At 34.7% G+C, this 123,572-nt stretch overlaps 16 protein-coding genes across 26 annotated transcripts in view; 8 read left to right on the top strand and 8 right to left on the bottom strand.

Moving 5' to 3' along the window:
* LOC142533253 (potassium transporter 6-like) overlaps positions 1 to 3,831 on the bottom strand; it is a 4,145-nt gene extending 314 nt beyond the window's left edge. The window contains exons 1-9 of the mRNA XM_075639943.1: positions 3,594 to 3,831; positions 3,383 to 3,489; positions 2,789 to 3,275; positions 2,637 to 2,690; positions 1,793 to 2,053; positions 1,664 to 1,716; positions 1,283 to 1,406; positions 944 to 1,198; positions 1 to 871 (exon numbers count right to left, since the gene is read on the bottom strand). The exon at positions 1 to 871 is cut by the window's left edge and continues 314 nt beyond it. Of these exons, the coding sequence (XP_075496058.1) occupies positions 1 to 871; positions 944 to 1,198; positions 1,283 to 1,406; positions 1,664 to 1,716; positions 1,793 to 2,053; positions 2,637 to 2,690; positions 2,789 to 3,275; positions 3,383 to 3,421 (2,144 nt within the window). The 5' untranslated portion in view covers positions 3,422 to 3,489; positions 3,594 to 3,831. The remainder of the gene's footprint in view (positions 872 to 943; positions 1,199 to 1,282; positions 1,407 to 1,663; positions 1,717 to 1,792; positions 2,054 to 2,636; positions 2,691 to 2,788; positions 3,276 to 3,382; positions 3,490 to 3,593) is intronic.
* Positions 3,832 to 9,032: 5,201 nt separating this feature from the next.
* On the bottom strand, positions 9,033 to 13,572 carry LOC142532536 (putative potassium transporter 12). The gene is made up of 9 exons (XM_075638817.1): positions 13,078 to 13,572; positions 12,096 to 12,324; positions 11,778 to 12,026; positions 11,604 to 11,654; positions 11,121 to 11,381; positions 10,906 to 10,958; positions 10,713 to 10,827; positions 10,381 to 10,635; positions 9,033 to 10,292 (listed from the first exon to the last, which is right to left on the bottom strand). The coding sequence occupies exons 1-9, from the start codon at positions 13,345 to 13,347 to the stop codon at positions 9,241 to 9,243; spliced, it is 2,535 nt and encodes an 844-aa protein (XP_075494932.1). The 5' UTR covers positions 13,348 to 13,572; the 3' UTR covers positions 9,033 to 9,240.
* Positions 13,573 to 15,360: 1,788 nt separating this feature from the next.
* On the bottom strand, positions 15,361 to 18,735 carry LOC142533244 (spermidine synthase 1). The gene is made up of 9 exons (XM_075639929.1): positions 18,440 to 18,735; positions 17,589 to 17,665; positions 17,347 to 17,469; positions 16,845 to 16,949; positions 16,535 to 16,607; positions 16,351 to 16,422; positions 16,074 to 16,269; positions 15,721 to 15,850; positions 15,361 to 15,628 (listed from the first exon to the last, which is right to left on the bottom strand). The coding sequence occupies exons 1-9, from the start codon at positions 18,612 to 18,614 to the stop codon at positions 15,563 to 15,565; spliced, it is 1,017 nt and encodes a 338-aa protein (XP_075496044.1). The 5' UTR covers positions 18,615 to 18,735; the 3' UTR covers positions 15,361 to 15,562.
* Positions 18,736 to 25,285: 6,550 nt separating this feature from the next.
* LOC142533475 (dehydrodolichyl diphosphate synthase CPT3-like) lies at positions 25,286 to 28,276 on the bottom strand. 5 transcript variants are annotated; one of them, XM_075640264.1, is made up of 4 exons: positions 28,201 to 28,276; positions 27,282 to 27,556; positions 26,636 to 27,157; positions 25,286 to 26,427 (listed from the first exon to the last, which is right to left on the bottom strand). In XM_075640264.1, the coding sequence occupies exon 4, from the start codon at positions 26,382 to 26,384 to the stop codon at positions 25,512 to 25,514; it is 873 nt and encodes a 290-aa protein (XP_075496379.1). In that variant the 5' UTR covers positions 26,385 to 26,427; positions 26,636 to 27,157; positions 27,282 to 27,556; positions 28,201 to 28,276; the 3' UTR covers positions 25,286 to 25,511. The 5 variants fall into 5 exon arrangements, with proteins under 5 accessions (XP_075496379.1, XP_075496378.1, XP_075496380.1 ...); XM_075640263.1 differs by lacking the exon at positions 26,636 to 27,157; XM_075640265.1 differs by lacking the exon at positions 26,636 to 27,157 and having other exon boundaries at positions 27,228 to 27,556.
* Positions 28,277 to 33,076: 4,800 nt separating this feature from the next.
* On the bottom strand, positions 33,077 to 35,790 carry LOC142533105 (uncharacterized). 2 transcript variants are annotated; one of them, XM_075639744.1, is made up of 8 exons: positions 34,876 to 35,790; positions 34,756 to 34,797; positions 34,566 to 34,676; positions 34,375 to 34,488; positions 34,076 to 34,294; positions 33,886 to 34,001; positions 33,543 to 33,803; positions 33,077 to 33,465 (listed from the first exon to the last, which is right to left on the bottom strand). In XM_075639744.1, the coding sequence occupies exons 1-8, from the start codon at positions 35,474 to 35,476 to the stop codon at positions 33,211 to 33,213; spliced, it is 1,719 nt and encodes a 572-aa protein (XP_075495859.1). In that variant the 5' UTR covers positions 35,477 to 35,790; the 3' UTR covers positions 33,077 to 33,210. The 2 variants fall into 2 exon arrangements, with proteins under 2 accessions (XP_075495859.1, XP_075495858.1); XM_075639743.1 differs by having other exon boundaries at positions 34,756 to 35,790.
* Positions 35,791 to 46,836: 11,046 nt separating this feature from the next.
* Positions 46,837 to 48,243, top strand: LOC142533294 (methyl-CpG-binding domain-containing protein 9-like). Its single transcript, XM_075640017.1, has 2 exons — positions 46,837 to 47,139; positions 47,486 to 48,243. Exons 1-2 carry the CDS (start codon positions 46,978 to 46,980, stop codon positions 48,236 to 48,238), a joined length of 915 nt encoding a protein of 304 aa, XP_075496132.1. The 5' UTR covers positions 46,837 to 46,977; the 3' UTR covers positions 48,239 to 48,243.
* Positions 48,244 to 53,704: 5,461 nt separating this feature from the next.
* Positions 53,705 to 55,178, bottom strand: LOC142533906 (uncharacterized). The gene is made up of 4 exons (XM_075640838.1): positions 55,145 to 55,178; positions 54,866 to 55,063; positions 54,691 to 54,782; positions 53,705 to 54,512 (listed from the first exon to the last, which is right to left on the bottom strand). Exons 1-4 carry the CDS (start codon positions 55,172 to 55,174, stop codon positions 53,804 to 53,806), a joined length of 1,029 nt encoding a protein of 342 aa, XP_075496953.1. The 5' UTR covers positions 55,175 to 55,178; the 3' UTR covers positions 53,705 to 53,803.
* A 33-nt stretch (positions 55,179 to 55,211) lies between these two features.
* LOC142532422 (uncharacterized) lies at positions 55,212 to 55,928 on the bottom strand. The gene has a single exon (XM_075638726.1). It carries the CDS (start codon positions 55,926 to 55,928, stop codon positions 55,212 to 55,214), a length of 717 nt encoding a protein of 238 aa, XP_075494841.1.
* A 1,041-nt stretch (positions 55,929 to 56,969) lies between these two features.
* LOC142533922 (cyclin-T1-3-like) lies at positions 56,970 to 63,838 on the top strand. Of its 3 annotated transcripts, none has more exons than XM_075640856.1 (7): positions 56,970 to 57,106; positions 58,505 to 58,840; positions 60,251 to 60,332; positions 61,303 to 61,437; positions 61,666 to 61,841; positions 61,927 to 62,078; positions 62,341 to 63,838. In XM_075640856.1, exons 2-7 carry the CDS (start codon positions 58,614 to 58,616, stop codon positions 63,411 to 63,413), a joined length of 1,845 nt encoding a protein of 614 aa, XP_075496971.1. In that variant the 5' UTR covers positions 56,970 to 57,106; positions 58,505 to 58,613; the 3' UTR covers positions 63,414 to 63,838. The 3 variants fall into 3 exon arrangements, with proteins under 3 accessions (XP_075496971.1, XP_075496972.1, XP_075496973.1); XM_075640857.1 differs by having other exon boundaries at positions 58,512 to 58,840; XM_075640858.1 differs by having other exon boundaries at positions 58,603 to 58,840.
* Positions 63,839 to 64,903: 1,065 nt separating this feature from the next.
* Positions 64,904 to 67,088, bottom strand: LOC142533413 (polygalacturonase 1 beta-like protein 3). The gene is given in 3 exon segments (XM_075640164.1): positions 64,904 to 65,234; positions 65,236 to 65,415; positions 65,417 to 67,088. Coding segments are annotated over 3 exon segments (2,016 nt in total). The 5' UTR covers positions 66,995 to 67,088; the 3' UTR covers positions 64,904 to 64,976.
* Positions 67,089 to 76,871: 9,783 nt separating this feature from the next.
* Positions 76,872 to 81,572, top strand: LOC142533123 (carbonic anhydrase 2-like). Its single transcript, XM_075639769.1, has 9 exons — positions 76,872 to 77,065; positions 77,418 to 77,479; positions 78,393 to 78,536; positions 79,060 to 79,108; positions 79,202 to 79,318; positions 80,059 to 80,112; positions 80,353 to 80,438; positions 80,985 to 81,090; positions 81,194 to 81,572. Exons 2-9 carry the CDS (start codon positions 77,427 to 77,429, stop codon positions 81,332 to 81,334), a joined length of 750 nt encoding a protein of 249 aa, XP_075495884.1. The 5' UTR covers positions 76,872 to 77,065; positions 77,418 to 77,426; the 3' UTR covers positions 81,335 to 81,572.
* Positions 81,573 to 83,775: 2,203 nt separating this feature from the next.
* Positions 83,776 to 85,493, top strand: LOC142533604 (E3 ubiquitin-protein ligase BOI-like). Its single transcript, XM_075640429.1, has 4 exons — positions 83,776 to 83,827; positions 84,267 to 84,402; positions 84,518 to 84,723; positions 84,903 to 85,493. Exons 2-4 carry the CDS (start codon positions 84,300 to 84,302, stop codon positions 85,443 to 85,445), a joined length of 852 nt encoding a protein of 283 aa, XP_075496544.1. The 5' UTR covers positions 83,776 to 83,827; positions 84,267 to 84,299; the 3' UTR covers positions 85,446 to 85,493.
* An 11,503-nt stretch (positions 85,494 to 96,996) lies between these two features.
* Positions 96,997 to 100,245, top strand: LOC142533222 (polygalacturonase At1g48100-like). The gene is made up of 6 exons (XM_075639908.1): positions 96,997 to 97,642; positions 98,336 to 98,780; positions 99,011 to 99,055; positions 99,159 to 99,366; positions 99,457 to 99,647; positions 99,742 to 100,245. Exons 1-6 carry the CDS (start codon positions 97,158 to 97,160, stop codon positions 100,135 to 100,137), a joined length of 1,770 nt encoding a protein of 589 aa, XP_075496023.1. The 5' UTR covers positions 96,997 to 97,157; the 3' UTR covers positions 100,138 to 100,245.
* Positions 100,246 to 104,788: 4,543 nt separating this feature from the next.
* On the top strand, positions 104,789 to 106,699 carry LOC142533753 (1,4-dihydroxy-2-naphthoyl-CoA synthase, peroxisomal-like). The gene is made up of 7 exons (XM_075640633.1): positions 104,789 to 105,137; positions 105,278 to 105,400; positions 105,493 to 105,594; positions 105,689 to 105,874; positions 106,081 to 106,176; positions 106,265 to 106,387; positions 106,488 to 106,699. The coding sequence occupies exons 1-7, from the start codon at positions 104,883 to 104,885 to the stop codon at positions 106,602 to 106,604; spliced, it is 1,002 nt and encodes a 333-aa protein (XP_075496748.1). The 5' UTR covers positions 104,789 to 104,882; the 3' UTR covers positions 106,605 to 106,699.
* Positions 106,700 to 110,252: 3,553 nt separating this feature from the next.
* LOC142533221 (ADP-ribosylation factor 2) lies at positions 110,253 to 113,475 on the top strand. Of its 2 annotated transcripts, XM_075639907.1 has the most exons (7): positions 110,253 to 110,385; positions 111,152 to 111,320; positions 111,469 to 111,539; positions 111,733 to 111,852; positions 112,610 to 112,728; positions 112,830 to 112,911; positions 113,280 to 113,475. In XM_075639907.1, the coding sequence occupies exons 2-7, from the start codon at positions 111,173 to 111,175 to the stop codon at positions 113,283 to 113,285; spliced, it is 546 nt and encodes a 181-aa protein (XP_075496022.1). In that variant the 5' UTR covers positions 110,253 to 110,385; positions 111,152 to 111,172; the 3' UTR covers positions 113,286 to 113,475. The 2 variants fall into 2 exon arrangements, with proteins under 2 accessions (XP_075496022.1, XP_075496021.1); XM_075639906.1 differs by lacking the exon at positions 113,280 to 113,475 and having other exon boundaries at positions 112,830 to 112,938.
* Positions 113,476 to 117,510: 4,035 nt separating this feature from the next.
* LOC142533726 (ADP-ribosylation factor 2-like) lies at positions 117,511 to 119,991 on the top strand. 3 transcript variants are annotated; one of them, XM_075640591.1, is made up of 6 exons: positions 117,521 to 117,816; positions 117,971 to 118,041; positions 118,240 to 118,359; positions 119,096 to 119,214; positions 119,316 to 119,397; positions 119,766 to 119,991. In XM_075640591.1, the coding sequence occupies exons 1-6, from the start codon at positions 117,717 to 117,719 to the stop codon at positions 119,769 to 119,771; spliced, it is 498 nt and encodes a 165-aa protein (XP_075496706.1). In that variant the 5' UTR covers positions 117,521 to 117,716; the 3' UTR covers positions 119,772 to 119,991. The 3 variants fall into 3 exon arrangements, with proteins under 3 accessions (XP_075496708.1, XP_075496705.1, XP_075496706.1); XM_075640593.1 differs by lacking the exon at positions 119,766 to 119,991 and having other exon boundaries at positions 117,511 to 117,753; positions 119,316 to 119,759; XM_075640590.1 differs by lacking the exon at positions 119,766 to 119,991 and having other exon boundaries at positions 117,520 to 117,816; positions 119,316 to 119,758.
* Positions 119,992 to 123,572: the final 3,581 nt, after the last annotated feature.

Below are 123,572 nucleotides of genomic sequence, written 5' to 3' on the forward strand. Positions count from 1 at the left end.
TCCATCAAACCACAAAGCTCTTCATGAGCGTCTCTATCCATCTTTGGACTTCCGGCCAGGATGGCAAACTTGACTTGTTTCCTAGGCTTAACGGGTGGTGGGGATTGTGTTTCCCTGAGTTCTGATGTGCTAGCTTTTTCGGGATTGGCCCCATTTTCCTCGCGTAGCTGAATCGAGTCTACGTGACTTGAAGGTGTTCCAACTACAACCATTTTCTCATTTTGCTTCTTAGAATCTTTTTCTGTTTCATTCAAATTCCCCTTCCCAGTTCGTATGTACTCTGCTATAGAACACACAAGATCGTTCTCGAATTGTACGTCGTCTTTATGAGCATCGCGATAACCATATCGGACAATGCATCTATACATACGGTACTCTCTTGGTCCAATACGCCCCACAAGAAACCGTTCTTCATGCTTAACGTGGGGAATAGGGATGGATTTGACACACAGAAAAACTAGCACCTGGTGGAAAGCCGGAAGATTGGTGACAAAATGGGAGAAGATAGCTGGTATTCCAGATACGAGTTCTGTGTGTATTATGCCAATGCCTTTAACCCGTACGATGCCCAGACTCGGCCCCAACTCAAGTAGCCAATCAACAGATACTTTATTTTGAACATCATACTCGTACTTCTTAAGCGTACCATAGTGCCAGACACACATCACTGTCATAAAGACGAATGAAATGGCAACCGGTACCCATGCTCCTTCAAGAAACTTGACAAGAGATGCACATAAATATAAGCCCTCGAGTGTCCCAAAGAACAAGATGAAGCAAACTGCGAGAACGACACTTTGGTGCCAGCACAGCACAAAAACGAGAGACATCAAACACGTTGTGACCAACATGACGGTGATAACTGCCAAACCTTCATTAAGAAAAACATAAAATTTTAGTTGGATTAAGAACCTTGGATCTTGAGGAAACATAAAAGTTCCACCTGAAGCATTGCCTAATCTCTTGATGTCTCTAAAACCGAGAGTAACGGCTAAACATAGCAGCATGAAGATCCAGTTGACCTCAGGAATATATATCTGGCCATGGATTTTTGAGGATGTGTGCACTATTTTAACTTTAGGGAAGCACCCAAAGGCAGAGCACTGTTTTATGATGGAAAAAGTTCCTGTAATAATGGCTTGGCTTCCAACTACTGCAGCAAGTATAGCAATCACCAGCACTGGCCATCTTAGTTTCTCTGACAAAATAACACAAGATATATTTAGCGACGGCAAATACCAATGTTCTTTGAATTTAACGAGCAATGGTTGAAGGAATATACCAGGTACAGAAACATAAAATCCAATTTGATAATCATTTTCGATTACATGATGCTTAGAGAGATAAGCAGCTTGCCCCATGTATGCAAGGACTAGTGATGGATAAACAACGGAGGCAAAGGCTATCTGCAAAATTCATGACTCAGTCTGTTAGATAAAATAACATTAAGTGGATGGCTCATTGAAGATTCAATTGAAACACTTCCCTTCAGAATTTTGATAACAAATAATAAACCTCTACCTTGTGTTTAAAAACCGCTAAAGCACCGAAGAAAGAATGTGGCAAGAACAGAGAGTTCAAGCAAGTTAGGGGCACAAAATTGAGCACGTCAACTTGTAATCAAATATGATCCAATGATTGATGGTGAGAACAAGTATTATACCTTGATTGACGACTGGGAAAAGTGCCCAAGATCAGCAAACATTGCTTCCGAACCTGGAATAATTAAAATTAGAGATCCGTTCAGAAGAAAAAAAGACTATAATTTACTGTGTTATGTGCTTTTCCTTGCCTGTTACGCAAAGTAGGATTCCTCCCAATGACATCCAACCCCCTCTTTGGGTTTTCTTTAGAAATGTGTACATATAGCGTGGTGACAGAGCTTGATAAACATGAGGATTCCAGTGGAAAATATTGTAAATACCAATAAAGCTGATGCACAAAAGCCATGTTATGACCACAGGTGCGAACAAGAATCCAACCCTGTGAGTGCCATAATGTTGAAGGGCAAACAAGGCGATTAGTACCGCACAAGCAACTGGGATTTCCACGTCTGCAAGATTATTGCATTTCAGGTAGCAGAGGAATTGAGTCAACAAGTCTTTTAAGATTAAGTAATAATGTATCACACGAATGAGATAAATTTAAAAACGTACTGAAATAATGTAAGAAAACATCTAGAAAGAAAGAGCAAACTATGTAAATACGTATAGTTCATATTGATCTTGATGTATTTCTAAAAATTCAACCATCTTTAGACACTGCTACCATTAAAGTCATGTTTTTGCGGATTATCTCATTTCACATCTCATACCGTGATACGCCCCATTTAGTGAAATTAGATACTGAACTAAATAAAATAGATATCTGAATGGATATTACTATATCACTCCCACCAAACACACTTAAAGCTAATAGTTCTCACAACTTAATTTATGTTATACACACTGAAATAAGATAAAAGTTGCTAGTTTCTGCCATAAAATGTGGAAAAAAAAAATTTATCCAATGCGTGGAATTTATTCAGCTATGCTTTGGAAAACTTTACTTGAAATTCAAAATATAGCAAATTTTTGGAATTTTTAAAAAAGTCGTCAGAATCAGTCAATCAAGGGGCGAAATTTGGAGTATCTTACATTTGGGGTGCTCTCTTTCCATTGCAAGTCCTAGACCAGAAACTGCAGAAAAAACTGCACAGCAGGCAACAAAGCTCATTTCAATCAAAGTTGGAAAAACTCACAAATGCTAAACAATTTTTACAAAAATTCAAGCCAGACTAGAGATATACCCGAAACAGCCGGAGTCAAAATTCCATCCCCGATCACCATACAAGCACCGAGAAGAGACAATACAAGCAAAAATCTCTGCAAAACTCTGCGTTTTTCAAGAAAAGACTTAAGCCTTGCCCCAAAAGTTGAAGGTGCAGGGCACAAAATATCCTTCTTGTAACTAGACAAATCTTCATCCGCAGACTGAAAACTAGGCAATGGATTCACATTGGCATGCCTGCATAAAAGTGAATATAATGCAAATGTGCCTCCTTCACCGTTATCATCAGCTCTCAGCACAATGAACACATATTTCAACAAAGGAATCAAAGTCAGTGTCCAAAATACGAAAGACAGAACCCCAAAGATTTCGTCGTTGGTCTCAGAATGTTCAATATCTTCGGCAAAAGTATTCTTATACACATACAATGGCGAAGTGCTCAAATCCCCGTACACAACACCTAAACTCTGATAAGCCAGCGTCAACATTGTTCTCCAAGATTCTTTCTGCAGTCCTCCAATAGCAAAAGCAAATAAGATAAAGGAAAAAAACAAAGAAAATAAGAAAGACATCATTCAAGAATAAAAGAACTGTATGGAGGAAAAAAACTCACCTTTACACGATTCTGATAAATCCCACTTTCAGGATCCATTGAAAATGCCCTCAGAACCCCAAGGAAACCATTACAGCTACAAATTTTAGAATTTAAAAGCTACCCATCTGCCAAACGACCCATACAAGTAAAGAAGTGTGAAGAAAATGCATACTGACTCACCCACCAAATTATATGTAACTAGAAATGAACAATTTTATTACGACGGTACCTTAAAATGTGACACACATAGCAGTTCAACAACCTCCAGAGGAAGAGTAAGCAGACAAAAGGAGTTCAAATATTCTGATGTTAAAATGTAAAGAGAGAGTTAATTTTTATTTCCACATCGTTACATGAGGAAAGTTAGTAGTGTGTGGGGTCGGAAACACTTTATAAAACTCTGGAATTTCTTCAAGTTTCAGTTTTTGAATAATTTCTTGAATGTTTTTTGCCTTGTTAAATTAGTCAGATGACATCGTTTTAGTTTTAAAATTTTAAATACCACCTTTCACACTATTCCACTTCTCTTTTGTATGCACGCCGTGCTCTGAAATCTTGGAAACCGTGGGGATTAAATTAATCATTTAAAAATCAATAGTTTTTTTTAGTGGATTTACAAGTTAGATTTTTTAACATATATATAAAATTTTGACGTATCTGTTTTTGAAGTGAAAATCATCTAATAGATGTACGATATGCTTCATTACGTTCACTAGATGATTGTTACTTAATCGATAGACTACAATATGAAGAGTTGCCCGTCTTCCGACTTGACTAATTTAAGTTTATAATATATCTCAAGAAATTGTATCTATGTGCGTAATTCCATATAATTTATTAATCACAGGGACAAAATAATATTTATTTTATAACTGAAAAATCCAAAAAAGTATACAGTTTTCATCGTCATAAAAAATTTCTAATCACTATGAATCCACTTAGATTCCGTCGACATTTGTTGATATCCTAGTTTCAATCGTAAGAATTCAGGAATTTGAATATTATACCATCTTTTTCTTAGATTCTCTTAATTCCTGACATAATATTTTCACGACCTCCTAAATTGTAGGAAAAAAAAAACACACAGACACATATAGATATAGTATATTACTCGTTATTGGGATTAAATTTTGGTGTGTATGTACTTTCCTTTCGTCCTCATGTATTGGAATCGGTTTTAAAAAATTCGTTATTTTTGTTACAAATATAGTTTTTAAACAAAACATCCTTGTGTACTAATATATTTGTGAAAAATAGCTTTGGTTTTTTTTTAAGAAAAATTGATCAGAAGACAAAAACAAAAAACTAGAATTTTGGTTCAATATATTATTTTTTTACGATTTCGATATCATATTATATCAAATTCAATTTTAGTCAATTATCTTTGTTTTTTTTTTCATTTCTTGACATAACACCGATATATAATGTCACACCAGTATTTTCGAGGAAAATAAACTAAACTTGTCAAAATTTGATAATTCGATCAGTCGAGTTTATGTATTAGTGTAAGAATTTTTCTTCTTTTATATTCTTAGTTTTATATCTTGTGTCACTTAATAGTCTAATATAAAATCCAATTGAAAAAAAAAATTACAAGATTAATTTTGCTATTTTCCTTTATATTTGAAATTTTATGTAGTAGTAATTTGAGCTGTGATTATTTTTAACCATAAATAGCAATAACCTGGTAAATATAGACGGTACCTAGTACGTGCCAAAGTCAATGTGCCTGAGTGTTTTAGGGACCACATTTATTAAAGATGGATAAATTAGATGTGGGGGTCCTCCCCCCACCCCCCCGTTGGAAGATCTATTACGGACCAGATTGACTTGTTCGTTTCAGTTATTTTATTTTTCTCGAAGTGTTGACCTGAACACTGATTTTTTATGGGTTGGTTTGGAGTTTTAAGTTTTAGTACCCCACATATGTTGAACATTGAATTTTTGTTTTCTTAATTCATATTACTATGTAATTAATAACTAAAGAAAAATTACTAAAAATATACGTGTAAGCAGATATAAAAGACAAATCGACAAATCACATTTTTGTATTTCAAAATAGATATGACCATTTTTAGTGAAGATGTTTTCGTCTATTTGGGTTGAACCCGTCGGAGCGGCCATTGCCACAAAGTATGCATATTGTGAAAACTATATTGTTTACGAGAACAGAAGACAGAGAGTATACGTATCGTAAAAAAAAAATTCTTAAAAAATGAATATTATCTTCTATGTATTACCATCAATCATTCATCTGATGCTCGTATATGTATATATCATAATCCACATACCTATGTTAACTTTAACGACGACTCTGGTGTCGACGATATTTTCAACAAATAAATATGCATGCAAGAAAATATAAATAATGAGGAAAGTTTCGTATTGGGGTTTATATATATATATATATATATATGTGTGTGTGTGAGTATTTGTGAGAAATATCTCTTATTTGAGTCATCTATGAAAAAATATTATTTTTTATGTTAAGAGTATTACTTTTTATTGTGAATATTGGTAGGGTTGACCCGTCTTACAGATAAAGATACGTGAGACCGTCTCATAATAAGTAAAAAGTTGCAACTCAGAAAGCAATTAAATTAAATAATTTGAAATTATTTTCATTGACTTATGAATTCCATCTACAGTCAAAATCAAATTTAAATTTAGCTCTTGAAATTCAAGTCAAGACCCTGATAATCATCAATTAAAAATTATCGGTCAATCCGATTTCGAGGATTCAAAGTTTGATCATCTATGTATTTATTTAGTTGTCTAATTATCATATATATAATTTGGGACGTATGCTTGAATTTCGAAATCTTTTCCAAATGTCAATTTTCAAACATATACCAATTCATAGTGAATTGTAAATTTTAAATATTTCGTATATCAAATGTATAATTTTTATTTGATTCGAGCCGTACAGTGTAGCGACATTTCATAAATGCATTAATTTCAAAGACATGAAATAATGCACAGAGAGACTTTTGGAAAGCATGATTTTAATGCAATTGCATAATTGGAATGATGGGATGAACCTGTGTTAATTATTGGACAATGATCGAGTTTTCTATATAAAATTGTTAATATATATGTATATAAAAACTTAAATATAAGAGGCTAACTCATGATTTAATAATAAAATTGTTTTTTTTTTAATCTAGAAAGAATCGTACGTATTATTAAAAAATTAAATTTAAAATTCGTAAATTTACAATATAGTAAGACGAGAATTCTTTAGACATCGTTTGATGTGAAAGATGATATATTAAGTTCTCATTTGTACGAGCTAAACGCTGTCTGAAAATATCATATGAAAGATTTTAAATATCGAAGTTTCTAAAAGATACATATTTGAGAATGTATTACTTCAATTATTTTTCTTAAAATGTAAGTTTTAATATTCAAAATCCATCGGCATTTCATCAAAGTTATGACTGATATTCAAGTTCGACTGCTTTCACAGCCGAGATAATTAGTGCTGCATATATAACAAGTTCGGTTTGGTCTTAACAATCGCACGACCTTATAACACATGGTAATCGAATGTTACGTGGATTTGATATCGATTATAGAATCATGTGTTTGATGTTTTACAAAAAAAATGAACCAATAATTATTATTGTATGTATTACAGAGTAAATATTTTAGAATATATTTCCTGTGAGATGATTTCACCGATCTATTATATTCATGAACCAATAGTATGCAATATGTGAGGAAAGTGCTTCATGCCCACAAATTTTTGGGGAACCAAAATCTTAAAAAGAATTAACTAATATTTTATCATATGAACCCCTCTTATCACCCATGAATTTTTAGTTGAATTTAATTTAAAATGATGATATTTACCTTTATTGTGATTTTGTTATTTTTTCCGGTTAGAACTATTTTAATCTATCAATATATGAACTGTTATAATTGCTTGAAGCATAAAAAAAAAAGGAAGAAGGAAAAAGTTTTATTTCAAAGCTAAACAGGAAGTCTTAATAAGTATTTCGCAAGCAATCAAATAATAGAGCAAACAAAATTAGTAGAACAAGTGAATTAGAATGACATTATAACAAGTTGAATGATTAAGAACTTAGTGAGTTGAATGAAATTCAAAATGAAGACTCAAAACACATGGACAAAAATTTGTGTGAGAGGGTCTCACGGATCGTATTTTGTTAGACGAATATCTTATTTGGGTCGGTCATCCATGAAAAGTATTACTTTTTTATGCTAAGAGTATTACTTTCTACTGTGAATATCGGTTGGATTGACCCGTCTCACAAATAAAGATTCGTGAGACAGTCTCACAAGAGACCTACTCAAACATATACATGAAGATAGATATTCACATCTAAATTCATGTTATAAATATTATTATATTTACATCGATGAAAAAAATATACGAATATTAAGCTTTGAATACGTATTTTTTGTGTTAATCTCAGAACTCAAAATCTCAAGTCCGACACTGTAATGATAATTATTATTCTCAAAGTTTGATTAGTCATTCAATCGTTGCATCTGATCAATCTATATTCTCCCAACAAATGGCAATTTTTTTCCTATAATAACAATTAAAAAAATAAACCTAAAAATGTGTGCAAGCTTGGAAAATTTTACGCAACCAATCGAGCGATCATCATTTAAACCAAAACAAGTCACATGCAATGAAAATTAAGAGATGTATGGGTGAGAATAGACAATTAGGGAGTGTTTTTAAAAGAAGTGATTAAATTTTCAGATTATAAAAAGTGTGTATAGTATTTTAAAATAAAATGAAAATCTAAAATTCAAAAGTTGATAGTGTTTCATGATCACTTTTATTGTAGAATGAGAAGCAACTTCCCACCAGCTTAAGTAGGTTTTTTGTGAGACGGTCTCACGAATCTTTATATGTGAGACGGGTCAACCCTACTGATATCCTAATAAAAAGTAATACTCTTAGCATAAAAAGTAAATTTTTTTATGGATGACCCAAATAAGAGATCTTGCAAAAAAAGCCATTAAAAAATTGGCTTACTTTACTTCATGACCTAGTTTTCTAGCGCTAAGTGACCTCTATCCATTGAGCTCTAACTCCTTTAATATTTTATATTGTTGGTTCACATTTTTTTTTCTCTAATATATTGATTGAATTAAGTTGTATGTTCAATACATTAAATGAATTATAACTCAATATACACCATCAATATTCACGATAAAATAAAAATCATTTGATCGTACAATATGTATCAAAGATGAAATCAAGTGTTCGAATTCCATAAGTTGCAAGTTAGTATATTACCGGGATGAAGATTACTAGGGAGTAATAGTTATATTTGTTGGAAGATCATTCTCGTTTAAAATATTTGAATGATACTATTAACATAGATACCCAAAAATAAATCAATATTTTGAATGTACTAGGCTTCACCGTCAAGTTTTAGACCTACCGCAGTAAAGAGTGCAAATTCTATGATATGGATCTTGGACCTCCACTTTTTTTTTGGCTTTGTCAAGCGCAAACATTTCCTTTCATAAAAGAATACAACTTGGCTAGGCTCAAAATTACTTTCTCGACCATTTTGAACATCATAGACTCGAATTTGAGAGAATTCCAAGTAGGTTATGTGCATCAACGTCTCAAATTTGAGATGATATATCGAATTCAAAACTCAGTTATAACTTAATCTCTCCCAAACCAAAAATAAAAATAAAATATTCCAAGATATTACACATTGGAATATTTTTTTTTTAAACAAGACTAAATCTCTTCCAAACCAAAACTAGGAGTAAATGCTATTTTGCTAAATTTGATTGGATATGAAGAGTATTTTGGTATACTTCACATATGTCAATAGCATAAATTAAGCTATATTTAATAAAGTCCAATTTATAGATCAAACCATATATGTCATTCCAACTTGGATTATATTCATGTGAGGTACTCTCATTGTAGCAGCACCTCCTCTGCAGTTCCTCCTCAAGAACGCGTAGAAGTAATTTATAACCAATTTCTTCAGAAACAATGAGTTTTTCTTGGCTCGTACCTCTCCATGTCCAAGCAAATATGTGAATCCAGAATCACTAGCTTCTTGGAGAGCTGAAAGCTCGTATTCGAGGCCAGGATCTTCATCTCCCGACATGACGCTGGCTGGCAATTGTGGTACCGGTACCCTTGATGTCGAGGACTCCATCTCTTTCAATCTATGGTCGTGCATTAAAGGGACTTTTAGCTCTCCAATCCCATCGAAATCTTGGACATCGTCGTCCCTTCCTGCTGCGGAAACGCTGTCGAAATCTTCCTCGTTGATGTTGCTCTCCAAAGCAAGATCTTGAGCTTCTTTCCTAAGAAAAATTTCAAGACTTTGCACCAGAAGTTGCTCAAATGCGCGGTGATCTTCTTTCCTTATGTCTTTATATCCATATCTTGAAATACAACGAAACATATGGTAGTCTTTGGGGCAAATCCTTCGAAAGAGAAACCTTTCTTCTTGAGGGACAACGGGTACTGGGACATTCTTGATGCAAACAAAGACTATAATCGAGTGAATGGCTGGAAGATCGAGTAAAAACTGCCCGAAAACTGAGGGGACACCTTGTACTAGCTCGTTGTAAAGTAATCCAATACCAGGGACTCTTACTGTACCAAGAGAGGACCCGAGCTCGTGCATGAAATCCATTGATATCTTGCCACGAACCTCACTCTGATACTTCAATACGCTTCCGTAATTCCACATATACATCAGACAGAGGAAAAAAGAAGCAAAGACTAATGGAAGCCACCCTCCTTCTGTTATCTTGGATAGAACCGCAGATAGATAAATTAACTCGATTGTTCCAAACAGAAGCGGGAAACATAGAGCTAAAAACAAGTTGGTTTGCCATATTAGAAGCATAACAAGCGTCACTAGGGTCGTGCTGACTATCATCACACCAACTTCAGCAATGCCTGCAAATTTTCCCTCATCTCTTATCACCTTATGTTTCATCACTTAAATAAACCGAAAAGATGTAAAATAAAGTAATATAAAATGAACCATAGGCGTTGGCAATTTCTGTAGTGCTCTGGAAGACTGCAACCACAATAATGCACATAACCATCAAAAAATAATTGATGACAGGTATGTAAATTTGCCCCATTAATTTTCTTGAAGTGTGAACGATCTTGAGTCGAGGGAAGCATCCAAGAGCCATGGATTGCTTCACGCACGAGAATGAAGCCGATATCATGGCTTGACTGGCAATTATAGCTGCAACCGTGGCTATCACAAATACTGGCCAGAACAGACTCTCTGTATCATTATAGAACAAGACGTCAAATACAACAACAATACAATCAAAGAGAAAGTCCTTGCAAGGAAACAATTACCAGGAACAGAAGCATAAAATATTCTGCCAGCTGAATGAGGGTGCTTAATAAGATATGCAGCTTGGCCCATGTACGCTAAAAGGAGGCATGGGAAAACGACACCAGTGAAAGCAATCTGCCGCAGTTTTTTTTTTAAATTTAACTTGGCCTAAACTTGAAAATTTTTGTTATACAAAAATAACTGAAAAATAACCTGTATAGACGGCACAGAAAAATGGCCAAGATCAGCAAACATTGCTTCTGCACCTGAAAATGTCGTGTTTACAGCGTCTCAATGACTAGAAAAGAGTATAATTCCATGCAGAAACTTGTATCTAACAAATATTCATGTCATTTCTCATTTATTTGATCATTTCTCATTTATTTGATGTACGATCGATTAAATACTAATAGAGAGAAAAACCTTGCCTGTGATGCATAAAACGCAGCCACCAAGTGCTGACCATGCGTGAATGCCGTTCTTTTTGAAGAAAAGGTAAATGTAGGCTGGATTTATTGCCTTCACAACTGTTATATCATACTTGAGCATATTGTATATTCCGATAGATCCTAGACTAAAGAACCATAACGAAAGTGCAGGAGCAAATGACGATCCCACTTTAGCAGTTCCAAACCTCTGTATGGCAAATAATCCGACCAGGATAACTATTGATGTAACAACAAGAGCATCTGAAAATGAAGGGGGGAAAATCATTATAGAGACTCTTTTACGACTAGGTGATATTATGAAATGGAAACACCAGCAATCTATTTTAGCTGATGATTATTTGAAAATTGAAGAGAAAGATATTTTAAAAAGCCCGTGTGGTGTCACTGATGATTCAATCGTGACAGAGTTGCATTGGTATGTGGAATAATAGAAATGAGAGTTGTTAATTGAAGTTTTCTCACTTGTGCCAAATCCTGGTACCCGACCCTGCAGACCGCTCACAGCAGACATGACTGAAATCAAGAAGCTTCATTACGATGTAATAATATGAAAACAAAAATATCTTTGAGATGAATCATGAAACCAAATTTTGATTACTTGATAAGAAGCTATAAGAAAATGGGATTTCTATGTACCTGATATAGCAGGAGTCAAAATACCATCCCCAATAATCATAGACGTACCCAAAAGAACTAGAATTAAAAGAAGTTTCTTCAGATAAGCCTTACGTTCCAATTTATCCTTTATACTTAATGCCCTCTCTAGTTCTGGAGTCGGCAGTTTGAGCTTGAAGCTTGAAATACATTCGTCGGCCAATTGACGATTTGGCAAAAGATTAACATTTGCATACCTACAAATCAACGAATACAAAGAAAATGTTCCCCCTGTACATGGAACAATGAGAAGAGTTATTACATAAACTATGATATACATTTTAAGCAAATAGATCGTACCTTCGCCATTATCATTCGCTTTCAGCACCACAAAAACGTATTTTAGTAAAGGGATTAGAGCGATTGTGTACATTACTAACGACAAAGTCCCCAAGACATCAACATCTGAAGTTATGGGCACTTTGCTGAATACATCAGCAAAGACGTATAGAGGACTCGTACCCATGTCACCATACACGACGCCAAGAGTTTGAAATGCCAATGCAAGAGTATGCCAAGATGAAACATCCTATCATGTTAACTAATCCAAATAAGATAAGGACTAGAAAAAAAATATTCATACCCACACAGACACACCATATTTTGCTAGAATAATACATACATCATATTGTGGTTCAACCCAGTTATGTAAAGTGAGGAAAAATAAGAACAAAAAACAGGAAGTATTTGGAGAATTATATCTGGTTTGTTCAAGTCTCATCAATGTGAATAGAAGTTGTCAAAAGAACTAAAAACTTACATGCAACATTAAGACAGATGGATTTTCACAGACGGGGACAAATTTTCAGTAAAGAGTGTTGAAAGCAACTTAATCCTACAGCTAACGTTGATTGTTTCATTTGACACCAAACTAATGTCTCCCGGAACCTACTTAGGGACTTTGATTATTTTGAATAAATGATCAAAATTCAATATCATGTTGAGATCAGTCCAAAAGCTCGAACTCATGGAAGTTGCTGAATCATAATCTTTACAATTTTAACAAGTGGATGCTTGATGACAGATAAATTTTTATTTATCAGATCCAAAAATATTCTAACATAATCCATGATTCTGATTAACGGAGAGAACTGAAATATATAGTTATAAGTAGAATTATACCAGAAATAGCTATAGAGTTATAGGGGCAGAACAATCGTTCCCCGAATAAAGATAGTATACATTCCACTCGAGGAAAAAAGCTATTTGGATTTAATGTTTAAGTAGACTGAATCACAATAACTAATATAGATTAAAATTTTAAAAAGGATGAGATTTTTACCTTACTGTGGTGCCCATGAGCTCCAGAAATCTGCATTGCTTCAACATCGAAGGAATCAAGCCTTCTGGGCTTCTTGACTAGCCTTCTCCTCACAGATCCATATCCTTCTCTATCTTCTTTATCACCAATCAAAGACCATGGCGGCGACTCCGAGTCTACTACACCCCCATCCACCCACCTGAAAGAATCCCCACGGCCACCTCCGCCGCCGCTAGCACTGCTCCCCGAAAACTTTACACTGCTGCTCTCCTCAATCCCTTCCTCTTCCATATCTTTCAGTCCCAGTAAACCCACGTAAGAACCTCTAAAAAAAAAAGGAGAAAACCCACCTAGGAAATTAATCAATATTTTTTTGAAACATGGGAAATAAATTTCTTTCCATTTTTTATGTTTGTAAAATCGACAGTCCTTTTTCTGGCAAGTATCACGTGGTGGTTGTTCATCTCGTTGAGCTGGAAATATAATATCATTGGCGGGTGAAAATGTGATAAGTCGTGTCCCAAAATGAAAGGCTTAAAATGACTTGTATCATCAAGGCCCGACATGGTAATGGGCTGGGCTGGGCTGGGTCTGAATTCGATCCGCGTAAAACTCGTCTTGTTTGGATCATCATCTCACAAAATAAATACAATAGATAAACAATAAATCAAAATTGTATATATATAATTAAAACAATAATGTGTGTGTATATATATATAGATAAATATAGCAGTAGTAATAATAATAATAATAACAATATTATATATATTATTAATTTGACAGGTTGGACCCGTCGGGTTTAAGTCTCGGGTGGGCGGGGTGCAAAAACCTGACGGGGTGGGTCACAGGTCTAGACTTCTTTTAGTGGATCGGATCTCGGGTTTGGCAAAATTTGTCTCGTTGTCAAGGTGTATATTTTTAAGGAACTTCATCACTTAAAAACTTCAAAGTTAAAAATGTTTAACTTGAGACAATTATGTGCGGGTGTACTGAGAATTTTCTCTGAGAGCATGTGAGTGAGCATATAAGCAAACTGAAAAGATCCATACTAATACAATAAGAATAATCGTCAAATTTGGGACGTTGAAAAATCATCAGACGAAAGCCCGAATAGACGATGGGAAGCATTATGTATACTTGTCCAATCATAAAGTATAAATATACTTTTTAGTAACAAAAAATTATTCGAATCCAATACACATAATTTAGAAAATATAGGTGAGTGTGAAAATAACTACAGCCAGCATTGCAATAAATGGCTTGATGCATGTTTTCTTTCTTTCTTTCCTGTTTTATATACAATTGTCACACAAAATTTTTTACATTTAGAAGGTCATAACATTATTCGGAATATGATAGATAACATTTGAATGTGAAATGTCCTTGAGCTGTCAGGCTGTAAATGAATACCTTATTTTGATCAGTTTAGTCATGGGCAATTATTGACATTTGGGCACAAATTTTTGTTAGAAAATCAGTATTTCTTTTTGGAGACGAACAATACAAATTGGTATCAATCCCATCCTTTTCAAGTCATATTCAAATTGAGCATATAAAGTTAACTAAATTTAGAAATCTAAAAATGGCAGAATATGGAGAGCTTGTGGGTAGCACCAAATGTAATTTCATTTTCACCTTTTTTTTTGTAAATAAAAAAATTTTTTTAGACCAAAATTAGTCTTTGCCTGTCATATTTTAAGGCTAAATTTGGTTTTAAGCAAGGCTACATAATCACGTATCATCCAATGTTGCCCGAAAATTCCCCTGGAAGTCCACCCCAGACATTATCTTCCAGCTAATATATCACGTCAGATGGGTGTGATTATTCATCATATCTTGGAATATTTCGTACAATACCACTGACGTACGTGGTTTATTACCATCACACCACTGTCGGAAAAATGGACAACGTGGAACAAATTTTTATTAAAACTTGGCGAATCATTCATATACATATGATTTTATTCGAGACCAACCTCTGAGAACTAATGTCATACAATGAGCCACATGAGAATTTCAAGTAATTCAACTTGAACATGGGATGTAGCTCTTCGTATATGACAACCCGTAAGGATCCTAAAAATGAGACGTGGCTCATCATATATATTTCAACCCCTAAGGCTAGGATCGAGATCGAATCAACCCGATATATATAGATATCAGATTCACACGATAAACTATATGGCTAATTCATCCACATTGAAGCCAAATGTTTCATGTGACGATTTTTTATTATAAATATAGAAATAGTATTGCAGACAAAGCCACAATCAACCGAAGTACCAAACCTGAGAAAATAAGTTGAGAAGTCCAAAAACTCAGTGATACATATTATTCAACTGCCACATTTTAAAATAGGATGGATACACAATCACGAAACTGCCCCAAATGATCATTTTCCTTTCAAAAAAAAAAAGGACTACTTCAAGGACCAGATATATGTTTTTCTTTATAAAAAAACTAAGCAACAGGGTAGTGCCTACGCCTCTATTTTGCTCCACAAAAGTCAATTCACTTTCGCATCAATCACCTTCCGGGCAAACGAGGGTAGACAGAAAGCTGCAGAATGGATCTGAGTAGGAGAAAGAGCAGAACTTATTCACTGGTGAAAAAATGGAAAACATATCAAGTAGAAAGGGAAAGCAATATGTGCAAAACTAGTACCTCGGAGTTGTAGAATTTCAAAGGTCCATTTGTTTTGACATGACTAATATCTGCATCAATTGGATTGATTGGTTTCTTGAAATCAACTGAGGGACCTTCGGTCGCGCAAAGCATGAATCCCATAACACCACTAAAAAGAAATTGTCCGAAAATATGCAGTGGTAAGTCTAACGTACAAGCAAACAAATGCTCACCAAAACAACAGTTACTCATAATGATACTGAGAATTTTGGTTTGAGATCTTCATTCACGTAAGTGTAGAGATACATCAGGAAGAGCGTAAAAGAGAGGAAGAAAGGAATCATGATTTTATGTGAATTCAAATGAGAGAGAGAGAGAGAGAGAGAGTATGCCTTGGGTATGTTGGTACCGTGGTCCAAGCGTAATTGACAGAGCCCTTGAAAATTTGGCGACAATTGGAAACAATATCTTCAATGATGTGCATGTGAAGCCATATGCTTTCAGCTTGAGTACATACGACTCCTCCTGGGCGAAGAGCCTTTGCCACTGACTCAAAGAAAGGCTTTTCAAACAACTCTTTTGCAGGGCCTGAGTGTAAAGTGAAAAGTTAATTAAACGTATTCAACCTTTTTAAGTACTCGAGAACATTTTTCCTGAAGACATACATACCTACTGGGTCTGAAGAATCCACTATGACTGCATCATAACTTCCTTCTGGCACAGCCTTGAGAAATGCAACTCCTGCAAAGATTGAAGCAAACCCACTGATGTAATAATTCAAAGCATTGAGAGGGGATGCAAAAAAATAAATGGAGGGTAAGGAAAAGTGAATGGAAGTCATAGCTGACTATACCGTCTCCAATGTGCAAGTTCACACGGGGATCATCAAAGCCGACAGACACACTGGGGAAAAATTGTTTAGATACCTGGTATATATCGGTTGATTATCTTAAATTAGCCAAATAACTATGTTCTAACTTCTGAAATTTGTTAACAAAAATCAGGCAAGGACAGAGTAAATTGTGGATCATAAGCAGAATTTGCAGATAAAAGACACTTATTCATGTACTCCGTATCGGATAACAGAGAAAACTAAAAACCCAAACATTAAAAGATGAAAATATAAACAAATGTAAGGAAGTGAAAATATATGAATAACTTACATCAACTACCATCTTATCAATCTCACAGATGTCAATCTTCTCAACAGAGGAATGACGAGACACTTCTCGCAAGACACCGCCATCTCCTCCTCCAATTACAAGAACCTAAAACAGAGCAGTACAGACCATGGATTGATAACGGTGAAGTACAGAATCATTTTTCCTAGTTAGGAATGATCCCTTTAGAAATATAAACTTAAGTCAAGCAATTTGAAATGTCATGGAAGATTGAATAAATTTAAAGCATTTATCATTTATTGTGTAAGCTTACTGTAATTTTTTGGCTACCCACCAATACTTGGAGACAAATATGACATTTTTTCTACAAAATTATTTTTCTATGTTAAGTTTAGCACATATATGAAGTTCTACACCCGAGTATGACACTTACATCTCTGTAATCTGAAATGTACTGACCCTTACCTAAACCTCAAAGATTGACAACCACTTAGAATCTTAGATACTTCTACGGGAGATCAAAAATTTACTAGAAAGCAAATACCTTTTTTGGAGTTGGTATTGAGCAAAGTGGAAGATGGGCAATCATTTCTTGATAAGCACATTCATCCCTCTCTGTGAGTTGAATTACACCATCCAAGACAAGAACTTTTCCATAAGTTGATGACTGAAAAAAATAAACAAGGATTCATGAATCATGCATCAACTGACACTAATTGAAAAATCAAACTAATTCTAGAATCAAACCGCTGTCAAGTGTTTTTTACTACACGGAGCATCACATACCTGAAAAACCAACACATTCTGATAGTCAGATTTTCCCTGGAATAATATTTTTTCTACCTTTAAAGAGTGTGCTTCTCCTGCATTAATTCCAACACTACTCAATTGAGAATCAGAACTAGGGAAAACCACACAAGTTCTGAGCTGAACATGCCATGAGAGAGAAATCAATATTATTCCGCGACTTACGAGCCTACTTCTCATTTTCATTATTGTTGAAAGGAAAATGCTACATTTCGGACATTCAAAAGAATTCATCATTCACTCAATGAGTGGCAAAAATGAATTCATAAGGTATGTAATAAATTCAGGACAAAGTAGACGGGAGGAGAAATGGGACTGAGAGAATGTATATACTCTAAACTCACCGTTGGAAGGAACAATTGCCGACAAGAGGCAAAGAGTTAGGCAGGAGCCATAAAACAGTAAAAAAAAAGTGATCGAATTAATCAATCCAAGGGTAGAGAAGAGAGAGAAACAGAAAGGGATCTAAGTCTACAATTTTCTCTTGATTGTGCAAATCTCGAATACATACTTAAAACCACATTATATGCATGATTTCATCAACTAATATTAAGCAAGTTACACTCCCTTTTTTTCTTAAATGAAAAACTCTGTTTCATTCCAAATGTTCTTGATCCATCACCTCGAACAGATAAGTAAAAACATGGGGAAAGTGAAACTTGCATATAGTTTCCAATGTGACGGATTCATGTACATGCAATTCAAATAACCGAACAGACAGACTCATCCATCAACAACACACGTATATATAACATAAACGAAGAAACAAACACAGATCCACACAAATAAACAACTTCAGTTCAGGTAAACAGAATTTCACAAAAACTCGCCAGGCCACATTGGGCTAATCTCGGAGAACCATCCAGGAATGACAGCAGAGATGCACTCGGGCAAGTTCTCCGCCGCACCGCCGCCGCTGTGGTTGACTTCCATCGTAGAACAGCCGCTCGGTCCCTGGTTCTCCACCTCGCGCGGATCAGTGGCAGATTGAACCCCTTCTGGCATGAGTATATGGGTATATGTTTAGGTTACGCGGTCTCTATCTGCAAGTAGATTGTCCACACCAAACAACCCCTTATACGCACCTCCTCAACACGTGATTTGCGTTTGGGACGACACCTCTCAAATTCCCTATCATTTCACCGCTTTATATTATTATTATATATTATTATTATTTGATATTTTTCTAACATATCCTATCCGTAATTATTGGACAAGATTTTGCTCTTCATATTTTTCTATAAAAATATTTAATACTAAAAAATCTAAGTATTTTATATTCTCTCCTAATCATTTCAAATCCATTCATTTCAAATCCTTCTATATGATAAATCCAAATCCTATCATCCAAACACAACTTAAGATTTATCATATTCTAATTTAATATTTATTTTAATAAATGAATAGTAAATCTAATTAAAAACATATATAATATTATTTAATTAATATAATATCTAAATTTTACCTGACTGTTTATTTTCCAAAAAATAAAGATAATTTTTTTAATGAAAATACTCAACAAGTACGTATGTGCATAATTAATTAATATTTTCAGCACACAAAATAATGATTTGTTATTATTAGTTGATGAAAATAATGATTGCATCGTTATTAATTTCAGATGTTATGTGTAAAATAAAAGGCAGAGATAGGGATTGGGAAAAGCATACTCTTTTCCCCAGCCTGCAGATGGAAACATAGAAATAATTAAGATTTTAAATATTAAATTTTTTAATATTTTAAATTGATCTATTTTAATTAATATTAAATTAATTCAAATCGAGCTACCCGACACTGCCTACTGGCCACATTTTTTTAATTTTATTAGATAGATTAGAATTATATTAGATATGATATTTAGGCCTCGTGACTTAAAAAAACTATTGAATTAACTTATAAAAGATTCTAAATATTTAATAGTTTTATCGATGCATTTTTCTCTAAAATATCGTCAAATAAAAAAATCTAATACGACGAATCTGGAGAGACATCGACACTTTAATCAAAAAATCAAATTCTCTATTAGTGCACTAACTTGTCATCCATGTTCTCTTTTCTCGAAATAAAGATTAGTTTAGTTCACAGGAGAATTGAAGTTTTAAATTGGAGCATCCTATTGGTTTAAAAAATTATGATAATCTATGTACTTTGCATTGATGTATGATAAAAACTTGTGTGAGATAGTCTCACGGTTCGTATTTTGTGAGACAGATCTTTTATTTGGTCATTCATGAAAAATATTACATTTATGCTAAAAGTATTACTTTTAAAGTTGACATGTTTCACAGATAAAGATTCGTGAGACCATCTCACAAGAAACATACTCTTAATAAAATAGACGAATATTTAAAAATAAGAGTTGTAAATAAATAAGAGATTATATATATAGTAGGTCTTTTGTACGATGATATCATATATTTTTATCATTTGAAACGAATCAATTTTGTCTATATTTACAATAATAAGCAATATTTTTAACATAAAAATAATATTTTTTATAAAATTATTATATTTTTAAAAGATTTAAATTTTAGCGATTTTAAAATATTAGATAATTAGATTCTTACCGGACTACGAGCCCAATAAACAAAGACCATAAGACCCTTCAAGTCGGGGTTGAGCCGCTTAATCATTAATGGCGCAAAAGAATTCCAAATTTGTAAGTATTTTTTTTAAAAAAATGCTGGCAATGGAAAATTATTATTTAAAATTCGGAGGGTCTACCAAAATTCAAAATTTATTTAAAGTTTATGAGTTTGGATTGCTTGGAAGTCGGAACTTATAACGTAAATGCAGCATATATAAATAAAAGTAGGTCTCTTGTGAAACAGTCTCACAAATCTTTATCTGAGAGAATGGTCAACTCTATCGATATTCATAATAAAAAGTAATATTTTTTCATGGATGACCTAGATAAGAGATCCGTCTCACAAAATACGACCAATGAAACCGTCTCACACAAGTTTTTGCCTATAAATAAATACAGTAAACACAAGATAATTCGAGGTTGAGTACCGCAAAATATCTCTATATACACTCTTCTCGGTAAGAACTTTATATATATCAATGGATCGTGACACATATATGCGTAAAAAAAATTATTTCATTCTCTAATATTTCTGAACACACGCATAAAAAAAAGAAACCATTTCATTCTCCAGCCATTTTACGAAATGTTAATCTAAAAAAGAATATTCTTTAAAATTTATTTACTTTGTAAAAATTAAAAATAAAATAATATTATTATTTTCAACTAATCGAGTTATTCAAAAAATTGAGTTCACTTGCACAAAATTATGGTGGGGAGAAGAAAATGGACGGAACCAAATGCACTTGATGAACTGGGATAAACTTTGTCGACCGAAGTGTGAGGGTGGAATGGGTTTTCGACCGATGCAAGCCTTTAATAAAGCTTTGTTAGCCAAGCAACTATGGAGGATAATTCACTATCCAGACTCACTAGTTGCTAGGATACTAAAAAGACGTTATTTTAGACATCAATCTCTAATGAATGCTAGATTGGGCCACAACTCTTCATATGTATGGAGATCGATATTATGGAGCAGAGAGCTTATTAAAGATGGTTTGTATTGGAGAGTTGGTGATGGGAAACAAAGAAGAATATATGATGACCTGTGGATCCCAACCTTCCGAAAGGAACTCGCATTGCACATACCTGAAGGTGATGATGGTCGAGTGCAAACATTGATTACTAATGGACAGTAGGATGCTAGTATCTTGAAGAATCGGCGGAAATACAGAGGATCCCACTCCCAAGCACCCAAGAACAAGACATAATTTATTGGTTTTTTGAGGTCAAAGGTAAATATTCGGTCCGAAGCAGGTACAAGAAGGAAACTGGGTTTTATGAGCCACCGAAGAACTGTTATGAGAAGGGGTTATGTAGCTAGTGGAAATGGTTCTGGTCCCTTAATCTACTGTTGGATCTCGGTTTTCTACACGCTCAAACGCAGCGGAAGTTTTAAAAATTTTATTTTATTTTGACAATCAAAATATGATTTGCTTTGGACGCTCGTATGATTTTAACAAAAACATTCATAGGATGTTAAAGAATTATACCTTTGGTGAATAATTTCACTTGGCACCAACTACTCCGGTATTAGCGGGCGTAGCTCTTGTTGTAAATCTCTACGAACGTTCTTCGATCTACTTCTTTAATCTTCGAATCAGGTCCACGACCGGATTACTTGTTCCTCTTCTAATTTGCACTAGAAAATTAGAAGATGTTTTGCGTAGAGATTGAACACTAAAACCCGGCACAACCCTCAAACCTTTTGAGTGGCCGAATTGGAGAGAAAAAAAATTGGAGAAAGTTTTGAGAGCTGCCGTAAAAATATATGGAGGAGCCGTGTGATTCTCAAGTGATATATTGCAAAAAATCTTTTTGATGCCCATTTACGTAAGATAAGATTTTTAAAATCTTATTAAATTTTCTAATCTTATATTTACTTAATTAATCTTATTAATTAAGATAATTAAAGATCCTAAAATTGCATCTCAACTTTTGCCAATCTCTTTTGAATGCATGTCGTGTGCAACAAGAATAATAAAATCTTATTTTATATTAATCTACCTTTATTTAATTAATCCAATTAATTAAGTTAATGAAAGATTCTTATTGCATTTCATTCATGGTCAATCTCGAATCAATACATAAATTTTGATTTAATATTTAATAAACTCAACTTTTGAGTTTAATAAATTAAATCCATTATAAATTCAACATTTGAATTTATTATATAAATTGTAAATTCAACTCCTTGAATTTTATCACCTCCAAAATTTAATATTTAATAAACTCAACTTTTGAGTTTAATTATCAAATTTTATAAATTCAACTCCTTGAATTTATTATCTCCAAATTTCATAAATTCAATTTCTTGAATTTTCTATCCCATAAATTCAACTCCTTGAATTTATTTTCTCAAAATTTAATTATCATAAACTCAACTCATTGAATTTACTATAATAATATAAATTCAACTTCTTGAATTTATTCTCTCAACGGAAACAAACGATCCAGTGCTTGTGTGACCCTCAATGGTTCAGGGATACAGCTAGCCGTGGGTTCACAACTCTTTGTGATTCAGGACATAATCCTTTATTCGGGCTTACCCTAGTTAGCCCCATTCTTTTCATCAACACCTTGATCAAGAATGTCAGAACTCATTTCTGATTGTACCCATCGGATCATGGTAAGAGCGTCTAGTAGCATCGCCCCATGATCCCCTAGGTATCACTAATAGTGCCTGCAAGAACCAGTCGATTATGATTAACGTACAATACGGTCCCTTCATCTCATATATTCCGATCGAATCTGCAACCATTGGTTCATCGAGGGTTGCATAATAATTCGATAACTATGTGATAACTATAATAGTGGCATCGCGTGTACTATTTGAGAACTCCTTCTCTAACGTACATCTCATACTCTGGCCAGAGATTTCATGCACTATTATTACATCAGATCACATAGGATAACCACACCCGCAGGTGAGCGGTGAATCCCCGACTACAATGCACTGGCTCCTATATGTGTCGCAACTGTACCCAACCTCGCCACCTGATGACTCTCCTGGAGCCGGTAAACGAGTCAAAACACAGCCCTAGCATATAGAGCCTCAGTGTTGTCCCGGGTCGTAAGGACTAATGGTGTACAATCATAACCACGGACTTATCCTCTCGATGAATGATAACCACTTGGAAAGTCCGAGGGAGGGTTGTTCGGTATAATCATCATATGACTACCCATCTGCATGTTTGGACATCTCTATGCCCTTACCAAGAAACGCAGTACACAACATCACAGATGCTAGTCTCGAGCTCAAGCGGACTTTATCCCTATTTTAGGCGGCTGAATCGACTAGGAACGAATTTAGAATATGCAGTGTTTACAAATGAGTTTCAACATCGAATTACGATTCATTTGTATTAAAGCATAATCAAGGACTTTATCTATGCTGTTTGCATGGTTATACAGATAAAGTATAACAAGACCATAAAAAGTTAAATTATATTAAAATAAAGATTGTTTATTTCACTTGAGTCAATAAATTCCATAGCCAACCGTTGGCTTGCAGAGCATCTACTCTAACATCTACCACCTAAAATAAAGATATTCTTTTGGTGTGTATCTCATGATATCATACCAGCGGCCGTTAATTTATCCAGACATCATGTACCAGTAGACGAGAGATGTCAATTGTGTCGCCATGCCAGGGATATAACTATCCATTCATTGTCGTTCTGTCCAGCCACTGTTCACCTTTGGAAGCCACAGAGTTTTACCGAATGCTGAAAAAAAAACGGTACAGCGATGCTGGACCTATGTGCTTGGCTACGGGAATCATTTACAGAAGCTGAATGTGATATCATGCAGGAATAGGATATCACGTAGCCAGCAAGGTTTCAGACATAGAATGTCTGGAAGAGTACCTACAATCTATGAATCAAAATAAGGCTCCACAAACGATTTTCCCAAAGGCCAAAGCCAAAGACTAGAGACAGAGCAGGGGTTATTGCATTGGTCAGAGTATAGCCAAACCATATTCTGTGGTTCACGGGGAACTAACAGCAACCCGAGAAGGTCTAAAGATAGCTAAAGAACGGCATTGTGTTCCCATACAAATTGCATTAGATTCTCTAATTGCAGTGCAAACAGTCACCAACCCAAGTGAAAATTTAAGCTACATCAGTATCCTAGTTTCTGAAGTTTCGTAACTACTGGGCGTGCTTGATCGAACTAGCCTTATCCATGTTCGCCAAACATGGTTGCACATAATCTTGCTAAAAAAAAAATGTCCCCAAATCCCTTTTCTTGGGACGTGGGACGTTTTTTTTGTTGTTGAAATCTTTTCTACTTGACAATCTACACCAATAAAAATTTCAAAGATTTATATATAAAAAAATACTCATTATATATAAAAATAAAAAAGGTATAAGTCAGTTACTACCTTCTAAACATTTCTTTTCATTAATGCTAGTTAATGAAGAAAGAAAAAATAATATTAAAAATATACTAGGATAAAAAATATATGCTCCAGTAATCCAAGGTGAAAGATGGCAGGCCGACTCATCATCCTGCAAAAAATCTACAGAGTTCGACCAAGTTCCAATGCCTACGGGTGCTTATGTGTGTTTCGTAGAAAACTGAAATATTACAGAACAATATCGCATCCTTGGGGTGAGGACTGAGGACACCCGCCGGCCAAATCTAGGTGCAAAACCAACACTTTGCTTCATGTTTTTTTACGGATGCAGCAAGTTTCAGGGGAATTAAGCTTTCAACGCTTGGGCAAACCAGCTTGAAAGTGGGATTGAAACAGTACCTACTTTGCAGAAACTGGAAATTTTTTGAAGACCGAAAGAAAACAAGAAGACGTACCAATACGCCTCATTTCAACCTATGCTTTAATCTGAGAAAGCTCCAGTGATAACAATAACGCAGCCTTAACCTATATCTCCACATTCTTCTCTTTATTCACAATACAATCCCAGATGTAGTTTGCATCGTTTCACTTTCACCATTACGAAATGGATTGGTTTTCCATTCAATAAAAAGACAAACTGTATCATACAGTAAAATATCCAGTAAACAACATGACCAACACTCAGTTGCCCAGAATTAACCACATAGTTCAAATACAGCACCAAAATTACGATATCACCTTTCTCATTAGAACAAGAAAACCAAAAACAATATCAACAGCTTTAAAATACAAGACGTAAACTTCATAATAACGTTGCACGCATAACAAATACCTCATGCTTCTACACAGAAAGTAAATGGTCCGTGTGTAACAGGGACAAGCAGACTGTTAAAAGAAGTCCTGAACCTTCTATGGACTTTATAGTTAAGAAAAAAACGCCCCTCGTGTGAATTTAATTTTGTTCCCGTCTCATTTTCAAATAAGAAAAGTTTCTTTGGAAATCCAAAATTGCTTGCACCAAATGCTGAAGTCCGATCTCTGGCCAAAGTTCGTTGGGGGAGTACAGAAGGGATGATGCACTTTGCCATAGAAGGAAATTGCTTAAACGTGTCTCGCCTGAAGTACGTATTATGATATCAGGATCAGGCGCAACAGCCATACGCATGTGTTTCTCGATATCTTCCACATCGATGAGAGACTTGCCTTTATTTTTCCCATTATATCTTAGTCCAATTAAACCATATCCGGCACCACTACTGTCAAGGACTCTGAACTCTTCTGATTTTTCTTCGCAAGTTTTTTCAATGGCATGGACAATCTCATCTGTTGACGTATAGGCGATGCAAATTGATAGCACAGCTTTTGAATTATCAGCAGTGGCGTCCATAGCCCTTTTGGCCGCCAACTTGACAGAGTTGTTCAATAGTTCAAAATTTCCAATAATATACACCCTCACTCCGTATTGGCTAAGTACACACTCCCCCTCAATTAACGATTCAATCTTTTCTTGAATCAACTGCATAGTGGATTGAACTTCTTCAGGCCTTCTTTTGAAATTTTCGATGCTAAAAGCATAAACAGTCACGTATTTCACATCAAACTCGTAACAATATCTTAGCATGTTCATAAGAGCAGAGTACCCCTCCTTATGGCCAGCCCCTTCTTCTAAATTTAGCTTCTTTGCATATCTCCGATTTCCATCCATGATAAATGCAATATGCTTTGGCATAGGTCCAACAGATAGAATAAAAAATAAACATCTGCGAAGAAAGCTTTTCAAATCTTCAAAGAATTGAGTTGCTAGATTACAAATCTTGCTCTCCATAAACACTTTAAATGAAGTGTGACAAACCTTTTATGAAATTAGCCTGATAACAACAAAAAAATCATATTATCCACTGTCCATGTTGTTCTAACTCATAAATAATGATTTAGGCCCGTGAAAGAGCAAATTGGTGGCTGGAGGGGGCGGTCCCCCTCCTCCTTCAACTTGCTGGTATATGTATCTTTTTTTAATGTATGAACATTAGTTCAAACTAGAAAAATTTTCTACATAAATTTTGCTCCTCTACACACCATTTCAGGCTCCATTAAAGCAGATTACTTTCGGTCGCACCGGGGTGTGTTCTTGATTTGTCAACCAATGCATTTCACTTTCTAGGATCAAAGGAATGAAACCAGCATGGGAAGATAGCTGTCGCTTCCTTTTAGCAAGAATCTTGAGATTTTTGGTAACAAATTCACTCGAAAAAATAATCCTTAATTCACAAAAGTTATCAACTTTTTTCCTGATAAATTGATCAATCAATGAAACACATACTCCAGAATAAAATGAATAAAATAATCAAGATTCTAGGCTCCAGCAAACATCTTCACAATTTAACAAGCTCACACGTCAAATCGACCAAGTAAGATTTATAAATCAAGGATAGCAACAAATTAAAGAACTCACCAGAAAAAAATTTCACCCTCCCCAACGGAAAAACTCAAGACATCCGTGCATCACATAAAGTAGAACAAAAAAAAAATCATATTTACATTCCATAACAATATTATCCGGATTTAGATCACTTATACCAAGATATTCAGTGATAACACCTGGCATGGATACCACATAAACATAAATGTTTAACCTTTACACAGATTTATCTGAAAGAATGACTCTTACATAGATGAATCCAAGAAAATATATGGGACGAATTCAGAAAGAGAGGATATTCACCTGGGTTTTCCGAAAATCTCGTGGTAAAGAAAGGAAAACTTGATGCAATGGACGAATCCGACAGTGATTTCGTTCTACTTTTCGTTTTTCTGTCGTTTGCGCTTTGAACGATGCTCATGATTATATTCTGAATTGACCCTTCATATTTTAATTGATTTGAGTCTCTCGCAACAGAGGACACATGTACAATAATTAATTAATTAATTGGGAGACGTGGATTCTCACCTAAAAAGGCATTTGCAATTTCAAATGATTTCTCGCATCACTATATTTTACTTTAGCATTACTTTTGACCACTCAAAAGTCGATTCTCCAGTTTTGTTCAGATTCAACTCAACTACAAGCAGCGAGGACTTGGTCTTATTGTTAAGGTTGATGTTCTAAAATTTGTTGTTTTCATGTTCGAGTTTTTTGATTATGGGTAATTTTCTAATTTATTTAAATAGATTTAGTTGTTTATTTGAACAAATAAATCACGGATATCCTATCGATAGTACAGATAGTTACATTGTATCTTTGTGGTCTGAAACAATATTATGCTTATACAATAAAATAAACGCAACATCTAAAATTTTTAAATGAGATGCTGACAAATTTTGTACCATTGAATTAAGGAAAATGGAATTTATTGTATTTTTAAATATCTTTTTTTATTACAAAGCTGGAGATTTTTTTTCCTTTTACATGGGCTCAAGCCCACGTCTTCCTAAAGATGACAATTGGCACGGCTGGAAGGGGAGGGGGGATTTGTCATCCCTGTCTCTATCTGACTATCTCCATATTTTTAAATTGACAATAGACGGATTCCAGCAACATATAAAACGAAATGAGAAAAAGTGGACAAAAAAATACAGCAAAAAATTGAAGGTGCATTTGAAAAAATCTCCAAACTTGAACATATACCCGATATCGTGTCCACGAACCCGCCTTATTTTCAAGGTTTCCCCACAAAGTCCCGAACCCAGAGCAAAAATTGTCATCCTAACCTCTCCTTTGTATGGAAGAGATTTATATTATTTCGTCTAAGTGGCCGGGACTGTATTTTTAAGAATCTAAATTGGACCATGGGCTGGTGTCCTCCCCTAAAATATAATGGACTGTTTACACCCCAATGCCTCATAAGAATTCTAAGCCCAATTAACACTTGTTCCACTGGGCCCATAAATGTGGCATAACTGGATTTGGTTTAAACCCCCAAGGCGTTCTTGGGGAAACGAAAATTCTGGTATATATGTTAAAGATTGATATTTGTACTTGATTTAAAAGTTAGTTCAAAGAGAATATTGTCTAAGTTTATATATATATGTTATCACGCCTCGGATCCGCGCTCGCGCCTGCGTGACGGTATAATGGGCCCCTATAGCAACTATTTCGTATTCGTCCTCGTTTTACGAAAATGATTAACTCAAGTTGTTATAGAAATCAATTGTAAGCTCATTATAAACTTATATTAAATCTTTAATTTTTAAGATGTGGAACAAAGGTATCATAATCTCCCTCCTTCAGAACGCGATGTCCTCGTCGCGGCTTGACCACTCGATCCACCATCGCCGAGAATCTAGAGGTGACTCCTACATGTTCAACATGTGGCTCCCGTCATGTAGCACTGTTCCCCGCAGGTTCAAGAGGTGGCTCTCATGCACGTAGCACTTTGCCCCGCATAGCACTTATTTCACGGTGTTCATTGCTGGTAACCGGGCTTTGATACCATTCTGTCACGTCCTGGGCCCAGGCCCAGGCCTGCGTGACTGCACAATGTGATCAAATAGCAACTACTTTGTATTCGTCTTCGTTTTATATAAATGATTAACCCAAGTTGCTATAGAAGTCAATTGTAAGCTCATTATAAAATCATTTTAAATCTTTAATTTTTAAGGTGTGAGACAAGAGAATCACATATGTAACTCCAAAAGATTTAATCGTGTGAGATATCTAACGCTCACTGCTCACGTCCAGGAATGAACAACATGAGCTTTTAATTTTACAATAAATTATCAAATGTTTATATGGCAGTCTAACACATAACGGTAGGTCTGAACTCTGATAAAATGTTAAGATTAATATTTTGACCTAACTCAACTCCAAAAGGTAGCTCGAGAAAAGAGGACTATCCTAGTTCATATATACAACTCTCAATATCTCAAGACAACCGATGTAAGACGTCTAAAAACACAAGAGCTTTTATATTTTCAACAATGCATACCAATGGGTCGATTCGACAATTAACTAGTTGTCATATTCTATTACTGTTGGGGAATAAATGTTGCGCTTAGGCATCATTTGACTAATTGATGAGATGGTGAAAGATATATAATATCAATATACTTGGATAATATAATGATATATGAAACTAATTAGTTTGTAGAAATTGAGCCAAGTATATTCAAAACAAGAATCAACGTTTTATTCTCCACCCCAAGTGATGTTTAACTGATCCTTTTTTTCCCAAATGTATTGCACTATATGCAGGGGTGTAGCCAGAAATTTTTTGTCGTGGACAAAATTTTATTCAAATTAAAAGAAAATACAAATTATATTATTTTAATTTTTAGGATAAAAATAAAAATTATTTAAAAAATAATATAAAATATATAATAGAATTCTTCTTAAATCGGTGATTGTCAAATTGGTGAAACCAGGATTCGAACTACATTTCACTAAATATTGTTTTTCTGGATTGTTTTCAAGACACAATCAATAAGTATGTCCATACAAAAAATTAACATGTTGAAAACATGAGAATCTCATACACCAAGTAAATTTATAATTAATGACAACATAAAAAACTAGTAAAAAGAAAAATATTTTTGAGAGCATACATAAAATAATAATAAATTAAAATTCATGCTACAAGTAAAAACTTAAAAGTAAAAACTACAATAATAATAAAAAACGTACAAAACTAAAAAAACTATGATTCATTAGGCACAAAAAAAGCGCTAAAAAAAGTCCGATAATAAATGTAAAAATATATGTCGGCTGTATAAATTTTTGGTATTGAGTTGTATGTAAATTTAAAAATCTTCAACCCGTAATTCTGCTGGGCAAGAAGCGCTACATCCGTCCCTGGCTATGTGCAAAAATGTTGTCGATATATCAAAGATAGGTTGCTTGTCTGCATTCGTTTCAGGTCTCACGGCCAACATCATTTGTCCAGACTTCCTCCTTTGAGATAATTCGCTGCCTCTGGAAAAAATGACAGAAATCCTCGTCTTTACAGCATGCATGCAGTTATTTCAAATGTGCTCTGTGTCGACAATATGTTAGGTTGGTGGTAGACTATAATTAAATGAGGGTTGACAAAATTGACGAAGAAAAATGTTGTTTCATATCTCAAGAAGAGTTCTTCTTGCGGCATTTTTTTGGTTTAGATCGAGTACGAAGAATATGCCAAAGAAACATTTTCCGGAATCCCATTTATCAAGTGATGAACTTGTTAATTACTACAGCGGAATCCCATTTATCAAGTGATGGACTTGTTAATTACTAATGTATCAATCTGCCCGTATACGTAGCTCATTTTGTTTCCTCCCCGAATTTAGAAAAATGTGAACAGCAATAGCTTTGTCAATTGTTTATGGGCAGCCTCTTTGACAATCCTGCAGATATTCTATTTGGAGGCCTTTTAATCTAATATTCATTAGTCACAATGTATTTCCACACTCACTTTGCAAAGTAACACTTTGTTGCAGTATTACACCAAGGAGTTGGACCTACGTTCTTGTTTACTATACGAGGTCAATTCGAGCATTGACGGATTTGTCTATGCTACTTTTGGAGTGCTTCGTCATAGAGGTTGGACCTATTTTGGAGAGCAATATTTTTTCCACTAATATATTCCTATTTAATATGGGGTTTTGCTATTAATTAGCTGTTGGAAATATGACGAACCATTTATTGAATGATTTCCAATTTCTCGAAAAATGGGTAGAAAAGTGGAACTTCATCCGAAACACACATCTGATGTATGAAATCAAATTTAGCTAGAAAATTTTAAATCCAAAAGATAATTCAGTTGGTTAGAGAACTAATGATGCATGAAATCAATTTTGGTACATTTGGAAATTTTAAAAATCCGGAAGAGATTCAATTGGGACAAAAAGTTGTGTGAGATGGTCTCACGTGTCGTATTTGGTGAGACGGATCTTTTATTTGGATCATCTATGAAAAAATATTAATTTTTATGTTAAGATTATTATTTTTTATTGTGAATATGAATATAGTTGACCTGTCTTATATATAAAGTTTCGTGAGACCGTCTCATAAAAGATCTACTCTTCGACTGATTTATGCGGTGGAAAATTGGCAAGTTCAACTTTATGTTGCCGTCATTATACTTTCATGTGTTTGAGAAATTCAACTGTTATTTATTGTCATTAAATAGGGGTACACTTGGCAAGTTCCAGCCGGCATATTATATCAAGAGTAGTATCTTGTGACAAGATTTCACAAATCTTTATATGTGAGACGGGTAAATCCTACCGATATTCACAATAAAAAATAATACTTTTAGCATAAAAATAATATTTTTTGCATGGATGACCCCAATAAGATATCCGTCTCACAAAATACGTCTCGTGAAACCGTCTCACACAAGTTTTTGCCTTATACCAAAGGGCCAAAATCAATGTAATGTATACCAAACTAGACCTTAATATTTAAAATTTTCAGGGCCTAAATTAGTTTTTTTTTTTTTTGGGATAAATATTGAGTAGTAGCTCTTATTATAATTTCAAAACCACCCTGAAAAAGAACAAATGTGTGTTTGGTTGATTATATTAAATAAAGATAGATGGATAGTCAAGTTTAAGATCCATTTTTTTAGATAACTACTTGAATCGATCTTAATGGTATGCTTGACAATTTCGAAAATACTTAACAAGCCTGTTTATGAGTCGAACTGGAGTCAGATTCATTAAACATGATGAATGAACTATTGATGAACCGAGTTTAGCAATTCACGAGTTTAATAATTTGAAAATAAGTTAAGCTCAAGTCTCATCATGAAATCTCGATTCCAACTCGGACCGAACTCAAAATTTATATTACTAAGCCCAACTCAACTCGTTTACGTCACCGCTTCGATGTATTTACGTATCAGGCCCGAAATAGTTGCTTCTGTTTGACCTATTAAATTATTATGAATCTTTAGTTTTATTTGTCCACTAGCTCAGTTTATGCAGACAGAAAAAGTACTCATTTCATTTTGTTGATTGGTTTCACATGTTCTGCCCCTGAAGAAATATATTTCATATATTATATAAGTTTCACATTTATTTTATGTAAATTCATATAAAATAGAAGTTTTTTAATGGTATTTTCGAGTTTTGGACGAATATATTCCACCACCTTTTAATAATACGACAAAGTTTTATATGATAAAAATGTTTTATTTATTCATTTTTATGCAACAAATTGGCTTTATTGTCAATATTTTTTTTACGATAAAATTGTAATCGACGTTGTTAAAAACATATTTGATACCAAATTCTATAGAGATTTGTTGTCCTTTGATCACGACTATAGAGATTGGTAGAGAGATATGTTGTTCTTTGATCATGATAAACAAACTATTAAAGACGACGTGAATTAATTGTTTCGACATGTTTGATGCTACTATTCCCTTTGGTGGCTATAAGATGAGTGGAACTGGAAGGGAAAAGGGGAAATATAGAGGTGAAGGCGGTCGTCATCCCTCTAGTCAATCCGGCATGGTTGTAAATGCATGAATTGATCATAATGCAGCACTTTTTTTAGACCTTTTTATAGAGAAAAATTGAAATAAATTGGAGGATTATGTTTTTGTTCATTGTTAATCTGTTTTCTCTCCGTGGACTAATATGAGTCAAGCTCGTTTTCTACAAGAACTTGTCGTAAAGCTGCTATATAAAAATATTGTAATATAAAGATTTCTGCAGATATGTATATGTTATAGTTTCATTGACGGACTTGATTCCAATTTTTGCTTAGATTGGAATGATGTGTTAAAACTCATCCTTTCTGAAACACGGCGAGCTTTCTCAAGAACTGCAACAGCACGTTCCATCGATGGGCGTTGCTGCTTAAGCCCAGTACAAGATAAGGCCAGCTTGAACAATAGCTGAAACCCCTCGACAGAGTATTCTCCATTCAGTTTTGGATCAGCGAACTCTGTTATATCCCCTCCTTTCATCAGATTTTTAGCCTGCATGAAATAAAAATATTGGGGTTATTTTGAGGATAAACCTAAATAAGAAAGCAAAAAAAATTGAATTTCCTCACCATTTTACTCAGAGGCATTGGTCTTGTAACATCAAGATTAATGACTCGTTGTCCCGACAAAAGTTGCAGAAGAACAATCCCAAAACTGTAAACATCTGTGGATGGATGGACGTGGTGATTTTTCTGGTACTCGGGGTCGACATAGCCAAGTGTCCCTCGAACTTCAGAGCTCACGTAGGATTGCCCCATGGAGATAACTTTTGATAATCCAAAATCGGATAGTTTTGCTTGAAAATTTGAGCCAAGAAGTATATTTGTGGGCTGCAACATACAATGTTAAAATTCTTTGAACTATTGGAGGAAAACATGCATTTAAAAGAGGTATAATTGGACAAAAATTTACCTTAATATCACGATGAACAATGCAGCCTTCATGAAAAGTGTGCAGAAATCTCAGCCCTTTGCCACAGTCAATAGCAATTTCCAGTCTTTGGATCCAAGTTAGAATTTTATCTTTACCTATAACGTATAAAATTCATTATAAATCCTTGTTCACTTAAATATTCAATCCCCAACCAAGGGAATAACATTACCGAATAGCCATCCAGAGAGGTTGCCATTGTCGCAGAGTTCGTAAACAAGAAAGCTCTCGTCTTCTCCATCGCAATGGCCCAATAACTTGACGAGATTCGGGTGTTTGACATGTGATAAGCTTGTAACTTCTCTGATAAACGTCTCCATGTGAGCGTCGTTTGTAATGTGTTTAACCGCGATATGCCGGCCATCTGATAAGATACCCTTGTATACTTTTCCTGGTAAAAAAGTATCATTACAACATCAGAAATTTGACTGCTGTCTTAACTGTTTTTCATGCTATATGTCAGATTTTAACCTGCTATTCCTTGGCCAATGAGGTTTAATTCACTAAGATTGTTTGTAGACAAGTAAACTTCTCTTAGAGATATCTCAATACTGCTGGATTCTTCAGAAACTGATGCTACACTTGCTGTCGAGTTAAAAAAGGCAATATTATCTTGACAGTAGACTAACAAGTATCACCAACCAATCTTAAAAAACACATACCTTCAGTTATTTTTGGTGGTTTTATTTTACTTGGTTTTCTAAGCAAAACTACCAATGCAACAGCTACCACTACTGTAATCCCTATCACACCACCAATCAAAACTTCGAGACCTGCAAACCTTTCAACAAATTAATAAGTTTTTTCAAGAAATAAAGATACACATAATACAGGTTCTTGATTTCACCATACCTTTAACGAACATAACCTTCTTTACATTTCTTTCCTGATCATCTGCAGGAGATTTCAACAAAGGGAAAAAATTATCATTTTTTAGATCAAGAAAACAAATACCTTTTTTTGACAAGTTACCTATATGAACTCCATTTCCAAGGCATGCATATATCGATTGAACCCATCCCGAATCCTGAATTCTTCGGCTTGTCAAAGAAATCAGCACCGAAAACTTGCAGATATCAGTTTCTTCCTTTGTTGAGACATTGCTCCTGTTATCTGAAACAACGATCCGTTCCCACGTTCCAAAACAAGTACCGCACTCTTTTTCATAATCACCATCTAAATCTATATTCTCGCAACCTTGATCTAAACTTTCCAAAGCACTTCCAAAGTTTGAAACAACATCCGTCACCGTGTAATCAGAACAACCTCCGGCTCCACTCGTTAGCTTATCGAAACCACAGGATGAAACGTCGTTTAAGCAATCTTTTTGCCTTGTGATGTTCAAGTATATCTTTTCTGTTTTGTTCGCATGGTTTGCTAATCCGTATAAGTATCGTTTAAACTGTGATCCACAGCTTTCACTGGTTAAAAATCCATCCCAGTTCCCTCCAATGATGTTTGAGCCATTCCCATATGAGGGAATTTCCATGTTCAGTACACATTCATTCGCCAAAACTTGTAAAAATGCAGAGTAAATAATGATGGACAAGGCCAAATTTGTAAGATTAATCATCTTACCGAAGGCTACAAAGGATTCATGGAAAGAATTAGGAGTACAGGATCATTCATCTTTCGCATATGAAATATTCATCGAACCAACGGATGTTAAAATATTCGCTAGTCAGGATGGCGAAATGCACCAGAGATCAGTTCATTTGAAATGAGAAGATGCCTGCTATAGGCAAATATTATTTTGAGAACATTGTTGAAATTTAAGATTGGACTAGAAGCTAACCAGTGAAATAATTTTCATATTTATGAAAATGGTTTTGTTGTTACATGAATTCTTGGATTGTTGTTTCGTTGAATGAGTCTAATACATCCCTGGAATAATGAATTGACTTATGGAACAACGTTAGATCCTGTCTGCAAGCAAAAGGCCAAGAAGACGAATACAAAAAATTACGATATAAATAAAGCAATTTGCTCAGCTGTCAATTCAAATATTCGGCAGAGGAATAGGGATCGTAGGAATATTGACATTTATTTTTCTAATTAACGTCTCGTTCTGTATAAAAATTATAAAGAACAAAAAATTACGATCATGAGCTATCTCGATCTTGGGCTTCTTTGGGGGCATTGTCCCATCTTGGGTTCCCACTGAGACCTTTTCCATCACGGACTTTTCCATGCGCCGCCATTACTCATAGAACTCTCCATACCAGGATGGTGGAGTGGTACCTCCCCAAATCTCGAATCCATGACCTCTTGGCATAAGTTCATAGTTCAAAGAGACTTGGACTAGCCCATGATCGTTACAAAAAATGTATATGAAATACATATAGTGTATATGAAATACACTATATATAGAATTTATGTCTATTACAAAGTATATTATTATCAAAATTTTCTTATTAAATTGAACATAAGCTCATTTTAGTTTCGAAGGCTTTAACTTTGAAGATTTTTTATCTCATCATTTTAATATTATTATAATAATCATGTTTATTTATTATATACTTTATCATCCTCAATCATAATTTGTTTATTTTTTATTTTTATTATTCCATTTCCCTCTTTGAACTCCGTTTGTTGGTACTCCGGGCCGCAGCTTCCTGGCAGAACCCCCAATCAAGTGGGCCGAAAAGTAAAGAGTTTTTCGACCCATAAAGTTTTGGGCCTCACGACATGACAAAATAGGCGTCTCCTTAAGATCCATTAGAAGCTCATGGGCTTTATCTGGAGGATGCCACTTTTCGAGTTAACCATTGTTGACCAGTAGAAAATTAGTGATAATTTCGAAATTCATAGAATATTTTAACCATTGTTGACCAGCAGAAAATATTTCTCCTTCATTAGAATACGGGTGAAATTGACAAAATGTAAATTTTCAAGAAATTCGAAATACATTTAAAATTACCTTTACAATTAATAATGAACACGTGATAGATATTTAATTAATCCCAAAAGCCAATTGAAATTTATCGGGTCATTAGTTTAAGACAAAAACTTGTGTAAGACGGTCTCACAGATCGTATTTTGTGAGACAAAACTCTTTGTGTCATTGACCCGTCTCACATATAAAGATTCGTGAGGCCGTCTTACAAGAGACCTCCTTTTAGTTTAGTTACCCTTTGATAAAAGGCAAAAACTTGTGTGAGACGGTCTCACGGGTCGTATTTTGTGAGACTGATATCTTATTGGGTCATCCTTGAAAAATTATTACTTTTTATGCTAAAAATATTATTTTTTATTGTGAATATCGGTAGGATTGACTCGTCTAACTGATAAAGATTCGTGAGACCGTCTCACAAGAGACATATTCTTGATAAAATTCTAGAAATGAAAACTTTTTTTTTAAGGATGAAAATTTTTCTAATGGATTTGGGTCCTGCAAGAAAAACTCGATACAGGGACGGAGATTCCCATTTTTTTAAATCCTCGAAATAGTTCGGGACAAATATATGGATACTATCCTTATCCCCGAACTTACATCGAAAATAATAATAATAATAATAAGTTTTGATTCCCCCGATCTTGCTTCCTCGAACTCGAAACTGCGGGATCAAATCTCCATCTTTATTTTTGTTTCAAAAATATTAACGGAGCAGGACGTAGATTTCTCGAACCCGAAAAACCATAGATCGGAATGATTGTGAGTCGGAGATAAAATTCGTGGACGAAACTCTTACTAATTCACTGATTAAAAAGTTAAATTCTTCCAATTTGTTTTCTTGACACCAGTAAATTAAATTATGGGCTTTAAATTGCAAGCTTTTATCCATCAAATTTCGAACCCCAAATCACCCCTAGAATACAAGGACAATCCCGTCATCACGGTCTCATTATTATTCTCGTTCGAAGCACGGACGAACTCGCCATGGAACCCAAGAAAAGACCATTTTCTCCTAGACTGGAAAGGGCAACTATGCCATTTCAGCACCTCAGGGTCACCTTTTCACCTGTTTTCAAGTACCCTTCTCCCCACACTCCATTATCGTTCTTGTTTATCGCCTTTCTTCCCTTCTTACAAAACTGACAATCAAGATTTGTTCTTTACTCTCTCATGCACACCTCTCTCGTTTCTAATTGTTCTGCACAATTAAAAATCCCATCTTTTTCACTAAACAATTCGCCATTGCTCTCACTCTGTGTTCTTTAATAATCTTTTACCGAATACTAAGCTCCCTGATTTCAAAAGGGTTGTTTTCAATTTTTGTTTTTCTTAATATTTTGAGGGATTCTTTATTTGAAAAATGGAGAATCGGAATGGTTTTGGAGACTTGAACTCAAGTGTGGGTGTTTCTAAAACCATGGCGTTTCTCATAGATTTAAATGAAACGCCCATAGTATCACCTCGTGAGAGAGACGGTACCATATCGATATGTTCAGTCTGCGGCAGAGAGGTCGTGGCTGGAAGAAGTGGGGCAACAAAAGAGGAGCATCGGGAGTGGAAGTGCTTCCGCTGTTTACTTCAGAATGACGGAGCCAGCAGCAGCGGAGGAGCTGGAGCTGGATTCGATATAAATGCTTCACCACCACGGGAGGCCCGGCTGACCACTTGAGCGGCGGGAGATGTTAATTTATTTCTTTTAATTTTTTCATCTGTCTATTTATTTATATAATCTTTGTTCTTGTTTGAAATTGATTGATAAGTTTTGACCTTTTCTATTTCCGAATGTATTCTTTATTTTTTGTGTTGAATTAATTTAGATTTTGGGTGATTAGTGCTATTTTTTTTTCAACACACGAAGATTGCTTTTGGTGATGCTTTAGAAATCCTGTTTGGAGGATTAAGGAGACGCCCTTTTCTTTGTTTTTCTTAATGCTTTGGATACGGACTGCATTCCTACTTATGTTTCGTGTGTTTCAAAATTTATTCATGAATGAGAATCCTTGTATAAAAAATTTTAAGAGCGAGGAATGTAAAGTTAATTTATCCATACATCTTGCATAAGGTATGTGCTGCTCCATTTTTTTTGGTGTCATGCTGAAATTGACTTACCATAAGAAGGTGAAATAGAAAAAAAATACCTTCAACACAAAATAAGTAGAATGAAAATCGGCAATCTTTGTGTATCCGATCTGGCCAACAGGAAATAAACAGAGATAACCTAGACAATGTACGGGGAATAAATGAAAAATGAAGTAAGATGATTGATAAGCACGAATTATATAGCGTTTTAGGGATTTTATTTTGTCGTATTCGTGCTTATCTAGCGAGTTTATTCCGAGTTTTGCGCTTTATTCGTTTTATTATTGATATTTGCAGATTTCATCAAAAGATGATTAAAGCCAACGAAAGAGAAAGAAAGTCAAGCTGAACAATGCCATATCAGAAACACCCGGAAAAATAGGGAATAGTACAAAGAGCATAACAGGACCCCTACACGGACCCGTGTAAGGGTCTGTGTCTTAGAAGCCCAAGGAAGAATTTTACAGAGCCTACACGGACCCCATTCAAGACCTGTACCCGGGGTCCATGTCCATCATCATCCGAGAATGAAAATCACAGTGACTACACGGACCTCTATCCGGACCCCTACATGGGGTCCGTGTCCAGTGTTTTCCGGACAGAATCTTACAGAGTGTACACGGACCCGTACACGGATGTCTACACGGGGTCCGTGCCCTTCATATCAACATCAGATTTGGCGAAGATTTTCTTGGAGATTTGGAGAGAAGAGATAAAATCAGGCTCGAAAATAGAAGATAAAATGGAGGAAAACCTAAGATTTGGGGATTTTTGGAACGTGTGTGATACGTGAGAGAATTGCAGAGAAGACGGCGACGGCTTGGGAAAAAAGAGAGAAAACTGCACTTCACACGCAAGATTCGCGCACCATCGCTGAGATTTTCTTCTATCTTGTTTTCTTAATTTTATTCATGAATTCGAATATTAGATTTTCTTCTAGTTTTGAATTTATGGAGTAGTTTTTCTCATCATTCGATTTTTACAGGCTCAAGAAGGATTACTAGAGACAATAAATGATGTATCGAGTAGGCTTGAAAGGCTCAAACGGTCCAAAGATCGCCTAAATCATCCCTAAATCACCATCGTTCGTATTTTCACTTCGAGGGCTAATCAGACAAGTTCTAGTCTGTTGCAAAATTTCTCCTTTTTTTTAGTTCACCTTGCACCAATTCACCATTAATGATCAAAAGTCTGACCACGTGCATGGAATGAAACAAAACTGGTTAAAGTCTGACTCTTTCCTTGAAACTACGACTCCTCTCATTCAATACTAGTCGTGAAACGGTTTCCGGGGTGATCCAAAATCTAACAAATTAATCCGGTTATCAAGTAAAACAAGAGTTCTTTCTCTAGATATAGTCTCATCCTACGTGAAAAATGTTGTTAAGTGCTGTGTAACGATGTGTAACAAAACTGACCCACCACCACACTTGAAATCGACACTGCCCTCAGTGTAAAGCGATGAAAAATGAACTATCAAGACAATTAAAGCAAAAACACTTATCTGGAAAAATGTCGAGTAAGTGGTGAAAATGTGGTAGCAATCATCAACTCCTGAAAAGAACGACATCGAACACACAAAGAAACGTAAAACGGAATAGGAAAGGCACACAAGCAAACGAATAAACCCAAAAGATGATAATCATAAATAATAAGTGTCATAAAATGAACATCAACATCTGAACGAAATGCACAAAATGAGAAAACTGATAAAATCCTCCACAAGTTCAAAAATAATAAAGCTAACTACTCGTCGTCGGATCCCACGTCCAAATCCTCTAGGCCATCGAGTGTGGATCTGTCGAAAGGTGGCGCATAGATATCATTGGAAAATGACTGTGTCCTGGCATGGTGCTCGAGTCGAGCCAATCGGGTGCGCAAGTCGTCCATGCAGTCAAATATGGCCGAGAAGACCTGACGAGTACCTCTCAGGGCGCGCTGTCGTGGGGGCAAACCAACTTGAGGTCCTGCTCGAGCATCCAATGCTGCCTCTTCCTCCACTCGATTTTCCCAGGCTCGCTCATCAGCTGCAGGGGGAGGCACTGGTGGGTCACGGGGATGTGGACTGATATGGTGACTCCCGGGATTTCGATACCAAGCACCCTGCCTAAAAATGAAATACATGCCCTGCATGGCCTGGGGTGAGAGCATCTGTGTAGAGGTGGGGAGGAAAGAAGTCTCACCAGTGAGATCGACACCGTGGGCCGCCAAAATCCGGGTGATGATGATAGGAAATGGGGCATATGGCGTCCTATTCTTCGTGAGATCAATGTGGGCGACTGAACGCATATGGGAAATCATGATCGACGCCACCGGAATAGCAGGAATGGCCCCCAATCCATTCAACATCTTGTCTACGATATATAGATCCATAAGGCGTACCTCATTGTTTTTGGCCTTCCTCGGAATGATGTTGGCTCCCGTGAAGTAACAGATTAGGCGATCAAGCAGCGGGAGGGACGTCGGAAGGACGTTGGTGCGGGAGGCGGTTTGGGATGGGAAATAGTGTAGACGGCTCCGCGCTTGAGGGATGCGGAAAGTGATGTCCGACAGGAAGAGATCCAACTGATTGAAGACCACCGGAGGCCCGTCATTGGGGACATTCAAAATAGCGGCCAAAGATGCGCTAGTTAACTCAATAGTAACCCCTTTGACGTAAGTACGTATATGCTGCATCCCTGTCTTGTCTTTTTCCTCAAAATTCGCGTAGAATTGCCAGACTAACTCGGGGTAATAAGGTCCGGTGATGTCCAGATCAACTCACGGGAGCCAACATCATTCCGAGGAAGGCTGGAAACAATGAGGTCCGCCATACGTATATATCGTAGACAAGATGTTGAATGGATTGGGAGCCATTCCTGCTATTCCGGTGGCGTCGATCATGATTTCCCATATGCGTTCAGTCGCCCACATTGGTCCCACGAAGAATAGGACGCCATATGCCCCCTTTCCTATCATCGTCTCCCGGATTTTGGCGGCCCACGGTGTCGATCTCACTGGTGAGACTTCCTTCTTCCCCACCTCTACACAGACGCTCTCACCCCAGGCCATGCATGGCATGTATTTCATTTTTAGGCAGGGTGCTTGGTATCGAAATCCCGGGAGTCACCATATCAGTCCACATCCCCGTGACCCACCAGTTCCTCCCCCTGCAGCTGATGAGCGAGCCTGGGAAGATCGAGTGGAGGAAGAGGCAGCATTGGATGCCCGAGCAGGACCTCAAGTTGGTTTTCCCTCACGACAGCGCGCCTCGAGAGGTACTCGTCAGGTCTTCTCGGCCATATTTGACTGCATGGACGACTTGCGCACCCGATTGGCTCGACTCGAGCACCATGCCAGGACGCAGTCATTTTCCAATGATATCTATGCGCCACCTTTCGATTGATCCACACTCGATGGCTTAGAGGATTTGGACGTGGGATCCGACGACGAGTAGTTAGCTTTATTATTTTTGAACTTGTGGAGGATTTTATCAGTTTTCTCATTTTGTGCATTTCGTTCAGATGTTGATGTTCATTTTATGACACTTATTATTTATGATTATCATCTTTTGGGTTTATTCGTTTGCTTGTGTGCCTTTCCTATTCCGTTTTACGTTTCTTTGTGTGTTCGATGTCGTTCTTTTCAGAAGTTGATGATTGCTACCACATTTTCACCACTTACTTGACATTTTTTCCAGAGAAATGTTTTTGCTTTAATTGTCTTGATAGTTCATTTTTCATCGCTTTACACTGAGGGCAGTGTCGATTTCAAGTGTGTGGATGAGTCAGTTTTGTTACACATCGTTACACAGTACTTAACAACACTTTTCACGTAGGATGGAACTATATCTAGAGAAAGAACTCTTGTTTTACTTGATAACCGGATTAATTTGTTAGATTTTGGATCACCCGGTTTCATGACTAGTATTGAATGAGAGGAGTCGTAGTTTCAAGGAAAGAGTCAGACTTTAACCAGTTTTGTATTGACATTTCATTCCATGCACGTGGTCAGACTTTTGATCATTGATGATGAATTGGTGCAAGGTGAACTTAAAAAAAAAGTGCAACAACTTAGAACTTGTCTGATTAGCCCTCGAAGCGAAAATACGAACGATGGTGATTTAGGGATGATTTAGGCGATTTTTGGACCATTTGAGCCTTTCAAGCCTACCCGATACATAATTTATTGTCTCTAGTAACCTTTCTTGAGCCTGTAAAAATCGAATGATGTGTGTCAATGACACACAATTAGACCCCATTCGTAATTTATTCAATGTCCTACATCAACCACATGAATTTTAGCCTATACACTTTTTCCTACCTATGTTTGAGAGAAATAAACCTGCTGTACACGATGAAATATCCAGATACGCCAATGAGTTGAAGAAATATGTTTGAAGATGTCGATGAAACACTATAAAAAAAAAGTTTTTTGAAAATGAAAGAGGAAAAGTGTATGGCATTGAAGACACCCGAAAAATCTATGGGTGAAAGTTGAAGGACAATGAAAAAGAAAGGAGATGATAGAGCTCTAAAGATGATAAAAATACAATAGATTGGTGGCAAGTTAAAAGTTGAATGAATGCGCTGCAGGAATATGTTTATTTTCTCTCACTTTTGATTCTCATTTCTTTTATTGTAGCCGTGAACCTTGGCCTTACGTTATAAACTTGAAAAGACCTATTAACCAAGTCATGATCGTTCAACATTTAGTAGAGAAGGGTATGAAAGTCAAGCATATGGGGCGTTTCGAAAATAAATGAATATAAGTGATCCTGAAACCACATAGCTGTTGATGAGTATGAGTTCTGACTTGCACACTACACACATCTCATTCTGTTGATCTTTACTGGGTAATGTTTGAATCTTAAATTGCGATGAAAACGAATCTTGTGATATTCAAAGCATGATCTTTTGACCGGAGGTGATAGAATGTGAAAAATTGAGAAGTTTTGATTGTGTTACTTGAGTTTTGAATCGAAGATATGTCTCATCTTTATTTCATATCCGATTTGTTCCAGGACAAACAAAGGTTAAGTGTGGGGAATTGATAAGCACAAATTATATAGCGTTTTAGGATTTTATTTTGTCGTATTCGTGCTTATCTGGCGAGTTTATTCCGAGTTTTGCGCTTTATTCGTTTTATTATTGCTATTTGCAGGTTTGACCAAAAGATGATTAAAGCCCACGAAAGAGAAATAAAGTCAAGCTGCACAATGCCATGTCAGAAACAACCGAAAAAATAGGGAATAGTACAAAGAGCATAACAGGACCTGTACACGGACTCCGTGTAAGGGTCCGTGTCTTAGAAGCCCAAGGAAGAATTTTACAGAGCCTACACGGACCCCATTCCGGACCTGTACCCAGGGTCCGTGTCCATTATCATCCGATAATGAAAATCACAGTGACTACACGGACCTCTATCCGGACCCCGTGTCCAGTGTTTCCCGGACAGAATCTTACAGAGTGTACACGGACCCGTACACGGATGTCTACACGGGGTCCGTGCCCTTCATATCAACATCAGATTTGGCGAAGATTTTCTTGGAGATTTGGAGAGAAGAGATAAAATCAGGCTCGAAAATAAAAGATAAAATGGAGGAAAACCTAAGATTTGAGGATTTTTGGAACGTGTGTGATACTTGAGAGAATTGCAGAGAAGACGGCGACGACTTGGGAAAAAAGAGAAAAAACCGCACTTCACACGCAAGATTCGCGCACCATCGCTGAGATTTTCTCCTCTCTTGTTTTCTTAATTTTATTCATGAATTCGAATATTAGATTTTCTTCTAATTTTGAATTTATGGAGTAGTTTTTCTTGTGATCGGGACCACGATAGAGACGAACTTTTGATCTTTTTTCATTCACTGGATTATTTGATTTATGAATTAAGTTCATGTTATTGATTAATGTTTGCGTAATTTTCGTGCTTTTAATTTGGCCAATTATTTGCATGTCTGTTGTTCGATCTTGACTCGAAAGATAATAGATTGAATTTAACTTCAAAAATATTAATCAACACACGGTTAAACTGGCTAGAAATAGTATTCGGTTTCAAGGTGCGATTTTAGGTGACAGTTGTGATTCCATCGTTGAATAATACGTTTTTGTTTAATTATATTCAATTAGAAATAATTGGACTGTTAAATGAAAATAGGATTATAAACTCTAGAAATAGATTTATAGTTAAATTAGAGAATTTCATCGTGACATCAATAATCCGTGGTTAAATAATTCCAATGCATGACAATAATTAAAGTTTGGTACCGTTGTGTATTCCCGGTCATTTTGTTGAATTTGAAAACTTCCCAAGTTTCAACTTGTTCTGCAAATTCGATCTTAGTTATTAATTTAGCATAATTTAATTTAATTTAACTAATTTAAATTATCATCAAATCACTTGTTATTGTTTGCCTAGATTAAATCGAATAATTTAAATCTTAGTATTTAAATAATAGTATATGTGGGATCGATACTTGGACTTGTCGTCCATTTACTATAACCTGACCTAGTCCGCTTGCTAGATTTATTCCCAACCGAAATAATCGGTCAATGATGTACCTTTTCGATCCATACGTTAGATACCATAGGCTGTTAATGTCTGGGTCGCTTTGATCAACCAGAAAACAAGATATGAAATGTGCCTCTTGAATACTCTTTTGGACAACCTCCATAGTCCAGTTATTGTTGAGATTTCTAATGATAAAAATAGAGGAAATACCATTTCCCTCACCATTTAAAGGGAGGGTAGGGGAAGAGATCTGTGGTGGCTACTTTGAAAACTGGTTTCCTCTAACCCTTCCCCTCTCTCCCTTTTATAGAGGAGTAAGGGAAAAGATAGGGCGGCGGCGTCTACTCTGCTGATTAATTTGCTTTAATACTTGCATCCCATTTTATATGCAGGGTTTTTATGCTCTGGCTTTTCATGTTGAGCTTAACATAAAGTTTTGGACAAACAACATTTTGTTATAAAGGCCCTAATGAGTAACCGTTGGGCCGAAGAATGAAATTTATGGGAGGTTAATTGAAATTTTAATTTGGTTTTTTCTACTTGCTTAAAGCAGTAGTATTTCCAAATCTTTCCATATATTTTATACTTTTGGTAACTCGTAAGAGTTGATTAAAGTTAATGGATGATATTCACTTCAAGTCTTGATTCATTCTTTTATAAATCAAATTGAGAAGTTTATACGATAATATAACTTTCATAATTTACAATTGTGGAACAATAGTGTTCCTCTTGGAGTAATTGGGACTTTCAAATTAAAAGTAGAGATGCATACTATTGCTAGCACGCAGCAGCTCTTCAAAAGTAGAACCCAAGCTGGCTAGTTTTATTTCATATTAAACAATGAAACCATCAATTACTTTTTCTGTTTTGTTATCTTCTTGAAATTAATTCGATCGCAGTATCTAGAATAATATTATTCTGATTCTCATTTTGACAACATTTTGCATGAGTTTAAATAATTCGGTGTTGAACATGCAAAAAGGGCACAACATTTGGCCTCAATACCTGTCTCAATTACTGAGCGGCAGTCAGTAACTATCTCTTCTTAAAACTGTATTTTTTCGTTGAATAATTCCTTGCTTCTATTTTAAACTTTACTTCATGTTAACAGCTTCACGTAATTATTTGTTTTGGATGTTTGAAGATGTATTTGATTATGCTAACACAAATGGGACACCTTTTTGATCGAAGAACTTTGTCCCTGGTGTATCAATGGATGTGTCATTGTGTTGCCCACCATGATTTCATGCTCTTTGCCAAGCTATACCCAACCCTTGTGCTTTGCGATGTTTTCTTTTTCATCCTTTTGTTATATATGATGTTATGATAATTTCTTTCACGGTCTGATTCTTGTGACACCCTTACTAATTGCTTAATCGTTTTCTGTACTCTTACGTTTAATTGCAGATTTCAGCAACCTTTCAACCCGTATCAGTATGTGTTTATGATTTGCAGGATACATGCTGTAACTACAAACTCTTAGACGGTATGTTATTGAAATAAAAGGTGTTCTAGGAGAAGGTTGGCATGTGGAATTTGATTTCTGCGATAGAAGATTTAGAAACTCAGCTGTTTATGTGACACCTGATGGATGGAGGTTCAAGTCAATGAAGGATGTTGCTAGCCATTTAGGAATTCCGTTGAGCTATCACAAAGCAGCTCAGAAGGAATCCTCAGTTTTTGCCTCCTCCCGGAACTGCAGAGAACCTGAACTCAACATACAGAAACTGGTATTTTCAGGAAATGGTAGCCAAGGGGATTATATCCACGTAAGTATTATTTATTAAGTTCGCGTGGATAATTTTATAATATATCACCTTCCAAGTACCTTCTCGCGTAGAAGTGTACTGGTAAAAGTGAATTGAGTGCCAATAGCACCTAACGAATGTGCAAATTTGGTAGTCATTAATATTTTAAAAACTCTTGAAGCCGAACTCAGAAACCGTAAAAGAGTTAAGGTACTCTTCCTCAAAATATCTGCACCGAATGAAATCACCCATTGTCATAGATAAACTGGTTCATCTGTGCTAGTCATGGGGTGATTTATACAGGACCATATTTGCCCATATGCCAATAAGTTTGAGTTTTTCTGACTTATCATTCTTAATTTTTCAGGACGGCTTCCCAATTCAGTTTCAGGACTTCTGTCTTTTATCAGCTGGCAATGTTGATCCTCGGCCAGCATACCATAATATCAACCAAATCTGGCCAGTTGGTTACAGATGTAGCTGGCGTGATAAAATTACAGGGTCCGTTTTTGTATGTGATGTTTCGGATGGTGGTGAACGTGGTCCTACTTTCAAGGTTCAGAGATTCCCATGTACCACACAGTTTATTCCGGTGGGTTCAGCTATCCTCTCATGGACTAATTCAGTTCCGAGCAAAGGAAATGACAGAATGGGGTTAGATGAATTAGCCACATCCCCCCTTGTTGATGATGACGATCTTTCTATAATAACTTTACTAAATGAACGCAGTCCGCCATGTCTTGAAAATTTTGTTTCTAAGTCAAGGAGCAACGATGTGGTTTACAATTCTGGGCAAAATACATCTTCCAATTCAAATTTGGAATGCGGGCTCCCGTGGGCTGGAAATTCAATAGGTGAGCTAGGACATAGTAGTGTCATCGGGGAATTTCAATTAGAGGGCAGATCAACATCATCTGTTTGGGAAATGGTCTCTGAAGCTTTTATGTATGCTTTCCACGAGATGTTTAAACGAAGTGGTGCTGTCAAGTTTTTCTGTGGGCACGATATATATGAAATGAATAACGAAAATCTGGACAATACGGATTCTTTATCTAGATATTCTTACTGTGGTGCTCCTATCAATGTCCCTCGACTGATACAGAATGAGAGAGATTTCTAACATGGTTAAAGCAGGACAGGTACTCGAGGATGCAATTAAAAGTGAGTACTTGCATACCGATTGGTGGTATTGGTCATCCCCGTCAACTGCGGCTAAAATGACCACACTGTCTGCCCTATCTTTGCGTATCTACTCACTGGACTCAGCCATCTCGTATGAGAAACCTTTTCCAAATGGCGCTAGAGAAATTGTGCCAATAGCTTCCTTGGATGAGGATGTACCTCAAAAGACAACGAATCACGGCAGAAGACCTCTGAGTCTGAACCTATGAGGTTCCAAGAACAAGGAGTCATAGTTGTATATGTTAGAATATAATATATTATTGTTAGCTCTCAAGAGTAGATTAGTCATTTATCTCAAGGGTAGATTAGTCATTTATTCTTTTTGTGTTTACCCTAGGTATATAAACATATTCTCTTTGTATTCTTTATTCAGTTTTACAATACTACGACTTGAGCTTTCCGCTCACTCTCTATTTCTTCATGGTATCAGAGCCGGGTTCTCATGGATCTGTCAATCGTAGAGAAGAACTGTTAATCTCATCCACAGCTTTCGCGGATCGAACTCCGCGGTGAGTTCGCTGGGGGTGCAGGGGGCAGCGCGCCCCCGCCCGGGGTTCGGGGCAGAGTCCCGACCAAATTTTTTTTGCTGTGTTCGTACAATTTTTCGTTCCTCAAGTTTCTATTTGGTAATCGACTTCTTCTCTGCATCGTGTTTTGTTTTACTCGTTCGGTTTTGTTTGGTTTTGGCATCATGGCTACACGTAAAGATGATTCTCTTCAGTCAATTAGTGTTCAATTGGATGGAAAAAATTATTCGTATTGGGGTTATGTTATGAAGAATTTCTTGCGGGGGAAATCGATGTGGGGCTATGTCACAGGTGTACGAGACAAGCCTACAGACCAGACGAACCCTGATTATGCTGTGTCATTGGATGTTTGGGAGACAGATAATTCGAAGATTATTACGTGGATTAATAATTCTGTTGCGCACTCAATAGGTGCTCAATTGGCAAAATACGAGACTGCTAAGGAGGTTTGGGATCATCTGGCACACTTGTATACATAGTCTAATTTTGCCAAACAATATCAATTGGAGACAGATATTCGTGCTCTTCAGCAGAAAGATATGAGCATCCAAGAATTTTATTCTGTCATGTCGTCACTCTGTGATCAATTGGCATTAACAGAATCTGCAGAATTGCGAGCATTCTCACCTTATATTGCTCAGGAGAGAAGAACAGCGCTTGGTACAGTTTTTGATGGCACTTCGGAATGATTTTGAGGGTCTGCGTGGGACGATTCTTCATCGTAACCCTCTTCCTTCTGTTGACTCGGTTGTAAATGAATTGTTAGCTGAAGAGATTCGTCTTAAGTCTCACGTTGACAAAGGGACAATCCCGATTACACCATCTGTCTTTGCAGCTCCTCAACGACCTCAAGCTAATCACCAAAACAGGTCAAATACAAAGGTTTCTCAAGATGAGTGTGCTTTTTGTAAAGAGAAGGGGCACTGGAAAGCTCAATGCCCACTATTGTTGAGTAAAGGAAAAGTGCAGCCGCAACAGCAACAACAACGACCACACAACACTCCGTGGAAACCACAGCAGCAACATCAGCCATCTCAGAACACTCCATGGAAACCACAGCAGCAGCAGCAGCCATCTCAGAACACTCCATGGAAACCACAGCAGCAGCAGCAGCCATCTCAGAACACTCCATGGAAACCTGGTAATCCATCAAACCAGTGGACATATCGACCACCTCAGTCTAACAATGCAGTTGCTGCACTGTCTTTGGATCCGTATTTGTTTGAGCAGTTTCAACAGTTCCTCGCTTCACAGCCTCATGCTATGTCAGCTTCTTCACATATAGGTTTGTCATCCTCTGGCACTTCAGGTATATCTTCGTCCATCTGGGTCTTGGATTCAGGAGCATCTCATCATATGTCTCCTGATTTGTCATCTTTTGCTTCTTTGTCTCACAATTCTTCCATTGAAATTGTGACTGCTGATGGTACACCTATGCCATTAGTAGGCGTTGGTTCTCTTGTTACGTGTTGTTTATCTTTTCTCGATGTATACTATATTCCCAATCTTACACTTAATCTTGTTTCGGTCAGTCAATTATGTGAGTCTGGATACTTAGTCTACTTCTCTTCTTCAAATTGTTATGTGCAGGACCCGCGATCCCAGAGGCTGATTGGGACGGGCCGTAGACAGGGGGGACTTTTTGTTTTGGATTATCTCAGAGTACCAGATGTTGCAGCATCTAGTGTGGATCTCTCTTCTTTTCGTTTGAGTCAGTCGTCTTCTGTTTTTTATTTATGGCATAATCGTCTAGGACACGTTTCTGCGTCTCGTTTGAATTTTTTAGCGTCTACAGGAGCGCTAGGAACTTTGAAAAGTCATGATATTTCTGATTGTAGTGGTTGTAAACTGGCAAAATTTTCGGCATTACCTTTTTATAAAAGTCTATCTTTTTCTCCTACTCCTTTTGATCTTGTTCATTCAGATGTGTGGGGACCATCTCCTGTTCCCACGAAAGGGGGGTCGAGATATTATGTTTCTTTTATTGATTATTGCACTCGTTATTGTTGGATTTATCTGATGAAACATAGATCTGATTATCTTGCTATTTTCAATGATTTTAAAGCTCTTGTGAAAAATCAACATTCAGCTGTCATCAAGTGTTTTCGTTGTGATTTGGGGGGTGAATACACTTCTAATGATTTTTCGCGTTTGCTTGCTTCTGATGGTACCATACATCAAACCTCGTGTAGAGAAACCCCTGAACAAAATGGTGTTGCCGAAAGAAAACATAGACATATTGTCGAACAGCCCGCTCTTTCTTACTGTCTTCTAATGTTCCTATTGCATTTTGGGGTGAAGCAATTCTTACTGCTGTTCACGTGATCAATAGAATCCCAACTTCACACAATTCAGGTTTGTCACCCTTTGAAAAAATGTATGGTCATGCTCCTGATTATTCTTCATTGCGTGTTTTTGGTTGTGCCTGTTTTGTTCTCCGACCGCAGATCGAGCGCAATAAGTTGTCTCCGCGCTCTGCTCTGTGTGTTTTCATGGGTTATGGTATTGGTCAAAAAGGGTATCGTTGCTTTGATCCAATTAGTCAAAAACTTTATGTCTCTCGTCATGTTGTGTTTCTTGAACATGTTCCATTCTTTTCTATACCTGTTAGTTCGCATAATATGACACATGCAGATCTTATTCGTATTGACCCTTTCACCTCCGACACCGACGAGACTTTGCCCACGACCACACTAGAGACTCATGCTCCTCCAAATCCCTCTACAACAACCCAATCATCTCCTGGCATCGCGGATAATCCTCCACTCCGTCAGTCCACTCGGGTTCGTAAGTCTACTCGACTACCTGATTTTGCTTATTCGTGTTATTCTAGCTCTTTCGCTTCATTTGTTGCCTCTGTTCATCGTCTCTCTGAGCCTTTATCCTATAGCGAAGCTGTTGGTAATCCACTTTGGCAGAATGCTATGGCTTAGGAACTGACTGCTCTTCATCATACTCATACATGGGATTTGGTTATGTTGCCACCCGGAAAGCACACCATTGGCTCTCGTTGGATCTACAAGATCAAGACCAAATCTGATGGATCTATTGAACGCTACAAAGCTCGTCTTGTTGCTAAAGGTTACTCTCAGAAGCATGGCATGGATTATGAGGAAACATTTGCCCCCGTTGCTAAAATGACGACAGTTCGTACTCTAATTGCTGTTGCTTCTGTTCGTCGATGGAAAATCTCTCAGATGGATGTCAAGAATGCTTTCTTGAATGGTGATCTTCATGAAGAAGTTTTTATGGCTCCTTCTCCTGGTGTTGCTCACCAACCTGGTGAAGTTTGTAGACTTCGTAAGGCTCTTTATGGTCTCAAACAAGCTCCTCGTGCTTGGTTTGAGAAATTTTCTATAGTGATTACTTCGCTTGGGTTTATTCCTAGTCATCATGATTCCGCATTATTTGTCAAGTGTACTCCTGGAGGTCGTATACTTCTGTCTTTATATGTTGATGACATGATAATCACCGGTGATGATATTGATGGTATTGAGGCTTTGAAGTCTGAGTTAGCTCGCTGCTTTGCTATGAAGGATTTAGGTTTGCTACGTTACTTTCTAGGAATTGAGGTTGCCTATTCTCCAAAAGGTTATCTTTTATCTCATTCAAAGTACATAGCAGATCTGTTTGAGCGTGCACGTCTAACTGATAACAGAATAGTTGATACTCCTCTTGAGACCAATGCTCGGTACTCTCTGTCAGATGGACCTCCTTTGCCAGATCCTACCTTATACCGTACTATTGTTGGCAGCTTGGTTTATCTCACTGTGACTCGTCTAGATATTGCGCATGCTGTTCATGTAGTAAGTCAGTTTGTCACTGCACCAACTACAGTTCATTGGGCTGCTGTCCTTCGCATTCTCAGGTATCTTCGGGGAACTCAGTTTCAGAGTCTTTTGTTTCCCTCTACTTCCTCCTTAGAGCTGCGTGCATACTCTGATGCTGATTGGGCTGGCGATCCCACCGATCGTAAGTCAACCACTGGCTTCTGTATTTTTCTTGGAGATTCTCTTATCTCTTGGAAAAGTAAGAAACAAGCTGTTATCTCTAGATCTTCTACCGAAGCCGAGTATCGTGCTATGGCTTCAACTACTTGCGAGATTGTTTGGTTACGTTGGTTAGCTTGCTGATTTCGGTATTCTTCTTCGTCATCCTACTCCGTTATATTGTGATAATCAGAGTGCAATTCAGATTGCACGCAATTCAGTTTTTCATGAGAGGACAAAGCACATTGAGATCGATTGTCACGTCACTCGTCATCATCTCCAGCTTGGCACCATCACGTTACCTTTCGTTCCTTCTTCTCTGCAGATAGCTGATATGTTTACCAAGGCATATTCCACTTCGCGCTTCCGTTTTTTGTCTGACAAACTCTCCATGCTTTTAGTTGTAGCATCGTGAGTTTGAGGGGGGATGTTAGAATATAATATATTATTGTTAGCTCTCAAGGGTAGATTAGTCATTTATTCTTTTTGTGTTTACCCTAGGTATATAAACATATTCTCTTTGTATTCTTTATTCAGTTTTACAATACTACGACTTGAGCTTTCCGCTCACTCTCTATTTCTTCGGTATATATTATGTTGGTTACTCGTCAACTTGAAACATTCTTCCAGCATTAAAATGGCTAGGATAAGTTGGACGTTGTTTTTTCATTTGGATTAATGAATAAATCTATAAATAAAAAACTACTACAAATATTGGGTTTATCTGGGAAAGTTTAATGTCACACAAATTATCATCCATGTGTATTTTTTACTAGTTAATAAAAAATCGAGTTTGGGTTAATGTCACACAAATTATCATCCATGTGAATTTTTTACTAGTTAATATAAAATCGAGTTTGGGTTCAAACAAGATATCGTGCTTACGAATTTCACAAATTTTGTAACTCTACATATGTAATACATTGATACAAAATAACCACACAATTGTAAAACAAATCCATTGAATCACCACTTTAATTATTTAAATCAAGGGTTCTTCATCTTGATCCTCAACTTTCTTGCAACCTGTGCGGCTCTGGGATGCACTGGCCTCTTACTTCTGTCACTCTGCTCCATTTCTAGCCAATTTATCACCTTCAATATAAGTGATTGTGGGAGTTTCCTATCATGCATTTCCGCCCCTCCTTTCGACTTTTTCATACCCTTTTCCAATGCGTCCTCTAAAAACTCCATGAACCAGTTTCCTGCTTCAGTTTCAACCTGCCTCCCCAGTTTGATAGTGTTGGATAAACTACAAGATAAAACTGGTTTTTTGTTCTCATCGCACTCGTTTGCAGATTCCATGGTTGTAAAGGCTCCCTTTCTATCCAAGTTCACTTTTTGGTTGATTGTGGATGATTTCAAATGCTTTCCCAAGACAGACGTTTGCTCGATTCTTTCGGGGAAAGCTGCTATGGATTTGTAAAGGTCAGCTCTTCTTTTTGATGCATTTGATTCTGAGTTCCGTTGGTTCATTGAATTAGGCACTATTTCATGTAAAACAGTGATGTCCCCTTCTTCATCTTCCCTGGGTTCTGCACGAGATTTTTTAGCCATTTCAGTAGCAGCAGTTGCTGCTTGAATGGACACTATTTCAGCAACTACTTGAACAATCTGGTTGTGAAAATCAAGAAACTGGTTAAAACAGCTTTCTGGGGCATCGGGTTTAGCTGATCTGGTCAAATTTGAGAACATCCTGCCAGCCACCAAGGATTAATGCATCAGCTGAGCCTGTACTTAACAAAACAAGTCAAAAAGGAAAAAGAGAGCACGGGGGAGACCAGCGGAGATGAGTAATAGATTTTTTTAGAACATAAGTTATGTAAAGACTGCAATGGATCCCCCCCGCCAACAGATACAAGATATTTCTTTACTTGAGAGATCGAACAAGATTTTCAGTGGCTGAAGCATCTCTAAGTGCTTGAAGTGCAATCTTCTGTGCTGTTTCTCGCTGTTGAACTGCTTCCTATATGCAATTTCCATAAGAAGTCAGCCATTAGACCTCAACTAATACATTTAACTCAATTATATCAACGAAAAATAATTTACCTTTCCAAGGATGCTAAGCTTTCCTGGTAAGTTGAAATGAAGGCTGGTGTCATCTGTGAAGTTTGAATAACTAGACTTAAATGGTGAATTTGAAATTATCTTCGATTTTGAGTTATTCTCTGAACTTCCACCAATATGGGGAAATGCAGTTGGAATCGCATTCCTCAGTCTTGGAGGTGGCGTTGAGCTCTTTTTTTCCTAGAACACAAAATAATCGTCCATTAACAGCACAAACTGGAAGCTTTAAAGACAAATTGAATCTGACAAAAATGAACTTACAGATATGTTTAAAGGGCTCATGGATATCATTTGGTCTCGGTCACATACGCTCTTGCTCCTAGGAAACTTAGACACTGGAACTGAAGGCAAAACTTTTCCGAATTATGGGTAGTTCAGCCTTCCCCTCTGTCATTTTAGACAAGAGAGCGCCCCCAACAGAAGATCTTACCGCACTTCCATCCCTCATCGTTTTCCCTCTTATCATAGGTGACATTTGGAAATTGTCAGCAAATTTCACTGCACTATGGGGCCTCTCTTTCATGGGTGTGCATTGATCGAAATCCAATGGAACTGGCTTCAAACTTCTTGGTGATTCAAGAACTTCACTCCCATTAGGCCCTTTCCCCCAAGAACCCCTCCTTTGACATGATGAACTTTTTCCATTGGTTTTTTGTTCTGCTTTCTCCCCCTTTTGCCTCAACCCCATTAATGGCTCCGGTGTACCCACCAATGGGTGCCTTCCCGGGATCGGTTTAATCCCTTTGACCACCGGAACAGGCGACCCAGGTTCTAAGTTATCCACATAAATGAACTGCCCCAATTGCACTTTGTTGCTCAGAACAAGATCATCTTGATCAAAAGGCAGGCTAGCGTAAATGGAATGTGAAGAATCGGATACCTTGATGTAAAAGCCATGTTTCGGCAGAAGAATTTTTTCATCCAAATCTGCAGGCACAATATCCGTGACCTGCAGAAGAGAGCTCCTGTGCTCACTTGTGGGCTTAACCCCTGTATTCAACCCATTTAACAGCTTCAACAGAATCCCGGGTGCCAAAGCCGCCATTAATTAAAAAAAATGGGTTAAACAAGCAATCAAAGAAACCCTTTCTAATCCGAACCCAGCAATTATCTTTCGATTTCAAGAAAAAAAATCTAGAATGAATCAAAATATATATATATTATTTTGACAGTAAATCCAACAAAGATAGTAGTGAAAATGCTCGGGATTTCAAAATCCTTTGGGTTTCCTTTCTCAATACTTCTACTTCTAGTGTGCCAACAGGTCTGGGCAGGAATTAGTATGGAGAGAGGGCTCAACGGTCAATATCTTCTGTAGCTGCTATGGATCATTTTTAAAATACTCTGATTTTGGAACGTTGCTAATAATCCAACGGTCATGTACTACGATTGTGGGTGACGTCATATAAAAGTTTTGAATTTAACGCTTTTTAGTTCATTTGCTTTTATTATGCGCAACCGAAACGCTTTTAGGCTCTGTGCTTAAAACGCTATTCACGAAATGTTTGGTCTAAATTAGTTTATAATATTGTAATTTCATAATAATTATTTTCAACGCTGTGTGAACATATATTTATATTTATAATTTATTAATAATTTAATAATTTAATTTGAAATAAAAGAAAAAAATATAAATATAGAAATATTTATAACTATGTTAGGCAATAAATAATGTGTATTATTTGATCGATCGATTGAAGAATTAGATAGAAGAGGAGGTCGAAGAGATTAAATTATGGAGAATAAAAATATTACGCCAGGGTTTAATTTTAATATAGAGTATAAATCTAAAAAAAATTAAAGATAAATTAACAATTTTGTGAAAAATATAGTTTTTCAATTTTATTTAATCAGTGATTATTTATACCTTCAATTTGTTATCAAAGCTTTGTCGTGAGCCCAATAATTTCTCTAAAATCCACTCACTAAGCCCATTAGAGATAGGAGACCAATTAGAATATGAGTGGGCCTAGCTCAAGTTTTACCAACAAGGCCTGAAAAGACTGAACCCACGATGGCCCAAACCCAGTGGATATTTCACTTATCAATCGAGTGAAAATTGATAAATGTATACAACGCAATAAATTGTGAACTTTTTAGAGACCAAAGATACAGTTACGGATCCTCGTTCCTTCTCAGCCCTGGCCGAAGCGTCGGAGTACTACTATAGGAGCCACCGAATCTACGGCGTGAAGAGATTCTGTCCTCTCCCGGCGGCGAATGGTAAGATTGTATTCTTGAGATGCTATATTCAGTTGAAGTCAATCTTGCCCTAATTTTCTTGTTTTGTATGATTTGGGACTTGTGTATTGCTATTGTGCTAAAACAATCGAATCTTGTGCTCTCCAAAATTGCATATTCAGTGTATGAATCCCAAATCCGCGGATGTATTTACTTTGAAATCTTGACTCTTCTTTCGAGCGTTTGGATGATGAAAAAGCCCTAGAATGTTATGGGCTTATTTATTTCACTCTGACTTGTTTCCCCAGTTCGGTTTAGTTTATTGGTGAAACTGTAAGCTTGATAAACGACATATAATTTATTGGTGCTTAGGTTTTGAAGATGCATGTTTTACTTTACCGAATTAAGCACTTCTTGTGGTGTTTCGTTTCCCTTTATCAACTTGCATAAGCAGTAGCTGTATACGTTGGCCTGTCTATTTGGATTCTACTGGCTAAAGTGAGAAGCTGGAGCGTTAGTGTTGAACCTTGGAAGTCAACTAGTTGGATATAAATTTCAAGAATTTTGGTGAATACCAAGGTTAATTTTAAAATATGAGCTCCCGCTCCCATTCTTACCCTTCTATATATCTAATTTTTAATCAAATCCTGTAACTAGGGGTTTTTGGCAGAATCTTAACGAAGAAGCTCTCTGTGGATAGCCATATTTAGTCTAGGAAAATGGTAATAAAAACCTTTAAGTTTTCAGAAGTTGCTATATCAATTTTTTGACTGATTGTGATGTGATTCTCAGACATAAATTCATTTTATTTCAAGCCGTTGGTGTAACCAACTGCTTTGTTCCGACCTTTATTTAGTGTGAAACAAAATTTGTTGGGACATGTGAAGCCTAGGATCTGCTTTCCTGATATTATATGTACGCTTATGAGTTATGAATTGTGGAGGCATAAATAAATTCACCCAAGAAGTAGGCATCTATATTTGCTTAGTTTCTGTCTTTCTCCCTTCCTACTCTAGCCATTTGGTGTAATGTGCATTCTCCACTGGATCATTTTGAGGATATCACTGCCGGAAACATTTAGTTGTTTAAACGAAGTGCCAATGTTTTAAAATCATATTCTTGCTTGAAGGTTTTCAGATCAAGTGTTTTTTTGGGTTCCATTCGAAAAAAAGGAAAGAAAAAACGGAAAAATAACATGCTGTTGAGCTTATGGTCTGCTGTATGTTTCAATCTGCAAATATTGGTGCTTACCAGAGCACAATTTTCTTGTTCTTTTGAATATTGATGGTGACAGACTCCTTGAGGTTTCATAATTCAATCTCTTCATTTATGTCCTTTTCCTTTTTTTTTCTCTTTTTTTAAAATTTGAGTTTCCTGTAAGTTACATGATTAACTGCTGTATTAATCTGTTTCACCGCCTCTTACTCTATTAAAATCTAGTTTGCAGTGTTGATGTTGATGGATAGCCGTTATTTGAGCGTATCTTGCTAACACACGAGACATCATCTGGCATTCTTTTAAACTTTTTGGTGGGAAAGCAAAGTTTCTAATGGCCAGTATCTTGTCTGGTGAGCCCTCGTATCGTGGAGCACCTGAAGGACATTCAAGGATTTCCCAGGAAAAACCAGAAGAAGGTGGTGGGCAGTGGTATTTCTCTAGGAAGGAAATTGAAGAAAATTCCCCTTCTAGACGAGATGGAATTGATTTAAAGAAAGAAAATTACCTGCGGAAGTCATATTGCACATTCTTACAAGATTTAGGCATGAGACTTAAAGTGTAAGTTTTTTTCCTGTGGAGATTGGTGATTCATCAAGTGTAAGTTCTCGTTAGTGGTAGAAGTTCTTAAATAAGCTCTATTTGGTTGATTTTCTCGCTTTTTGTTTGTTTTATTTTATTTCTAAGAAGCATATGAATTCATGTACATTTCACAAGCATAAACATCACAACATTGACTTTCTGCCATAGAGATATTTTGAGATAGAAGTGATATGATGGTCATCTGTGGTATCAAGTGAAGTATTTTTACACCCTGAGATTTATATCGATGGATTGTATGTATGCATGGTGATTACTATTTATATGCCTGCATATGTTTTCTTACTATGTGTGTAGTATATGCATAGTGATTGAGGTTCCAATTGTGAGTTTATATCATGTAAATTTTATGGTATATGTCTAATGTAAGATATCCATGCCGGGGAACAATGCATATGCTAGTTAGGATATAGGTAAGAATTCTTGCTTCTATCTCTTTAAATGTCATGAGGATAAAGGGAGAAGGAAAATTTATGTTTTAATTTCCTTTTGTGTCTATTTGGCATATGCTCTATGAAATTGATTGTGTTAGTTTGTTTAATGCTTTGCAAGGTACCACCATAACATTTCATAACTTTGTCTGAGTGGAGACTTGGGTGTGTTATAGCTTTGAGCTTAGCAAGAAAAAAAAGGAAAATTCCCGTCCCCAAATTTTTTATTTCAGTTTAGAGATAGGGTGGATTTGTATCTTGGACTGAAGGATTCCCTCACTGCGCTGCGGCTTGCGGCCCTAATCGTCCGACAGCTGTCTCACGTACCAATAAAAGGATTGGGGATTTGATGGCATCATTTTAAGAGGCACACAGATGTGCTAGAATTTTTTATGCTTCTCGCTGTACATACTTTCGCCGCTAAGAATGGGCAGGCTTGTGCCACTGCCATTAGTCTTTAGTGTCTTCTTCTTATCACTCTGTATGACCAGTCGATTTTAGGAACTATCTTCGATTGCCAGGTTGCTCTTATTATGTCGAAGATATTTCCTCAAACCACTGGCATAAGCCAGCTTATCATCTTTTTCGACTTCGAAATATACCCCAAGTCCCTGTTGAACTGTAACAACCCTCAGATCCAATGGTTCTTAGATCTCATAAAAGGGAGTTGACTTGTCTCTTCAGCCTGTTTTGGGGCTACTTTGTTGAATGCTTATTGATTTTCAAGTCCATTACCATAACAATTGTTCTTCTAGGCGAAACAGCCTTAACTGGCAGATGCCTCCTGTTGGTGATCTTTAGAATCTGTTGACATACTGATTTAGTTCACCATCCTATTTTTCGGTTGTTAACTGCACTTTAGTTTTTCCATCGAAGCATATGAATTTAAAATGCTACTGAAATTTATCTTAGCTCGATGTTGGATGTTTCATGATTGCAGGCCTCAGGTCACAATTGCTACGGCAATTATATTTTGTCATCGGTTCTTCCTTCGTCAGTCCCATGTGAAGAATGATAGGAGGGTGAGTTTGTTTATTCTCCCTTTGCTCTTAACTTGGTTTGGAGTTGAGGACTTCTATAGTAAGTTGCTTCGGTTGAGAATGAGTACACATAATGTTTAAGAGATTAACATCTGGTGAACTGATTGTGGATATGAAATATTTCTTTCTTCAGAGTCTTTCTAAAAATAATTGCTTCTTCTATTCTGGAAGTGATGAATTGTTGAATCAGGGCTACTTGTAAGTGGGTTGATTTTAAATGAGAAAGGAACACGATGTGATTGTTGTGTTTTTAATGGTTTTATTTTTAATCTTCCTTCTCATGATGGCAGTTTATTATACAATATGGAATTTTTAACGTATTTAATATGTTTGCTATGGATTGTATAGAAAATGGCACTTGTATCTGTTGGAGTTCTGCCACCATGAAATTTAATCTCCAAAGTTTTATGGTTACCTTATTTAAATGCTTTTCCACCGATAAGAAATTTTAAGGTGATTGTGCTCATCAACTTCTTCAAGTTAGATGGTGTTGTATCTTATCCTCCACTTACTCGTTATGATGTGCTGGAAATGTGAATCAAGTAGGAGTGTGTAACAGACTGTTCTAGTTTTCGAAGTGAGAAACGAGAGCTAATGATGGGATTTATGACTAAATTCTTTGGGGATTATTTGGTGTGTTGTGACTGTTGTCTATGTGTGGCTGGTTGTCATGGCTGGATGATTATGGCCGTGTGTGTGCCTGTTTATTCTGTTTCATCCCTATGAAGCCAGATCTTAGAGTATGATAGTCAAACACGCTAAGTGAAGCCAAAAGATAGGTTAACAGTGAGAAAAAGTACAAAACTGATGAATTTATAAAGATACGCAACATATAAAAACTTCAGGTGGAGATGCGCACATTCAGTTGAATCATCTGTGTACTGTCACTTTCTTCAACGACTTTATTGTGAAGGTGATTAAAAATCGGGTCTTATTTCCCTCTTCTTTGCAGACCATTGCCACAGTATGTATGTTTCTGGCCGGTAAGGTTGAAGAAACTCCTCGTCCCCTAAAAGATGTAATTCTCGTGTCATACGAAATTATTCATAAGAAGGATACTGCAGCCATGCAAAGGATCAAACAGAAGGTGACGTTACTTTGTTCCTGTAGCTACTTTCTAGTTGAATTTAACTGGTCGAGCCTGATTGTTTGTTTGCATCTGCTTGTGGCTCACCAGTTTTTCAGAAGATGCCTATATATGGAAAATTTTTTGCAAGTTTGCAGTCTGAATGCTTTGTTTTTCCAACTTGGATTTTGTGATGAGGTCTTGTCTGTCTTTTATATGACAGTTATTTATGTTTAATCCTTTGTACAGGAGGTATATGAGCAACAAAAGGAACTTATTTTACAGGGGGAAAGGGTTGTTCTGGCAACGCTTGGTTTTGATCTTAATTTACAGCATCCATATAAACCACTTGTTGAGGCAATTAAGAAATTTCAGGTTGCTCAAAATGCTCTAGCTCAAGTTGCATGGAATTTTGTCAACGATGGGTATGATATTTTCTTTAGATGAGTCATGATAATATCCTATCCATGGCAATTCTTCCTGCATTTGACCTGAGAAAACGGAACGCAGGCTCCGGACATCTCTTTGTTTGCAATTTAAGCCCCACCATATTGCAGCTGGTGCTATTTTTCTTGCTGCCAAGTTCCTCAAAGTAAAGCTCCCATCTGATGGCGAGAAGGTTTGGTGGCAGGAGTTTGATGTCACCCCCCGCCAATTGGAGGGTTGGTGCCTTCCCTTTGGTAGCTTGCACATCAACATCATGCTAGCATGGAATAGGTCTCACCTCTCTAGAACACGACGAATGTTCGAAAAGATGGTGCTTCTTGTTGAATTTGATTTTTTTAGCTCATAATTATGATGAAGGGGAATTAGGGAAGGGTCTAGGATAATACGCTTGATTGCAATGGGATATAAAGATAATTCATCAACTTTTTCCCCATTTTATAAATATTTCTTTTTGACTGGATGTCTTGTTCTTTGCAGAGGTTAGTAATCAGATGTTAGAGCTCTATGAACAAAACAGAGTGCCACCAGCTCAGGCTAGTGAAGCCGAAGGGAGTGCTTCTGGGGCTCAACGACCTCCATCAAAAGGCCCTCCTACTGAAGAGCATGTTACCAATTCCCATGGTGGTGCTACTACGAAGGCAGTTTCATCGAAGCCAGCACAATCAAGATCACTTCCGGATCAGCCACCTTCTGATGATCACAGTGGGCTTTCAAGAACTACTACTCAAATGCAAAATACTGAATATGGACGATCCCAAAAAGGTAGCAATTCGGATCTCAAAAGAGATTATGAGATTAATGATACCGAGAAGCGTGAATTTGAAGCAACACCTCGTGTTGTGAACGCAGAGGATGTTCAGAATAAAACAAGGGTTGGGAGTGAAGGACATGGAAAGCATGATCAAGAAGGGAATTCGGGTCGGATTGAAACAAGGGATCCACTAGAACCCAATGATAAATATCACGGCAAAAATTTGTCTAACAAGGATGGTGCAGTTGTCCAGTCACCTCAAGATGCTATGAAAAAAATCGACAGAGAGAAGGTCAAAGCAGCCTTGGAGCGGAGGAAGGCCCGCGGTGACATAACTCATAAAACGGACCAAATGGATGAGCTTGAGAGGGAACTGGAGGACGTTGAAGTGCCTGGCGAGAGTGAAAAGATTAAACAGGAAAGGAAAAAGCAAAGCTGGTCTAAACCTTCAATTAAACAAGACCATGAGAACTCTCAACCCATCAAATTTGCATATGAGGCCAGAGATGGTCATTACCAATCTACTAAAGGGCAGTCCTCATATGGAGGTGATTTTGATCCTGTAGAGGAAGGAGAAGTCGAATCGTTTGACGATGAACGGTCACCTAGGACAAGCATTCGCAAGAGAAAAGCTAATAGCCCTTTGGAAAAACCACAGGAGGGAAAACAGCTGACTGATCATGTATCAGGATCCCATAAACAAAGTCACCAGGAGTATTCAGAGGATAGAAATGGAGTGAGGAGGCTTGATTATTCAGAAAGAGGCAACAAAAGGCACGCACAGGAGAACCATGTTTGACGTATTCACTGATTGCTCGGGTATGCAGGGAGCACGTCTTGTGTTTTACATATTGGACCGGAAAATCTGGTATTTTTTTATCCCCATTGGTTTGACAAGACATATAACCAAAGAAGTTTTATGACACTACTTGATCATGCAAACAGCTAATTGAAGAGAGCGTATCACTTAATATTCAGGTTGGAATGTTGGATCCATTGCTACGCATGGTTTACCTTCATAATTGGTTATCCTATACGCTGTCATTGAGAGCTTTATGTAATAACGGGAAAAGGAAGAAGAGGAGATAAAAATTCTAGTGTATTTGTGAATGGTGCTTAGCCAAGTTTATGTTTTATCTTCGAAGTAAAAGGAACCAGAAATGGTACAAAAATATTGCAATTTTGAGTGATTCGAGATGTTTAAGTCCAGTTTGATGTCTAATATTTATTTTCTTTCCGTGACATTATCCTGGATTTGAAGCCCGTTTCGTGGCAAATGTTGGGACTGTCTCTAAAGCTTTGAGTGACTGATGCGAATGATTTATATTCTGCCCTGGTGCACTGTTAGTGATTTCTGAATCAACTGCTACATCTGTGTGGACCAATATTCATGTTTCGACTCTTTCGGTAGCGTAAATGAATGGACTATTCAAAGAGAATTTAATTTGTATATTAATTAAAATAAGTAATAGATTAACGCTTCACATGTGACGCGAGTATTTTGTGTCAAGGAAAAAGGTTAAATATTATATTAAAAGTCTATAAATCATTTAATAACTTCGAATAAAATGATTAAAAATATAAATAAATTCGACACAATAAATTTGAACATGGAAAAATTACACTTGGCCAAAATTTAATTTTTTTAACATAACTGTTGTCTGTGAAAAGAAAGACAAATTTATGATCAATTTACATGTTTTATAATATATATTTTATTTGAGTTACCCATGAGAAATATTAGTTTTATATCAAAAGTATTATTTTTTATTTTAAATATGGATATAGTTAAATCGTTTTACGAATAAAGACACGTGAGACCGGCTCACAAGATACTTACTAAATATGTTTTATCCAATGAATATATATCTCCAAAGCCTACTTTCACACAAACCTTTGAATATCAAGATGCTCGAGTCTTTATCACACTTTTTTTTTAAGGAAAGGCTTAAATCACACGTTTAGAATCTTTGCAAAGGGGGAAAAATAATGTGAAAAGATTTTCAACTGAGTAGCATAATTCTTCGCATGCAACATGCATTATGCATACAAATGGATTTTTGGTGACTTGAGAATCAGGGACCATTTACGTATGTCCATGGATGTTATGGACATGGATGCACACCTGATCTGCTTAGCAGCAATCAATTATGCTGACCAAATAAATTTATGACCCGTCACTTCTCGACTTATTTTATTGGTTGGATGTCCAAAAATTGGTACAGCAAAATGATGCATTATTTTCTAGATTGATCGATACTGCAAACACATACATAATTTATTCATACCCACATATTTGAACGTATCGGATCGGATCTCAATTTGAACATAAAAAGAGAGTTGGGTAGGATCGGGTTGGATCTCAATATGCAGTCGTCCAAGTCAGATCATTCTGAAAGATCCAATGACACACCTCGATTTTACCGGGTTTGGATCCCAATGCAATGAAGGCTCCATGGCCCTGGCTCCAAGATGAAGTATCCAAATGGCAAACGGCAACACCATGGTTGATTTTAACCCTCGATTTCGGGTCGAGAATATCCGCTTCGTAGACCCGGACTTTTGGAACCGAGTGGCAATAGTAGATCATATAGAAGTAAAGACTTTGATGACATGACAGCCGATTTGGTTACTTTTCCTCCGTTGATTTCTTTGACTTCTCCAATCATGATATCACCTTTCGACCCTTGGATGTTCTCTGTGGATCGGACCGTCACGTTCCGTCCTAACACAGACGTGGCAAAGTCAATCATATCTTCAATCGACGCCACGCATCGCTTGACCTCACCGGGACTCGGCTCCCCTCTCGCAATCTTTCAACGACTCGATCATGATGTTCACAACACCGGAGTCATCACTCGCATGGTAAAGCCTTTTCATTTCTGCCAACTTCGAGGTTGAAAAAGGTAATTTGGACAAGATTGTCCGAGGCAAAAACGACCTTTTCGGCATTTTATCTTGAATATCTGGCATTGGCATGATTGTACCACTCTTGAGCATCTCATCCCGGAAGAACTTCCCTGGTTCGATCACCCGTGAGTGTACCTTTTTATCCCGGGATACTAAAGAAGACACCACCGATGAGCTATCATTAGTGTAGCTGCTAAACGTGACACCCCTTTTCTCATAATCTTTGAAAGTATTGTTGATTCCATAAATCTTGAAGCCGACAGTCACTGGGTCAGCGGCATTCTTGCCGTAGCCACTAAATGTGTCAGTGCCTTCATTGAATGTCTGTGCATAATTGAGGAAATCCACCTTTCCAGCGTTGGATTTTTTGGCATAAGATTGGAAATTGTCGTCTCCTACATTACCATTATCCCTGTAATTCTTGAAACTCACTACTGGTTTACTACTTTCAGAGCCATAATTTTTAAAATTATTTTCGGGCACATTTGCATTACTCCCATACGTAGTGAAGGTATCGTTTGGAGTCCGGCTTTCGGCGCCATAATTACTAAAAGAATTCCTAGGGACATTCGAACTATTCCCATATGAAGTGAAAGTATCCTTCGGAGCATTCCCGGTTTCGCCATAGTTGGTAAAAGTGGAGCCTATTACATTAGTTAGGTCGTCCCCGTAGCTCTTGAATTCATTGCCAGAATTGTTTCCCTTTTTGCCGTAGCTTGTGAAACTCTGATCTCCGGCATTAGCCTGGTTGGAATATTGTATGAACGATTGTTTCCTTGCATTGCTTCTGTCCGAGTAGGATGTAAACCGGGCACCGGGCACATTTACTTCAGTGTTGTAGTTGTTGAATTCCCCTTTTCCGCCTGTGGCAGCGGTGCCGTATGTGTTGAATCTATCGTCTATCACACTTGAATCGTTCGCGTAGACGGTGAACTTGTCGTCATGGTCGGTGGATCCACGGCTGTAGCGACGGAAGGTGTCCTCGACGACGTATTGAGTGAAAGAATCAACTCCACCGCGGCGTTTGGTACCGTAGTTTGTGAAGTTATCGAAAACGTAGTTGGCGAAGTTCACATCTTGGGAGTGTTTCTCCAGGCTGGGAGCTAAATCAGAGAAGCACAAAAGATCTGCCTTCGCGCAGAAATCAGGAAGCTGAGTTGACAGAGAGTTTTGATCTGCACGTCTAGAGAAGGCCGCGTAATCGGTGGCAGTGAGCGGCGAAGCCTTGTCGAGTAAGAACGATGGCTTTGTCAAGTTGTTCGATATCCGTTTCTCCCAGTAACGTGTTACGTAGGCTTTCGGGGTAAATGGGTTTACTCTGGCGGCGGTAACTCGAACCTGGATATACACAACAAAAGCATTGAGGAATGAGATTTTAAGGTTGGAGGGGTTTGCACTGCTGCTGAGTGGCGGATTATAGTAGCTGAGGAGGAGCAGGAGGAGGATAGTCGGAGCTGTGGCGGATGGCATACTGATACCGTGGAGTAATTAAGAATGCTGGTGGGTTATTTCGTGGAATGGAGTCGAAGGTTTTTTTCTTTTCCTTTTAAAATACGTCCAAAATTATTGAAAATTCTTATTAAATAATATTGAAACACAAAATTCCTGTTAAATTATCTAGTAGACAATAAAAAATTATTATTTATGTTAAAATTATTATTTTTCACTCTTCAACATCTTTTCGAACAAAAAGATAGTTGAGAGACATTAAATACCTATATCTAAATATCGATCGAAATGTTATATTTAAATAACGTGTGATTCAAAAGATTTGAATATTACAATTATCAGTAATTAAAATTTTTTAATAAATAACAAGTGCCGAATTCTAAATCTGAGCCAAATTTACAAGTTCTCCATGATCAGCTCAAATAAATAACTTGAAGATTTTGGTCTTAAAATTAGCCATATTTTAAAAATGGTCTGCTCACCTCCAGTTGTATCAACTCCGCCCGATTATTATATTTTCACATCAACACCTTCAATAAAAGAAATAAATAAAATTATCAAAAAAAAAAATTTACAGAACTAAAATTGAAATTTAACATAATAAAAGACTTCATTATTTATTAATATATAATATATGTGTCCAATGTTGGTATTTATAAAGTATTTAAAAGATATCAAACTCAGATGTTTTATCTCAAATTTGTGACATTAATGTCGTGTGTTATGAGCTATAGACACCACAACCCTTTATTTAAAATGTGAACCGATCATTATTTTTGAACTATCGTCACATGATTCACAAACTACATGAATAATGACCTTTCTTAAATATGTCATTCGATTATTATAATTTCTGGCTATCGCAAATATATATATATATATATATATATATATATATATATATATATATAATATATTGCATGTGTACATTTATTTAATCGAGTTAAAATTAAAATAAATTTTTTGAATTTCATAATTAAAAATATTAGAATAAATATGATTATAATTTATAAGGTAACTTGATTTCTTTGGTAAAATTTACTTCGTTAATACCAATTTATAAGAATTTTGTTTTATCAATTACTTTTAATTTCCGGCTTCAAGCTATAAATGTATTTTGTAAATTCAAGCAAAATTAATCATGCGATATATATATATATATATATATATATATATATATATATAGAAATTGAATTGATTGATTTACCCGTTAAAATTTTGGAATAAATAATCAGACAAAAGTAATAATATAATTTATTTGATATATGAAGGTTCGGGCAGTTTTGAGAACAAAAATACAACATTTCAATATTTAAGGTTTTTCAATATTAAAAATTAGATAATGGGCCTTTTCAAAGATCGGTAAATTATAAATTAATGGAGTTTTCTTATATGAAATATTTACTATAGATGCAAAATATTCCCACAGAGATGTAATTGGGAAAAAAAATCAATATGAATATTCTTTTTTTAAAAAAAATTCTTAGATTGAATAATCTGCTCCTAAAATAAATAAATATTAAAAGTTATATAAACCTGGATATTATAAAAATATCACCATCGGACCTAGTCACATCACATATGATTCGATACTTATATAAATATACATGAATACACGTGGTACCAGAACTTAATATCATATGTATACTTGGATCTCCATGGTCCGCCCTTCAGTATGGCGGCATCATGTCCATATATTTCCGTAGGCCAGCCTCATTTGATAGTAAAATAAATCTTAAATGACAAAAAACAATTGAAAAGTTACTCATTATTTTAATTCTTTTCCTCAAAAAGACGAATTCATGGTGACCCAAAAAAAATTTTCCGCTGTAATAATAATATCATCGAGTTGTTTCTTTCAACAAACTGCCAAAGGAAATTACAATTGACTAATATCATATGCCTATTATAGAACTCTCCTTTATTCATATAATAATATTCTTTTACCCATAACACACGAAAATGTTAACAAAAAATGGGATTAAAGAAAAATTACAAAGGACACACACAAACACACACACACACACACACACATATATATATATATATATATATATTATAGTTGTCATTCGTATGACAATTAATATCATGTCGGACGTAGTGGGGGTGACCCAATGGCACACCCAGTGGCGGAGCCACGTTATGTGACAAAATTTGGGTGTTCTAAATTTTGTTTTTTAAAAAAATTATATATAAAATTTGGATTAATTTGATCTTAACCCAAGTAGATCAGTATAAAATATTAAAAATTATATAGTTTTAAATTTTAATTTCGGATTGAGCCATATTCTTGACTTCACCGCTGATCACACCACCACTTCGATAATTCCAAACGAATTAAATTTACTCACAGTTGATCAGAAAGTACAAAATAATATAAATACATTTCACAATAACATTCATTATAGTGAAATTTCGTAACCAATATATGTGGTTTTTTTTTTTTTTTTTTGCATGGCAATTGACAAACAAGTCATGCATTAGCATGACCAACTTATTTTTATTTGTTTTTTTTTATTTTAGTTTTTTATATTATTAAATTTCAATTTTAGTCACATTTTTTTTTGAAATTATATTCATTTTTCTGATGTTAACTCTAATATTGCATCAATATAACGCTGCGTTGACATTTATAGTACTACATCAGCATTTTCGACCAAAAAAACTAAAATTATAAAATCAAAATATACATGATTAAAACTGAAATTTATTAACATAAAAGACGAAAATCTCAAACTGAACAGAAAAACGGTTTTCCCGTTATTTTTGGTCCAAGTATATTCATATATTATCTGGCAGATGGAAATAAAGATTAGAAAGAAATTGTGCCCCGATCATTCGAACAACTTTAACAATCAGTCATGTGGTCCACCTGCTTTATTGTCTCCTGTCTCCTGATACTTGAAGTGACAAAATAAAGAAACACGAAAATGTAAACTGAATATTGAAAAAATGGAAGATATATGCACATAAAGTTTGATTATGGCAGGATTAATGGATTTCAAATATATTTATCTTAAATTCTCTTACTTATTTGGATGAAGTGAATTTTTACAAACACGATCGAAATGACATGAACTAGTAAGTGAATTAGCACAAAAAGTATTAGTAATTAATAATGATTAGATATATATATAAAAAAAAGCAATGAAGTAGAAAAAATAGTCCAAAGATAGTACGAAATGAATGAAAGCATAACACACTGTCATAGTCGATCGAGTAAAAAGAATTGTAACAACTGTTTTGGCAAATAATTATTCAAGATATTCTGAAGTGATTTATGTATATTCTTAAATATACATAAATCACGTATTTTCTTTTTAAAAAAATCAAATAATGAATTAGGCACATGGGAATATCATGATATTGAAGCATAATCATTATTGACGCCAACAAACTTACAAAGTTTATACCATGAGAAATCAGTAGAGGCAGCCTCAAGTCTTTTAGAAAAAACGCAAAAATTCTATACTTTCAGCACTCTTAGATTCTTAGTTTATACCTGGCAAAAGCCAGGTGAACTTTGGTGAGAAATTTTGCCACCTTTTGCTCTATTTATACCAACAAATTTACAAAGTTTATACCATTATTGACACCTTTGGCACTCGGGTTACAAAGCTCCATTTATTAGATTAAAAAAAATCAAAATTCTTGCAAGAGAAATCAGTAGAAAAAAAAGAGAGAGAAATGCTGGTGGCTCCGGTTATAACATGAAAGTTGTTCCTTTTAATATATAGAGTCCATGAATAGCAATCGATTGTCTCACAAATCGTTGTTTGTTTCAAAAGATGGGACAACATAACGTTCTTTATTTATTTAATCAAGGACGTGACTCCATTTTCGAGTGCGTTTGCTTTTCGTAATTGAATAATTGTATCAACAGGAGAGAACCCGAGCCACTTCCTAAAGAAAATTATGGCGAATCTGTTCAATAAATCATGTTCTCATTTTCACTCGTGACTTAGTACGGGGCTTTATGTTACTACACATATATAATAAAAAAAATTTGTTTCTCAACGAACAATATAAATTTTTGACTTAATGGTAGGTGTTTAATTCTAATATTTACACGAGTTATACACATGTGCTTTTTTGGCTTTCAATATGATACGTAAACATCAAAAACCTAATATCTTTAATAATTCAAAGTTTTTATGTGGAGTTGATTCGTTTTGGAACGTGATTTTTCCACTATTAAACTTATTTTATATTCTTAGTTTAATAATTTAAAGTTTTTATGTGGAGTTGATTCGTTTTGGGGAGTGGTTTTTCCCCTATTAAACTTATTTTATATTCTTAGTTTATAAATTATTAATAAATGTGCACAAATATTTAATTCACATAAACTCTTGGTGATGGATCTTCAAATCGACCTCGCACAAAAAAAATATGATTTTATGTCCAAAATATTATTTTCATCGCAAAAAGTATCATTTTTGTTATATTATGAAAATATATTGTGTGATACATATTTTGATTTGAGTGGAAAAACTATTTTTTTATGTCGAATTGTTTACAAGTATTACTTTTTACTATAATTATGAGACACATCGTCTCACCTCACGGATATAAATACGTGAGATCGTTATACATGAGAATTAATCTATTTTAATAATTTTCTTAAATATTTTGATCGGTGTCTAAATTAACTAATAAATGGTCAAACTGATACTTAGTATATAAATTATTTCTTGATTTTTTAACAAAATATTTACGATCGACATATATGAACAAAATTCCTAGCGGTAAAAATTAAATTTAAAGACAAGTTTGGGTTCAAAAGTGACGAAATATTTTTTGTGCACGTCGGGGAAAAAATACATCGTGACTGTTATAATGCACGTAAATTTCTTTATTTGGATGTTTTTTTTTTTTAATGTAATGTAATTAATTATGAATCTGAATTTAATTTGATTGCTATACGAATTCATCTCATTAAATTTTTGGTCCCCATTTCAGTCCTTCCTGCAAGTAGTAGTTTAGCCCACTGAAGTCCATATCTACTTGTTTCCATTGGCATCATGTTCTACAAGTCGCCCTCGCTTTTTCTTTTTTAATTTTTAATTTTACTTTTTATGTATAAAAAGTTATTCTGAATAATGACGTCATTTATTTAAACAACTTAAATAACAATCATACCCCAAAAATTCCTTTTACAACTCTTTATTAAAAATGTTTTATAATTAAAAATGCTAATTTTGAATGGAAACATACTGTAACACGGATGGATTTGTTTTATTTTTTGAAATATTTCTGAATTGGACGCATCATGAGATATTTTGGCTTCGTATCGAATTAAATATAAAAGACAAACACTTGCGTGAGACGGTCTCACGTGTCGTATTTTGTGAGACGGATCTCTTATTTGGGTCATCCATGAAAAAATATTGTTTTTTATGTTAAGAGTATTATTTTTTATTGTGAATATCGGTAAGGTTGACCCGTCATAGATAAAAATTTGTGATACCGTCTCATAAAAAACTATTATAACTAAAATGATCCACCATTTTTGCGTATTCACACCAATTTCTTTGAGCTTCATTCTTGCAAATCATTATCTTAGGATATTTAACCCGTGAGCCACATCACTGTGCGGGTTGCTATATGTAACATCATCTAGCTAGCGTCCATTAATGTTTACAGATAATATTATTATGGTATGAAAATTACATTTTTTTGTCAGGTCATGAGAGCATTTTTTTTTACTCGTGTTAACGATTAATCTATATTTTTAGTCATATTATTTGTATGTTTTTTTAATTTTTGTTCATGTTTTGGTGAAACGATGAACTCAAGTCAATGAAGGAAAAAAATTGAAAAATACATAATTTACAATACTAGTAGTAAAAGTACATCGTAACATAACAAAAAATGAAAAAAAAATACAAGATAAATGAATAAAAATACAAATTCATTGTTAACGTGAAGAAAAATTAAAAAAAAAATGCAAATTACAATAAAAAAAGAACTTTTTCTGCATGTGATTTTTTTAATGCCTGTTACGCAAAAACCTCGAAAATAGGACAAACATGCTTTATTTTTAAAATAAAAGGTTGTATAGGGTGAAAATAAGAGTTGTGTTGAAGATAAGAGTTGAAAATATTGAAATTAGTGTGTGATGATTTATGTAATGGTGAAATTATTTTTGAATTATTTTCAAAGAAATTTTATAAATATGTCTCTCAATTTGTGAAGAAGATATACAATTGAGTGGATAAATTTTTTATAAATTGTGTAATTTAATATATTTTGTGAGTTTGAGATTTTATTTTTTATCGTAAATTTTTATTTTTAACGTATTATAAGCACGATACTCGAACAAAAAGACATGCGATAAGTTTTCTCATATGAGAATTTTTAGATATATGGTATGTATGCATATTCAATCAAACATGTAATTGATAATTTTTCAATATTAATTACAATACTCCCCATTGCAGCTTGCATTTGACTAAGAACTAGACATTTCTCATATGAGAATTTTTAGATATATGGTATATGTGCCTATTGCACCGCCTCAACGAACAAAAATATGACCTCAAAGAAATATCGGACTTTATATCGGTTATGATAGTCCATCAATCATTCGATATCTTGAGACTCGGACAGACGACGTGTTTACAAATTTTTTTGCTGATTGTCATTTTAATGAGGAAATCTTTTCAACGTTAAGGGGAGAAAAGAAAAATATCGAAAAGGAATTATATGGTATGCATCATCATTATTACATATAAATTCAAAATTTAAACAATGTGAAAAAGATGTACAACAAATTGTGCACTTGCAAAGAACAATAAATCAAATACCAGATGCATTTGAAGACACAAAAAGGGTAACTAAATCATATATACATGTTGTAAATGCCCCTGCTCAAATTGAAATTCCAAAGAAACAAATTGAAGACACTCATGATGTCATAAAACGATTGAAGCATGGAAGGTCCATCGAGTCTAAGGATAAAAATCATCGAAAAAGAAAATGCATAGAAAAAAACGATGATCACAAAATAGATTATGATATTCCGGCAGAAACACATGATGATGAAAATGTTCTGTTAGAACCAGAAACTGACGAGAATCGTGAAATCTCTATCAATTATATTAATACTGAAAAATATGGAACCAAAAATATATAAAAAAAATTGATGAGATATTTTCTTACAATGTGGCATTTGACATCATAAATGAAAATGAAGATCGTTAACCAAAATCTTTTGGTGAATGTAAAAATCGACAGAACTAGATAAAATGAAAAAAACGTCATCCAAGTTGATTTGAATTCGCTAAATAAACATAACCTTTTTGGACATATAGTTCTTACACCTGAATGTATAAAATCTGTTTGGTACAAATGAGTTTATATTCGAAAGTGAAATAAGAAAAATGAAATAGTAAGATATAAAGCTCGATTTGTTGCACAAGGTTTTTCTGAAAGGCCTGAAATTGATTATTAAAAATAGTATTCTCCCATTATGGATGCAATTATAGTTCGGTATTTGATTAGTTTGACAGTATCTAAAAAATTGGAAATACATCTTATGGATGTTGTCACAGTTTATTTATATGGATCACTCAATAGTTTTATTTATATATATATATATATATATATATGAAAATCCTTTAAAGATTTAAATGCCCAAAGCACAAAGTTCAAAACCCAAAGAATATTATTCTGTGTAATTGCAAAGATCATCATATGAGTTAAAGCAATCCGGTCGAATGTGGTATAATCGACTAAGTGAACACTTAACGAAAAAGGGATATGTACACAATTCAATATCTCTTTATATCTGGATGCGTAATTATTGTTGTATATGTTGATGATTTAAACATCATTGGAACAAATAAGGAAATTCAAGAAGTTGTGTTGTACTTGAAGGAAGAATTTGAAATGAAAGACCTTGGAAAACCAAAGTATTGTCCAAGTTGCAAACCGAACAAAAAGAATGTGGAATATTTGTTCATCAGTCAAATTATATAGAAAATGTCATTAAACGTTTTAATATGGATAAATCAAATCCTTTAAGTACTCCAATGGTTGTTAGATCATTAAATATAGAAAATGATTCATTACGTCCAAGTGAAGAAGATGAAGTTATTTTTGGTCCAAAATTACCATATCTAAGTGTTATTGATATCTTTACGTGTCTTGCAAATTGTACAAGATCTGATATATATTTTGTTGTAAATTTATTGGCCAGATTTAGCTCATATCTAACAAAGAGATACTGGAACAGAATTAAACATATATTCCGTTATCTATGAGAAACGACAGACTTGAGACTTAAGCACATGAATCCAGGACCTCCAGGCTTAAGCACCTAGATTCTTAAAGTATTGGTACCAGTTGGACTAGTACTCAGTTATTTTTGGATTATTTTCAAAAAATTTATAAATAAGTCTCTCAATTTGTGAAAAAGATATACAATTGAATGAAATTTTTTTTATAAAATGTGATGTTTAATATATTTTGTGAGCGTGGTATTTTATTTTTTACCGTAAATTTTTATTTTTAACTTTACAAACATTTAATTTAAGACAAAAAGTTTTTAATCTTTTCCACATATATTTCACATTAGCGATAATTGTAATTTGACCAACTATAACACTTTAAAATCGGCAATTGACTTAATCTGGTAATCTTGAATTTCGGAATTCCCAAACAATGCACGTAAAAGTTATTGTCAAATAAGAAACAATAAAAAAAAAAAGGTTAAATAGAAAATGTCAATGCACAGTGAATGATTGGCATTATTGATCCAAATTGGCTTGCGAAAGATAAAAGGAGGAAAACAAATAATAAAGAAAAAAGAAAACAAATATAATATATACATTATTGAATCGAAAGGTTGAGGCCACGTTCACTTGGCTAAGGGCCAATTACCATCACAAGTTCTCTACGGACGGTTGACTTGCCTATCTAAACGGCTCACAAGCCATTATTGATTCTTCAATGTAGCCCCCACACCCTTTTCCAACATTTCAACTAGTTCTTTAAAGAAAGATTAGTACCTTTTGATTTTGTTTAATTTTACCCACTGACAATATATTAAAGGAATATAATTACTATTATATTTTAAACTGAGATATTGATATCAGATGAACTAAATCAGATGTATATTATAATATAATAGTAAAAGATGACGACTAAATCATTATATTCGTACAGTTGAGGGTGGATATTAATTAATTCATTCGATTAATGCATTTGATATTATAAAATCACAATTAATAGTATTTTTTTGGTTCGGAACAAAAGATATAAAAGCCAATATAAATTTACATATAATCTTCTAGTACCTTTAATTCCTAAAGTCTTATGAATTACATATTTTTCGTAGAAAACTCTGTTTAACTTAAAATATTGACTCAATTCAAATTCTATCAAACCAATCTCTGTCACGACTTGAACCAAAAATCTTGTTTCCAAAAAAATGAAATCATTTACTACTAAATAAAAAAGACTATGTACACTAACCTCCCCAAAATTAGGAGCTTTTAACTCCTGATCCAACGTCCCCACAGGCCACCTTGGATATCCATTTCAACTCACAAATGATTAATTTTTGTAATAAGTACCGACATAATTTTTTTTTTTTTTAAAAAGCAGATATAGTGTGAGACGGTCTCACGAATCTTTATCTGTGAAACGGTATCACGATAAAAATTTATACTCTTAACATAAAAAGTAATATTTTTTCATGGATGACCCAAATAAGAGATCCGTCTCACAAAATACGACCCGTGAAACCGTCTCACACAAGTTTTTGTCAAAAATATCTTATAAACGGTTTCACAGTTTTTTTTATCTGTGCGACGAGTTATTTGTTAAAAACAATATTTTTTGCACGAAAAATTATATATTTTTACGAGTTAGGTCAAAATCACAAATTTTACTATAAAAAAATAAGACATAATAACCATGGTTTGGATTTTAGTTACGTATGATTTCTCTTAACCATGATTAGATGATGTTATTAAAGCATGACTCTAGGCCTTCCCTCAGGACACAAAAATAATCCCACCACGTCCTTCGGCTTTGTTTCATTCTCCACAAAGCCGGAAAGCTTCTTCTGCAGGCAATCCTCCGAAGGTCTGTCTCCTCAATTCTCGCTTTTGTGACTTCTTTTTTTTCATTTTTCAACGAAGATCAAAGCCTTTTTTCCTGTGATATATACGTTCTTAGTTTATACAATCGATATCTTTAAAATTGATTTTGGTGTGTGTTGATAAATAATCCACTGTTTGATCCGTTTACAGCGGTTGATTCATCAAATATATATATTTGTTTATTAAAATTGTTGAGAACTGTATCTGTATGATGATCCCCCTTCGTAGGATGTACAGAACATATTTGTGTGGGAATGTACAGATTCGATAGATGAAAAGGATGGTTAAGTCGGTTGGGTTAATTTGTGTATTAATTTAGTTATGAAATTTTGCAGAAAGAGGAAATGGCAAAGGACACATTTGAGGAAGCCATTGCAGGCCTGCAGAAGCTTCTCAGGTATTGCCACTTTCTGACTTTTTTCTTGGGACTTTCACCTCAGTTTGTCAATTTCGGTGTTTATTTATTTATTTTTTAATAAAAACATAAAATAAAATTGATAAATATTACTTCATGTTTTAAATTTTTTTAAATAATGCTAAAAATATAATAAATATAACGTATATTGATATTTACAATAGAGATTTTGATAAATCAAAATTTTTGTATTTAATTTTTTGTGTTGTTACTAATTTGGTTTTATATATAAATTAATCTTAAATAATAGTAATTTTTTTAATTTAAGAAGATAATGTTTTTAATTTTCCATTGACCGGACAAACTAGTTGGTCAATCATGTTCGCCACTTGTGTATCAATTAAGTTTATTATTTAAAACATATTAATAATACAAAACAAAATAATTTTTTAAATAATATCATTATTAAATAAACTTGAAATTTTTAATAAAAAAATATATATAAACATGTAATATATGAATTTGAGTTTTACAACAGCGAGGGTCATTTCCCAGAGATATTGGGTGTTTCTGACGCAATACACGGTACAAAATATTTATCGGATAAATTATTAAATATATTTGAATGATTTGGAATGAAACATATTGAATTGCTTTAATTATGTTTTGTTAAAATATTCAAATACATCCAGACACGATATTCCCATTTTCTTTGACTTATATCTATCTGTATGATGAATATATTATTATAATATTATGTCAGTTTAAGCCAATATTATAGTGTAATATCGGCAGGATAATTATTAACTTTAAAAAATAAGAGTAAATAATCGAAAGAATTTGGGACCGGTTTCGAGGTTTAATCTAGTTGTAATGACTCTAACATTGGGCTCCATCTTTGGCGGCTCGGGGTGCGAGCTGGATTAGTTACGGTCTTTTGTTTTTTCAACTGCAGTGAGAAAGGTGAGTTGGAGGGCGTGGCCGCCGCAAAGCTGAGGCAGCTGACGGAGGAGTTGGAGGGTGGCGCAGCCGTGAAGCACTCTCATCCGGATGAGAGGATACGGGCTGGGTTCCATTATTTCAAGAAAGATAAATACGAGTAAGTACACCAACCAATAATTGGATGATCACACAATTAAAAAAATATGCATAAAGTTTCGTACTTATTGCAAAGGTTTTGGCACCTAATCCGCAGAAAGGGGAGATTCTCGGAATGTGCCCTATTCACTTTCGATCATGTTGGAATAAAATATAAATCAAGAGACAAATTTAGTTCTTTTTTTGGCAGCAAAATGACTGGGAACATGGGTTTTAACATTGTTTCAAGGATAGACAAAATTATATGTTTATCGTCGATGTCCATTCATTACAAATTCAATACCATATCCGGAAAGAAGAACATTTGTAGTAGTTGTTAATGACCACTATATGACCAACGGTGGAGTCACGAATATGTCTCTACTAAAGTTAGAATTTTAAACTCTAAAATCTTTTAATATTTTAAATTGATCTACTCGAACTAATATCAAATTAATCCAATATTTACAAATAATTGTTTTAAAAAAAAAATTGGCTCCGCCAATGACCATCTCTATATATAATTTGCTATTCTACTTGCACAGGAGGAATCCTGAGCTGTATGGACAACTTGCGAAAGGCCAAAGTCCCAAGGTGAAAATTACAATATCAATAGTATTATTGGATGTGAGATTCATTGAACTTGGGCATTGACTAATCGATATATATTAATTAATAAACACGCAGTTCTTGGTATTTGCCTGCTCCGACTCCCGAGTGTGCCCTTCCCACATCCTAAATTTCCAACCAGGGGAGGCCTTTATTGTCCGAAACATCGCTAACATGGTCCCACCATTTGACAAGGTAAGCTAAACCTATTCCATTAGAGCATGTACAGTGGTGTCTCATGTTGATGATGAGACTGTTGATAATTTGTAATGTGGTAGACGATGTTGGAATATTAATTTTTTTATTTTAATTTAATTTTTAAATATTTTATTTATTTTTTTGTTTTTAAAATATTTAAAACAGCCAGATCAATCTGGTCATTCACAATTTTTAAATAAATTAAAAAGAGTTGTTAAGCTTCGAACATCATCGCACGGATAATTCCGAGCGCTGCTTCCTCGCCCATTTGGGGAGATACGCGAGCACTCATCGTGTGTCTTCTGCGCCCCCTGCTGTACATGCTCTTAAGTATTACGTACTATATATGTTATCAATAAATAAATCAAAATAATTATATTTTGAAAAGAGAAAAAAATTCAAACCTAAATAATTGAGGTAAACAAACCTCGAATACGAATATGGAAAAAAAATTCCCCAGCCAGTTTATTCTGTTTTATTTCCTTTTGAAAATATAAATGAATTGGAATTAATTTGTACACATATTTTTCAAATAAATAGTCAACGTATTTAGATAATTGAATCAACTCATCTAAATTCCATTCGGTAAGTAAACATTATTTTGATTTTAGCAAAAAAAAAATAAAATTTGTGCGTCCCTACGAAAGTTTGGAATAAAATTTGAAAACATTAAGATTTAAGATTAAAAGTTATAGTTAGTGCCAATAAATAAATGTTTACTTCTTAATCAATTGCAGACGAAGTATTCTGGAATGGGAGCGGCCATTGAATATGCAGTGGTGCACCTAAAGGTGATTATAATATTCTTTCCTCTTTCGATCTGGCTAACTTTAAATTTCAGGCATCGAATGTAATAACATTCTTATGAGTAAAAACCATTTGTTTTAGGAAACCTCTTTTTTGTCAAATGTTTCACAAGCTTGCTAACTAAACTAAGCACCTTTTATATTGTTTTTTTTTAATGATAATTGTGATTATTTCATTTTCGATAACCTTAAATAATGGATTGTTGAATTTGTGACCTTATTTAGGTGGAGACTATTTTGGTAATTGGACATAGCTGCTGTGGAGGGATAAAGGGGCTTATGTCCATTCCTGATGATGGAACGACTCAAAGGTTAAAGCTTTTCCAATATATATCGTAATCCTTTTGTTATTTGCTTTTGGCTCTATTACACTACATGTCTTTCACTTCCTTTTATTTTCTCCCCACAAGGCTACTGCCACTTTAATATCTTTTGTCATGTAACGTTGCAATCTAGCTCAAATAATAATTCATGTCACAAATTATTATATATCTTTATTCTTTATAAAGACATCCACAATCTCATAGATATAGATATAAATAGAGATATATGTTTTGTGAAACACAAAAACTCTTGTGAGACGGTCTAATGAGTCAATGTTGTGAAAAAATATTACTTTTTATTGTAAATATAAGTATAGTTGACCCGTTTCACGAATAAAAATTTGTAAGATTATCTCAAGAGACTTACTATTTGTGAAAAGAAGTATTGACGGAAAAATATTTACGAAACAACTTGCATATTTAGCCTGAAGTCTTGAAAGTTGAAAAAGTTGCATACAAAATTTGAATGTTTGTTAGTTCTCGACCATTTCTGTAGTTGGCAAATTCACCAACATTGTGAGAATATGCATGCAGTGACTTTATAGAAGAGTGGGTCGCCATTTGCAAGGACGCCAAGTCCAAAGTGACAACAGAATGGAAAGATTTGGATGTCCATGAACAGCACACACAGCTTGAGAAGGTAAAAATTCAAGCACTATTTCATTTTTTTCTGTTCCAATATTATTAGTGAAAATATTCATCAAATTTTTATTTAAAATTACGCTTTTTCGTGTACCAAACAGGAGGCAGTGAATGTATCGCTGGCGAACCTGCTAACCTACCCATATGTAAACGAAGGCGTAGTGAAGAAAACCCTATTGTTGAAGGGAGCGCACTATGATTTCGTGAAAGGTTCATTTGAGTCCTGGAATCTAGAGTCTTGAGAATCTCCTGTATCCATTTGAAGTTTGATTGTGTTTTCAATAACATACCGAATCTTGAATTCTCGTAATGTAAAATTGGTCAGTCTAGCCATGTCTAATTTGTGACTAGAATAATTCCAAGTTTCTTTGCTTCCCCATATATTTGGGGGAAGGTTTCTTGGTTTTGTGAAAGGTGTGTTAAGAGGACCATTGTTCCAAATTGTTGGTATCAATATTGAACTTTGAATTTGGGTCTTTAGTACAATATACTAGTCAGAATGTCAGATGAGCTATATTTTGATTATTTAAAGTAATTTCTTATTCAATTATATAGAAATTCAAAAAATGCATATCAGATCAGAGTTTTAAAATATGACAAAAACTTGTGTGAGATGGTCTTACGTGTCGTATTTTGTGAGACATATCTCTCATTTGGGTCAACCATGAAAAAATATTATTTTTTATGCTAAGAGTATTACTTTTTATTGTGAATATCGGTAGGGTTGACCCGTCTCATAGATAAATATTCATAAGACCGTTTCACAAGAGAACTTATCTTAAAATATTGCATATAGGCGGTGACCAATATCCATGTGTTGTAGTGACATAATCTTCTTTCAATAAATGAGATACTTGTATTTGTTAAAACAAAAACCGCATTATTATTGTGATAAAAGATAATATGTTCTGCAGCAATGGAATTGATTTTGAAGCCAAAGGGTAAGTTTGGATTAAAATATACCTTTTGACAATAATTAAAATGAACATCCTTTCCACATTTAATTAATTTAAAATTAATGACAACCACTTCACTTGCCAAAATTTACGGGTAACAGAAGAGCCACTGTGGGTGGAGAAGTGTGGGTTGGGTCGTAGTGATGGGCCAATCACCCACGGCCCAAAGTCCACATAATTTATTCTCCCACAGCCCAACTTATATGTCTGTATTTTGTAACAGAGAATCTTTGTTTTAATCATTTGCTTCTCACTTGGATTTTCCAAGGCATATGTTTTTCTAGTCGCAACACATCAAAGGATCGTCAAGTTTTTAGTACCAAAATTCCCTCACTAAAATTTCATGACATTTTTACCGCGCACTACTTTTTTTATTTTACAAATTTTATGGGAGATGGAGATGTAACCCAGCCGAGCTCACTTTTGTTTTTTATTTTTCAAAATATCTAATTAGAGCTAGGGATGTAATCGAGTCGAATGAGCCGAACTCTTGATTGTTTGAGTTGATCGAGCTGAACTCGAACTTTAACAAATATATTCATGACTCATTAACTTATTCGAGCTTAAAGCCGATCTTGTGTTAAACCCGCTCCGGTGGGACGAATGTTAACCCACTCAAGCGGGTCACAAGCGAGTCCAAGACGTGTATTGGGATTCGATGTAACCGCCATGAATCAAAGTAGAATATCTTTTATCGACTAATTTGCAATCAATTTGATGAAACACTGTAAATTTCATAGTCTGGTACGGATACTAGACCCATAATTCATATATGAAAATTAATTTCACGTCTACTCGGATTTCACTTATAATTTAAATCCAATAACTTGGATATCAAAAATCTTATAAAAATATATTTTCAATTTTTTTTAACATAACATCCGATTTTGTTTACACAAAAAAACATTATTTACACCACATATGAACTGAATTATTAGTATATTTTAATTATATCTTTATGTAATACTCAAATTTGTACACTAAAATTTAAAATTATTCTATAGTTGGGTTAATCTATATTATATTAGGAGTATTTATTTTATCATTTTAATATAATTAAATCATTTAAATCTTTAATATATATATACATTGATGATTCAAAAATTAACATTTAATAAATAATCCACGTGTAACAAAAAAAAATAATCTCTCTAATGGACCCTGGTTGCGGTCTTACGTGTTGTAAAATTATCTAGTACACCGAAATACAATTACTGTATTTCGTGCTATGCGGAAGAAGTGGAGGAGGGTGACCCCACTTCCCCAGAAATCTGGCCCTTTTTCCGGATTCTACGACAGTGGTGGCCCCCGCCCTCTTGCCAACGTTTCTTCTTCCTCTTATTGATTCTTTCCTTTGCTCCAGTATTAGTACTTCGTACTATTGATATTGATTTGTTGTAACAAACGCCCCCCCACCATTCCACCCTCCAACCAAACTCTGACTATCATTATTCTTCCTTAATTCTTTTCTTCCACTCCTACCCACAACCTCATTTCTCTGCGATATTGCTTTTTTATATTTTTTTTCTCTTGCATCGGATGATCTGATCAGAGTTTTCTTGATAATTCCGTGGAGGTAAAGTGTTGGTTTTTATTCTTGTTGTCATCTCTTTGGACTTTTCAAATGTTTTGTTTCAGCTTTTGTTTTGGTTTTTTGTCTTCTTTTTTTTTTTCAGAACTCGGAAAGAATTATTAGTCGTGTGAGAATTTATTTTTTTGTATGCAGGATCGAGAGGGATTCACTTTTTTGAATTTGAAGTAAAGGGCTTGATTTTGAAGGTGATCTTCATTTTTTTCAAGTGATTTCAAGCGAATACATGAGGAAAAAATGGAGCTTTCTGAGTTTCTATCCTCGTTTTGGATATTTATTGCATTGTCATTAAGTACGATGATCTGAGTTTTTTTTCTGATCAAGCTGTTCTTGTTTTGATGAAAGCTATAGGTCATGAATGATTAATGATCAATCGTATTTCCGCTGATTAATTATTTGAATTTCATTTTGATAGAATCCCTGTTGGGATTTGTGACAGTGGCAGTAAAGCGATGATAAGATGTAATAAATAGTAAGAATGGATAATCTAATGTGATGCATCTTGACTGTAATAATCATGAGAGGGGTAAGAGTATGCAGAATGGGCCTCTTTCTCCTTTTTTAACACTTGTATCTGGTTCAAATAAGTCATTAAATTGTGCCTAAAAATCATGTTTCCTTCTTCAGAGGTTCTTCTTTTGTCGGTATACGCACTCCACGATGTTCAGAAATAACACCAATGCAGCAGTGCCTCCTATTCCTGGTTGCAATCATTTCCAGTTTCCTGATGATGCCCCAAATCAGCTCCAGTTATGTGTAAATGGTAAGTTTCATCAATCAAATTCAAGACCAATTGACTGGTTTATGCGATCCTATGGTTAATATATTTGTTTCTTAGAATATTTTATTGTAATCGAATCTAATTTGTCATGATGAAGTTGATAAAAAAGCCAGCATTTTCAACAAGAATCCAGTGTCTGCTGGTTTAAGGCTGTCTTATGATGACGATGAACGGAACTCCACACTTTCTTCTGCAAGTGGAAGCATGACCATTGGATCATCGATACTTCCGTCTCTGCATGTTGATGTCGAGAGAGAACTCAATCAAAATGGAAAAGAACTGGAACATTATATGAGAATCCAGGTAGTCGAAATCTACTCCATGCATTAAAATGTCCATTTCCTTTCACCTAAACGTCCCAAATGTACTTGTTTTTCTGCAACAGAAAATGAACTCTTCGCTAATCTTGAAAGCCCGTTTTGTGTTTCAGTTTCTACTAAAAGTGTATATATTTTGAGCCCATCGTATTGCATCATGAACAGGAAGAGAATCTGTTAAAAGGGCTAAGAGAAATAAGACAGAATCACTACACTTCATGCCTAACTTATTTAGAGAACAGCTGTATAAAGAAGTTGCATCAGAAAAATCTCGAGTTGGAGACTGTAACTTGCAAGAACAATGAACTTGTCGAACGTACAAAACAGTTAACAGCCGAAGCTCAGAGTTGGTGCAACATTGCAAAGTACAATGAATCAGTTGCTAAAGCATTGAAAACCAGTCTAAAGCAAGCAATGCAACAAGGTTCCAACCGAGGAAACAGAGTTGGAGAGAATGATATTGATGACGCTGCCTCGTCTATTGATCCGAACAATTTTCTCAGCAATTCAGGTAAGCATGAAAGATCTAGTCCAGTATATATTAATGCTCCTATCTGTAGATATTGTAAATCAAAGGAGGTATCTATAGTGTTAATGCCTTGTAGACATCTTTGTCTGTGTAAGGAGTGTGAAGGCTTTGTGGGTGCTTGTCCTGTGTGCAGAATGGTAACAAATGCTAGCTTTGAGGTGTATCTCCTAAATAATTAATCAAATAAGTTATATAAAAGACTGTTACAATATTGAGTTAAAATGCAGATAAGTAATGCATTGCATTCTCAAAATATAAAATTGACTTCTTGGACTTGATCCTTTACTAAGACTACTTCCACAAAAATGTATAGTTTTCGCTTTATATTGAGCTATCGTTATCTTCCTTTCGTCCAGTAACAAGATACACGTTGTAGATCCGCAGAATATAGTAGCAAATGTAGCACGAAGTGTCGAATAAGATTTGCTCGTCAGGATTAAGCTTCACACCTCGAGTTGTTCATATGCAATCGAGTCGAAATCATTAAAAGCATATGATTAAATCGAAATTTGAAAGATTTAGCCATCCCTCTCCCTAGCTCAGATGTAATTTATTGGTCTATTGTTGATCGAGTATTGTATAGTTATGAAAAATAGGGACAAAAAAGATGCAGTACCTAAGGGAAAGTCTAGCGAATGTCGAAAAACGATGTGGTATCTTGTTAAAGGTGTAAGATTTTGAAAGATTTAGTTTTACAAATTGGTAGGTAATTTATTACAGCATTAAATAAGAAAATTAATCCATCAACTATATATATATATATATATATATATATAACCTACCAATTTGTAAAACTAATATTGGTTATTTATATTGTCAAAATTAAGTTATAGTATGCTATTTTTGTTTTGTTTTGTTTTGTTTTGTTTTTTTTCAGTTTTAGTTTTTCTCTTGATAAAGGTGTAAATGTAGAGTTGAAGTGTATAAATTATAATGTCATAAATTACAAACTATACTAAAATTATCATAAACTAAAACATGTAAATTAAATTAAATTTAACAATATAGATGGTCGAATTAAATTGCAAGGATCAAATATATATGGTCAAAATTATAATTTTTCATGTCGAGATTTAGCAAAGTGTTGATTAAATAAAATTTTAATGGATTACATCCCATAATTTTTTTATTTTTTTTTAATTCAGAATATGCATTCATAGTAAATAAAAATATTATTAATCCAAAAAACTAAGACAAAGAAAATAATGAATAAATTGATCAAAATTATAAAGTTAACAGGACTGATTCTACATGTTTTCCTTCTTTATGTGAGATTATATCCAACAAAGTAATATTCTGTGGGATTGTTTGAAGTTTGTGATAATGTTGCACTGATTATTCATATCCGATAATCTTATGTTTGGGCTGCATATTTTCTTGACCCCGTTAGATACAGGCTTATGCTGACAATGTTCTCATGTACACTTCTGAACAATTTACATTTATGTTCATTTCTCCGTAAAGATTTGTGAGACCGTACATATTCTAGATCAAGTGGTGTTAAATTTTCTTGACAGGTTTTCAATTAAATTGTTTCCCCAAATGTTATCTGTTTTACATCAATAAATAGCGCACTAGCACGAAATGGATTTTGAGTTGAGTGCCTCGAAATGTATGATTCAATGATCCAAAATGGTCTTAAACCGTAAAAAGTAATGTTTTCGAGTGTGTTAACGGGTGGCAGCCATCCAGGATTTGTTGACGGGGGAAGATTTGCGTTCCGTGCAATGCAAACTCGATGTGGACTACATCCAGAGAGGCAGCATTATTCTTGTATAGTTGATCTTCTTAGCAGTGCAGGTTTGGTAAACGAAGCAGAAGTTGTTGGGGAAAACCCATAAACCGCAGAATCCATAATGATAAATCATCAAGAATTTGATTGAAAACTTAAGCGGAAGCGTACCTGAAGCCATAATCCTGAATTGTTTAGAATGTGTCTTGATCTTCCAGATCTACGCGCTCTTTCCTTGAGAGAATCCTTTAGTTTCTCTTCAGAACTATTTTCTTAATGAGGGGTAGAATAGTGAAAGTGACAACGCAAGATCTGGGGACCATGACCCATATTTATAGATAATGTTTATCAATATCTTCTGATATTTCTGTTTTAGCTCATCATAAAAACAGAAATTACACTTATGTCTCTACATATTAAAGGCCCACAACCCATTAGATACATCAAAGCCCAATAACCCGAAACCTTAGTTGATCACTTTATTTTGGGCTTAACTTAATAGACAACCCACAACACATAATTATTCACATATAAGCTCATATAAATAAATTGATCCAACAATCTCCCACTTGGGCTATATGTGTAACTTTATAATTATGTTTGTGAAAATAACCTTATGAGCTCAAAATTGTTGTCATTCCGAAATGTATCTATAACCAATCTGGTCCATCAATCACACCAACATAGGATTAAAGCAGTCTTCGCTATACTCAAGGTAACTAGACCCATCAATGGTCACATATACTAACACAACTGAATGACATGGATCATGAAGTGGATGTGTAGCATGGAAATTTCATGCAATGTGACCGTAACATGCCTATTTCCAACTGGTCATTCCTTTAACCTTATTGAGATTAAACTTTAAATCATAATCAGTGTGTGACTTAACTTGAAATTTATTTCTGCAGAAAATAAATTTACATAACTGTAACTGAAAATGTCTACAACTGAAAAGCATTTAAAATAACAAACTCCCACTAAAACTGAATTTCCTCAATTGACATCACACTCATACTAGTAGTGTGCTCATGAAATTGTTTGGGTTCTAGTCCCTTAGTAAGCGGATTCGCAACCATAGAGTTTGTACCGATATGCTCAATAGACAATTTTCCACTCTGAATTCTTTCTTTAACAACCAGAAACTTGATGTCAATGTGTTTTGACTTCGTCGAGCTCCTGTTGTTATTGGAATACATAACTGCTGATTTATTGTCACAATGTAATCTTATTGGCTTTTCAATGTCATCAACAATGCGCAGTCCCGTGAAAAAATTTTGCAGCCATATTCCATGATTGGATGCCTCATAACACGCTACAAACTCAGCTGCCATGGTGGAAGAAGCTATAAGAGACTGTTTAGCACTCTTCCAGGAAATGTACCTCCAGAAAGGAGATAGATGTAGTCTGACGTAGATTTCATACTATCTTGGTATCCAGCAAATTCGGAGTCAGTATACCCCATGATCTCAAGCTGATCCAACCTCCGATATATGAGCATGTAATCTTTTGTTCTCTGTAGGTACCGTAAAACCCTTTTGACTGCTTTCCAATGTTCCACTCCTGGATTACTTAAATATCGTCCCAACATTCCTGTCACGTACGCAATATCTGGACGTGTACAAACCTGAGCATACATCAGACTCCCCACTGCAGATGCATAGGGAACCTTCTGCATTTCTTTTTCCTCACAATCATTCTTTGGGTATTGTTTGAGACTAAATTTGTCTCCCTTAGCCACAGGGTTATCCGTTGGTTTACAATCTTACATCCCATATCGCTTGAGAATTTTTTCGATATAGCCTTTCTGAGATAATCCAAGAATACCTCGAGAACGATCCCAATGTATCTGAATATCTAGTATAAAAGATGCATCACCAAGATCTTTCATCTCAAAATTCTTAGCTAAAAATCTCTTGGTTTCATGCAACAACTCTATATCGTTACTAGCGAGCTGAATGTCATCAACATATAAAACCAGAAAAATATGCTTACTCTCACTGAACTTATGGTACACACTATCATCGACCAAATTCATCTCAAAACCAAACGAGATGATCACTTGATGAAATTTGAAATACCATTGTCGAGATGCCTGCTTGAGCCCATAGATGGATTTCTTTAATTTGCAAACCATATTATTTGTGTCTTTGGACACAAAATTTTCTGGCTGCACCATATAAATCGTTTCATCAATGTCATCATTTAGAAATGCAGTCTTTACATCCATCTGATGAAGCTCAATATCTAAATGCGCCACCAAAGCCATTATAATCCTTAAAGAGTCTTTCGAAGAAACCGGAGAGAAAGTCTCTTTATAATCAATGCCTTCTTTCTGTGTAAAGCCTTAGAAACAAGACGAGCCTTATATCTTTCCACGTTGCCTTTCGAATCCCTCTTGATTTTATATATCCATTTGCAACCAATGGGCTTCGTACCTTTAGGCAATGGGACAAGATCTCATACGTCATTGTCTTTCATGGACTTTATCTCCTCATTCATGACATCATTCCACTTTTGAGAGTTAGAACTTTCCATGGCTTGACGGAAGTTAATAGGATCATCCTCCATCAATCCAATGTCTGCCTCATGTTCTTGAAGAAATACAATGTAATCATCCGGCACAGCATTTCTCCGTTCTCTAGTGGATCTCCTTAATGGCATAGGTTCTGGAGGTGCTTGAGTTTGTTCATCTAGAATGAGAGGATCTCTAATATTGTTTTTCTGTATTGTGTCTTGGTCAAAATGGGGAATATGATCCTGATCAATGTCCAAAACACCTGTGGGAACATTTACATATTTCTCTTCAAAGACAATATCCCTTACTTTATCTCCCCCCGCAAACTCAACATCCTCAAAGAACCGGGCATTTCCTGACTCAAAAATCGACTTACTCGTAGTATCATAAAACTTGTACCCCCTGGATCTTTCAGAGTATCCAATAAAATAACAACTAACTGTCCTTGAGTCCAATTTCTTTTCATTAGGCTTGTAAGGCCTTGCCTCAGCTGGACATCCCCGAACGTGTAGATGCTTAAGACTGGGCTTTTTACCCGTCCAAAGATCATATGGGGTTGTGGTCGCTGCCTTAGTTGGAACCCTGTTAAGGATATATGCTGCGGTCTTTAATGCTTCTCCCCAGAGTGATTCTGGTAAGGTAAAATGACTGATCATACTCCTCACCATATCCTTAAGCGTTCTGTTTCGTCTTTCAGCAACACCATTCATAGTGGGCGAACCCGGCATAGTGTACTGTGGGACGATACCGCATTCCTCCAGGAATCTAGCAAAAGGTCCTGGACGTTGTTCACCTGAACCGTCATATCTACCATAGTATTCACCATCACGGTCAGATCTATCGCTTTTAATCTTTAAGCCAAGTTGATTTTCAACTTCAGCTTTATAGTTTTTGAATACATCCAATGACTGTGCCTTTTCATGAATGAGATAAATGAAGCCATATCTTGAAAAATCGTCTGTGAACGTTATAAAATACTGTTGACCATTCCAAGAAGCCGAAGGGAATGATCCACAAATATCAGTATGTATAAGTTCTAAGACGCCTGAACACCTGTTGGCTTCAAATCTCCTTTTATTGGTTTGTTTTCCCTTTATACAATTAACACAATTATTAAAATTGGTGTAATCTAAAGGTTCGAGAATTTCGTCTGACACAAGTCTCCTTATTCTCTTTTCAGAGATATGACCCAATCTTTTGTGTCATAACGCAGCTGATTTCTCATTGTTTAATTTTTTTTTAGTGCATCTACTTGTTTGCAGGGATTCATTAAATGAAGCAATAACATCCAAAGAATAAAGATTATCGTATCCTGATAAAGAACCAGAACCTAACCAATTTTGAATCGAGAAACAAACTGAATATTTCATTTTCAAAAGAACAAGAATAACCAAATTTTTCAAATGCAGAAATAGAAATCAAATTCCGTCTAAAAGACAGGCACAACAAATGTTTCATAAAGATCCAAATATATTTCAGTCTTTAACAATAATCTAAATTTTCCTATTGCTTCAACTTCAACTTTGTTGTCGTCACCAACATAGATGAATCTTTCAGCATCACCTTGGTTTTCGGCAATCCAGGCAACCCTGCATAGACACACTGATATGAGTTGTTGCACCAGAATTTATCCACCATGTGTGTCTAGGCACTGAAGTTAAATTAACCTCAGAACAAACCATATTCAGAAGCATACCTTTCTTAGCACGCCAAGCGTGATAATTACTGCATTGCTTCTTCATATGCCCATCACTGCAACAGAAAAAACAACCAAAACTTTGAGAATCACTAGGATTCTTCTGTTGTTTCTTCGGAGGCTGTGTATCCGCAGCTTCCTTATCCTTTCTTTTCTTTCCTTTATCTTTCGAGGTAGAGGCATAATGAGCACTTTCTGTCTTGTCTTGCTTCAACCTTTCCTCTTCCTGGACACAGTGCGAGATGAGCTCATTCAGAGACCAAGTCTCTTTCTGACAGTTATAGCTCACCTTGAACTGGTTAAATTGAGGAGGAAGAGATATTAAAACCAGATGCACCAGCAAGTCCTCAGAGAGGTCAAGCTTCAGTGCTTTCAACCTTGAAGCAAGATGAGATATTTCCATAATGTACTCCCTAATGTTGCCCTTATCCGTGTACCTCATTGAAAATAGGCTAGCCAAAAGTGTACCAATTTCAGACTTTTCACTTTTAGCAAATCTCTTTTCGAGGTCTTGAAGGAAAGCCTTAGCTATAGTAATGTCGCTAGACATTGTGCCTCTGAATGTTTCTGGAATGGCCCTCTTCATGATCATCATGCACATGCGATTCGATCTCTTCCACCTTTCAAACTCCCTCTTTTCATCGGAGGTACTCTTATCCGTAACGGCAGGAGGAGAGTCAACCCTTATCGTAAGGTCCAAATCCATGACTCCGAGAACTATCAATAAATTCTCTTGACATGATTTAAAATTAGAGCCATTTAACATTGGAATAGAATTTATGTTGGAATGAATATTTGCTGGAGTCAAATCTGAACAGAGAACAAAAACAGAACATACATGCTCAACCAAATATCCAAATAAAATAATCAATAAATTCAAATAATGTAAACCCCATAAACAGAATATCGTGCACTCCATTAATGTTTCATCTTTGGACAAAAGATTAACTTGTAAGTGATATCCTGGTACAACAGTTAAACACTAATAGTAAATATCATGTCAAATAATAACCTTCCTTTGAGTCGATTTATTATTCACATGAAAAACCGAACAACTATCACATGTTTACCACCACAAGTGCATATGTAATTATATTAATTATTAACCTTCCTTTGGGCCGATCAATATTAATATAATCACATATACCTAAAATCCTTTTGTATTTCAAAATAAAATTAATTTCCATAAAAGATGTCACTTTGGCGACATTTTATTTCAATTATTCAATTTTAAAAATACATATAATCTTATCATTATTTGAATTAATGAATATTTAACCTTAACCGAATAAACCTGAACAAAAAAAATATTTAAAAAAGTACGGGTCGGGTCAACCCCGTTCCGTACGACCCGACCCGAATCCGTACGAGTCGGGTCGACCCGTGTCCGTACGACCCGGCCCGAATCCATACCTTTTTTTTTAAAAAAAAAACTTTAATCCGAATTTTCGATTTTCCTCTAAAATATTTTGTTGAACAAAACTGGAAGGAAAATCGAAATCTTATACTAAATCTTTAAAATTTACAACCAAATCTTTTTACCAAAACTGAAACCTTAAAAGATTTGGTTTTCAACCAAAAATTTTCCACATCTGAAACCATATCAAAAAAATTTTCAGATCTGAAGACAAAACAGAAAAGTTTTAAACAAAATTTTCTTTTCCAGATCTGGAACCGAATCATATTCAAAAACTTTAAACAATTCTTAATAATTCAAACATGATTGGCTCTGATACCACTTGTTGGGGAAAACCCATAAACCGCAGAATCCATCATGATAAATCATCAAGAATTTGACTGAAAATTTAAGCGGAAAGCGTACCTGAAGCCATAATCGTGAATTGTTTAGAATGTGTCTTGATCTTCCAGATCTACGCGCTCTTTCCTTGAGAGAATACTTTAGTTTCTCTTCAGAACTATTTTCTTAATGGGGGAGAGAATAGTGAAAGTGACAACGCGAGATCTGGGGACCATGACCCATATTTATAGATAATGTTTATCAATATCTTCTGATATTTCTGTTTTAGTCCATCATAAAAACAGAAATCACACTTATGTCTCTACACATTAAAGACCCACAACCCATTAGATACATCAAAGCCCAATAACCCGAAACCTTAGTTGATCACTTTATTTTGGACTTAACTTAATAGACAAGCCCACAACACATAATTATTCATATAGAAGCTCATATAAATAAATTGATCCAACAGAAGTTACTCAAAGATACACCTTGGCAGGGTGATGCCATAATTTGGAGTTCGATATTGAGGAGTTGCACGATTCATTATATGAACAAACATGAATACTTTTAGCATAAAAAATAATATTAATAAAGATTTGTATCATAAAATACGACCTGAGACCGTTTCATACAAGTTTTTGTCATATTAAAATCTAAAATTCTCATTCATCTCTCCACTATAAAAAAAATAAAATAAAAAATTCTCGTACTTAATTTAAATATCTCAACTAATATTTAACGAGCCCACTATCGATTCACAATATCAATTTACACATTTTATGTACGTAATTTATATATGATGTATTTTTAATATTCATTACTTATATTTCATAAAAATAATAAATATGATTTTTATGATATTATTCATATTCATATTTTGTTGCTAAAGTAAGCCGTGGTATGATCCGTATTTACCTATCTTGCTCGAACCAGAAGATGTAATTGGCCGGCCTATGGCGGCTTAGTAAAATAATTTATTATGAAATCATTAATAAGCTGCTCGTAGTGCTATAAGAATATAAAATAATAATAATAATAATAATAATAATAATATGCAGAGAGAATTTTTTAAAAATATTGAACCTGAGATATCTTTCATTAGAAGGAATTTTGGTATCATTTGTGTTAACTATCAACTTCGGTTGTATACGATTTTTGAGAGTGGTATATATAGATTTTGACAATCTGCTTCTATCAAGCTAGTTTTTGGGTTTGAGTTAAGTCAAAGTCCTAATTTAACATTAAATGAGAGGTCATGCTTACCGTTATGTGTTAGACTACCCATAATTGTGTCACTCGTTAATGTCTCCATGCTCTAATTGTTCATTCTTGAGCGTGAGGATGTGTGTTGAAGTCTCATATCGATTGGATAGAGTTCTTGAGAGGTCTATATATGGATTTGGACAATTCTCCCTTCTTTGAACTAGTTTTTGAGGTTCTTAATCGTAACAATTTGAGCTAAGTAAGAAATCTGATCGCAACAAAACGTAGAAGTTGTTTTAAAAATCCCACTATGTATGGAGCTTAACATCACTTGTATGAGGATGTGTCGACATGAATTTGTTGGTCAAAAGATTCCCAAATTTTTGTTGTTATGTACTTTAAATTAATTAATAAGCAATTGGAGAGAAGAAACAAGTGCTGAGGACTTGGAGACAGAACAAAATAACCGAATTCGGTTTGTAACTTGTGATGAACCAAATCGATGTTTATAGAATTCACGAAATCGTTGTTTTTAAGATTTTGGAAATTAGTGGAACACTCGTATAGATTGTCTCATCCTCATCATATTCCACAAAACATACACACAATCGGTTAACAACATTCAAGTATAATTCCGTACTTATCGAAATGTCTGTCACGATGCTTTGTACAAAACAAAACGAAATCATCGGTCATAAAAATATAAAGTTTGTATAATATTTAATGATATGCAATTGAGTTCAAGTTACCCTAAAATTATAGATCTTAACACTTGATTTATTGACTTGTCAACAATTTCACATGAATACAAAACTGAAACCCGTGATGGGGTCGCATGTGACCAAATATATATATTTATTTGTTATGTTATATTCAACTCGAATTTCTACGACCCAAACATCATACTCACATGTCTGCTTGGCTTTTTACGGCGAACAATGATATCACAACACACACCCTTTTATAATGTGGGTCGCCAATACGATCCAAACATCATACGGCAGAAGGACCGAGAAGACGCAAGAACCAACGATCGGAACACTACGGCCAACGCCCAGGACGTCTGGGTCATGTGTTTTGGGGTTTCATTTGGATAAATACTTTAAATACGTTTTAGTGTTTTTATGGTTGAATTGATGTGATGTATATTGTAAAAAATTATATATGCGAACAAATAATGAAAGAAATGAGACAAAAATATACATATATGTTTCCGGATGTTCAGAGACTCAAGCTCCTACATTACCTTTTCTTCCGTTTGGAAGGTTCACACTAGAAGATTTTGGATTATACAAGTGATTTGCAAGATCTCAGTTCAGTTTGGATTTAGACATTGTCAGACTGAAACTCATAATATATCTTTTCTGGTAATAGACAGTATGCAAACTGCTATTCAAATGTGATGAATTACAGTACTATCTTAGCACTTATTGATCATTAAAGAATCAGATACAAAGACTTTTTATCGTTTGTTAAACTGATTGAGTTTTTGTTCGGATGAAGATTTGAGCATTTAGTCTTTTTCAGTTGTTGCAAAACTAACTTCGTACAGCTAAATTATTTATCTATATATAGTTCCTGAAAAAGTATATGTTGATTTGTGTCTGTTGGCTTGTTTTTAGCCCATGTCAACATATTTCTGATGGTCGTACACTGTAACGATCAAATTTGTATTTTACACTGTTGCGATTTGTTTTTGTCTGCTTGCTCAAACCGATTCTGGTAAATTGAATGTAGGTAAACTGAAATAATGAAAACAAATATTCTGACAGGAACTATTTAAGTTGCAGATGGAATCGTATCAATTTTGTTCAACTGGACCAATTCAGTTTAGCTATTTGTTAACACCAAAACATGAAATTTCTTTATCCATCAGTGTATGTACGAGCAAATTTTTTTAAAAAGTATTTTTCATCTGTCTTATGATCAGATTTGGGGCAACTTTTATTAGATAGCACTGTGTTAGATATTTGTCATAACTTGATAAAGAATATAAGATCATTCTATTTTGACAAATGAATTGTGAATTTGTAAGGTATATATTCAATGTTCAAACATTAGAACTAGTCCATCCTTAGTGTTTGCTTTATTGCTTTTACTTCTTGCTGTAACTTGTAGAAGGTTTTGCTCCTATTTTATCACATATCAGTGGCTCTTCAATCACATATATATTCATCTTCTCTTGGCCAAGATAAATCTTGATATTGTAGCAACGTAATTTGCACATATTTATCAGCTCTGTCCTCAAAATTTGAATAATATCGTGAATTATAATTATGAAGTGCATTAATTTATTTAGGGAAAACTTCATTTTTGTCCCCCGTATATTTGTTTATTTGTTGTTTTAGTCCTCTAGGTTGTCAAATACCAGTTTTAGTCTGCCGTATTTTTTTATTTTTGTTTTTTTTTGCAATTTCAGTTTTTTTTTTTTCGAGATGACGTTGATGCGACATCAATCAAACGTTGATATGTTATTGACGCCTGACGTAGTAGTATCACACCAACGTTCCTAATCAACAACTATTGAAATTATCAAAATTAGAAAGAAGCAAGACTAAATGTGACATTTGAATATATAGATGACAAAAAATGCGAAAAAGTAGACATGTAAGAACAAAAATGCAATTTCCTCATTTATTTATTTACCCCTCTTGTCTTTTTTATTGGAAGTTTTTTGCTCAATTGGACATATTATAAGAAATCGAGGTCCCAACCATAAAAAATTGGCAAGAAGGAATTCCAAGCGATAAATAACAAGAGAACAGGGGAATAAAAAACACATGTCTTTTTAACATTTATCAACAACCTCAGTTCTTGTCCTCATGAATAGTTAGCTTCTACATATAACGCCTTCAAACCCATCCTCCTTACATATACTAACAGAAGCATCTTTATACTAATCATCACCTCCTCCACCACTACGACTACCACTACCAATACCACCACCATATCCCCCACAGCCGCCGCCACGCACCCACGCAAATTCAATAGACAAAAAATGGGTGCTTTTTGCTTGAAGAACATCATATTTTTGCTTACCATATTTCTTGTTTTATGGCTTTCTTGCATGGAAAGCACTTGCAATGCAAGAAGAGTAGGCAATCATTGGAGGCAAAATTCAATAAGTAGCTCAGCTTCCCTATCCAAGAAGAAAGACAGAAAACATGGCTCCAATTATCTTCATCATGGCCATGCTGGTAAATCAGCACATAAAGCTCATTCTCCAAAAGCACCACCACTAGCTCTGACTCCCCCGCCGCCGCCGCCAGCAGCATTGGCTCCGCCACTGGCACTATTGCCACCGCCTACTGGAGGACATAAAGGAAGCCCTCCGCCACCACCAACCACAGGACACAAAGGAAGCCCTCCTCCCACAATTACTCCGCCACCCAACAAAGGTGAAAAACCACCTGGTTCCACGGTGTATAATGTGTTGGAATTTGGAGCCAAAGGTGATGGAACCACGGATGACACAAAGGTAAAGTTTATATACATAGTACGTACAAAAAATTCAGTCGTTATAGAATTTGTGAACATTACATAGTTTAATAATATCACATTATCATGTTTCCTCTTGTCACGAGACAACTGTTAGAAGGTGAATTTTGGTGGTCGGGACAAAAGTTAGGAGCTAATTGTGGCATAAAAGAAAATTCCCCTGAAAACTATTTTAATATTTATTTATTATACATGTATTGTTTTGTAAAAATGGTCGTGATTTTAATAATATATTATTAATATTTTATAGGATAATGGAGTATTCTCGATCGGGTCATTAATTCTGTTGTTGATATATGCTTTAATTTCAAATAAAATAATGGATAAGAAAGCTTTAATTTAATTAAGTCAAAAACTTGTGTGAGACAGTCTCACGGGTCGTTTTGTGAGACAGATCTCTTATTTTGGTCATCCATGAAAAAGTATTACTTTTTATGCTAAGAGTATTATTTTTTATTGTGAATATCGGTAGGGTTGACCCGTTTCACAGATAAAGATTCGTGAGACCGTCTCACAAGAGACCTACTCTTTAATTAATATCACAGTTTAAGTATAGTAACATAATACAGCTTATCATGACAATACTTTAATATATCATAATTTGTACGTGATTAAATATAAAATTACAGGAATTAATTAAAAGTAATGAAAAGATCCATATGGGTGAATTCAATGCAGGCAATTTCAAGCTGCATGGGCTGCTGCTTGCAAGGTTGAAGCCTCGATCGTCCATGTCCCAACAGATTATGTATTTCTAGTGGGACCAATTTCATTTTCTGGTCCATATTGCCAACACAATATTGTATTTCAGGTAAACTATAAATGCTTTTATTTCAAATTACATTTCCAAAATATGTTCATCAAGGTGACGTGTTTGTTGAATTTTTGGCAGTTAGATGGTAAAATTGTTGCCCCAACAAGCTCAAAGGCATGGGGCTCTGGTCTTCTTCAGTGGCTTGAATTTACAAAACTGGTAGGAATTACAGTAAAGGGAAGCGGGACGATAGACGGCAATGGGGCTGTTTGGTGGCAAGGTTCTTCATACGAAGATGATCCCTTGGATGGTCGATCAACACTTTTAAACCCATCAAATGGAACAATGAAGGAAAGCCCTCCTATTTCAGTATGATTATTCTCTTTATCTTTCGTTAGTTAACTTAATTCCCAAATGCCTAAAGTTAGCAAGAATTGATCTACTAAAGTGACTCACATATTTTTATTTCAAGACATGTTGAAAAAACTAAATCTTTAACTACATTGGCTACTTTACAATGAGTCGCTTAATATTTCGCAAGTGCTTCCATTATCCTTCTAAGTGTCACTAAATTTTACTTTTTGGGCCAAATATCGCAGCTTGCAAACTCGTCTGGAGAGAAAATGCCACGCATAAAGCCAACGGTGAGAACCGACATTGACATTACATTAACCTGAGTCCTGTATTGGAACTAAATGTGAGTTTCAGTTTTTACTAAAATGGAACGATATGGTTCTTAATGCTTAGGCACTTAGATTCTATGGAAGTTTCAATGTGACGGTAACCGGGTTAAGCATACAGAACAGCCCTCAATGTCATCTAAAATTCGACAATTGCATTGGAGTATCCGTCTATAATTTTAGAGTCTCATCCCCAGGCGACAGCCCGAATACGGACGGAATACATCTCCAAAACTCCAAAGATGTGCTTATTCGTAATTCCAATCTTGCTTGTGGTACGTGAATAAACACTGCAAAAACTACATTTAATTTCCACTATTTGTATGTGTGATGGACTAATTAAACAGGTAGTCATGTCAATTCAGGGGATGACTGTGTATCCATACAAACCGGATGCACCAATGTATACATACATGATGTCAACTGCGGACCAGGACATGGCATCAGTATCGGAGGTCTAGGAAAAGACAATACCAAGGCTTGTGTATCTAATGTCACCGTTCGAGACGTGTTCTTTCGGGGCACGAAGAATGGTGCCCGAATAAAAACATGGCAGGTAAAAAAACAGCAACATTAATATTGGATGTAATATATTCAAACATTTAACAATATTCGTGATTCCTGAAGAAAACTAAATATCACCTTTCCAGGGTGGATTAGGATCTGTGCAAGGAATACAATTCTCAAACATTCAGGTATCCGAAGTCCAACTCCCGATTATCATCGACCAATATTATTGCGACGCCCGAAGCTGCAAGAATCAAACGTCTGCAGTGGCTCTATCAGGTATAAGTTATGAAAATATAAGGGGAACGTATACGGTGAGCCCCGTCCACTTCGCGTGCAGCGATAGCATGCCGTGCACGGATGTCACACTTACCAGCATAGATCTGCAGCCTCAGAAACAACGATATCACATGTACGATCCTTATTGTTGGCAAGCATTCGGAAAGCTCTTGTCTCCCACAACTCCTCCGGTGAATTGCTTGCAAATTGGAAAGCCAGCGAGCAACAACATTAATCCGGGGAATAATGATTCTTGCTAACTAGTTAGCTTATAGAGATCACAAGTTTTATTATTTCTGTACTAGGTTTTCCTTCTTTTTTGTGAGGCCGGGCGAGGCTAGCTGGCCCCTTGAATTTCTTCCATTAGATAGTGAAGAGATTAGTGAGGATTTTTTATTTTATATATATATATATATATATATATATATATATATTGATACTCACGGGAAATTTAGGGTCCGATCCCAGCAAGTGTCACTAATCCAGACGCACGGTTCCGAAATTACCCTGAGCCTGAAATCACAAATAAGATCGTTAGAAGGGGGCCAGGAGGGTGTCCTGGCGTAGCCCCTCCGACGCTCAAGTCAGAGACTGAGGATATATGAGGGAGCAGCTAAGGGTACTGCTGAAAACAATATATTGAATGCCATATCATACGCTCAAACCGGGTATTTATAGGAGAATACATGTGCCCTTGATGGGCCTGTCTTCCATTTGGGCTTGGGATGGGCCAGGGGTTTGGGCCGGATCTTGATGGGTTCATCCCTGGGGTATCGCGACCTGACCGGGCAGGTCAATCCCCGTAATTTTCGCAGCGGCAAGCATCGTTTGTTAACGACAAACGAAATAAATTTTTCTAATACGGTACGTCCTCGTCGCAGATAAACCAAGGACAACACAACTAATCGAACTTTGAACCTACGATTCAGTTCGACTCGGGAGGGGGAGACTGGTGATACCCCAGGGATGAACCCATCAAGATCAGGTAACCCATCAAGATCCGGCCCAAACCCCTAGCCCATCCCAAGTCCAAATGGAAGACAGGCTCATCAAGGGTCCAGGTATTCTCCTATAAATATCAGGTTTGAGCGTATGATATGGCATTCAATATATTGTTTTCAGCAGCACCCTTAGCTGCTCCCCCCATATATCCTCAGTCTCTGACTTGAGCGTCGGAGGGGCTACGCCAGGACACCCTCCTGGCGCCCTCCTAACGATCTTATTTGTGATTTCAGGCTCAGGGTAATTTTGGAACCTGCGTCTGGATTAGTGACACTTGCTGGAATCGGACCCTAAATTTCCCGTGAGTATCATATATATATATATATACACACCTCACGTCATCTTTGGAAACAATAATTCATATATATACTGATATATATATATATATATATGATGGAACTCGCTACAGTTATTTTTCGATGTGCACTGGGTCAACCATCAAGTTAACGCAATATCTTGTAAATCATATCGATCGGGTAAACCGTACTAGAAAAATATTATGTGACAGGCTCGTCCAAAAAAATGTTGGTAGAAGAAATTGAATTTCTGACCATTGATTAAACATTCATATATTTCATCACTCCCACACCCTCGAGGGATTATTATGATTCTACTTTAATTAGTAAGACTGTTTTTTATTCATACCATAATCGAATTATTATAAAAAGAAGGAAGTTGATATTTACATGTTGGAATTCAAATAAGTAATATATAATGTCATCTACCGATTATTTAAATATTCGAATTCAAATAATAAATAGTGAAAGAATTTATAATAATTCATTAGAACAGAGCCCGTCAAAATTCAAGAATTATCGATTAATATGACGTGCGAATAAATTATCGTGCATCACATTACAAATATATAAAATCAAAGGTCAGTCTATTCTATTACGTATGTTTATTAATTAATAATTGTAATTATTAGACTTGGATTAAAGAACAGTTAGAGGGAGGAAATGTGGAGGAAAGGCGAAGTGGCGGCGAAAATGGGGTGATGAATTAGAAATAATGACCCCACAAATTATTTAAAATATTATATTTAATCTGTTTGAGTCAAAATTGGTAGTCTTCGTCTCCAAACTTAAATTGAATAAAAAGAATGCCGCCATGCGCCCACCACTGCACAGTACAAAAAGAAAATGGAGGCTGCATACATTTGATGTGTTCCGTGAATAAAATAACGATTGATCCTATATGATTTCATTATTTACATTTAAATTATAGCAAAGAAATGTGTTTTTTTACTTGTGCACAATTTTTATTTAACGAAATACTTGATTATTATCACTTCACTGGTTTAATAAATTTTTTCTAGTTCTTACCACAAATTTGACAAAGCAAAAACTCATGTGAGACGATCTGATGGATCGTATTTTGTGAGACACATCTCTTATTTGGGTCATCCATGAAAAAATATTACTTTTTATGCTAAGAGTATTACTTTTTATTGTGAATATCGGTATGATTAACCCGTATCACAGATAAAGATTCGTGAGACCGTCTCACAAAAGATCTTCTCATTTGACAATATAACTTAATCATTATTTCACCAAACAAAACCACAACTTCAGTAAATTTGTTGTTTATCATCTATCTATATAACTAAATATTATATGTTATGTTTTAATTAGGTTTTAAAATCGTGAAATCAAGGGTATTTTGGAAAAAAAAAATTTGAAAAACCATTGACATTTTTTGTTTCTGTGTAAAAATTATAGTAAAATGTTTTTTTTAGATAAAAATTTAAATTAATTAATTTTTTTGGATAAGAATTTCTTATTAGACTTTTAGTAATTGAGCTGAGTGATTAAATTAAGAAAAGGCAAAAAAAAATGTGTTTCGTTTCTAATTCAATGCTAATTCCACTGTTGCATAGATGAATGGATGAAAGTAATAGTTAAAATATTTGAAAAAAAATATTAATATTACAAAAAAAGTATGATGTTATTTGTAATTTTCTGATTAAAATTTATTTTTCCAGAACTAAATTTATATATATATTTCACATGTTAATTATTGTTTGATCTTGCAAGTTTTTGGGAAGATGCACCCATCCATAAATAAAATTCATGAAAGAGCTGGGAATGTGGCTGCCGGGTACTACCAAAGGTCAACTTGGCCTTATAACTTAAAAAAAATGCATATATATATATACATATATTTGAAGTTTCGATCCTCTAAATATTTAATTTTGAATTATGGTTCTATAAATTATGTTGTGTTTTGATTTTGTCTTTTTTTTTTTTTTAGAATAGTAGCATGACATCAAACACGTTATTATTTTTACATGTCACGTTAGTAATTTTCGATATCATGTCATTACTCTGACAAAAAAATGATCAGAAGACGAAACATAACAACAAAATTCAATTTTGAATACTTCAAGATCAAAATAAAAATAAAAATATAACTTATAGTTGTTGCAAATCAATTAATCCAAGAACTTAACCAATCGCCGTTTTTGAATGGAAAAAGTATTTTATTCAAGAAAAGATTAAACCAACATAATTCTTGTACCGTTTTGATTGGTAAATGCTATGATAAGAAAATGAATAAAAGGCAACGCCAATCTTGACTGATTATTAAAGTTAAGATAACGTGCCAAAGAATATAAAATTGTATTCAACAATCCAAGGCAAAAAAATGGAATTGAGAATAGTTGAAGGGTATATGTATGCTATACTGGTATTCATATTATTTTAATTTAAGCATATCTTATTGACAATTTGGCACCATCTCCAACCCAAAATCTATTTTGGTGTAAATTCTGCACTAAAATAGTGTGATTTCTGCACCAAATACAACATTTATCTCCAACACATTTACTTCAAATCTTACACTAAAAAATATATTCTTAGAATATTCCTTTTATTTTATATAAACTATTCTGTTTAACATAACAATATAAATTTAACAATATTAGTATTTCATTATATTTAATTAATTATTATATATTAATTAAATTATATGTAATACGAATTAATTATTATAATGGGTAATCGGTTTCTATCCTAACCCCAGCTCTAATAAAATAAAATAAATTATTATCTAAAATACAATTAATAAATATTTATAATAATAATTAAAACCAAAATACAATTAAAAAAATAAAAAATAAATAAATTGCTCTACGCCAAATTTGGTGCAGACGTAGAGAAGGGGTGCCGCGCCAAATTGCCAAAATAGCGCAGCCCCTATTGGAGAGAAATCCGTACGTTATTTTAGCGTTTCATGCTAAAATAGCGTAGGGTTGGAGATGCTTTTACAATATCAAACGCAGGAGTAGCATTTTCAAGATTTATATGTTAAATTCAAATTTGCAGTAAAGAAATAAAGATAATTTAAAGTAAATAAATCCATTTTAAATGTTATTTTAGGAGTTTCAAAAGTATATATGGTTTCTTCTTATTTATGTACTTGATTCTAATATTTAACTAATTATGTTTCAAACTTGGCATGCTTTTGCTTCCTATTTTGACTGGAGAGTGTTGTGTTGCACCAACGAGCATGCTTGTATATTTAATTTAAAAATGTAAAAAATATAGTGAGTATATTGACCAAAGCATGAAAATTATGAAATATTTTTTGTTTATTTTGATTCACTCAATAAAAAAAATTAGAATATGTCTCTTGTGAGACGGTCTCACAAATCTTTATCCGTGAGACGGGTCAACCCCATTGATATTCACAATAAAAAATAATACTCTTAGCATAAAAAGTAATATTTTGCATGAATGACTCAAATAAGAGATCCGTCTCATAAAATACGATCCGTGACACCGTATCACACAGGTTTTTGCCAATAAATTATTATCAAACAAAAGGAGGGATGGGCAATTTTGGAGTTTCACCTTTATTGTAGGCTTATCTAAATTATCTATTCTTCTCCTCTATATAAACCTTCCAACACTTGAATCTGAGCACACAACACAAGGCCTCCAAAGTTCCAGCTTCAGCGTTCAGAACCATTTGGAAACAAAACTTTTCCAGGGATACAGCAATGGCAGGGATGATGCAGAAGGATCTCGACCTTGTTAACAGGAGAATGGCCTCTGTTTCCGGGCATTTCACTCCATCTGCAGAAAGCGGGAGCATTGCCATGTCCAACTGCTGCGGAAGATTGAATGATTCCTATCATCGTGTGCACGGAGAAGTTCCGGGGTTTATCCCGGAATGGAAGCAAGTGCCCGATGAGTCCGGGAAGCCTTTCACTGATATCATCTACGAAAAAGCCGTCGGAGAAGGCATTGCCAAGGTCATTTTCCTTTAAATATATATACTGGATATCAAGATTTTCAGTGAACTCTCACCCAAAAGATGGGGATTTTTTGCTGATTCGTAAAGTTATTACCTGGTTGGATGTGTTTTTAACCCTGTATTTTTTGTGGACACCAGATAACAATTAACAGGCCAGAGAGGAGGAATGCATTCAGGCCTCACACGGTGAAGGAGCTCATGCGGGCATTCAATGATGCCAGGGACGATACAACTATTGGGGTCATTATTTTCACCGGAAAGGTAAAAAAAATAGCAAATCTAATGCAATTTATCGTGTGATAGATTGTTAATATTTTTATTAAACATACTTTGAAACTTGTAAAAATATACAGGGCACACAAGCCTTTTGCAGTGGAGGTGATCAATCATTCAGAGGCAAAAATGGGTACTCCGACTACGACAATTTCGGCCGCCTGAACGTCCTAGATTTGCAGGTTTGAATCCCAATGAGTTTTTATTAATCTCGAATTCAAAATTTTTGTTACCAAGCATAGATTGCTAAAATTTCATGACGTGTGAATTGATCAGGTGCAAATTCGTCGTCTCCCAAAGCCAGTGATTGCGATGGTTGCTGGCTACGCTGTTGGAGGTGGACATGTGCTCCATATGGTTTGCGACATGACAATTGCAGCAGATAATGCTGTTTTTGGCCAGACAGGACCAAAGGTTGGAAGCTTTGATGCTGGCTATGGAGCTTCTGTGATGGATCGTTTGGTAAGTTTTGAAACTTTTAAAGGTTTCTGATATTGCAATCAGACAGGATAAAGCAAGCTAGGAATCCAAGATTAAATTTTTAATGAACACTTTTATACTTGGGGGTGCAAAATTGCTATTACAAGCTAAAATGGGAAAAATAAAGAAGTTTTTACAATAAGTTGCGGGATCCTTCATTTCCTAACTAATGTTGTGAATCTGAATAGGTTGGTCCGAAAAAAGCTCGTGAAATGTGGTTCATGGCAAGATTTTACAATGCCGTGGAAGCTGATAAGATGGGACTCGTCAATAAAATTGTCCCAGTAAGTGCCCTCGTGCAGCTCCACGTCGTAATAGAACTCCCCTTAGATGCACATTATTGATTTACAAGAAACTACATATATTTTGCAGCTGGAAAATTTGGAAGAGGAGACAATCAAATGGTGCAGAGAGATCATGAGGAACAGCCCAATGGCGATTCGCGTTCTCAAATCGGCTCTTAACGCGGTCGATGATGGTCACTCTGGACTTCAGGTACTTCCAACTTTCTATTGAAAGGATGTCAGACAATCTTCTTGAAATTTTAATCATGTATGGGACAGAATATAATTTCTTGTGGTTTCTTGTGCTACAGCAAATTGCTGGAGATGGGACTCTTCTATTTTATGGAACTGAGGAAGGTGCAGAGGGGAAGAACTCGTACTTACAACACAGGAAGCCCGACTTCTCCAAATTCCCTCGTCTTCCTTGATTTTCATATTATATAGGGAAACAATAAATTTGTATGGTTTGAGTTCTGTAAAATTTTCCGATTTCACCAAATTAAATTGTTTTATGTGGGTGTTATGCTAGGCTTCACAGAGTTCTTTGAGCCTTTACCAAATCTTTGGACAAAATACAGAAAACTAAATTTATTAAATTAACTGTTCGATATGATCGATAAAATTTAGGATTTGTTGGTGAATCACATTTTTATTCTTTTAATTTAATAAACAATTTAATTATGTGGGTAAATTAAATATATTGAGTGTAACATTATTTTTTCTTCGTATATAGATAAATAATAATTTCAAGCAAACGATTGGATAAAAGATATGATTATTAATCCTATATTGGCAACTAAACACAGCCATAAGTATACTCAATTTAAGCCTACAACTTTTAATGATTAAACGAAATATACAAAAATTCACGTGAGACGATCTCACATGTCAATTTTATGAGACTTATAATTTATTTAAGTTACCTATGAAAAATATTATTATTTTTATTGTAAATATTGACATATTGATTAATCTCATAAATAAAAATGTGTAATGTTCCTGAAATTAGGTGTAGCACCAAACCGATTTTATTTGGTATAGTCGAATGGATCGAATTTTTTTAGGCAAACGGATAAAAAAACTGAACAGAGTTAAAAATACGTAAATTTGGTTCGGAATTATCGATTTTATTTATAATATTTTGAAAATAAGAGAAAAATTAAACTTACTAAACAATGACTTAAAAATTATTCTATATAAAAATATTAAAATCTATATAAAAATAATATTATTAAAAATATATGTTAAATCGGTTAACCAATTTTTTTTTAAAATAAATACCGAAACTTAACCAATTTGACAATTTTTTTTAAAAAATAAAATCGAAACTTTCGAATTAATTCGTTTCGGTCGGTTAAAAGGCCAAATCTTATAAAGATTTTAAGAATTTAATTTTATAATATTTGTGATTATCTAGAATTTATCCCTAATTTTGTGTTTAACTGAATTAATTTTATAATAATTATAGATTTGAATAAAAGATGAATAATATTTTATTTGAGACACAAGATGATTTTACAAAATTTCAAAGGAAACAAAATACCAAAAAAAATGAAATAAAATATTCTTATATTTTATTTGAGAATATTGAAATTTTGGAATAAAATATGTGCAGATATTGATAGAAATGAAGCATCATCTTTGAAAGTAAAATATCTACAATCTTATCTACAAATTTTGAAATTGACATGGGTTTCACGGAGTTAGAAGATTAGGTCTATGAAAAAATATAAAAGGCAGCGTACATGAGCGAATGAGAGCGTGAAAAAAAAAACAGCGCAAAAGAGGCGTGAGGATAGAGAGAGGCAGAGAAGCAAGGGAAAAGAGGAGAGCACAACAGATAAAAGAAGAGAGAGGAAAAGGAAGAGACGTACGTAAGGGAGCAGAAGTGAAGGGAGGAAGCTGAGAACAGAAATGAACAGAAGCATGAGAAATTTCTCAACACACGCCAAAAAATGCTGAGAATCCCTCTTATTCTTTCTTGATTATGTTTTTTTCTATGAATTTAAATATGAGTTTTCACTTCTGTTTTGAATTTATGGAATAAATTTTTTTAGGCTTAGACCACAATAAGACCAAACAATACATTGTTTGATATTTGGTTTATTTTCAATATATTATTTTTATTGATTTTAATTATTAATTGATGTTGGTTTAATATTTTTTGTTAATAGCCTGATCAACTATTTACATGTCTGTCGATTAATCACAAATCAGAAGATGATTGGTTAAATATAGCAACAAAGACGTCACCAACACATAGTTAAACTGGCTAGAAATAGTATTATGTTTAAATGTGCGGTTTTAGCTGAAAACTGAAATTTCACAAAGATTTAATACATTTAGATCTAATTAAATTCAATTAAAAATAACCGGCATGCTAGATTTAAATATGTTTATTAACTCGATGAATCGTTTAATAAATAAATTGAGGATTTCACCGTGATTGTCAAGAATTAAATAATTAATTGAATTTGGTATCGTTGTGTGTTAGTTCTTTATTTGAAGTTGAATCTCTCCTTGATAGTTGAATTCGTCGTTTTTAGTTGCAATTATTTTATTTAATAGTTTAGAGTAATAATTCACATATTATCTTTTTATTTATTTTGTCTAGCTTAAGTTAAGTGATAAAAAGTATAGTAATTAAATATCAGTTTACGTGGAATCGATAATTGGACTCATAATCTATTTATTATAACTTGACCTAGTTCGTTTACTATATTTATTCAAACCTCGATCAATCCATTAATTTTGTTTTTATCCTAATTGATGCTTACCCCCAGGTAGCTGAAATAATATACGTTGCTCGACGTACGTTTATAAAAAAAAAAAATCAGATAATAAACATTTACTGATTTACATGGTAATTGATACGCATCATAATTTTGAACTAATAGTACAAAATAAAATAGAGTATGTATCTCAGTTACGTAAATAAATTTTCGATTTATTATTATTATCTTGATAATGGCGTAATAAAAATGACGTGGCAAGATCTCCTTGGGAATCCGAAATCGAACGGTAGAAGATTCACCGAGCAGCCAAGCTCAACATACTTTTCACTGTGAACTAAAATGTGGAGACATGACGGGGGAAACGCAGGAGCTAGCGTCGTCACTCCTTAGAGCATCTATGTTCATGTTCAAAATAATGTTTAAATTCTCGAGTGAAGTTCAAACTAATAAATATGTTTGTTCAAACAATCACACGTCGGTATTTATCTCACTTTCGTTCATTTAAATGAACGAGTTTAATTTCGAAAAATAAAAAGTAGTCATAATCTCATCTTAGTACGTGTCCGTAAGTTCCACACATTATTTAGCGCGTACATTCATGCGCTGGATAGGGCGTGAGAATTATTAACCATGGTGGCCCAACACACGTGATGATGTCTCCTTTTTTAATGTATTTTTTAAAATTTAAATTTATCATTTTTTAAAAAAAAATTCGGATTTTAAAATAAATTAAAATGTACTGTTTGGGTCGAGCTCTTCACACCCGCTCTTCTTATTTATTTTTTTCTCACTCTTCTTATTTAAGGGCCACTTTCGTGAAGGCTATCCTTGGCCTGTGGATCCCAAGAGGAGGCTTTTTAAGGAAAGATAAGAGTATGCAAGAAAAGTGAACATATTTGGTCACAATACAACAACAATCTTTAAATTAATATTTTACATATTCTCCTAAGTTTAAATTTTTTTATTTTTATGCAAGTTTTATTTATTTTTTTAGTTTTATGTAAGTTTTATTTATTTTTATATGTTTTACTGTTTCATTTAAAGTTTATAATAAATTTTTAATTTTAAATAAATGATATTTATAAAATAAAATAAAATAATTTTACGTACTAAATATATAAAAATATATTATTATTAATATAAAATAATAATAATTTAGATTTTGTAAATAAGTTAAAATTGAATTTATTTAATATAAAGTAAGCATAAGGTGAATAGATGGATAACGTGATCTACAGATAACGAGTGTTAATATTAAAATGAATATGAGAGAATAGATGTATTAATACAATGTGTATATAACATAAAAATCCTGCGATTTTTTACGAGGCGGTAAAGGTACGCATCTAATATAAATAACCACTTGTCTGATAATTCATTTAAAAGAAAAAGAAAAAAGATATTTTAAGTCTCATCTCGCGTTGTTCCCAGGCGTCGCCACTGTTTTACGCTTCGCCAAATCTAACGATTGCAGGTATTTTGCTCATTTGCTCGTCTGATTTTCATTTATTTATATAGAGGTTATTGTGTTTACATTGTTTATGATTAGATTATTTTTGTTTTGTTTGGATTTGTGGGATTTTTTCCTGTTTTGTTTGTTTAACTGAAAAGTGGTAAAGTAAAAGCGATTCATTAGGTTTGAGCTTTTTTTTGTAGGTTCGTGATTTCTTGTTTGGTATCTTCAATTATCTGATCTGAAAGTTTCGATTTGATAGAGCTTTTGTAGGATATTCATAGCATATCAAACTAATATTACCTTTTTATATGCTGGCAATTGATGTGTGCATTTCGAAACATGTTTTTTTTTTAACTGTCGTCTGTTGGATTTATATTATGGCTCCTTTTATTTAGGAGTGTATTCGTTTCATGATTGATTAAACAAGTTGTCTGTGAAATAAATGATCCTACTGTTTGTTGCATTGATTTTCAAATTTCCAAAAGATGTTAATTTGTTTAGAAATATGTCTGTCAAGAGGATTGTCGCACATGCTTGGGATTATTGTGTCTATGGGAAACATTGATGGTTCATTACAATGTGAGATATTTAGATAAGAAAGGAAATGTCACAAAATTATAGTGATGTTGCTATGTTGCTTTGTATGCTAATGGAATCTCAATGCACTTTTCATGGTATCATCTTTCTACAGGAATTTCATATGTGAGTGTAGTAATTTTAACTGTCCTTTGAATTGTTGCCTAAGTATATGCTATAAAGTTGACCATGTTTCGTGATGACAAAGGATTCTAATCAAGAAAGAGAAATGGGGCTAACATTCACCAAGCTCTTTAGCCGGCTTTTTGCCAAGAAGGAGATGCGCATTCTTATGGTTGGTCTTGATGCTGCTGGTAAGACAACAATACTGTACAAACTCAAACTTGGAGAGATTGTAACTACAATTCCAACCATTGGTATGCCCTTCCTTCAACTACTCGGATTTCTTTCTTTTTACTCGTGCTCTCCTTGATTGCCTAAAAGTTAATATACAATCATGTTATTTTTGACTTTTCGATCTGCTTTCCAGTATTCACTTTTCTTTGGCTTTAAATCGGACTACAGGTTTCAATGTGGAGACGGTCGAGTACAAGAACATTAGCTTCACCGTTTGGGATGTCGGCGGTCAGGACAAGGTGATATTCCATGGTCAATAAATAGTTATGTCTTTACAATCTAAACTCTCAAATTTAGTTCTTGAATTTATGCACCTTCAGTTTCTAGTATTTTTCATCCCATAGGATGCTAAAATGATTTCGGCTATTTGATGAAACTCTCATATGCTTGTAACAGCAATCTTTAACCTAAATTTGCTATTTCATTTTGTAGATCCGCCCATTGTGGAGGCACTACTTCCAGAACACGCAGGGCCTCATATTCGTTGTGGATAGCAATGATAGGGATCGGGTTGTAGAGGCACGGGACGAACTGCATAGGATGCTGAATGAGGTGATAATTCCTTGTTCACTGTATCCACATGTTACCCAGTGCAAACCACTTACTAATTCGTTTTGAACAATGTTTTAATTACTCAAGAACTCTGGAATAATTAATTACTAACCATGAGGAATAGTATTGATTTGGGTATAGCTCCTACATCACCTGCTGATTGATTTACAGTGTATTTGTGTAAGACCTTTTACATCTCTAAATGTTGCTGCTGTTATTAGAAATTACCAATTAACATGTGTAACACTTTGACCTAAAGATAGAGAACAAAACATAGTGATATTTTTGCCAAAAGTTCTGTAACTCTTAACCATATGAAGGCTATAATCATGTGAACGTGACAATAAATTGAAATTTGAATTGCAACTGGGGTTGAATGCTGTTGTGAGTGAATGAATATTTATCAATTTCACTTCCTTGTACAACTGCATTATTTTTGGGTTAGAACATAGAGATTAGAGACATACAAGTGCGATCTACCAATTATATATAACCATTGGCATGACTGATGAGTGTGTTGGAATTCTATTTCCTCTATTGACCTTTACCCGAGCATTATTGGACCATACCCTGAATTTAGGATAGTTGGAACTTGGAAGATATAAGTCGACCCTATGGTTGCTATGAGTAATTTCCATGAAAGAGTTTCACTTTACATGGTTGACATACATTCTATGGTTTGGATATTAACCTTATTATTTCCTGAAGTTAAAGATTGGACCAACTCTTTAGCCCTAATTGTTGGCCATTTATTCAGGATGAGCTGAGAGATGCTGTATTACTTGTTTTTGCAAACAAACAAGATCTGCCTAATGCTATGAATGCTGCTGAAATAACTGACAAGCTTGGCCTTCATTCACTCAGGCAACGCCACTGGTAAACATTGTTGGCATGGATTCGTTGTATGCTAACTACTTCTATGTGTTGCTTATTTTGATATGTGCAATTTTGAACCTGGTTTTCCTTTTTCTTTCCAGGTACATTCAGAGCACCTGTGCTACCTCAGGGGAGGGGCTTTATGAGGGGCTGGACTGGCTTTCTAACAACATAGCTAACAAGGCAAGTACTTGATATAACATTACTCAACAACAATTTCTTGATATGTTCCAGATATTTTATTCTAGATTTTATATATGTGTGTGTGTATTGATATGTGTATTAATAATTTTTAAGCTAATTTTACAAATTAACGGCCGTCCAATTCTGTGATATAATAGATCAATCAAAGTTTGAACAGAAAAAGTAAGGTAGCGTGGTTCTTTTTTTTAAGTGTTTTGGGAAGAGTTATGTATACTTGTTTGTTCTGGGGAGGATGAAAACATTCTGGGAAGATGCTAACGAACATTGCCTAACTTTTCTTTTGCCTTTTAATTTATTTGATATCGATAGTTGTATGATGTATTTCTTATTATGCTCCATTTTTACAGGCATAAAAGCTTTATGGAGTTGTTTATGTGAGTTGTTGATGTATGCTTTTGGGTTTTTTTCTAGACTTGTGCCGTGTGACCATGGATGGATTGTTCCTTAGAAAATGGTTGTTTTTGAGTTAGGAGTTTGTATGACGAACTGTGATTTGTTTTACTCTAATTATCTTCTTATATATACAAGATTATGCTCCTATCATACTTCCACAAAATGAGTAATCAGAGAAATCGATAGCGTAGAGTTCTAAGTGAATTGGGTCAAGATATTAGCGAGTGAGAAAATAATTTTAGATATAACTATTTAGTACTGATGTAATTTTGATTATTTTATAAATAAATTGATCTCATCTTGATATTTTTGTAATTAACTATATGAATTCTTATGGCTTATTTTTTAGCTTCGTAAATCTTTTAAAACAATTTAGTCAAACACTGAGAATGGTCTAAATCTTGTTCGTCCAAGATGCTTCGTGTGTTGAACATCTGAACCTTGTTTTCCATTAATTATTCTTTTCTTTCTGCACTTTAAAATTCCAAAAACACAATTATTTCGATTCAATCTTAAAATTCCACACGTTGTTTCCTGCCAAATGAAGAATATTTTAGTTAAGATTTTGTTTTATGTCAATTATTTTATTAAAAATCGTTTAATTTATATATTGCTGTGCTTCCTCTTTTGTGTGTGTGTGTGTGAGTTTTATTCATTCAATTTCAACGCGGAAATTATGATAGAAAATGGGATAGATATTTTAAATTATAACTTTTTCCCTATTTTCAGAATATATTAAATAATCGGTGAGCTGAATAATTGGATCAGTGTTTTGGAAAGATAAGTTTTACAAATTGAGATGAATTGGTAGGAAATTATTACAGCGTTAAATAAGAAAATTGATGCATGAGCAACTCAACGGAGCTATGATAATTGATACACCAACAATGGAAGGCGGCAAATAAATAAGGAATGGATCCATAAATCATAAATATCTACTATGAAAAATTGTAAATTTGATTATGTATATTTATTTTTTATTTTTATTTTTATTTTTTGGTAATTTATATTGTGAAAATTAAGTTTTAGTCTGATATTTTTGTTTTGTTTTAGAGTTGAAGTGTATAAATTACAAACTATACTAAAATTATCATAAATTAGAATATGCGAATTAACTGAAATTTAACGATATATATGGTCAAATTAAATTGCAAATATCAAACATATATGGTCAAAATTATAATTTTTCATGTAGAGATTCAGCAAAGTGTTGATTAAATAAATTTTAATGCATCACATCCATATTTTTTTTTTAATTTTATTCAGAATATGCATTCATAGTAAATAAAAAGATTAATAATTAAAAAAAACTAAGTCAAAGAAAATCATGAATTTTGATCAAAATTATAAAGTTAACTGGCCCGATTTTACATGTTTTCCTTCTTTATATGAAATCATATACAACAAAGAAATACTGTTTGAAGTTTATGATAATGTTTCACTGATTATTCATATTTGACAATCTTATGTTTGGGTTGCATGTTTTCTTGACCCATTAGATACAGGCTTATGCTGACAATATCCTCATGTACACTTTCCTTTCTCCATCTTTTTATTGTTTTCCTAATAAATATATTAAAGATTTGTGAGATCGTACATACTCTAGATCAGGTGGTGTTAAAGTTTCTCGGCATGTTTTCAATCAAATTGCTTCCCCAAATGTTATCTGTTTTACATCAATAAACAGCGCACTAGCATGAAATGGATTTGGAGTTGAGTGCCTTGAAATGTTTGATGCAATGATCCAAAATGGTCTTAAACCGGACAAAGTAACATTTTTGAGTGTATTAACGGGTTGCAGCCATTCAGGAAGATTTGTGTTCCGTGCAATGCAAACTCGACGTGGACTACATCCAGAGAGGCAGCATTATTCCTGTATGGTTGATCTTCTTGGCCGTGCGAGTTTGGCAAACGAAGCAGAAAAGTTACTCAAAGATACACCGATGCCATTCTTTGGAGTTCGATATTGAGGAGTTGCACGATTCATTACAACGAACAAACAGGAAAAAGAGATGCAGAAATCTTGATTGACATTGAGCCAGAGGTCAATTTTTTTTAAAAAATTATTTATTTGTCAATTTTCACACATCATCTAGAGCGTGTTAGATAATATTATTCTGGATGTCTTGAACGAACAAAACGCAGCAACAACAACAGCAAGTCGAGGCAAGGAAATTTCTTTTTTCGCAAGACGAAATTGCCCGTATATAGTGATATACGTTGCAGGCAATCGTCCCCAAGATACAACGACTTCACATCAAAACTTTGCAGCATTTAAAAATCTTGATAGCAGCGAACTAAATATATGCAACAGCTTTCAAGTGCCAAACGAAAAAGGTGCAACAATATGATATGAATATGAGCAGAAAATTGCAAGAAGAAGTGTAGTGAATTTTCCAGCAATTTTCGAAAATGACTGATGGGATTTATTTATAAATGATCAATGGTTGCGTAGAAAAGACATGTCTTTCCAGACCGGACGCGAAGAAGAGTCACAACTCTAGTCAAGGGATACATTGGTTGGGGCAAAAGCAGCCTTCAGTGGATGCCTAGACTGCCAAGAGCCGCGCAGAACGTTTGGTGCGTTCATGGCCAGACATGCGCGCGCAACCGCGCGACAATACACGAGGCCGTGCGCAACGTTCTGTTTTCCCGAGCAGCGCGCACAGTAAGGTGCGCGCGGCTTGTTCTGCCAATGGCCGAGTTACAGCAACAGGCGCGCATCCGCGCGGGATGTGGCGCACTCGCGCACGTACCTCTGTTCAAGCGCATCAATTTGCGGCTCCAGTGATCTGAAAATTTATTCTCCAAATAAATTTGATCTAAAAATATTAATCCTTGTCAAAGACCGCACCAGGCCGAGCCGAGCCGAGCAGAGCGTGCGTGTGTGTTTCACCAAGACACAGCTTATTAGCGTCTTCCCCCTTCTAAAAACTTCTGGTACCCGTTGGGGCCCAAACCCCTAACTCAAACTTAGAGTTTATAAGGAAGACCCAAGTTGTCTCCTTCTCTGATATGGGACAAGTCCCTATCACTTTTCTTTTCAATACTTTTCTTAATTCATTTATACCAACAGAGCGACCATTGGATCTCCAAACTAAGGGTTTTTTTAAAAAATATTATAAATTAATAAAATTATTGTAAAATATGGCAAATTATAAAGTGTTGTAAAACTAGTACAATCCGAGACTTACTGTCCCGGATTCATATTTTTTTATTTTTTTTTTTAAAAAAGGAAAAGAAAGCGGGGACACGAATTTTAGAAAAAAAAATAAAAGGGAGATCGGCGACGGTTTAACAAAAAACCGTCGCCAAGCTTAATCCGTAATTACCTGTCACGGATTCTAACAAGCCGTTTCTTTTCTTCTTTAAGCAGAAATGCGGGTATTCTTTACATCGTCGTCGAAAATAATTGGTCTTCATATTCATTCTCGCAACTTATTTCTTTCATCCGATTTATATATGCAAAATCCATCTTTTCTACTTCGATCATATATTAATATTATTTGTTGATTTTATTGTCAATTTCATTTGAAAAGATACGAAGATGTAATGTTTAATTTCGTTGATAATATTATAATTATATATTAAGAAGTAATTTTTTTGTGTAATTTTTTTATAATACATGTCATTTATTTCAGATATTAGATCGTCCGTTGATATTATTACAAGTTCCGTATAATTACGTCTGAGAAGATAATTTAATAAATTTTTTTAATATTTTGTTTGTATTATTTATATTATATTAATTTAATTATAATTTTGTTCACTAACCTTATATGATTAAGTATAATTTAGTTAAATAGTATATTTTTAATATTAATCGCGATATTAAAAAATAGTTTGAATATTAAAAAAATAATAAATATGATTTATATAAAGTCCGTAATTTATATCACGTAATTTACGCGATATAATATTATATCACGTAAATTAAATATATCTACGGTAACATTTATATCGTTTTTATGCGCTAGCTATCTAACTTAATTTAAATATCTCAACTACTATTTAACGAGCCCACTATCAATTCACAATATCAATTTATACATTTTATGTATTTATATACATACATAATTTATATATGATGTATTTTTATTACTCATTACTTATATTTCATAAAAATAAAGAATATAATTTTTATGATATAATTCATATTTATATTTTGTTGTGGTATGATCCGTATTTACCTCTTGCTGGAACCAGAAGATGTAATTGGCCGGCGTATGGTGGCTGACTAAAAAAATTGACTTTGAAATCATTAATAATCCGCTCGAAGTGATCTAAAAAAAATTAATACGCAGAAAGGATTTTTTAAATATCGAACCTGAGATATCTTTCACGACAAGGAATTTTGGTATCATTTGTGTTAGATATCTGATCTCGATTGGATGGATACGGTTCTTATGGTTGGTCTTGATGCTGCTGGTAAGACAACAATACTGTACAAACTCAAACTTGGAGAGATTGTAACTACAAGGACAACCATTGGTATGCCCTCCCTTCAACTACTCGGATTTCTTTCTTTTTACTTTTATGTATGCTCTCCTTGATTTCCTACAAGTTAATATACAATCATGTTACTTTTGACTTTTCGATCTGCTGTCCAGTATTCATTTTTCTTTGGCGTTAAATCGGACTGCAGGTTTCAATGTGGAGACGGTCGAGTACAAGAACACCAGCTTCATCCTTTGGGATGTCGGCGGTCTGGACAAGGTGATATTACATGGTCAATAAATAGTTATGTCTTTACAATCTAAACTCTTCAAGTTTAGTTCATGAATTTATGCACCTTCAGTTTCTAGTATTTTTCATCCGATAGGATATATGCTAAAATGATTTTGGCTATTTGATGAAATTCTCATATGCTTGTAACAACAATCTTTAACCTAAATTTGCTATTTCCTTTTGTAGATCCGCATATTGTGGAGGCACTACTTCCAGAACATGCAGGGCCTCATATTCGTTGTGGATAGCAGTGATAGGGATCGTGTTGTAGAGGCACGGGATGAACTGCATAGGATTCTGAATGAGGTGATAATTCCTTGTTCACTGTATCCACACGTTACCCAGTGAAAACCACTTACTAATTCGTATTGAACAATGTTGTAGTTATTCAAAAACTCTGGAATAATTAATTACTAACCATGAGGAATAGTATCGATTTGGTTAAAGCTCCTACATCACCTGATGATTGATTCACAGTATATTTTGTGTAAGACCTTTTGCATCTCTAAATGTTGCTGCTGCTATTAGAATTTACCAATTAGCATGTGTGGACAATTTGACCTAAAGATAGAGAACAACACATAGTGATATTTTTGCCACAAGTTCTGTAACTCTCAACCATATGAAGGCTATAATCATGTGAACACGACAATAAATTGAAATGTGAATTGCAACTGAGGTTGAATGCTTTTGTTTCTGCAAGTTGAGTTAATGAATATTTATCAATTTCACTTCCTTGTACATTTGCATTATTTTTGGGTTAGAACAAAGAGAGTAGAGACATACATGAATGATGAGTGTGTGGGAGTTCTATTTCCTCTATTGACCTTGACCCGAGCATTAGTGGACTATACCCTGAATTTAGGATAGTTGGAACTTGGAAGGTATCAGTCGACCCTATGGTTGCTTTGAGTCATTTCCATGAAAGAGTTTCACTTTACATGGTTGACATACATTCTATGGTTTGGATATTAACCTTATTATTTCCTGAAGTTAAAGATTAAACCAACCCTTTAGCCCTAATTGTTGGCCATTTATTTAGGAAGAGCTGATAGGTGCTGTATTACTTGTTTTTGCAAACAAACAAGATCTGCCTAATGCTATGAATGCTGCTGAAATAACTGACAAGCTTGGCCTTCATTCACTCAGGCAACACCACTGGTAAACATTCTTCGCATGGGTTCCTTGTATACTAGCTACTTCTATGTGTTGCTTATTTTGATATGTGCAATTTTGAACCTGGTTTTCCTCTTTCTTTCCAGGTACGTTCAGAGCACCTGTGCTACCTCAGGGGAGGGGCTTTATGAGGGGCTGGACTGGCTTTCTAACAACATAGCTAACAAGGCAAGTACTTGATATAACATTACTCGACAACAATTTCTTGATATGTTCCAGATATTTTATTCTAGATTTTATATATATGTGTGTGTATTGATATGTGTATTAATAATTTTTAAGCTAATTTTACAAATTAACGGCCGTCCAATTCTGTGATATAATAGATCAATCAAAGTTTGAACAGAAAAAGTAAGGTAGCGTGGTTCTTTTTTTTAAGTGTTTTGGGAAGAGTTATGTATACTTGTTTGTTCTGGGGAGGATGAAAACATTCTGGGAAGATGCTAACGAACATTGCCTAACTTTTCTTTTGCCTTTTAATTTATTTGATATCGATAGTTGTATGATGTATTTCTTATTATGCTCCATTTTTACAGGCATAAAAGCTTTATGGAGTTGTTTATGTGAGTTGTTGATGTATGCTTTTGGGTTTTTTTCTAGACTTGTGCCGTGTGACCATGGATGGATTGTTCCTTAGAAAATGGTTGTTTTTGAGTTAGGAGTTTGTATGACGAACTGTGATTTGGTTGAGTTTCTCTCTTTACATTTTCTAAGCTAAATTTTCGAGCTCGTAATCTACTATAATAAATTTTTATTCTTTTATCTTTCTTTTATATATATATTCTTTTATATATATATTCTTTTATATATATATATATATATTTCCTCTTTGTGTGTGTGTGTGTGTGTTTTGCTTATTCAATTTCAACGTGGAAATTATAATAGAAAATGAGAGATATTTTAAGTTGTAACTTTTTCCCTATTTTCAGAATATATTAAATAATCGGTGAGCTGAATAATTGGATCAGTGTTTTGTACACAGGAGTCCCACGCTTTAAATTGGGCCTCATTTACAAATTTAAATCCTCTATTGGATCAAGTTGGTTGTAGCTCCAGCATGTCACCAAATAGTTGGGCTAGTCCACGAGTATACTCTTGAACTAACATTACAGTCCGCAAACGACACTAGCAAAGTAACCAGCTCTGAGTAAACCATGTACGAGAGGCTCGTCCGAAAAAATATTGACAGGAGAACCGAATTTCTGACCACTGATCAAATGTTTTTCAACTTCACCAACTCGGACATTCCCTTCAAGATGTTTTCTTAAATATAATTAAGGCGAGAGATTTATCTAAAAATCAGTACCTAACTAATTAAACATTAACCCCAATCGGTGGAATTTGAACCAAGATCATTAGGGTCTTGAGGTTTCGCTCTTGTCACTAGAGCGAGGTGCCCTTGGCAGTCCACGTGACTTTTAATCGAACTGAATTCGTTCTAGAGTTGATAAATGTTTATTCTTTCAAAATTGGGTTACAATAAATAGAAAATAGTTCCTAATTTTTGCTAATTAATACAGGTTATAATCTCCACAAAATGCTTTGACTTGCACGACAAAAAATATATTATATAAATATTGCCTGAGGCTATGCGACGCCTCTTCGTTTGGTACACACATACATATGACAAGTCCTTTCTCAATCACATTTTGCAAATCAATCCACACCACAATTATTTTATTTCACAAATTAATTTGACACAAACATATGCTTGTAGTATATTCCATCACGCAGGACCAACACATGCAACCCTCCGAATAATCAAGGTATTCATCGTCTTTTAATTGAATTTTGTTTTATTTTTTCTTTTATTAATGCGCACAACATTATAGTATGTCTGAGAATATAAATTGCTAGTGTTGGAATTAATTGTCCTTTACTAGAAGAGTAAATGATATGCGTCGCTTGGATTGATGTGAGACATAAAATATTTGAATTACACGATTATCGTCATTTATGATTTTTAGTAAATGAGCAAACATTCGATCCTATTAGTAATGCCGAACTAAGATCACGTGTTTTATCCTACATATATGATGTTGATGATAGAATTAAACTAAACAATGACTAATTAAGCTCCCAAATACTTGAGGAAATATCAACTATAAATCCCAAATAACGACTTATAGGACCCAAATTCGTTTATTCCTTTTGTCCCCACCTATGAATCCCAAAAAATAATTAGGGCCCTCAAAAAGTGGGGATCGGATTCTACCTTAAAATATATTATTGCCTTTCGGAAAAAAAATGTCTTTTATTGAATTTTGTTTTGTTTTGAAATGAATGTGTGTGAGAGAGAGTATTTGATTAGTAGGGATAGCTAACAACGTGCATGGGAACTAGTTGTCCATATAAGATTGCTACTTTGTACCAGCATTTGCCATTTTGTTATGGTCCACATGAATTTGGGGTTACCCGCCTCTCAAAAATATCAAAATATATAGGTAAAAATTGTGATTTTAGTCATGTAAGTTGATATGTTTTAGATTTTTGTCATGTAAGTTTACTTGTTCTGGATTTTTGTAATGTAATTTTTTCGTATTTGGTTTTCATCCAGTAACTTGGATTTATTTTTCCGAAGTTACTAAATCAATCGAATGTTGTTTATTATGCATCAATGTTCTCCTACGTAACTCATATGCCGATAACAAAACTTATATTATACATATTAAAATATACATAAACAAAACAAAAAAAAAACGACGAACTTAATTTTTTTCTTCTAATTTTGAGATATTAAGTGTCGTTTTATTTTATTTTACTCATATGGATTTTAACGTGTGTAATCTGAACTTTATTTGTGTTATATGAGTTACGTATGGGAGAATCAATTAATGCCAAATTATAAAAAATATTTAATAAGTTTAGTGGATTTCAGCAGAAAAACAAAACAAAACAAACTGTCATCGCTAATTTGATATGTCTTTGAATTGCTTCAATTCACATAGTTTAGTTCTCTTCTCGTAGATACGTAGTATTCCAGGATAGACGCATATATCATTCATCATATCAATTATCACGTACGTAACTCGTGCTAGCCTAATGCCACCACCAAAATTTGACAGATCAACTTCAAAATCCAAGTCAAATTTCCACAGTAGAGATCCAAGAACAAGAAGCAATGTTTGTTAATGAAACATAAAAAACTCTCTCATTATTAATTACGCGCAACGTACATCCAAGGATTCTCTAGAATTGATTTCTTTGCAAATCCTTTGGATTCGACATGAGATGTGGTGCCACAACCTAAATAGTTTTTCATGGCTACACGTAAATATCGGATAAGGGAATGTAAAATGAAACACGAAGGGTTCAAATTCGAACGTGGACGGATAGAATAGTATATGCAATGCAGAGCTAGCCAAGAACCTTCAAGAGGACCACTTCTTCTTACATTATTCATGAATAATGAAAAGGTATGTTTGCATTCCATATAGATTCCCAAGTTGAAATTCAGATTCTTTTTAAAACTTATTATTCTAATTACCAAATGCCTTTAATCAATGAATAGTTGTTTAAATTTCATACTTTGAATTATTTAATTTCCTTTCGAAATTCCACAAACTGGAAAAGGATGATATATTCGAATTTATTCTGATATAAAAAGTAATGTATATTCCATCTGCTTTTAGGGTTAGCTTGTTTTGGTGTACCGTTCTTCCTTTTAGCTTGGCATATCTAGAAGCAATACGTACACATGGCTTACTAGAATTTTTAAAAGGTGTTCTACATTTTGTAAACACTAGAGACTGGCTTGACACGTTGTGAAACATAGGTGTAATATAATACGTGAATATTATGTGTCGCACGTAATTCAATTCTCAAGTTTAGTTATGATATTTATAAAATTAAATATGACATAAGATTTTGTAAGATGATTTTTCTATAATTATGAAATATGAGAATTGAACACTTTATGATATTAAATAAAATATGAGTAGTAATTTTGGAATTAAAAAAAAAAAGTTTCACCATGGTAGCTTCTTTAATTAATAGTTTAGATGATTTATCAACGAGAAATAACCAAATTTATTTATAAATTAGCCTAATTTTGTTTTGATTTTTAAGTAGTTTTAAATTTGGTCCTGTAATAAGTTGGGTTTCCTTTTGCTTTTAAGTCACATTTCATTGAAATTCTAACACGATATTGGACGTTGTTGATATGATATAAAATATTTTCACATGATAATAGATATGACTAACATGTCGTATAATTTACATGACGAAAATCAAAAATTTTAAATACTATAAAAACATATCAAAAATCGTTAGATTACATGATGATTTTGATAATTTATCTATATATTTTCTCTATCTGATTTGGACTGAAGGAGTTGAGATTG

The sequence above is a fragment of the Primulina tabacum genome, chromosome 18, assembly GCF_025594145.1.
Source record: "Primulina tabacum isolate GXHZ01 chromosome 18, ASM2559414v2, whole genome shotgun sequence".
Lineage (NCBI taxonomy): Eukaryota > Viridiplantae > Streptophyta > Magnoliopsida > Lamiales > Gesneriaceae > Primulina > Primulina tabacum.

Coding starts and splice junctions, on each gene's coding strand:
- LOC142532536 (XM_075638817.1), bottom strand. CDS start 13,347: ATGGAAGAGGAAGGGATTGAGGAGAGCAGCAGTGTAAAGTTTTCGGGG. Junction 11,655..11,777: donor TTTGACTCCTGCTATATCAG/GTACATAGAAAT, acceptor TCTTGATTTCAG/TCATGTCTGCTGTGAGCGGT. Junction 11,382..11,603: donor GGTACCAGGATTTGGCACAA/GTGAGAAAACTT, acceptor CTTCATTTTCAG/ATGCTCTTGTTGTTACATCA.
- LOC142533753 (XM_075640633.1), top strand. CDS start 104,883: ATGGCAGGGATGATGCAGAAGGATCTCGACCTTGTTAACAGGAGAATG. Junction 105,401..105,492: donor TCATTATTTTCACCGGAAAG/GTAAAAAAAATA, acceptor AAAAATATACAG/GGCACACAAGCCTTTTGCAG. Junction 105,875..106,080: donor CTTCTGTGATGGATCGTTTG/GTAAGTTTTGAA, acceptor GAATCTGAATAG/GTTGGTCCGAAAAAAGCTCG.
- LOC142533244 (XM_075639929.1), bottom strand. CDS start 18,614: ATGCCAGAAGGGGTTCAATCTGCCACTGATCCGCGCGAGGTGGAGAAC. Junction 16,950..17,346: donor CAATACCAACTCCAAAAAAG/GTATTTGCTTTC, acceptor GCTCTGTTTTAG/GTTCTTGTAATTGGAGGAGG. Junction 16,608..16,844: donor TTGATAAGATGGTAGTTGAT/GTAAGTTATTCA, acceptor GATATATACCAG/GTATCTAAACAATTTTTCCC.
- LOC142533222 (XM_075639908.1), top strand. CDS start 97,158: ATGGGTGCTTTTTGCTTGAAGAACATCATATTTTTGCTTACCATATTT. Junction 99,056..99,158: donor TGCCACGCATAAAGCCAACG/GTGAGAACCGAC, acceptor CTTAATGCTTAG/GCACTTAGATTCTATGGAAG. Junction 99,367..99,456: donor TAATTCCAATCTTGCTTGTG/GTACGTGAATAA, acceptor ATGTCAATTCAG/GGGATGACTGTGTATCCATA.
- LOC142533123 (XM_075639769.1), top strand. CDS start 77,427: ATGGCAAAGGACACATTTGAGGAAGCCATTGCAGGCCTGCAGAAGCTT. Junction 78,537..79,059: donor TTCAAGAAAGATAAATACGA/GTAAGTACACCA, acceptor CTACTTGCACAG/GAGGAATCCTGAGCTGTATG. Junction 79,319..80,058: donor TGGTCCCACCATTTGACAAG/GTAAGCTAAACC, acceptor AATCAATTGCAG/ACGAAGTATTCTGGAATGGG.
- LOC142532422 (XM_075638726.1), bottom strand. CDS start 55,928: ATGGCGGCTTTGGCACCCGGGATTCTGTTGAAGCTGTTAAATGGGTTG.
- LOC142533726 (XM_075640590.1), top strand. CDS start 117,717: ATGGATACGGTTCTTATGGTTGGTCTTGATGCTGCTGGTAAGACAACA. Junction 117,817..117,970: donor AACTACAAGGACAACCATTG/GTATGCCCTCCC, acceptor ATCGGACTGCAG/GTTTCAATGTGGAGACGGTC. Junction 119,215..119,315: donor TCACTCAGGCAACACCACTG/GTAAACATTCTT, acceptor CTTTCTTTCCAG/GTACGTTCAGAGCACCTGTG.
- LOC142533906 (XM_075640838.1), bottom strand. CDS start 55,174: ATGATATCCATGAGCCCTTTAAACATATCT. Junction 54,783..54,865: donor AGCTTAGCATCCTTGGAAAG/GTAAATTATTTT, acceptor AATTGCATATAG/GAAGCAGTTCAACAGCGAGA. Junction 54,513..54,690: donor AATCTTGTTCGATCTCTCAA/GTAAAGAAATAT, acceptor GGTGGCTGGCAG/GATGTTCTCAAATTTGACCA.
- LOC142533604 (XM_075640429.1), top strand. CDS start 84,300: ATGTTCAGAAATAACACCAATGCAGCAGTGCCTCCTATTCCTGGTTGC. Junction 84,403..84,517: donor GCTCCAGTTATGTGTAAATG/GTAAGTTTCATC, acceptor GTCATGATGAAG/TTGATAAAAAAGCCAGCATT. Junction 84,724..84,902: donor AACATTATATGAGAATCCAG/GTAGTCGAAATC, acceptor CATCATGAACAG/GAAGAGAATCTGTTAAAAGG.
- LOC142533105 (XM_075639743.1), bottom strand. CDS start 35,476: ATGATTAATCTTACAAATTTGGCCTTGTCCATCATTATTTACTCTGCA. Junction 34,295..34,374: donor CATTGGCCAAGGAATAGCAG/GTTAAAATCTGA, acceptor CTTTTTTACCAG/GAAAAGTATACAAGGGTATC. Junction 34,002..34,075: donor CCTCTCTGGATGGCTATTCG/GTAATGTTATTC, acceptor TATACGTTATAG/GTAAAGATAAAATTCTAACT.
- LOC142533221 (XM_075639906.1), top strand. CDS start 111,173: ATGGGGCTAACATTCACCAAGCTCTTTAGCCGGCTTTTTGCCAAGAAG. Junction 111,540..111,732: donor ATGTCGGCGGTCAGGACAAG/GTGATATTCCAT, acceptor TTCATTTTGTAG/ATCCGCCCATTGTGGAGGCA. Junction 112,729..112,829: donor TCACTCAGGCAACGCCACTG/GTAAACATTGTT, acceptor TTTTCTTTCCAG/GTACATTCAGAGCACCTGTG.
- LOC142533475 (XM_075640263.1), bottom strand. CDS start 26,384: ATGGAGAGCAAGATTTGTAATCTAGCAACTCAATTCTTTGAAGATTTG.
- LOC142533294 (XM_075640017.1), top strand. CDS start 46,978: ATGAAGGATGTTGCTAGCCATTTAGGAATTCCGTTGAGCTATCACAAA. Junction 47,140..47,485: donor GCCAAGGGGATTATATCCAC/GTAAGTATTATT, acceptor TTAATTTTTCAG/GACGGCTTCCCAATTCAGTT.
- LOC142533922 (XM_075640856.1), top strand. CDS start 58,614: ATGGCCAGTATCTTGTCTGGTGAGCCCTCGTATCGTGGAGCACCTGAA. Junction 60,333..61,302: donor ATGTGAAGAATGATAGGAGG/GTGAGTTTGTTT, acceptor TCTTCTTTGCAG/ACCATTGCCACAGTATGTAT. Junction 61,438..61,665: donor TGCAAAGGATCAAACAGAAG/GTGACGTTACTT, acceptor TCCTTTGTACAG/GAGGTATATGAGCAACAAAA.